At 41.1% G+C, this 136,523-nt stretch overlaps 8 protein-coding genes across 19 annotated transcripts; 4 read left to right on the top strand and 4 right to left on the bottom strand.

Annotated features, from left to right (window-relative positions):
- The first annotated feature begins 4,315 nt into the window (after positions 1-4,315).
- On the top strand, positions 4,316-17,066 carry mybl1 (v-myb avian myeloblastosis viral oncogene homolog-like 1). Of its 5 annotated transcripts, none has more exons than XM_080864634.1 (16): positions 4,316-4,640; positions 6,938-7,037; positions 7,243-7,314; positions 7,437-7,529; positions 8,236-8,456; positions 8,544-8,736; positions 9,439-9,513; positions 9,807-9,917; positions 10,683-10,922; positions 11,033-11,407; positions 11,500-11,639; positions 11,723-11,837; positions 11,921-12,037; positions 12,127-12,231; positions 12,366-12,575; positions 12,680-17,066. In XM_080864634.1, the coding sequence occupies exons 1-16, from the start codon at positions 4,618-4,620 to the stop codon at positions 12,803-12,805; spliced, it is 2,316 nt and encodes a 771-aa protein (XP_080720760.1). In that variant the 5' UTR covers positions 4,316-4,617; the 3' UTR covers positions 12,806-17,066. The 5 variants fall into 5 exon arrangements, with proteins under 5 accessions (XP_080720760.1, XP_080720759.1, XP_080720758.1 ...); XM_080864633.1 differs by having other exon boundaries at positions 11,015-11,407; positions 12,381-12,575; XM_080864632.1 differs by having other exon boundaries at positions 11,015-11,407.
- Positions 17,067-20,117: 3,051 nt separating this feature from the next.
- Positions 20,118-45,552, bottom strand: LOC308386056 (uncharacterized protein). Of its 2 annotated transcripts, XM_080865330.1 has the most exons (6): positions 45,542-45,552; positions 24,150-24,317; positions 23,858-23,889; positions 23,237-23,404; positions 22,435-22,517; positions 20,118-21,719 (listed from the first exon to the last, which is right to left on the bottom strand). In XM_080865330.1, exons 2-6 carry the CDS (start codon positions 24,214-24,216, stop codon positions 21,473-21,475), a joined length of 597 nt encoding a protein of 198 aa, XP_080721456.1. In that variant the 5' UTR covers positions 24,217-24,317; positions 45,542-45,552; the 3' UTR covers positions 20,118-21,472. The 2 variants fall into 2 exon arrangements, with proteins under 2 accessions (XP_080721456.1, XP_080721455.1); XM_080865329.1 differs by lacking the exon at positions 45,542-45,552 and having other exon boundaries at positions 24,150-24,529.
- rrs1 (ribosome biogenesis regulator 1 homolog) lies at positions 28,646-30,573 on the bottom strand. The gene has a single exon (XM_080865814.1). The coding sequence runs from the start codon at positions 29,922-29,924 to the stop codon at positions 28,896-28,898; it is 1,029 nt and encodes a 342-aa protein (XP_080721940.1). The 5' UTR covers positions 29,925-30,573; the 3' UTR covers positions 28,646-28,895.
- Positions 45,553-58,305: 12,753 nt separating the features above from the next.
- Positions 58,306-59,994, top strand: crhb (corticotropin releasing hormone b). The gene is made up of 2 exons (XM_080865466.1): positions 58,306-58,486; positions 59,053-59,994. The coding sequence occupies exon 2, from the start codon at positions 59,073-59,075 to the stop codon at positions 59,574-59,576; it is 504 nt and encodes a 167-aa protein (XP_080721592.1). The 5' UTR covers positions 58,306-58,486; positions 59,053-59,072; the 3' UTR covers positions 59,577-59,994.
- Positions 59,995-61,081: 1,087 nt separating this feature from the next.
- On the bottom strand, positions 61,082-66,176 carry trim55b (tripartite motif containing 55b). The gene is made up of 8 exons (XM_080864291.1): positions 65,591-66,176; positions 65,179-65,348; positions 63,736-63,913; positions 63,490-63,585; positions 62,607-62,840; positions 62,472-62,494; positions 61,961-62,085; positions 61,082-61,865 (listed from the first exon to the last, which is right to left on the bottom strand). Exons 1-8 carry the CDS (start codon positions 65,708-65,710, stop codon positions 61,693-61,695), a joined length of 1,119 nt encoding a protein of 372 aa, XP_080720417.1. The 5' UTR covers positions 65,711-66,176; the 3' UTR covers positions 61,082-61,692.
- Positions 66,177-75,355: 9,179 nt separating this feature from the next.
- pde7a (phosphodiesterase 7A) lies at positions 75,356-97,851 on the top strand. Of its 5 annotated transcripts, none has more exons than XM_080865997.1 (13): positions 75,356-76,547; positions 88,436-88,496; positions 89,916-89,948; positions 91,135-91,221; positions 91,790-91,953; positions 92,067-92,130; positions 94,239-94,435; positions 94,766-94,897; positions 95,008-95,099; positions 95,239-95,383; positions 95,462-95,558; positions 95,663-95,743; positions 95,846-97,851. In XM_080865997.1, the coding sequence occupies exons 1-13, from the start codon at positions 76,410-76,412 to the stop codon at positions 96,118-96,120; spliced, it is 1,566 nt and encodes a 521-aa protein (XP_080722123.1). In that variant the 5' UTR covers positions 75,356-76,409; the 3' UTR covers positions 96,121-97,851. The 5 variants fall into 5 exon arrangements, with proteins under 5 accessions (XP_080722123.1, XP_080722122.1, XP_080722125.1 ...); XM_080865996.1 differs by having other exon boundaries at positions 91,132-91,221; XM_080865999.1 differs by lacking the exon at positions 89,916-89,948 and having other exon boundaries at positions 75,357-76,547.
- A 1,485-nt stretch (positions 97,852-99,336) lies between these two features.
- On the bottom strand, positions 99,337-105,996 carry mtfr1 (mitochondrial fission regulator 1). Of its 2 annotated transcripts, none has more exons than XM_080866001.1 (8): positions 105,859-105,996; positions 105,141-105,247; positions 104,883-104,981; positions 104,065-104,198; positions 103,719-103,954; positions 103,261-103,504; positions 101,558-101,738; positions 99,337-100,553 (listed from the first exon to the last, which is right to left on the bottom strand). In XM_080866001.1, exons 2-8 carry the CDS (start codon positions 105,174-105,176, stop codon positions 100,506-100,508), a joined length of 978 nt encoding a protein of 325 aa, XP_080722127.1. In that variant the 5' UTR covers positions 105,177-105,247; positions 105,859-105,996; the 3' UTR covers positions 99,337-100,505. The 2 variants fall into 2 exon arrangements, with proteins under 2 accessions (XP_080722127.1, XP_080722128.1); XM_080866002.1 differs by having other exon boundaries at positions 105,779-105,916.
- A 288-nt stretch (positions 105,997-106,284) lies between these two features.
- armc1 (armadillo repeat containing 1) lies at positions 106,285-115,177 on the top strand. Of its 2 annotated transcripts, none has more exons than XM_080866004.1 (7): positions 106,285-106,548; positions 107,384-107,589; positions 108,104-108,195; positions 111,122-111,314; positions 111,835-111,951; positions 112,316-112,390; positions 112,983-115,177. In XM_080866004.1, exons 2-7 carry the CDS (start codon positions 107,428-107,430, stop codon positions 113,172-113,174), a joined length of 831 nt encoding a protein of 276 aa, XP_080722130.1. In that variant the 5' UTR covers positions 106,285-106,548; positions 107,384-107,427; the 3' UTR covers positions 113,175-115,177. The 2 variants fall into 2 exon arrangements, with proteins under 2 accessions (XP_080722130.1, XP_080722129.1); XM_080866003.1 differs by having other exon boundaries at positions 106,286-106,472.
- The last annotated feature ends 21,346 nt before the right edge of the window (positions 115,178-136,523 follow it).

Here is a 136,523-nt window from a genome sequence, read left to right as displayed (position 1 = left end):
TTCAGTTTGTGGGCCTATGCCACAAATTGACAAAAGTAACGCAAAATTAAAAGAAATAATAAAAAGAAATAAAATCAATAATATTATAATACTTCAATGATTGTAATGTGTGTGCTTGACAACATTTATGTGATGTACACAAATACTCTATACAAATCCCACAATCATATATTTGTACATTTCGACATGAAAAATGGCAAAATAAATAAATAATCTTTTTAAAAAAATCATATTTTGCATAGTTAGATCTTAACAAGTTCCAAGTAGAGCTTCAACATGCCACAAGAAAAAGTGGGGGTGAGACAAAACATTTTTTTGAGCATGCAATTTATTGGGAACAACACTTAAACTGAAACAGGCTGTTTTACAGCTGATCAAAAATTTAAGACCACATGCTTTTAAAAGGCCAAATCTGGGCACAAATGTGGATTCACTGTCATTTTCTGTCAGGTAGTCACACTGCCATGGCGTTCTGATGGTAAAGGCAAAAAAAATCGTTCCCTTTTTGAGCATGGTCGGGTTGTTGAACTGCATAAGCACTTGAAGCGCGGCATCACTGCTGAGGATTACAGACCAACAAAAGTCAAGTGGAAGACCCCCCAAAATTTTACCAGCAGTGAGCCAGAGGATCCAAATGGCTATCCGTCAAGACACTGGATGATCCTCGACCCAAATTAAGGCCGTTACTGGTGCTGACTGCAGCCCCATAACCATCAGACAGCATCTTCAAAGGCCTCGTCGCCTTGAACACCACAGAACTGACCGTTTGGACTTTGCAAGAGTGCACCAAACATGGGACACTGAAAGGTGGAAGAACGTTTTATACCCTGATGAGAAAAAATGTAACCTTGATGGTCCTGATAGTTTCCAACGTTACTGGCATGACAAACAGATGCCACCCGAGAGTTTTTCTACGTGCCACAGTGGGGGGGCACCATATGGGTTTGGGGTACTTTTTCCTTCAGTGGAACAATGGAGCTTCAGGAGGTGCAGGGACGTCAAATGGCCGCTGGCTATGTCCAGATGTTGCAGAAAGCATCCCTCATGACTTAGGGCCCTTGTCTGTGTGGTAAAGACTGGGTTTTTAAACAGGACAACGCTACAGTGCACAATGACTGCAGGACAACGGACTTCTTCCAGGACAATCTTTCACTCTTCACTCTTTTGGACCATTCTGCATCTTCCCCTGATCTTAATCCAACTGAGAACCTTTGGGGATGGATGGCAAGGGAAGTTCACAAAAATGGACAACAGTTCCTAAGAGTAGATGCCCTTCATGCATCTATCTTCACCACTTGGAGAAACGTTCCCAATGTTCCATTTGCCTAAACAAACGTGTGATGGATCTTCAGAAGGCCTGGTAGTGAAGTGGAGTAAAGTTTGTCGGGCTCTGCTCTGGTATAAGTATGTCACTGTGGACACGGTTGCTACAGAGACACCAGACTCTGTAAAGCACAGGCTGTGACAGGAGGATGGATGCAAGAAGATGTACAGCAACTGTTTCTGTCTATAATGTAATGGTGAAATTTTGTGGATGAACAAACACATTTTATATCATTCGTTATTAAATGATAAAGAATTTCCTATGATGTTGTCCTGGCTGATAATTAATAAACATTAAACAGCTAGCATCTGCAACTCTAATTCAGCGATTCAGCATTTCAAATTAAGTTCAAAAACTTAACTAATCCTGATTAGAAAGCCAGATGATGTATTGTACAAAAAGTTGTGCAGAATCTTTTGCAACATAAGTTTAGAAAACCTAACATCTACAAATCAGGAAACCAGTTTTGTTTTTCCTCCTCTGTATTATGTTTATGCTGTTTGCATAACAGAACATGTGCACACATATAAAATAGTAAAAAATTATTTCAGCTGGTTTAATTTTGTTTCTTCAATACTAAAAGTTCATGTAACACATAACGGTCTCAGACTGACTTGTCTGTGTGCACAAAGGTCACTCACAAAGCATCAGTGGGTGTTTTGACTTCCTGTCATTTCATCACTGATCTTTAGCACATTGGTAAAGATCAGTGGAAGAACAGCAGCAGGCTGGTCCACGCCTCTCTGTGGTTTTCTGAGGTCAGGGCCCGAAAACACACGGAACAGAACAAGCCTGGAAATCAAATATGAAGTCAAACATAGAAACATGTTTCTGAATCCTGTGTTGTTTTGTAATGTACCGTAGCAAGGCAACATCTGCTTCCCTGTCTGACTTGTCACACGAAAAATTGCTGCAGTGAGGATGATGAAGATTGCTCTTGCTCAGTGACTGCTAATTAAAGCCCCTGACATAGAATTTAAGAACATAATTGGACATTTTCCTCCACAGTATAAGCTTGAGGAAAACTGAAGCCACCTCTGACCTGCTGTTTAATGTTAAATTCATTTCATCCTTTGTCCTTTGCGTCTCACATGCTTATTCATCATGCTTATCATTGGAAGTCCACTTTTGTAATTGAAATCTTCAGAAAATCCAGATATTGCAACAAGTACAGTACAACAACTATACATGTAATACAGATCAAAGCAGAATTTAGATCAGAGAGGGCGTCAGAAAAGTAGATGATTAATAGATGATCTATAAAAAAGGCATGCTGGGGTATAGTGATGATCATTAAGAGAATAGAGGAAAATCAGACTGCTGAGAGAAAAGAATGTAAGTTATGTCTCTTTAAACGGGATAATGGACAAAGGATGTTGAATATGAAGCTTCTAGGCCAGAGAAGATGGGAAATGGGAAAATAAAACAATAATGCTGATTATAAAGCAAGTGCATGTTTGCGACGAAAATCGGTAATAACAGTATTCATGGATAATCTGGTTTGCAGTAAATACCACTAGCCACTAGGTGGCGACAAAGGAACCCTTTGGACAGTTACGTTTTGACTGAAAATCTCCCGAGGCAGCATCTCTGTGTTGCTAAATATAAATAATTGATAAATATGTTTAAAAAGTATGTTTTAAACTCTTCTCTTTCTGAAAACCATATTTTTTGTACTGCAACAGTAAAAATCAGAATAAGCCTAGTAAAGAGCAACATTACAGCAAGAACACCATATTTTCAGAGCTGATATGAAAGATTGGTACAGCCAAATAATGATTCTTCACCCTCAGTAAATACGAAGCAATAATTCTGAATAAGATGCAGCTAAAATATTTAAAATCAAAGTGTTATTTACTCAAATAAATCATATTTAACAGCGGCCTCCCATGGACGAACATGATAGAGCCTGGAGTGGCATTACGGGAGTGGCATTCAGGCAGGGAAACGTGGGTGTACGGGGGGGGGCATACCATTAGGGACATGCGCAACAGGGGAGTGCGTTTTTAAAACGCCCCCCTGTGGCTGTATTTATTTTTATTTTTTTACAATATCAACAAACTGTCCGTGTTTCAGGCGCTTGATCCCTTAAGAAAAATGTTCCTGGTACCAAGTCAATTTCATTTGACCACATTCTCTTTCTAAAAAAATATTTTACACTGTACTTAAGTAAAAAAAACATTACATAAAAATGTCATACTTAATGAATAATAAAAACAGTATGTATGGGACTGCGAACGGGTAGTGACAGTAAATGTTGTAATATTTTCATATTGCACAAACACATAAATGTCACTATTGTCATATCACTGAAATAAACCCCATATGAAGAGGTTAATTATATTTTATATGAGTGAAATCTGCAAGCAGTATGTCGATATCCTAAGTTTTGTCCACAAGATGCCAGCAAAACACCGTTTTTAGAGCTGCTCGTGGAAAGCCAATTTTTATGGTACTGTTTTGCTGCTGTCCTTATATAAGATGCAAATTATAATAATAAATATACCATAGTAATGCATCACATCAGCGCAAATGCATTCACCTGAAGGTATACGATGGCACAAAGGCGCAGATGATGCAGCCTTTTGCGCTTTCATTGTGCGATTTTTCGCGCTGTGTGCCTCAGAACCCTCTGAAAGTCCCCAAAGGGCCCCCAGAAAGTCCCGAAACCCACTTTGAGCCACTACAGTCATAATGAAAAGACCCATTTTGCTGAAAGAGGTGACAACACTATTGTCTGCTATAACATTCGCCTCCTGAGATTCTCAACCAATGAAAGAACTGCTTGCAAATTCTTAACCAATCACTTGCGAGTGTGTCCTCGTTTTTGACCTATCAGTTTCGAGAACCGACTCCTCTCGTCACGGCCCCGTTTCTGACCAATCGGGGGCGAGGCCGCCTGTGCAGAGGGCTGGGCGCGAGAATCGGCGGGATGGACAAAAATCATAACGCCAAACAGAAGTACAGAAGAGAAAGATTATGATAGAGTAATAAAAGTAGCCCACCTTCAGTTTCATAGCGAGTTTTTATGTTACGAGTCCGCATTTGAAGACAGCCTTTATCTGAAGAGGACATAGCAACGCCTTTCTCTGGGAAGATGTGAATATGACTTGTACGGAGAAAGTATATGTTATAAACTGTGCTTTTAGTTAGCTCGCTGCTAGCCAGATCCCGAAGAAACCTGCAATGACTGTCAACGCTTTCTATGGATACACATCTATTAAAGAGGGATTTTAGGGAGCTGCCAAGCACAGGTTCATCTACGAAGAATTTCAGTCCTCCTACCAGCTGTCATGGACAACGTGAAATCACGCAGGTGGGTGCCAGCAGTGTTTCATTATTCAGTTCCCGTGACACAATGCACCTGTGTACAGTTAATACGACGTGCCTCATATAAACAGCTTATACTGCAAGTGCACCTGCACACTTGCACTGTAATAAGGTCTGCCTATGGGATTTATGAATAAGTAGTTAATGAATAACACCTATAGTTAATAACATACCCCGATGAAAAGTATAGACAGTGTAAAATCCACGTTTCAGATATAGCTTAAACAACCTGAAACGTGCATTAATTTGAATGGGTGGCAATGCTTCTGAAAGTTTCGCATTCAAAATAATGTTCTGTGAATGTGAAGCCAGTTTCACACAGCTGTTATGTAACAGCATCATCCTTGAAAACGCATTACTAGACAATGACAAATCAGCCAGATTAATGCATCTTTACTGCTCAGATTCACTTTTTCTGAAAATTTAAAATAAAAACAACCACAGACTAAAAAAACTCCACATCAGATAGCATGTGTCCTCTAATTATACATTACAGATTTTTGCATTAAGTCTCTTGGGTTTCTGGCAATGGAAGAAAAAGCTTCTAGACTGTATAAGTATACCATGTGAAAAATGTGGGTTAATTAGTTTAAAAATTATTCATATCAATCAGTTTTGTTAATCAGACATTATAGTCATCGCTTAAGCTAAAAGTACTACACATTTTCTCAGTCCATCCCAGTAAGTATGAATATTTGAACAGTATAGTACTGCCCCGTGCATCGTTTGGACTGCTACCTTTAGACTTTGGAAAATAGGAAACCTTAAAATTGTAACCTTGGTCTGTTAGCCTCTATAAAGGGCATTTTTCATTATGTTCTAAGATATGGATAAACTTCAACAGCAACATGATTGTTTGAACACTGGATGTAGATCAGTATACTATTTGGTGACGCTTGTTACATTTTATTTTAGAGAAAGTCCTCTATCCAATTAGAACAACTCAGAGTTATTATTTCATATTCATTGCTTATGACAGGTGATGTATTCCTAATGGATTAAACACTGAATATAAATATGGTGCTTCTTATACTTGCCACCTAGAATTATAGTTTTATATTCTTCAGTTTCAAAGTGAATAAATGCCAGGAGGTTATGCAAGTATACCCCCTTTTTTTTAAAAACTTTTTTGAACTGGACCGTTACGGCTTTGCCAGTCCCCTAACCACACCCCAGTACACCTCTTCCACCTCATCAAGACACACACACACACACACACTTATAAAGCTCTGGTAGTGAAAGAGCCTGTTGATGCAGACCCCTCCTTTCCTCCAGTCACCTTAGGCCCCTCCTTCCTTTTCAGCAAACTTCTCTTGCCTCTTGTGAGGGAATCAGGCCATACCAAAATTCAATTGGTATACTAAAGTTTCCACTCTAAGGAAGACCTTTCATCCACATTTTCATACAAGACCTCAAGAGAGCACTCCCCAACCCCCTGTGTGTGCATGTGTGGTTGTAGAGGTCTCCTACAGGACAACAAGCCTGGCTGTTCAGGAATTTAATTTCTCCTCCATTTATTAAAGTCTGCTCCCATACTGCAAAGACTTTAGTGCCCAGCAGCAGGTTTTTGCATGCAAAAATTTTGAAATGCAGTGTGCTGACATTTTATATTATCAGTAGTTCTATTTTGTGTTCTTTATTGTGCATAATTATAATTGACATGTTATTTCTGTCTTTACATCTTCAAGACCTGTGACCTAATGCAGTCACACTGAGATCCCCGCATCAACGAACTCATTGATTCATTTGTTTGGTTAGCTAAAATGTCCAGAGTCAGTGTTGTGCAATACACGAAGAACACATTGTTTTCAGTTTTGATATGATGTGTCAAAGGCTTGTTTATTGCCCACTGATGCTTTTAGTTTTGCTTTTATTTGTCTTTTATTAATGTATTTGTTTATTTATTTTGCTATGACATCAAAAGAGTTGTGGTCAGCTTTTGGTACATGCTGCTGCTTTTCCTCAATCCTGCCCCTAAAAAGCTTGGCATAACTCACTGCTAAAGTCTAATTCTTTTAACAGGGATTTTATTTCTTTCAGATGAAGTTAAAGCAAAGAGTAGGCAAATCTACTTGGTCACAAGACCGTTTAATTACACTGAGCCTTCATCCTGTAGTAATAGTTAAGCTTCTTACACCATTCTCAAGTAATTTCTTTTTACAGCTTTGGTGTCCATGTATTGATGTCTAATATATTAGCTTACAGGCACTGACCTCATACCTCAGTCTTGGGCTCCATTTGTGGTCTAAATGTGCTCTTCTTTTACTGCCTTGTATATTTTAGCAATGATGAGGATGAAGAGCTGCAGTCCACAGATCCAGAGAGTAAAGAGAAGAGCAAAGATAAAAAGACACTGTGCAAAGTAAAGTGGTCACGAGATGAGGTAAGTTTATCAGAGATCTGACATCTGAGCTGGGAATTTGTTGGAAAGATTTAACTTGAGGCATTGCATGTTACGTTCTGCTTTTATCTCCTCGCAAACATCTTTAAGGGTAACTGTATAACAGTGTTTATGTGAAAATGCTGAACAAGATGCCTTACACGCGCTCTGTACCATTTGCTTTTTTTCCATCTCTCTTTTTCTTCAGGATGAAAAGCTGAAAAAGCTTGTTGAGCAGCACGGAACAGACTCCTGGAAATTAATAGCTACCCTTTTTCCAGTAAGCACATTTCAATTGTGTAATTTCATTAAACAAAAATGTTACTACTTTACACCATATTGGTTTATCTCTTTCAGTTACTACTGTAATGAGGTGTTGCTCTTTGTGTATCTCTATCACAGGGGAGGACAGATGGCCAGTGTCAGCACCGGTGGCAGAAGGTGCTCAATCCAGAGCTAGTGAAAGGACCATGGACAAAGGAGGAGGATCAAAAGGTAAGACGAGCTCTGAATCCCTATTTTGTGCAGAAACATTGGTGACAAAATGGGTAAATGATATGGCAGAGAGGGGAGAGAGCAGTTTAGACAGGTTGAAAACACACAATACAAAGACAAGTGCCACAATATGTAATGTACCCTTTAGCTTCAGAATAACCAGGCTGTGCACATGTGCATGCTTACTTCCCGCCAAGAAGGTTTTTTTTTTCATTTTTTTCTAAAGTAAATTCTCCACTACGTCATTCGTAATAAAACAGTCTCTTCAAGTAAGAGGTTTAGCAGCCAGCCGCTTTTTTAATTAGTTTTTTTTCCTACAAAGCAAAGCTTGAAGACCTTTTCCTGCTGTTAGACCAGCGATGCATTCCTTAAATGGATCACTGTTGTTCAAGAATGTCATGAATGGTGTGTCATTCCTCCGAAATGTTGGAATCATAACAAAAACACAGATCTTACAATTATAGCTTAGCCTGCCAAAAGTGACATCACAACATTTCTCAGCCTCGATGGAAAGAGCCAAACAAGCTCTGCTGTTGCTATAGTGAAGGTTTCTAAACAGCACTGCTTCTCTTAGAAATCTGAACTCTTTGAACAAGTTTATAGAGTGGCAGAATTAATTAGGGCCCTACCCCATTCATTCATAAATCCATGAATTTATTTACTTGTGCTTCTACTGAATATCCTCCACGTGGTGGTGTTTATGCAGGTTATTGACCTCGTACATAAATATGGTCCCAAGCGCTGGTCAGTGATTGCGAAGCACCTCCAGGGAAGAATCGGAAAGCAGTGCCGTGAACGCTGGCACAACCACCTCAACCCAGAAGTTAAGAAGTCTTCATGGACTCAGGAAGAGGATCGAATCATCTATGAAGCCCACAAACGCCTTGGCAACCGCTGGGCTGAGATCTCTAAGCTTCTTCCTGGACGGTAGTGTAGTGCGTCACACACTGTCTGTTTGTGCTTCCTGTCTAAGTAATGTAAGTGAGTCACACTAGCAATGCTATCCCCTAACAGAACGGACAACTCCATCAAGAACCACTGGAATTCCACCATGAAGAGAAAAGTGGAGCATGAGGGGTACCTGCAAGATGGCTGCAAGACTTCCTCTGCTAATGGGAAGAGACGCCACAACAGGCAGTGTCCTGCAACTCCAACAGAGCCCCAGCACTGTGACCGCAGCCCTGTGGCTATGACAGCATCAAACCAGGTCCATCCTCAGTCTTTGTTTCATTTGTCCTCTTACTTAAAACATGCTTCACCTCAAACACAACATTTATAATCAGGGCCCATTTAACTGTAAAAAACTCATAGTACCGTATCACCCCAATCGATCTCTTCATTCTCAGACTGTGGGCTTGTGATATTTAAAAGTAGAATGAGAGGCAGAGCCTTCAGCTTTCAGGCCTCTTTCCTGTGGAACCAGCTCCCAGTTTGGATTCGGCAGACATCTCTACTTTTAAAATCAGGCTTAAAACTTTCCTTTTTGATAAAGCATATCGTTAGGTCTGGATCAGGTGACCCTGAATCCTCCTTTAGTTATGCTGAAAAAGACTTAGGCTGCTGCAGGCTTCCTATGATGCACTGTTTCTTCTTCACTCGCCTTCCCCTTTATGTGTTTATACACCACTGCACTTCAACAGTGTGTCTTTTGTCCTGTTTCCTCCCCTCACCCTCAACCTGTCACGGCAGATGGCCGCCCCTCCCTGAGTCTGGATCTGCCAGATGTTCTTCCTGTTAAAAAGGAGCTTTTCCTTCCCACTGTTGCCAAGTGCTTGCTCATAAAGAGACATGTTATTGTTTGTGTTTTCTCTGTATTATTATGATCTTTACCTTACAATATAAAGCACAATGAGGTGACTGCTGTTGTGATTTGGCGCTATTTGAGCTAAGTGTAATGCTCTGTTTGCAGACGGGTGGTTTTCCATTTGAGCCTCATGGTGGGCACATGATGGACAGTCTTCCTGAAAATTCAAGCTTCATATCAGTGAGTCTTTTATAAGGTTTCTTTGCATGCTAGTGGGGAAAATGTCTGACTTCTTTATTTTCTGGTCTTTCTGTAGTTGTACTTGTGATTGCTAACTCTGGAGCTCAAATCAAAAACTTGAACGTCCTGTTTTTTCTCCTAACACAAAATACAGCTGAAAGGGTGTGCGATGTCAGTGCTGTTGTTGCAGTGTTTTTATGTTTATGTCTTGTTTTCCTGATTTTCTTAACTCTCGTAACTCTTTCCTCTTTTCCTTTCGCCTCCTCTTCCTCCGTGATGTTTGTTTATTCCAGCCATCCTGCCTGGATGATCCTGACAGAGAGCAAAGAATTAAGGAGCTTGAACTGCTGCTTATGTCAGCAGAGAGTGAAGTCCACCAACAAGTGCAGTGCAGAGGTTCATGTGTAAGAACACACACTGAATGTGTGTTAGCATTCTTAGTCAGCATAGCCTGCGTGTGTTAATAGCTTACAGTACATACACTGTAAAAAGGCTCATATTTATATTAAATATGTCTTCGCGTCAAAGTGAAATAAACAGCGAGTTACATAATCTGAAAAAACAATATATTGATATCGAAAAGTTTATTTAAGTCCAAAATCCTGGCATTTGATTCTAACTGGCCTTCATTAATGAACTTTTTGCAGTGTATATATTCTAAAACAAGAATGAGGGCATGTATGCGTGTCTGTAGCCTGTTTGCTGTAGTGTTGCAATAGTAACTACTTTCCCCTTCTCGCCACTTACTCAGACTGGCCTGAAGCTGTGCTTGGTAGTCCCCCTAGCTCCCACCCCTCACCTCGCCCATTATTTTAGTTTTAAACTTGATCCCGCCCCCTCATCCCCTCCAGCCCTCACTCCCTGCCATCCTACCATACCCACACTTAGCCCGCAGTTTGGTTCTGACTAAAGCATTCTCAGTCTCTATTCTGTCTGCACTGACTGTTTTCATACTTCATTCACATTTATTCTTTTCAGTGAGCGACTTTATACTGTACAATTTTTTCCCACCATTTCCTACACATAATTTCCAAACTCGTGCAAATTAGCAATAATTTTACACCACATCTGCCAAACCCATCAGATCAGACACCATCCTGCTGCACGAGCCAAAGATCTAACAGCAGTGTCTTTAACCCCCACCCGTCCCCTGCTGCCCTCTATCTCAGAGTTTGGAGCAGTACCCAGCATGGCCAGACAGTGTGTCAGATGACACGCTAACCACGAGTAGCAGTAGCCTGGAAGAACAAGCAGAGAGAAGACCCTGGGAGGGCCCTGAGATCCCGCAGGGAGCTCCAGCACCGCTTCCTGTCTCGCCCAGCAGGTTCCTGGCTGTAGAGGCCAGCACAGTGCTGTCCACCCTGCAGACCATACCAGAATTTGCAGAGACCATGGAGCTTATTGATTCAGTGAGTAACAAATGGAGATGAACACAGAACAAACATAACTCTGTGTAAATTTGTTGGCCAAATATTGTGAATGTATTAAAGATCTACTGTAGATGTGTTTTGCTCTGCAGGATCCTGTCGCATGGAACGAAGTGGCCAGTTTTGATTTGTCAGAGACGGCGACGCCGTCCAGGCACAACCAGGCAGCCTATAGCACTATCTTGCAAGAGAGCACCATGTACAATTCAGTGAATTACCCAGTCAACGCTGCCACTACCGACTTAGGCCAAGACAGGAACTGTGCTCCATTTGGTGTGGGAGATCTTACATCCCTGACTCCCATTAACTCATCCAAACCCACCCAGGCTTCCACTGGGAGGAAGAGGAGAAGAGAGAGGGGGGAACCATCTCCTTTGTGTGACAAGACTTGCTCTTCCTTCTTGGAAAATATTTCAAATTCTCCCAAGAAAACACCTATAAAGACACTGCCATTTACCCCGTCACGAGTAATTATCTTAATAATTTACTTCAGAGAACATCTTCCCATTACAGCTGATGCAGTGATTTGACTAATATGCCATGTCTTCATTCTCCTCAGTTCTGCAACATATCAGTGCCAGAGCATCTCAATCTGGAAAACCCCGCCCTCACCTCAACTCCTGTGTGCGGTCAGAGGTGTCTGCTCAACACACCCCTTCAAAAAGATACCACACCTAAACACCAGAAAGAGAATGATGGGTAAATGAATCGGCTGTAAGCAGTATATCAGAAGATCTTTTTGCTTGCAGAAAACTAGTGTAATCACAATTACAAATATGTAGTTCCAGGACTCCTAAATTCTGCAAAACAGTCATGACTCCAACTCCGAGGACACCCACTCCTTTCAAAAATGCTTTGGCTGCCCAGGAGAAAATGCACGGGCCACTAAAGAGAGAGGTAAATTTGCCAAATTCTGGTGCAAGCAGGTGAACATATTGCTGCCTTTTTTGTGGTTATACTCATCCATTTTTGTTTTGCAGCCACAGCCTTTGGCCTTTCTCGAAGAAGACATTCGAGAAGTTCTAAAGCAAGAGACCGGAACAGACATCTTCAACAGAGCAGACTTACAGCCAGATTACAGAGTGTGGAAACATAACGTAAGTCACGAAATACAACCTTCATGACCTCAACACCTCATCAAAAAACTAAGAAATAATTTTATTTCATTTTGATGCTTCAAAATTAGATGGATGGCCCAGCTAGAAAAGTGCGCAAGTCTCTTGTCCTGGACCCTTGGGGCAAAGAAAGCATTAATACTGAACTTTTCCAAGACCAGCTCGACGATGCACAGGTAAGCCTCTCTGACCACACTTCAAATCAGCTTCAGGTCCTGGAGCCCTTTCCAAGTAAAAGTATTTTTATAAATACCATGTAATTACTATTACTCTTAATCTACTGCTTTCTTAAAACCTGCACCATTCAAAGAATGCCATGTTGCAGGTGTCAGATGAAGGTCTACTGACAAGCTCTTCATTGGTTTCTCCGATCTCCGAGAGAGACGAGTGTGGCCATTCTGTGACTTCTGGGAAAGATGAGCTCTCATTAGGAGTCGCCGTTCATACTCAACACTTTACTAGCCCTCGGACGAAGAAGCTTCCGACCTCTAACAAAGCAACAAAACACAACACTGCACAGGTATGACGAAACAAAACAACTGTCATTAATGTCAATGTGTAGTTAATGCTGTGAAAAGGGTAGAAACAGACAATCACAGTAACCACTGATCACCTTCTGTGCAGGTGAGTGAGTGGGAAGCAGTGGTTTATGGAAAGACGCAGGACCAACTGATCATGACAGAACAGGCTCGTCAGTACCTGAATCCCTACCCACCGTCCACCTCTGTCTCAAGGGCGCTTGTGCTTTAAAGCCGTCCCCTCGACTACGCAGGCAGCACTACATCTGTCCGACAACTAAAACCTCCACTGAATCTTGTAAGAGACAATCCAGTGAAGACAAATTGTTTTATTTTTCTTCTGAAGCAGAAGTGCACTGCCAGTGACGTCCATACAGAGGTTTTGTTCTCAACGCATTTTGAGGTAACTGCCCAAAGTGTTCTCTGTTTGCCAGCAGTCATGAGCAGTTTTGTACACATACAAAAAGGCTTTTTCTTTTAATCAACCTGCACATAGAGTAGGCTGCAGAAATAGTGTGTATCACCAGCAGCGGCTGCTTCTGAGTTGTATATTATTAATATATTGTTTAAAGACATGAAAGACATTATAAGATGTAGCGCTACTCATTGTTTATCTCCTCCTGCATGTTTTTACTAAACTGCCCCACTGCTGTTAGCAGATAAAAAAAACACGTATGTGCAGCATTTGTAGCTTTTTACCGACACCCGTGTACAATGAAATCACGCCATGGGTTGTAAACTGACGCAGTACAGACTTCATTCACTGGCCACTTTATTGGGTATATCTGCTCGACCGCTCATTAACGCAAGGCATATCATATGGTCAAGATGATCATATGATGTGAAGTTTACACCGAGCGTGAGAGTGAGGAAGAAAGGTGATTTAAGTGACTGAACACAGCATGGTTGTTGGTGCTCAGAAATTGCTGATGTGCTGGGATTTTCCATCACTACCTTCTCTAGGTTTTACAGATACAAAATTCAAAATGGGTAAAAATGGCCAGACTGAAGGCAAAAGTAACTCAAATAACCAAAATATGCAGAAGAGCACCTCTGATGTAGCTGAGGGGCTACAGCAGCAGAAGACCATACCAGATGCCACTCCTGTCAGCTAATAACAGGAAACTGAGGCTTTAATTCACACAGGCTCCCTGAAACTGTACAAAAAAGATTGGAAAAATCTTGCCTGGTCTGACGAGTCTCAATATTCAGATGGTAGGGTCAGAATTTGGAGTAAACAACATGAAATCATGCATCCATCCTGCCTTCCTGTACTCAAATGGGATCCACAGACAACAGACCCCATCAGATCCAGTCACCTTTGGGATGTAGCTGAAAATCTGCAGCAACTATGTGATGCTATCATGTCAATAAGGATCAAAATCACTCAGGAAAGTTTCCAGCACCTCGTTGAATCTGCGCCATGAAGAATTAAGACAGTTCTGAAGCCAAAAGAGGGTCTAATCCCATATTAGGAAGGTGTACCTAACAAAGTGGCTGGTGAGTGTGTAATGTTACTATTGATTTTTAAATGAGAAAAAAAAATGCACTTACATGTTTGTTGTGACAGCAGTGTTATGTTAAGGAGGAATGCCAATCGGACTCCATGTGAAGTTTTTAGGATGGAAATAGGAAGCTGTCAGTATTGCACTATTGAGTTGACTTTGCTGCTGAGAAAGGAGCAGTATTTTCGAGGGCAAACTGGATAGCACTTGTGATGGTATTTTTTTATTATTATTTTATTCCTTTTATAACACAGCGTTTCCTTTCCAAGGCCATAGAGTCGGTGGAGACATCGGTTGAATGTATTTCATTGCAATGTACATGTGAAAGAACCTCAAAAATGGAAGGGTACCTTAATGTTTATTTTTGTTTGTTTTATTTATTATCTGACAGCTCTAAGGCTTAGATATTAATATAAATCGGACACCGTGAGTTTCGAAGAAGTTTAATCTTGCTGCCAAAACAGCCTAAAAACTCTCACTTGCTCTAAAGCAGTTCTCTATTAGGGAATGAATGGCCGCCATTGTTTTGGTCAGACGTTCGTATCATTAGTGCTCAGCAACAAGCATTTTGTTGGAGAAGGATTTAGGTTTTATGTGAGGGCTGTAGGTTTTATTTATTTAATGTCTACTAATTTATTTATTTCTAAAAGAAAACATTTAAGAGAAATTATTGAGAAATTATATTGTCTTTTTTTCTTTCAAAATTAGGATTGGGCAACCATTCAGTTTTTTATTTCTCCAAGTTAGAAGAACAAGCACTGCAACTGATTTAATGTTAATTTCTTCTCCTGATTAGGCGAGAGCTAGCAAATAACCTTTGCATAGTTGTACGTGTGATTTTGTAAAATATAGATAGGATGTATGTAGGTAGCGGGACTCCATTTCTGACCTCTAATCATAGACTAATTGCACTTTTTTTCCTCTTTGTTTAAATGTAAATGTTCATTCTCATAATGTAGTTCCAGTTCTTACCTTTTTTCGTGTGTGTATGTGTTAGATGGGTGTTTCCTTATGTTTGCTCATGTTTGCTCATTCATGTTTGAATGCTGATGTTAAGATCATGCTGCTTTATTTACACATGTTCTTTTCTCCTGTTTTGCTGCAAAAGGTGTATTTAAAATGCACTACGTAAAAACCTTGTATTTTTAGACAGATGGCTTTGAGCTAAAACACAAAATACATATTGGTCAATACATATGTTATTACAATTCTGTCTCCTAAAATGCTGGGCTGCTGTGCAGAATGCAATATGTTGCTAAAACCCTATATTTAATTGTAAACAGTGCAAAGATGTCGTTGGATGTTATGTTTTGATACTGATGCCAGTAATATGTTTCAAATAAGGTGAAAACAAGGGCTTGTTTACCACTGACTACTGCTTTTTTAACACTATGAGGAAGGCAGGTGCACTAGTCTGAAAGCAAAATGTTTTCCCATTTTTAGATTTTAGTGGTCACCAGCTCCTAGTCCTCTTTGTCATATTTTTAATTTCTTTATGACATGTCCGAACGCTGGGCTGGACAGTTTAGCACCTGCTTTCTTCACCTCTTTCTTTGGAGCAATATCACCAAGCATTAAAACGCATATTAGCCGTGCAGTGTGCACAATGCAACCGAATATCATCTGGCTTTTTTGAGCTGGACACTCATAACAAGTTGATTGATCCGTCTCCCTTTTTTAGCCCGGACAACACATTGTCCACGATGTCAGAGATGAATTACAGATTGTGATTGGTCAGACCACAGGACAGTTTTTCCCTTCATCCAAGTCCGTTTTAAATGAGCTTGGCCCAGGCAGCTGTATTTCTGGATATTGTTAGATTAATTTTTTTTCTATTCTTACTTTGAATGCCATTTTTTATTACATACACTGTGGGCAACTGCAAGAAGCCGTTCACTGAAAATGGTTGTCAGATGTTTCATTTTAGTTTCAGTGTCAGCTTCACTGATGTTCTCTGGAGACATCACATTTATTACTGAACTATTAGCCCACACAGTCTCACTAAGTGAAGGATGCCTCCCTAATTTGCCTTGGTCACTATAGTCACTACAATGAACCTTTCTAATGTAGTATTAGTATTTAAGCTGGTTTGAAACACCTTGTTGGCATCAAGTTCAAAATAAGTGCAAATCTTTCTATTTACATTTTTTTGTCTTGTTATCTTTGTGACATTTTAAACTAAATATAGGGCTTAAAATGTTTGCAAATCATTGCATTCTGTTTTTATTAACATCTGTACAAGATCCAGATACGATCTCTGCTGCAGCCATTGTCTCCTTGTATCCTGCTGAACTACCCTTGAGTGAGATGTCACATGTTTCTCTGCTCACTCATTTCACCTTATGGACAAGAACAAATGCACTCTCGAACCATCCTTTAAAAAAAGCTCCATAATCTGGTGAAGTAACACTATAGCTACATGTATTTTTTTTCTTGTATCATCTGCTTTAGTGGATCCAGTAATGGCTATAATCTGGATTATCCTGCATTAAGTATTTGAGTGAGAATAAGAAGGGAATCTTGTCAGGGAAATCAGGTGGAAAGATCAGAAGAATATGGTACACAACGCTAAAAACAGACTAAACAACTTTGTAAGATGTTTACTGTATATTTGGATCGGGTGGCTGAGATCTGTCTAATCTGTATATATTTGTGTCGTATGTTCTGTGTGTTGGTTTGTACATTCCATTTGTTAAAACCAAGATAATCTGTTTGTGTGTTAATGACATTGTAACATCATAGGTTGCAAGGGCATTAAGTACATATAAGTACAGGATAGTAGCAGCTGTCATATACTATTGTAGTTATGCATGAGCAGTACACAAGATGCTGGACTTTGCTTTCATTTACAGGAGAATCACACATGTAACACTTGAGTTATACTATATAGCATTTTCAGTTGAAACCATAATCGAGGTACCATAGAAATCCTGCCAGCTGTCTTTGTAACCATGTACTTAATTTGGCTAAATAAATGCATTTGTTGGATAATTTTAAAGGTATTCTGACTTTCTTGTGTTTGCATTTTCACTTGCCATCAACTGCCAAAATGCCTTTGTGCAAATTAGTATACGTTACATGCTGTTTTCTGCATAATAAAGATTTCTGATGATCGCTTAGTTTTTCTGACACGTTCACAGCGGGCATGGCGACACTCTGACGTCTTGCCAAAAACTAACGCCACTGAAAGCTTTTTCTTTGTCTTTTTAAATGGTGAAAGTGGAAATTGAAATATTCCACCTTTAATCATGCACTCTAATTTTTCCTCACATGCAGCGTGGACATCTAAGCAGGTGAAGGCTGGGTGTGACAACTCATGGAGTGGTTTGAAGATGACCTCTCTGTCATGTGTGTATGTATACGTTGGGATGCTGTCAACTTGGCCTGGGGTCCAGGGACACGAGCCCCCTCCACCAGAACAAGAGGCCTCTCCACAGGGTCAGCTGCTGGCCCTAAAGGGGCCCACTCACCCATGACTTAATGCCCCTGAGCTCCTTTGTCCTTTGGGCTGTTGGTTTTACAGGCCCATTCACTCAATTGCCCCCCAAATGGAGGGAGAATGTGACGACTTGCCTTATGCTGAAGGAGCGGCAGTGCGCATGCATGCAAACAATGTACACATAAACACACGAGCGCCACATGCACGCCATGTCCACTTAATCAATCTGTCCTCCTTTGCTTTCATTCTGGTACAAGAGGGCCTTTTGTTATTGCGTGACCCGCACTATGAGCCGAAAGATGTCGGGGACCCTTTGCTTCTTAATTGGTTATTGGCAGCAGCCCTTCCACTTTGTACCTCCTGCATGTATTTAGTTGAAACAATGACTTACTGAAACACTATATAGACCTAAAATAAACATATAATTGCTGTTTTTGGATGAATTACATTTAACCCAGATATACAGATTCTCTTCACATGCTGTAGTTTCCACTGATTTAATTACCGTATAATGTCCAGTGCACGTTTGCCCCCCTTCTGTATCTCTTATCATTCAGTCAGCTTGACTAGGTAAGGTATGTGTGTGTGTCCATTTTTGGGTCTACCCTGTGCACCAAAGACATGAAACAGAGCCTACAGGCATCTGACCAAATCTCCTCGGCCTTCTTTCTTTAAGCACACACCCATAAGCGAGTGCACAAACTCTCTCACACGCACTGTTTGCCTTTGTGTATGCTAGACAGCAGATGGCAGCCCATTATAGGGCTGACAGAGCAGTCATCTGGCAGGCACCCCGGTTACCCCCTCCTTCCACCTCTCCTCCCCCACCACCCAAAAGACACCCAGCACAACACAACAGGGATAGGAGCCTTTTAGGCGGGAGACTGTATCTGTGTGTGTGTGTGTGTGTGTGTGTGTGTGTGTGTGTGTGTGTGTGTGTGTGCGTGTTAAAATTGGACACTGGCCTTTCCGCTCTATATAGGTCACTGTTTCCACTGTTGTGTGTGTCAGCGCCATGTGAGGTAAGTCAGGCTCACATTTGACTGGGGATATGCCAGGCTATGACTTACTTTCAATGGAAAGTTTATCTCTACAGTATGGAGGACTGATGCTGCTAAATAAAAAATTAAATGGAAAAATACATGTATGTATTAATTATGTAAAGAATAAAAAAAATGATAATAATGTTTCATTCAGCTTCTTTATCAATTTACCTTTGTAGTATTATCTCACACATCTTTATTTCCTTTATTTTTAATTTTTCATCTTTCACCTTCTGACACTTTTAATGACAGTCAGTAATACAGAACACAGAAAGAATTCAGTTCTTTCTGTGAAAGATCGGGTCCTCTACCTGAGGCCTGGCAGCTTGAGGATCCTTCCTTGGACTGTTCTGGACTGTTCTGGACAGAGATCTCAGATGTTGTTCCTGGGATCTGCTGGTACCACTTGCCCAGCTTAGGGGTCACTGCACTGAGTGGTCCGATTACCATGGGGACCACCGTTGCTTTCACCCTCCACAACTTTGCAAGCTCTTCTCTCATCCCTTGGTTTTTCTCGAGCTTGTCATGTTCCTTCTTCCTGATGTTGCTATCACTTAGTATAGCTACAGCTATCACTACAGCCATCTTCCTCTGCTTTTCTACCACTACTATGCCCAGTTGGTTAGCCATCGCCAGTTTGTCTGCCTTAATATGGAGGTCGCACAGGACCTTAGCTCATTCATTACCAAACACCCTAGGGGGTATGTCCCATTTTAACCTTGTGACTTCCAGACCACTTGTACTTGTAGCTTGTAGCTGTAGCTGTCCTCTGGTATTACAGTCCCCTCAGCTCTGACTAGCTTCCTTCTCTTTGTCATCATCCTATTACACTTCTCCAGTCTGAACAACATTCCAATGTTGTCGCTGTATATCCTGGTGGTATGGATCAGTGCATTGATGTCTCATTCACTCTTGGCATACAGCTTGATATCACACATGTAGAGGAGGTGGCTGATGATCGCTCCATTCTGTTTTCAATAATCTCACTGAGGGGGTTCAGGCCTATGCAGAACAGCAGAGGGGACAGACCATCTCCTTGGCAGATCCTACACTTGATGGTGACTTATGCTATTGGCTTGAAGCTGGCCTCTGAAGTTGTTCGCTACATCCCCACTGAATTCCTGAGGATGGCTCTTAGGATCCTGTTGATCTTGTACTATTCTAGGCATCCAGGATCCATGTGTGGGGCACTGGGCATAGGGTTTCTTACAGTCAGTCCAGGCAGTGCACAGGTTGGTGAGCTTGGTCTTGCAGTTTCAGGCCACTGTTCTGTCTACCACTGCTTGGTGTTTTGCTCCTCTGGCATTCCTGCCTATTCCTTTTGGTGCCCCGCTCATGTATTGAGCCATGTATCCAATAAGACACTTAAGCTCAATTATATTAATTTTAAAAAATTGTAAAAAAAATAATAATAATTTTGCCATATTTTATAATTAATGTAAAAATTAAAAATGACAAAAATGTTTGCAATTCTTTTTGGTGCATTTGTAGACATATTTATTTATTTATTTCATTTCATTTAAAAATATTAAAGTTTTTTATTGTTTATTTTGGATTTTGACAGTTTTGATCCTCCATACTTTATACCCGATATCCAGCTACACTTACAATAACTTTGTATATATATGCATACACTCAGTTCTTTTGTCAAACTCCAGAAGTAATCACAAAGTTATTCACAATAATTCCTTGACCCTATATAAAAGTGAGTCATAGGCTCGAGGTAAACTCTAACAGTAAACGCTACAATATTCTCCTTGTGAATGAGAGTTTGCTACAGGACGAGTGGAGCTGTCTGTCTTTGTAACATTTACACTCTTCACTGTGCAGGACATGTCCTCCAAACACTGGCCCCAGAGTGACTGCCTCCTGCAGCCTTTATAACAAAGGATTATACAACAGTGAATATCAAACAGCAAGTGGAGGAGGGGTGTATTTCCCTGTGGAGGTCAAGGCCAAAGTTAGGATTTTATGTCCTCTGCAGAAGGTAATCTACAGCCCACCCTATAGAGATCCCACCACAAGGACAAGGCTGGGAGGCACCACTGAAAAAGAAAGACTACATGCAACTTCTGAGAGCTGCTTTGTAGTTGCTGGGGCAACTGGCACAATCCCTGGTCTTTTGGCAAAGCTTTCAGCAGGCCTCAATCACACTTCCTATTAGAAAGAAGGGAGGCCCAGTGTGTTCAAAGGAAAATGAACAGGAGCCTAAGCACTGAGTCGTACACCGAGGCATGTTTGGACTGAAATGAAATCATCATACAGTCACGGAGGGTTTGCTGGTTTTATCATTATCACAGTAACATATTACAGCATATTAAATAGACATAGACACACATTAACAAATCACAGGAAAAAAGTAAGGAACATAACAAAACCAACAGCAGAAATAACATTCAATAAAGGCAGCGTTATAGAAAAGGCTAAATTTAATAATCATGAAGCATCACTTCCTGCTTCACTGACTGCATCTAACTGCTACGTTGTTTGAGCTTTGATTGCAGCGACTAATGTTGTACAGTTTTCAGAATATAAGCCTGACTTTAGATTAGCTGAACTGGGCAGAAAAGAGCAACACCTTCAAACTTTCCAGCATGTTGCACTTGAGACAACACCCCCATCAGTGATGTCACGGCATGCTTTGCCCATCAGATAAAGTGGGTAACACACACACAAACACACACACACACATACACTACTGTGACATCACTAATCAGGGGGTTTACATTCAGCCTTCAACCTCCTGCTTGCATTTAGAAAATCCTGATAAAGCACAAGTACAAGCCCACATCAGGAAATTCAAAACTCATCTGCACATTTCAGAAGCTCCTCTACCCCCTCATCCTCCACCCCGAGTGCAACCTCACCAAAGTGATCTCAGCTCAGCCACCCAGGACAAAGAAAAGGGTTTCTTAGTCGCCCTCGAAGGCCCCATTGGTGGCTCCCTGGCATTCAATCTTTTTCCGGCACTTGGACAAGATCCTGTGGAGCAAGTTTGGAGATCTCTGTGCCTGGGGCTGAGAGGCCACGGGCTGAGGCAAAGGGATCTGGGAGCTCCGAACCAGGAAAGGGCCTTCACGCTCACCCTGGCCCTTCTCCAGCCCCACTCCTCCTCCACCTCCTCTGCTCCCCCTCTTGAATGCCTGCAGAATGTGTCCACTGGGGGACAAAGAGGAAATAACAAACACAAAGACCCTGTTTATTCCTTATGACCCAAATTCCACTGTGAGCAGGCAAGATGTGAAGAGGCCTGTGGGCTTATGTACAGTATGTTTGTGTGTGTGTGTGTGTGTGTGTGTGTGTGTGTGTGTGTGTGTGTGTGTGTGTGTGTGTGTGTGTGTATGTGTGAGAGAGAGAGAGAGAGAGAGAGAGAGAGAGAGAGAGAGAGAGAGAGAGAGAGAGAGAGAGAGTATGCGCTATGAAATGTAATAGATTTTATTATAATAAACCAAATGTGCTGTATATCAAATAGTTCTTGCAGGGGTGTATTTGACTGTTTTTTCTTTTAGATAAAAAAACAACAACTACAAAGTCTTTTCTTTCCCTCTTGCTCTTCTTTGGCCCTAATGAGATGCAGCACTGTGAGAAGGGGATTGACTAGCTTGTGTGCGTGTGTGTGCGTGTGTGTGCGTGTGTGTGCTTAGCAGGCTCAGTAATCAGTGTGCTTTGTCAACTAATGAGGGAAGAGAGGGGCCACCTGTTCAGGGGTGCTGGGCGGAGAGCAGTGGGGTGGGATTTGGAGATGGGGGATGTGGGGAACATCTGCCGAATGCTGGGTGTATGTGCATGATTGTGTGTCTGTGTGTGTGTGTGTGCGTGCATATACTTGATAAGAGGGAAGCATGAAATTATTGATGTGTGTGTTTACACCTACTTCCCATATCTGCCGCGTTCACTGTCACCGGGTGTAGTCCTCACAGATAAACTCCTCCGAAGGCCTTTGGGAGGCAGATTTGCCTGAGAGTGGAAACATAATGTTTTTAATTCCACCTTTTATTAATTATTTAATAGTAAATAGACAGTAATTATAAAATAGAGTTATTTAAAACACTTTTCTTCTTGTTGTTTTTGATTTTTTATTTTATTTGTGTTGTTCAAAAACATAGAAGTAATTTTTGATCATGTCTTTTTGTTATAGCAAATAACATAAATCAAACTGACATTATAAAAGTTTTGATAATACAGGAAATTTTTTAAACTTTTTTCAGAGAATGGTGAGAGAATAGTTTATAGTTATTAACTGTTAGTGAGGAGCATGTTATACTTCTTAACACCTGCTGTGTTTGTCAGTGTTTAATTGCTAAATTAGAGAAGGTAAAATTGTGAGAAATCTCTTTGCTTCTGGTCAATCACTGCACAATATGAGCTCGCACCAAAACCAGTGCAAATATTATGCATTTAAGTCTGAAATTTATGAATTACCCTTTATAAATATCCCTTATTAAATGTGCAACAATTCAAGACTGACTTAAGGAAACAGCTCTCATAGGCGTTTCTAAATTCTGTCATGACTGTAATATGTTTATGTAGGCACACATTTGGTTCTGGCTTATTTAAAACATACATGTGACAAGCAGAGCAGAGAGGATAATATAATCTGTCATCTGTAAGCTGCAGCAGCAACAGTTCTGTCCACTTTCTCTGCATTACTGAGCACATTCAAGAAGCCAACCAACCTGGCGCAGCTCCATCACACATGAGGCGGGGAAATAACCTCGCTGCCCATTCTGCAACTTCCCAAACCACCTCCCTTCCTCGTGTTTGGACAGCACCAGGGTGACGTCACCTGGAGACAGCTCCAGCTCGTCAGGCCAGTGGGGCCTGTACCTGTGCACCACTACCATCTAATGGACAAAAGGAGAATTACAATAATTTTTAACTCTAATTTGAATATTCAATATTGCAAGATTAAGATTCAATGCTACATTTATGTTAGGGCAGAACTTGTTCACGATTAGCGTCCAGCTCCTTTTTTTTACAGCCCGCAGATCAGAGTCGGTGAATGGAAAGGATTACGTGTGAAGACTTGGATTAGTTGTTATTTAGTGTAATGGTAACTCTTAATCAGGGTTTACCCTTCATTATGTTACACCTGAATATTATGTGAGAGAAAGTGGAAAACTAAATGCGTAGTTTTGCAGGAAACTGATTAAACTGATGCAATGTCACATTCATATCCATTAGTCTTTGACATATATAAGCATACATAAACCTGTGAATTGAGTTCTCATTTTCATATCAGTGCAGTTAAACATGCAGATTTCTGTTGATGAAAATTAAGAAAAAAGTGAACTTGCCTTTTCAGCTTCTGCTCTGTATCGATACCTCCCTGTTTATCATCGAGAGCAGAAATGAATCAGCAAAAAAGGGTTATTTTCAACATTTTTCATTAATATGCAAATGTCCATAAGAAGACCTCGACATTAATGCGCGCACATAAACATCTGTGCAGCTAAATCTTTATGTACACTGTCCAGAAGGAGGGAAAACAAGGCATTTATCGGTCAGCTGGCACTGGGCTTGCTCTTGCTAACCACATAAATAATGTCCTGCTAAGCCACACTTCCCTGCAGATATGATTCCACTCACCTTGTGGAGCAAGGACAGTGGTGAAAACCTCAAAGTGTTCATTGCTGTGCATGTAGATGCGCTGCATCTTGAAGATCGGACGCTCTCACACAGTCCGGGACTACTGAGCTCTCACTGCAATACCTTAAATAAATGCAGCTGACTAATCCACTGCAGCACAGACTGGAGCTGGACACACACACACAGAGACACACATACACGTGACCAGGGACGAGTAAAATCTTAGTTTATGTCAGAAAATGTATGATTGTTAGAATTTTCTTATCACCTGACGCCAATGCTTTTTATTTTGGAATAAGAGGCGGCATCTTTCTCATATGTCATGCTTGACCACTCCATCTTGCTGCCAATGTCTATTGTTCTTTGACCATCTGGCCACATGCAAAAGAAGTTTAGTGCTTGCTCAGATGTGAATGAGAATTCATAATTTCACCTCATCAGGAGTGCTTGATTGATTATTGGCTGTGCCCCACTTTCCTGTGGCCTGGGTGAGCAGGGACAAAGATGATAGGGCTGGGGACAGAGTGCCCGACCGCTCAACAGATGGTGATTGAAACCCCACCACCGCCTCCCCTCTCCAGCTCTGGTGCGAAGGCGCTTGGCTGCGAGCTTGCATTAGTGATAAAAAGGCATCCATCACTAAGATGAGAGATGACTCAGCTGGAGCTGGACAGAGCACCCCGCAGCCTTGGCGACAAAGTGAGGATACAGCACACGCAGAAGGATTTGACTTTTTGTTCTTCTAGACAATCCAAACAGAAATTACGCGCAGTCAATTTTCACAAATAATTACAATCAGTGTCAACAGGAAATAAGGTTGTCAGAGGATCATGGATTATCTAGGTGAACAGAGCAAGAGGTGCGTTTGTGTGCCGTCTGAAAGTGGAAACACCTCTAAATGCAGGAGACTAGGGATGGGTATCGAAAACCGGTTCTTGTTGAGAACCGGTTCCCACTGTTTCAATTCCTTGGAATCGTTTGCCATTTTTGCAAACGATTCCCTTATCGATTCCAGTCGCCCCGAATGACGTCACCACGTTGCGGAGTGTCATTTACCTGGCAGGAAACACGGCGCCTAAGCGGCTCAAACGCTCAAAAGTTTGATTATACTTTATGAGAACCGATGACAACAGGGCAACTTGCAAAGTAGATATTTCATTTAAGGGAGGAAACACTACGAATATGCAAAAGCATTTGCTCACAAAACACGCGTTTTTAATTCCGCTCCGGACTCGTGACTCTCAACCCAGCAGCAGCGCTAACGTTTGCACGTCCTCTCCCGTTAATGCGGCAGGTAAATAATCAACTAACAGTGCATATTATGTTAGCGCAATCTGCCTTATTACAAGACCTGCCATTACTGTACATGTAGGTGACCATGATGAGAGAGACAGACAGAGTCTGGCTCAGATGCTGGCAGTTCTCGCTGCAGTCTACCGGTAGCGTCTCCTTTCAGGCCAGGATAGACTAATGTCACCGAGCAGTGTCTAAGTTTGTGGTCAAAGGCTTGCACCCATTTGCCACAGCAGATGCCCCCGATTTTTGGTAAGTGAATGTGTTTAATTGTGGGCAGGGACATTACTGGATATTCTTGTGTAATTGCCACAGAACAATTTATGTTATACTTTGTTATTGCTACAGAAGAATGTTGCAGCTTTAAGGCAGGGATGACTCCTGGAGTTGCTTTCTCACTGCATATGCTTTATTTCATAATCAGATCGATTCGATAACAAAAACATACAGCAGCTCCTCTCCTACTCCTAGCCCTTCGCTGCGGTGGAAAAAAGAACGACTTCAATCCCCTTCAAGGAACATACGTACAAAATAGTTTTCCTGATACACCAATGGGGCGTTCAATGCCATCTTGTAAATATGAGTACTCTGGCAGAGTAACAGTTCAAATGAAAAATACACCAGAACAAACAAGCAAACAAAAAAAGAAGTGTGGGGTACCTTTGAACCAATGAACAAAGTATAACAATTTATACTTTTTAACATAACCCGACCCCGTCAATATGTGATATGTCTCACAAGAATATTTATTTTATTATTTTACATTTACATTTTTTTTTCCTGGGGACCCTGTGACACCCCATTGAAGAGCCGTAGGCTGGATCTCTCAAGATCTCACTGTTGGGTTTGTAAGGCCATGTTACTCCTAAATTTCTATCTTGTTCAAAGAGAAGATATAAAACAAAGCTCTGAGCTAATCGACCTTAGTGTTCTCCTTTTTTTAAAAAAAAAAAAAGAATCAATAAGAGAATCGATAAAGAATCGAATCGTTAAACAGAATCGAAAATGGAATCGGAATCGTTAAAATCTTATCAATACCCATCCCTACAGGAGACTAATAAATCTCATTATCTGAGGCCTTAGCAGTCCAGGAAAATGTCTGACTAGACTGCAACCACTCTGGCTCCAAGACCAATCTCTTTCAAAAGGGTGAAGACCGTGGAAATACACACCTCAATACCACCACAAAAGCAAGACATGCTCAACTGGATGAGAGAAAAATCCCACTCACAGTTTGCTTTGTGTTGTGTTTAAATGTACTTAAGTTGCAGATTCTGGCTTTGTGAGCTATTTGTTACACTATACACTGCTCCTAATTCAGAACGATGGCTCCAGTCTAGACATCAAGGCCAAACCGAAGCCCTTACATAACCAAAAAAACCACAGCTAAGCTGCTAAGAAATCCGATCTGATGCTTCTCGGAAGAAGAAAACTGATGAACACTGAACAGCTCAGAGTCTGTAAAGACAATCTGCGGCAGCTTAAAAAAAAATATTCTGAGCATAAAAACCTCTCTGCTGTTACATGAATGATACATCTGATCTGATGCCGACATGCATTTACTGGCTGGAGCTTGTTGCTGCAGTTAACCAGCCTCATTTAATATGAATGGGAAGCTTTGAAGCTATTTCCCAAGACCATGTATATTAGTTAACAAGTATGTATAAAAAAACCTGTTTGAACGTTTCCATTAAATATCTCTGGGAGCACTGGGCCATTGTAGGCCACATTTTTAACTAGCAAGAATGTGCGGCACCAATTTTCCCCCCATATTCTTTCAGAAAATACACCTTATATTACTAAATACACACAAACAAATTATTAAATACACCATAAGAGGTATTGTTGCACATTACCAACCCTGGCTGAGTTTTTCTTAGCTACTGCATGGCTTTTTATGCAGTCTCATATTCTGACATGCATATATGTTCATATCCAGGAGCAGAAAATTCACCTATTAACTCCATTGGTTTTACAATAAATTGAAATAATGATGAACATGCATATTGTTGTACTACTTTGCTGCTGCGTTGGTGAAATGTTCCACAAACTAATTCTAATAAATCAGAATTAGTTTGTGGATAAGTGTATAAAAATATGCTGTAGATATAAACACTCTTGTAATACTTACACTACATGCGCAAAGCTGCAGCAGCTGCCAAGAAGCTCCCACCGTAGTTTTTCTGTGGATGTTAATGCCAGACGAAGGTTGGAGGTCTGCTGTTATTGAGTCAGCAGAGCACCTCAGCGACCTTAACTTCACACAGAGTTCCTGTGGTTCCTAAACACTTCTACTTTAAATGAACTCATTGCATTCCCACTACAGATCCACGGTTAAATTCAGGGAACGACCCACTCTTTCAAAAATGTTTGTAAAGACAGATGCCAGATGGACTTTTCTCCATACAGTCTAATTGGCTAATAAACAAAGCTAAGCAGCAGTGGGAACATATGGAAGCTTGTTTCTGCCAATGAAAAAACAGCTTTTTCTGTCATCCATATCTCAAAATTTAAAGTTAATAACTTCAAGTTTTTTTAAGTTACCAAGTTGATAACCTGAATTTTTGACTTATGGGTGGCACATTTTTGTTCTTCTTTCAATTGGAGCAAGAAGCTTCCAAAGGAACGAGTTGATGCAGAGAGCGAGCTAATTAGTTTGACATGATTAGCCACAATCACGTGAAAAGCTTCATTTGAATAACACTTTTTTAATCATTCAGCAGCAAACCTTTATGATTTATAGGAAATTATCTCTTGACCTCCTGGCTACAGATAAATGTGGGTCCCTGAGCCCAATTTAAAGAAATTTATTTTTTAAATATCAAATAGTGCTTATAATCCCAATTTGTTTTGCACAAACACTCTGGTTTTATCAGTACTATTAAAGTATTTCCCCAAAGTTACATAAACTACATTAAACTTCTGTTAAAACTATGTAAATCATATGAAAACGTAATGAAATTAAAAATTAGAAGTCAAATATTTTGAATGTATATATATATATATTTTACAAAGTAATATGTAAAGGGTAACAAAAATAGCCTTAAAAACAACCTATTTTCAAATATGTCTCATTTATCAAGGATCTAAAACGCTTTATGATACTTAACGTAACCGTTTCAGACTTGAAGCATCAATTTACTCACACAGAACTAAAAAATCACTTCTGCAATAATTAAAGACAGAAAAACAAGTCACTCGTGTTCTACTCGCTGTAATATTAAAGTATATTTGTGAAATTCTTTCATGAATATTACACATACATCGAAAAGAATCATCATGGATGCTGCAGTCAAAATGTACAGTAAACATAGTTTACATAGATGGAGGGAGCATCCCACCCGTGGGCCACAGATAAACCACATGTTCTGTTCATATTGCATCATGAATGTCCAACACTTTCATGCCAAGGCAGGCACACACACAACCACACACAGGAAGACACAAGAGTCCTCAGCGCTTCCCAGGTTTGCCTCTTCTCTTCCCTCCTCCAGCTGCTTTTCCTTTCCCACCTTTTCCTCTGGCCTTTCCACCCATGCTGCCGCCTTTACGTCCCTTCTTCCCTGCTGCCTTCTTGTGTTTTGCAGCAGCCTCCTCTCTGTCCTCCTGCCTCATCTGTTTATTCACAGCTTTGGTGATGTCCAACTTGGGCTTCTTAGTGTCCATGACTTTCAGGAGCTCCAGCTGCTTCTGCTTTTCATTAGAAAAGTTGCCAATGAGGGGCTCGAATTTCCTCTTCTTGCCCTTCTTTGCTGGGTTCTCCTTGGGCAGGCGGTCCTGAAACCTCCCCAAGGATGCTGTGGAGGTTTTGGCCACACTCTCGGCTCTGGCCAGCTCGTCTTTGGACTGGCTGGCTTTGGGGGTCAGGGTTACAGCAGGGATCTTGACTTTCTGCGATCTGGCGATGTTTTTCAGCCTGTTGAGCTCGTTTTTGGCCACCCTCTCCTTCTTGGCTTTGACGCGTTTGGCGAACTGGTCCTCATTCGGGTCTGCGCTCTCGGGCACCTCGATCAGCCACTCTTTGGTGTCATCGCCGGCCCTCTTGTAGCCCCAGCGCCTCTTCCACTCCTTTGCGGTTTCATCCCACACCAGGTTGGTCTTCTTCTTCTTCTTTATGCCTTTCAGCTTGGCGAACTGCTCCCATTTTGTTGGAGGTCTGGGTTTCGGTGGTAGCTTCTCTCTGGGAAGCCGGGTCGTCGGCTCCGGCAGTTTGGCCACTATCGCCTCCTCGACCCTCTCCGTGGGCTGTTTCCATATTTCGTTGACGAGAAGCTGCGTGTTGTCGCGAGCGAGAGCGCGCAGAAAGTCCTCTCTGCTCTTCTCCCGGAGGTCGCGAGGCTCGATGCGGTTTTTGTCACACGCCAGCAGGTTCCCGATGTCAAACTCCAGGTCCAGCTCTTTCTGGACTGATATGCTTTTCAGCGTTTCCGCCTCTTGCGCCTCAGCTTTAGCCAACAACTCCTCTACACTGCACGCTGCCATCTTGCTCAGTGCTGAAAACCCCACGTGTGAGGCAGGAAAAACACACGGGTCAGTGAAAAGAGCTTCCGGGTCAAAGTCGGCGAGCTGCAGTTTGACACGTGACCACAGGAGTGCGCTGTCGTTTCATTTCTTTGCGTAACAGCGACGCACAGATACAACAGATAGACGGTATCTGAAAGTCATGTCCTCAAGACACATGAAGAAAAATCCACAAAGACCTGATACTGGACCCGAGAGATGGATCTGGCCCGTCAGGTGATCCATTTAGTGTTCACTGAAGCCTCACCAGAAATGGTCTCAGTGGAAGGGTGGCTGTCAAGAAGCTGTTCTTAAGGAAGGGAAGCAGGGAGAAAAGGCTGAAGCATGCCAAATTACACAAGAACTGGACTGAAAATCAGTGGCAGCAGATCTGATGGAGTGATGAATTCAAATATGACATTTTTGGTTCAGATTCTCATCAATATGCAGGAAGGTCGTCAGGAGAGAGGCACGGCAGTGAGTGTCTACAGTTATTTGTAAAACACAGTGGAGGCTCTGTCATGGTTTGGAGCTGCATTTCATCCAGGGGTGTTGGAGATCTTGTCAAAAGTGATGAATTGTGACCTCAGTGGCATCAGATACAGGTCCACCACCAATAAATGGATTGAAAATGGAGTACAAACTCAATCTTTGCTCATATATGCTGTAAATACATGTATTTATATATATTTGCACATGCTTCAGTAAATCACTCTGCCAATTCCCTTTTTTTTCAAGCAAAATATAAAGAAATGAGAAGTGGCACATGGACTTTTTCTCATCACTCTATACAAAAAATGATCCACATGTAAAAACGATCTGTCTTTAACAATAAAAACATTTCCAAAATGAAAAGGTCTAAAGGTGTTTTTAAAATTGGCATGTGCGTGTGAAATAACGAAACAAACAAAACAAAAATAAACAAAACAAAAAACCCATCTGAGGTTCTATAATGTTCTTGTTTTAGATAAAAAAATACATTTATTTTCTATAGAAATTACATTGAATTGACAAGAAATGGTGTAAATGAAAATTAATGGAGTCATTCATAGTAAATCATTCATGATTTTAATGGATTATCTATACAGAGGCACAAAAGTGTCTATTATTAGCAGTCATTCCTGTGTTTCAGTTAAACACTGTGTTACCCAATGAAAATTTATTGGGGGCTAATTTATGTTAGCATACTTGAAAATGTTCCTGCTGTTTTTGAGCAGGAACATTTGTTAAATCACATGTGTGGAGGGTTGGAGGGGGTCTAACCTTAGAAAAAAAAGAAGTGGGAGACCCTGGTGTCTCAGCTAAGCAGCAGAACATCAGATTACATCAGAACCTTGACTCTGAGTCACCTTGCAGCTCCAACTCCACCAGGTTTCTCCAGGTTTCTATATTGTGTTTTCTGTGTATCTCATGTGCTTATGTTTTGCTGTCCCAAGTTTAGCTTTTTGTTAGTTTTTTCAGTTCCCCTTTACTAGTTGTTTTGTAGTATTTTCATGCAGCCAAGAATAAAGGCTATCTATTAAACTCTCGCCTATCTCGCTGTTTGTCTGCCTTGGGTCCACTCTCTCTTCTCCACACGATCTGCCCTTGCAAAAAATCTGACCACACTATGGACCCAGCAGACATGGACCTGTATGAGCGCCACCAACCGCTCAACCGCCTGTGGCTGCCACATCAGGCCACCAACCGCACAACCGCCTGCGACTGCCACGCCACTAACCAACTGCTCAACTGCCTGCGGCCGCAAAGCCAAATACTCAACTGCCTTCAGCTGGCACACTGTGCCACGCCTCCAACCACTCAACCGCCTGCGACTGCCACGCCACTAACCAATTGCTCAACCGCCTGCGACTGCCACACCACTAACCAACCGCTCAACCGCCTGCGGCCGCGAAGCCAACTACTCAACTGCCTTCAGCTGGCACACTGTGCCACGCCTCCAACCGCTCAACCGCCTGCGACTGCCACGCCACTAACCAATTGCTCAACCGCCTGCGACTGCCACGCCACTAACCAACCGCTCAACCACCTGAGGCTGCCACGCCTCCAACCGCTTAACTGCCTGCAACTGCCATGCCACTAACCAACCGCTCAACCGCCTGCGGCTGCCACGAAGCCAACTACTCAACTGCCTTCAGCTGGCACACTGTGCCACACCGCCAACCGCTCAACCGCCTGCGACTGCCACACCACTAACCAACCGCTCAACCGCCTGCGGCCGCGAAGCCAACTACTCAACTGCCTTCAGCTGGCACACTGTGCCACGCCTCCAACCGCTCAACCGCCTCCGACTGCCATGCCACTAACCAACCACTCAATCACCTGCAGCTGCCGTGAAACCAACCACTCAACTGCCAGCAGCTGGCATGCTATGCCACACCGCCAACCGCTTGCGGCTGCCATGCAATACCGACCATTCCTCAATTGCCTTGCAGCTGCCGCGCCACACCATTTCCGCCAACCACTCAACTGCCAGTGCCGCTTTGCTTCCTCTTTGTCTTATGTGTCAGATTAGGTTCAGCTGTGTCTACCTTGTGTCATATTCTCCCTTCTGTATTCCTTCGTTACCCTCTGTCTTTATTGTGGGCATTTTCCTTTGTTCCTTGTTGGATTATCTGCTCATCATCCACTGCTTCACTTCACTTCTCATGTTTCCAAGTCCCGGGGTTTCTCCAGGTTTCTATATTGTGTTTTCTGTGTATCTCATGTGCTTATGTGTTGCTGGCCCCAGTTTGAGGAAAACTAACAAAAAGTTTTCTATTCTGAAAACTTTTTGTTAGTTTTCCTCAGTTCCCCTTTACTAGTTGTTTTCTAGTATTGTAAATGGAAAATATTAAAAATTTAAAAAATACAGACTTTGGATGGAGGAAAATTTAACAGTGCTAACACAAATGGAAAAGTTGTTATTTTTCCTCAAGCTCAATAAGTCTTTTAACATCAGGGAACACAATATGGCTGAGGAACACTTGAGTGATGGCTGCTGAAAATGGATTCTTGATGAAAAATCAATAAGGATGAATAATTCAATGAATCATTAATAGTCACTTGCATAATTTATGATCAATTTATTGTTATTTTAAATAAATGCAAATGTGTTGTTTGTTCGGAAACACAGATCTGTGTACGTAGTGCCAAACCTTTGAAGGTAACATACTTACAAAACAAGCTAAAATAAAATAGAAATACATGAGAAAAATTTAAAATTTAAGCATTTGTCAATTTGGTTAAATTGATCAACACAACATGCATGATGCACCGCTGATCTCAAAATTATATCAAAGTCGTATCTTCCACTCCCACTTATCCGAGTCTGGATCAGGGTTGTGGAGAAGCAGAGAAGACCTCCCTCTCCTCAACCACCTCCTTCTAGTTCATTCAGGGGGACACCAAGCCACCCGAGAGATGCAATCAAGTTTTCCTCCCAATAGGACATCTCCAAAACGCCTCACCCAAGAGGTGTCCAGGAGACATCCCAGTCCAAAACAACTCAGCTCTCCTTTGGATGCGAAGGATTAATGGCTGTTTCTGCTGAATCACTGAGCTCTGCATCCCATCTTTAGGGGAGAGTCCAGCCACCCTCTGAAGGAAGCTTTTTTCTGCTGATTGTGTCTGCAGTCTCCTTCTGTCAGTCAGTATCAAAAGCTTGTGGGCATAAGTGAGGGTATGAATATAGATCAACCACTAAACTGACAGTTTCACTTTCATCTTCACCAGTTCAGCATCGCTGCAGATCTCCCCTCACTCATGATGCTAAACTGCTCCACTTGTTCCTTACCCAGAGTGGGTACTCCACTCTTTTTCCACCCTCAGACTTGGAGGTACTAATTTTCATCCCAACAGCTTCACACTTGGCTGCAAACCACCCCAGTATGAGCTGGATGTCATGGCTCAATCAATCCAGCTGAAGCACATCAGAGACAAAAAGCAAAGGCGAGATCCTGAGAACCACAATACAGAATGAAACCATGTTGCCCACAGGTGGCATTTGATTTTAGCACCTGCATCTGATCTTTAATCTCCATTAACCCTTCATAGACTATGTCTGTGTAGAAACCTCCTGGATGAGAGGTGAAACATCTTCACCTTAACCTTAAGAAGTCCAGGCACTGTATTTCCAAGCTCCTTAAATTGAAAACACAACTTCTCAATAAACTCTATTACCATAAAATCAGGAATAAGATAAAAAAGGAAAAACAAAACAAACGAAAAAAGAATAACTGATAAATAAACATTTTTCCTGGTCTACAATTAGAGGTTATGTACTCATTAGAACCCCCTCCTCTATAGCCACCTGAAACTTTTTCAAATGTTTCACTCACTAATTTAAACGGCTTTGCCTCACATCACCTCAGGGACAAATTAAAATAATAATTTTCTGTTGACCTAACCAAACACGCCATAATAGGATATATTTTAATTCCAAGAGCAGTAATTCACCAGTATCAGCTAAAATCTCATAAACCTGCTTGTTGGGCGACTTCTTTCATCTTGACAGTGTCAGAGTTAATCATGTGCAAATATCTGCTGTTTACAAAGTGATGCACCTTCATTACAGATGCTGAAACAATAAAAACTAAATTGAAACAAACAAACCCAGTCCAGACGCTAATTGAAACTAAACTGAGCTGAAAAACCAAATTAATTAAAAACAAATTAAATTATTAACAAACCCAAATAACTCTGACACAGTCAAACTTTCACTGTTTTAGCAAAACACCTCCTCAGTATGAGACTCAGCTCATACATCGCTCTACACTCTCAAACTAACACAACTTCATAAGAAGTCCTAAGATTAGGTAAATACACCCAGGATGAACCGCAGCACATGATGTATTAAACAGTGTCATTATTTATTTAAGTAAAAATGAAGAAGCAGCGTGTGAAAAACGAAGCACACTCGATGATTCAGTAGCTTGTAGAAGCATATTTAGCAGCAATAACTTGAAGTAATGGTTTTCTACATGACTTTATCAGTCTCACAAGTTGTTCTGGGGAAATATTGTCCCACTTTTCTTTAAAGTGTTGCTTCAGTTCATTGTGGGTTACGAGTGTTTGTTTGTGCACAGCTCTCTTAAGTCTTCCCACAGTATTTTAATCAGGTTGAGGTCTGGACTTTGACTGGGCCATTGCAACACATTGATTCTTTCCTTTTCAGCCACTCTGCTGTAGATTCGCAGGTTTGCTGTTGGACATATGGATCACATTTGACTCTAGAATATTTAGGTATAAAGAGGAGTTCATGGTTGGCTCATCGACTCCGTGGTGTCTGGATCCTATGGCTGCAAAACAAGCGCAAATCATTGCCACTACACCGCCGTGCTCAACAGTCCATATGAAATGTTTTAGCTGATATGCTGTGTTTGTTTTTTGTTCCCATCTGTCCAAAAGACATTGTATCAGAGGTCTTGTGGTTTGTTCAGATGCAACTTTGCAAACCTCAGTTGCGCTGCCGTGTTGTATTTAGAGAAAAGAGGCTTTCAGCTGCCAAACCTTGCAAACAAGCCATACTTGTTCAGTTTTTTTCTGACTGCACTGTCATGAACTTTAACCTTTTACATGCTTAGTGGACCCTGTAGAGTCAGAGATGTAGCGCTGGGCTTGTTTGCAGTTTCACTGAGCACTGCAGCTTTTCTTTCTTTGGCCGTCATCATCCAGAAGAGTTTAATCAGTTCTCATATAATTGCAGGTCTTTCACGTTTTTGAAGGCAGCTTTGCTCATTGAGCACATTTAATACATGGAAAATACAAAGGTAAAGGTATGAAAGCGCATACGTTGCACCAGTATAATGAACAAGCATACATGCACGCATACACACATGTATGCCCACAAGATGAGATTCAAGGACTCATGTATTCTTTGTCTATGTTTGACTCCAAACATGAAATTAAAAGCTCATTTCAGACCTTGACACACCAGTAATAATATCGTTCAATCAACGCTCCACAGCAGTCTGAGTTGCTGTTTGAAGGTCATAACCTAAGTTAGAATCAGAATACAATGATATATAAATTGATTCGTGCTCCTTTTAAATCGCTAAACCTTAAAAAAATGTAAAAATCCAAGCAGTACAGAAGGTGCGCGTGTTTTCTCTTTCTTTAATTACTTTAAGCAGTTCTTCCAGAACATAAAAATGGAAATAATTTGAGGGGAATCCTGTATAATGAACTAGGCAAGTGACAAAAACATCAGGTGTGGGAACACCTCAAGATCCGTGATAAAACTAAAAAATGGAGAGTTGTGTATGCATATTGCATACTTCTCTTTGACTTCTCTTTGCTGGGTGTCATTTTAAAGTTGTGCGCCTGTAATAAACTTTATAATAGGATTACTATAAGTGTTATCGTGAGAGATTAAAATCCTGAATTATTAATATCCCATCCCTTCTCTCCAGTCTGTTCTGAATGGGTCTCTCCCACAGACCCAGGACGATAATGACTCTATTTTTGTCTTTGTCTCATGTAATTTGGAGGAGGGAGGGTGGGGCTCTGTTACAATTGACTGGCTGCTGGTCGCTCAAAGACGATGGTGTTATTATTTTGGGCTCCAGTAATTACATTCATCGCCACACTTGCCATGTGAATGCTAACACTCTGACAGGCACAGAGATAAGGTCACAAGCGATGCTGTGTTTGTTAGATGTGAGGAGGAAATGCGCAATTAGTGGCCCAAAGTCCCTGTCGTGATTTAGAGAAGGCTATAAGGTCCTGTGTGACGTGGATATATATCATCTAAAATTACCCAATTTAAGCACAGTCCACCCGTTGGCTGGCTGGCCTCCTGTGCTCGTTTCCTTTCTTGCTGACTTTTGATCCAGGGTGAATTCAGGCAAGTAGGATTACTTTTCCATGGTGTTTCTTTTCTGAGAGGATACACAGTCACAGGCAGGATAAAGTCCTCTATGAGCTGTGACCGTGGAGCAAAGACATTCCCACTTTCAGCGCTGCCATCTCCCCAGATTTTAAATGGGCTTATAGGATAAGATTTAAAAAGAGTTCTCTCCATAAAACATTACTGCTTTCATGTGAAAAAACCCTTTAAGGTTTAGATTTCTTTATTTTTATTTGTTACTTTCAGTCTAATCCCCTTTTTTCTTTCAATGCGTCTGGGAAAGAGAGGCATTTGGGACTTGCAGGGGACATTTGATGTTCTGCAACCGAGTGAGTCTCATCTGAGTTTGTATTCCAGTTAATGCAAAGTGTAAAATAATAGGAAAAAAGACCAAATGAGGAAGTTATTTTTTTATTTTATGACTTCTTAGTCGATGTTTATTTATGGTCCTGATTTTTTGCGTAGTGATTCAGAAACTAATCACTGTAATATACAGATATTATAATAATATACAGAGTGAAACACTGAAGGATATTCTGCGGCTTTGTTATGTTTGAGATAAATCTCACCGCAGAGGTCTGTTCCCACTTGTCTCCTTGGAGAGGGGAGTTGCTACAAATCAATACCCAGTTGCTCTGAGTGATCACCTTTATCTTATGACGTAGAGTCAATGCCAAGATGCAGTTAGGCTGTTCTGGCAGCAGCTGGTGGGCAAGAACACTTTAATTTGTTACCTGTCTGTATTTTAGTTTTAACTGAAAGGAGCTTGTGAAGATTATGAAGGCTACCCCGATGTACCCTTTCAACTTTCTGATCACTTTCTTTAGCATGAACGTCCCTTCATTTTATCCATTCACTTTTTTATCTTATTAGTCTCTATTGAGTGTAAATTGTATGATATTTTGCTCAGAAAGAGCCCATTTAGCACTGTTTTCCTGCAGAAAAGAGGTGTAGTGTATCTGTGGGCACCTTCTGTGTGTAAAAGTTAAATAAATCAAATCAAATTCATATATTTTTCCTGAATTCTATATTGAATGATCTGTTAGTGCATGGCCTCATCTGTCCTGTGTAAGTTGTGTAAAACACTAACGCAACAGATGAGATGACGATGCTCTTTGTATTAAAAATCCAAAGTAAAGTAGAAAGAGAACACCTGAAGTAATAATCACGAGCACAAAAATCTACTAATAATAACAACCTAATTATAATAATAGTTCTTTACTGTAAAATACATCCGGACATGTAATAAACAAAGACCTTGATCACCTTTGCACATTTGTGTTTTTTTATGAATGAGCACGGCTTATGAATGGTTCACTAAGCAGGAACAAACTGCCTGACAGGATCAGTGCCTTGCATTATTTAAAGAGCTTTATAATTTAGCATTACAATATCGCATTCACTGAATTTATTTAAAGGGTTTTTTTCCCCTTTTTTCTAAAAAACATTGTATATGTTCCAGCAACAACGCCGATCTGCATGCCTCACTTTTTAAGGCATCCTTAAATACTTACTGACTGGTAAACGCTATGATCCATGAGTCACAGGGGAAAAGAAAGGACACCCATTCATGCAAAAATGGGCCTGAGGCTTTAAACTCCTTCTAAAAGTTGACCAGTTAGCATCAGAGAGGTGCGAGCGCTGCGGGCCCAGATACAGAGGAGAAAAATAGTCTCATCAGCATCGTCCCAGCGTAAATCAGACATGATTAGCTGCTGACAGTTTGCTTGTGTATTTATAGTCCTTGCGTTATTACGTAAAATTCTTTGACCTACTTAGCTGGAGGACAGAGGAGGTATTTCGTTAATAGATTTAGTCAGGATTGAGAGGAATGTCGGTTATTTTTAAAGAAAAACATGATTGTAAAATGTGTTTTACAGGGCGAAGTCTGCTTTTTCTACAGGAAACAAAAGTGACTGAGCACGCAAATGAGAAATTTTCAGATTCAACATGTGTCAAAGAGGCCAATGGGAGACTTAAAATATTCCCCAAAGACCTAGCAAACATTTGATTTTATCACCGAGGCCAAAAGAAATACCATCATATGACAGGATTTTTCTGACAAGAATCAATAATTGCCGCCCTTGGGTGCTCATGTCAGACAAAAAATTCAAATGACCTAGCTGCTAAGCTCACACACTATTGTGCGCTTCCTGTTTCATGAGCGTTCCCTTTGCTAACAGAGTTGAGCTGGCTGACAGCCGAGGTCAGAGCTTTTATTGATCTGCTGTAGTCGAGACAGAGACATCATTTGGCATTGAGTAACGCCTCACAGCTACCTGCTGCTCCCAAACTACCGCCTGCACCGCATGGCATCTCACACTCTGAGAAGTCAGAGGATAGACTGCAAAATCTGGGTGAAAGGTGGCAAGTAGTGGCAAGTATTACCCAGCTCTCTGGAGCCAAGACACATCAGGTGTCTCGTTTGCAGGTGAGCAGGAAACAAAGCCACAGGCTCCCGGAAGTGCGCCCCCTGTTTGTCCAATTGACTCGAGTGAGACAGTTCACCCCAAAACCTGGCCTGCTTCCTAGACCCAGCATGGTGTGGAAACCGAGTCCTTGAGATATCATTCGAGCCACATTAATTCTGTGTGTGTGTGTTTATGTGAGAGGGGTTATGATGATGCAAGCGAGTGCATTACGCATGTGTTTGTGTGTGTGTGCTGTAGAGGCTTCATGCTGGATGCTGGAAGCCGACAGAGCCGGGTAGTGCCTGGTGTTATGGAAGCTTGCAGAGGTCATCCCTCAGTTTTGTATTCAGCAGCACTGCGGGGGTCTTATCACAGTGACATCATTGGTTATACCTTGCACACTGTTTAGCCAGTTCCCTCAAAACCTCTCCTACTTAAGCTACAGCCAGTAATCGTTCTTGTGTCGTTTCCATCAATCATTTAAAGTGAACAAAGAGTATCGTTTAGCAGGTAACTACATCTATCCAGACCAATGAAAGGCCTTTTTATTTTTAGCTCAGGACATTGCAGCAGTACTCACTTCATTACCTGCTGCCTAAATTAGCATAGATAGTAGCTGTTGTGACCATCGTGAAGCCCCAACGTAAAGCTGATCATCGCCGTTTTGTTATTTTGACACTGGATCTGATGAGGGATGGACAGATCTAAAACAAACTGAGTGCAGTGCATCCTCATCGCGAGTTACATGACTTGCAACTGACTAGTTGTTAACTAGTAATTGAGCCCATAAGGAAAGTGTTTACCTACATTATACAGGAAAAGAGGCGACAACAGTCTTTCCATAGACTTCAGTACGACCACAAGTCTTTGTGCAACCGCAGGAGTTGAAAGTTTACGTTATTCACACGTTTGCTTTAGCCTGGACCGGGAATCTGCAGTGCCGTGACAAGTATTTGTCCTCTTTCTTATTTCAGATCATCAAACGAATTTTAGACAAAAATAACCTAAGATACCCCCACATCAAAAATCATGAATTAACTGATTAACCACATTTTTTGGAAAGCTAAGTTTAGCTTCACTGTCCACACCCAGGCAACACATCATGACATAATTTAAATAAACACAGTCACTATCAATCTGGAAAGGGTTAAAGCCATTTGTTACCCTTTAAGACTCTGGTGAACCTTGGAATAGCGGTGACCCTTCCCAGGATTGGCCAGCCTACCAAAATTACTCCAAGAGTGCATCAACAACTCATCCAGAAGGTCACAAAAGAAACCAGAACAACATCTAAAGAACTGCAGGGAAAATAACTTTTTGGAAGGTTTGAGTCCTGTTACGTCTGCATAAAACAAAACAGGATTTCATAAAAACATCATAGCAACAGTCAAAATGTGGTAGTGGTAATGTGATGGTCTGTGTCATGACTGACCCATGAATTCTGCTCTCAACCAGAAAATCCTAAAGGAGAACATCCAGCCATCAGTTCATGCCCCCAAGCTCAAGCACATTTAGGTTATTCAGCAGGACTGCGATAAAAAACACACACGAGCAAGTCCATCTCTGAATGGCTAAAAAACACCGAACTAAAGCAAACAAACAAATAAAAAGTCAAAAAGATGATTTTGGTCTGCCCTAATCAAACTGAGATGCTTTGGCACAACCTTAAACAGAATGTTCATGCTTGAAAACTCTTCAATGTGGCTGAATTTTTTAAAAATTCTACAAAGAAGAGTGGACAAATTTACAAATGTTAAATTATATTTGATGATCTGCAATATTTAAGTGTGACAAAATGCAAAATTGCAAAACTATGAAATTAGGAAGGGAAAGCCTTTGTTTCCAACTTTTCTTTTATTATGTTAATGTATCGTAGCCCTGACTAAGCCCTATCTGCACTGTTTTGACAGCTAATCTTTGCCTTTATGACAGCTGTGCAGGAGGGGTAGAATCACTTTATAGCTGACCTGTTTAAACCCTACAACGGATTGAATGTTGCATCATTACAGACATGGCCACTGTATCTGACAGGTGAGTACCAACACAGGCAGCTATATCTAATTTGTATTACTGCTTGACTGTGTTTGTGATGCCGGTGTGATGTTAATACTCTTATATGACATATTTCCAACAGCTTGTCTTGTATTTTGTTTCTACGTCCTTTAACTTGAATTATCAAGAAGGCCTATCGATGTCGTTGGTCGCAGGCTTATGAAAGTAGCATGCTTTATACGTATGCTTTTTACCTTCAGATGATAACTCACCTAAATATAATCTCGCTTCAGAAAAATTAGATTTGAATAGTAAAAATTGAGGCAACAAGAGTTCATTAAATAATAGGTGACGTGATAGTGGCTTTATAGTGTAGTTAGACACAGACATGATATCCATCTGTAGCCAGGACAGATTCACAAGGCACAGTCTAGCCTAGTCCATAACCTCTCCCTCTACACAGATGACCTTTATTAAATGCATTTCCAACTGTCTGCTTTCTCTCACTCTAATATCGTCTAGTCTGAATTCAAAAGGTAAAAGGTTACGAACCAAATAGGGAAAAAAGAAATGTATCTTGAAATTGTTTAAATAACAATAATAACAGTAATAATAAAAATAATATTTTTACATCTGAGAGGATTTGTCAAACTGGGTTCAAACCGAAATATTGTCTACATAAAGCTCATTGCGCCTTTTAATTTACTCCAGTTTGCATAGCCTAACCGGAAGAGGACGGAAAGATATTACAAAGTATAAGAAATAGCTCGAATCACAGTTATCAGTAAAATTTTTAGTGTTTGGCTCAAATGAAGATCCAGTTCGCACCTCAAACAGCACACAGTTTCCCCTGTCCTGTTTAGTCCCCACTGTGCGGTCAGCGGCTCAACAGTACTCAATTCTTTACACAAGGATTTGCTTTCCTTTGTTTTTCATTCACTTCAGCCACTCATAATTAGCTGAAATGTCATTCCACTTCTTTAAAATCAGGCAGTCTGCAAAAGCAGTTCCTCAGTTTCCAACAGCAAACTCCTAAATTCTGAAATCGAAAGATGCCTTAGCTTTGATTAAAAGCACATCAATAACTTGCATAATTGACTCTCTAAATCATGCAGCACTGTATCCCTTAGAGGCTCCTGGGAGATGCCATGTCAAATCATCTCTGACGTGACATACCCTGCCTGGTGCGTTCCTCCTCCATTTGTGGCCAGCGCTTTCCACAATGCTCCTGTCACCAACACTTAATTGGCCATGACAGTTTCTGATAAATGCTATACCTGCAACAGCTGTCACCAATCTGCAGCTGGCTGCTAAAGCCTCTGCAGCTAAAGGACTTTCGGTTAAATTTACTTAATTTCAGAGCTAAAATAATCTTTAAAGGGGCGCTTTATGAAAAATAATGATTGGAGGGGAATACTGACGCCACTCAGGTGAATGTGAGGCTAATGCTAGCAGCCAGTGGTGCTGATAGGCAGATGTATTGTACAGCTGATTAAAATCCTCTCAAGAAATCAAAAAAATATATTAAAAGGTGGCTGAACTATTCCTTTAAATTCAGCGCAGTGCCGACATCATGGCTAAATCTGTGCTGTCACAGGTCCTTTCAGCCTTTCATCCATAATCATGTTAAATCTCCACCGGGCCTGAAGACTCGTAGAGCACCCTTAAATAGTTTGCCATCTTCTTCTGGAGCCTGTGGTAATTTCCACATGCTTATAATCAGTTTGCTTGACACGCATTAATGCAGAAAGAGAGGGAGAGAGAGGAGGAGAAACACTAACTTTTGCCAAACCCTCAGCCTAATGTGTCATCCAGCCCCCAGGAAAGAGCCAGAGAAATCCTCTTTGAAAACTCGGTGCACCCCCATTAATGAGGGGGGTGAATGTTGGGGCCCTACGTGAGAGGCATCCAGGGCCCTTATTGATCCCCTGTTAATTAGTCCGTAGGTGCTCACTGGCGCATAATTAGACCAATACTGAGCTTAATGAATGCAGACAGCCACTAATTCCACAGGGAAATTGTTTTCTGCAGAAGGGATGTAGAATTCGGTCAATCAGACATTATTTAGTGAATAAAGCATGATTACAACAGATATTATGTGCATGAAACCCAGCTGAAAATTAGGTATGTAATTTCATGTGCAGCACTTTTAATTTTTAATTTAAATTTTTTCAGCAAAATTTCAATCACCAATGATGAGCTCGTGTGAAACGTGGCTTCGAAAAAGAAAAAAAAAGGAAGCGAGCAGCCCTGATGACGTACCCTTCACATGCTTTATCAAAGACAAGAGGGCTTTTAGCCACTAAGTGCTATTCAACGTGACGCCAAATGATCTGATGGCAATGGACCATGGGGGAATGTAAAAAAATATTACCGAAAGAAATTGTTTCAAACAAAAATATGCGTTCTGACAAGTGACAAATTGGCCTTTTCAAGATGCGCTGAGATGCCGTGGAAGTGCTGCTGTCTCCCTCGTGGGCTGCGAGTCAAGCACCACTAATATTTCAAAAAGGATCTGCAGAGACATTTCATCTGTCTATTAAACTTCAGAAACTCTTATTCATCTGTGAACGCAGCCGGAAAGTGTTGAGTGGGAGACTCGAGTCGGAAGGACGTAAATGACGATTCTAAGTCAGTGACAACAAAGTGCAAGTTTAGGGATAAACTTGACTTCTCATTTTCATGAGCTGATCAATTTATTTGAGCAGCAGCAGCAGCTTTGGAGTTTGCCTTTTTCCAATTCTGCCTCTTTGTCCACCGACATCTGCAGGAGTTGATGGTCCTGCTCTTTGCGTGTGTGTGTGTGTGTGCATGTGCATGCACCGCTGTCACAGGCAGAATGGAGTGAGATTCCAAGAAATCCACCCGGGAATAGGGACTTTGTTCCTGCGGCATTCAACAGGAGCCACTCATACATCAGTCTGTGGTGTTAGAATGAGCCACAGGAGCGGTGCTCATTAACAAAAGGGCAGGAGTCACCTTGCTCCACTCATTCTCTCAGCCTCTGTCACTTATTGCTAACAGAGTGTCAGTTTGTCTCCGGCATGCTAAACATCCCAGTGTGATCACATTCATGCTGGAGCAGAAAATCGGAGATATAATATAAAGTCCACCTGCTCCGTGTGTCTAAAACCAGCTCCTGTCAGCTGCTTCGCTTCGTTTTCCAAATAGTTGCCGGATCAATGGAGTGATTAAATGTTGGTCACGCACTGTGGAACCCTTTGGCTCACTAATTGCAAACTACATTCACCTAACTGTCCTTGCTTGTGGCCTGACAGACGCCGAGCAGCATCAGCGTCCCGGGGGACATTCCTGAGCTATAAATAATATGGATCGCATACATCTATGCAAGGACCCTCAAGCCTTGGTATGTTCCCTTTGAAATGTAAATGTAATCTCTACTTTTTTTCCCCTTCCACACCCTGAAGTTTGAGTAAGTAAAGCAATTTGGTTGAGTTTCACAAGGTGTCTGCAGGTTTAGAAAGCTCAAAAAGCACATTTACTTTAATTTTCAGCATTGTTACTGTTAAAATGGTGATTGCATGTTAGCCAACTGATGTGAGGCTACTAACCAGACTTCCAGAAATCAGAACAGCAAGTACCCAAAATGGACAAAAGTGCATCAGCAAAGCAGCACGCTGGTCATAAATGGACACTTTGTCGTGGTTAAGTGCCTCCAATGTGCCGCCTCAAATAAGACCACTAAATTGAGCCGGCACCTCGGTCGCTCATTCCAGAGAAAACTGTATTTTGTGACCTTGGGCATACAAAGCTCGAATGTATGGTGGTGCTGCCTTTCAGAAACCACTTTTATCTAACGCCTGTGCACAAAGACGAGAGAAACCTGGCATAAGGAGCTCAAATTCTGCACCCCTGAGCCATGAAAAGATCTGAGCATGAATGAACCTTTATGAGGAGTTTTTGGATCTCAGCGTGCAAAGCAGATTTCCACCTCAGTTATCCTTCAAAGGGGGGGGGGATCTTCTATTGAATGAACAGTTTCAGACTGTGACAGCATCTAAAGAAGGCTCGAATCTGTTTTCAAAGCAAAGAGCGACGCTCCTCCACCTCACCACCCCTCAGGTGCTTGATATCATTTGGTGTTCCTCTTAATTTGTCCACACTTGCTCGCGCTCTGAGGATAGATGCGAGATTGTGGTATTTCAAAGGCGGGACTCCCGCTGCTCTGTTGCCATCTTAGATTCAGCAGGAAGTGAAGAGAGCTATTATAATGAGCTGTGATCAAAATGGTCAAAGTCAGCAATTCTTTTGAGAGGGTCTTTCATTTCCATTATATGCAGCCTCTACAAACACCCTAATGAGAATACATAACACACACACACACACACACACACATCTGCACTCACATCAACTTTTCTGCTCTGCCTCCTTCCTCGAAGAAGCACCTCAAAGTGAAACCGACTGCCGTGCTGCTTCTCAGGTTTATTCTGAGGGTTTTAAAGTGTTTCCTCCAGAGTGGGGATTTGTGGATAATTTACACTACAGCTTGTTTTACTCCTTCCTGCATACGTGGTGCCGGTCACGGGTAATGCAGAGTGACAGCCTCAAGGCGTCGACTCCATATGCACTTCCAAATAAAACATGATGATTCAGTGTTGGAGACGATTTAGGAAGGATAACAGATGCCGAATCCGTTTTCTTATCCTTTACATGCTCTTACAGGCAGGGTGTAGGGGTGAAACAAAGCAGCATCTTGACTGCAATTGTGTGAATCACCTCAGGCTATGTACAGCCTACTTGTGGTTAGTTAGGCTCCTGATCCTTCTGCCCTGTTTGAAAAATCACTGCCAAACCAAGTTAAACTAAACTACATCCACCCTGAGGCTCAGCGTTATATCACACAGCTCAATCAGGCGGATGGGTGCATATATTTAGTCGTTTTTTGTACTGTAGGTTTATTTATGTGAAGCAGACGAAAGAAATGTGCACATACACATGCACGCCAATGCCAAGACAACAAACCTGAGCACGGTGGAGAGTGATGGCTTCCAGCTCAGTGCAGAAGGAAGGATTGGGTTTGGGCCAGTATCCAAAATCCCTCATCTAATTAATGTTTACATAACTGCAGGTAATGAAATTCACTCTCACTGATGTTGAGAGGGGTCAAGGAGCTTGGGGAAGCCCACCGGAGTTGACAATCGCCTGTGTGGGAGTTGTCTGCACAGCCCAGTGAGCTGGACACATCGGGGAGGGGAATAAAGAAAACACCCTAATTACAAATCATTGGTCACAGAACAATTCAGTAGTCAAACAGAAAGTTCTTGGATGGATCGAGTGTAGCCTTCCAGCTATGATCATTGAATATTTGCTCACTGCAACCTGTCTAATTTAGCTGCCAATAAAACATTTTTTGCACTGAGGTAAGGATGTTAAAGCAAACCTTAAGCATGAGGCAAAGTAATCAGACAAACACTGCTGATTAGTAAAAGTGGAAACAATAATTAGATCTGAAAATGCAGGTACTCAAATATAATGACCTGTGAATGAATTCTTTGCTTTTTTTTCAGTCATGCTGCAAAGAAAAACTCCCATTGGAGAGCACTTAACGAGTTTTTAAAGGCACTGTGATTTAATTGCGAGGAAAGGCAATTTAAGTCGCTGGCTCGACAGGGATAAACTTCACCTTTACTCCATGTGACATATATTATTTTTATTTTCAAGTCACCTCATTAGGCAAACATTGTCACTGTCAGCCAAATGAGAGCTAACTCGACTTAGTACGAAGTAATCAAAGGAAGACTTTGTTGTCACAGTGGCAAAAAATAATGGTGTTGTGACAGGAACAATTTTAATTTGATTAAAAAAAACAACAAAATAAAACAAAAAAGACTTACTACATTGTCTGTGCTAATACAACGACTGGCCACTTCATTAGGTATACTTTGCTAGTACCAGGTTGGACCCCATGATTCTTTGTGGGATATTTTCCAAGGTGCAGGAAACATTCCTCAGAGATTTTGGTCCATGTTGACGTGACAGCATCACAGCTGCTGCAGATTTGTTGGCTGCACATCCATGATGTGAATCCGTGTCACCAAAGTAGCGCTATTAAACTGAGATCTGGTGAATCTGGAGGCCATCTGAGGACTGTCACGTTCAAGAAACCAGTTTGAGATGGTTTGAACTTTGTGACATGAAGAGTTTTCCTACTGTGAACAACAATCAGAGGATGGACTCACTGTGTCATACAGGGATGAACATGGACAGCAGGAACACCCAGGTAGAGTGTGGTATTTAAAGATGCTCAGTTAGTAACAAGAGGCCAAAAAAACCCCATATCATACTGTATTGCACCACCACAGCTGCCAGCCTGAACCACTGACACCAGATTCTGACCCTACCATCTAAATGTTGCAGCAAAAGTCAAGACTCGTCAGATCAGCGACATTTTTCTAATCTTCTGTTGGCAAATTTTGGGGAACCTGTGCAAAATGTAGCCATTGTTCTTGTTCTTAGCTGACAGGTGTTACACCTGGTGTGGTCTTCCGCTGTTGTAGCCAATCTACTTCAAGGCTCAATGCGTTGTGCATTCAGAGATGCTGTTCTGCATACCTTGGTTGTAATAACTGGTTATTTGAGTAGGTGTTGCATTCCTAGCAGCTTTGAAGCAGTCTGGCCATCCTCTGAATTGATTGATGATTGTACAGGAAAATCCCAGTAGATCAGCAGTTTTTGAAGTACTCAGACCAGCCCGTCTGTGACCAGCAACCATACCACTTTTATAGTCACTTAAATCACCTCTTTTTTCCTCCATTAAGTTCAGTTAGAACTTAAGCCACTCTTCGTGACCATGTGTACATGCCTAATTGCATAGAATTACTGTCATGTGAGTTGCATTAATAAACAACTTAGTGTAGACTGAAGTTAAAGATCAAAAAGTGCATCTAAAAATTACATTTACAGGTTACGTCAAAAACAGTTATGATGCAGTTTGACTGGGAGTAGAAATTTACAGAAGGCTGCCTATTAAAGTGAACTGTAATGTGTTATGCATGGCAAAGATACAAGTGTGGAGATACTGAATAGGCTTTTTTAAAGCTTAGGATGATGGTATAATGTGAATCATACAACAAAGAGCAGATTTGGAGGTTGAGGCAAGATGTTGTAAGCAGCTTACACATACAGCGACCGGCGTTAGCCAGCAAAATTCAAGTGTTAAATCTACAGATAGAACTATTTAATTCTAACAAAGGCTTCAAAAGTTCAAAACTGGATGCTAAGACAGGCCAAAAGTAGAGAGTCTTGTAGCAAAAATAGGACATACGGTAAGAAAAGGCAGTAAGAAAAAGGACAACAGACAAGTAGAGATCTAGCTTTTGTCACAGTTTAGTTTTTATAGAGCAAAATTAAATTTGCCTCTCACTGGTGCATCGGCTCATGAGTGGCAGGATATTTTAAGGTATGCCAAAGCTGCCAAAGCAGCCGAAGCAGCGATGGTGTATAAACTCAGGCAATATATGTAGAGAAGAACATGAAAAGCTCACGTGATAGCTGGACTCAGACACAGCAGTGCTCAAATGTATCATTATGCTCTAAGTGAAACTAGTTTTGTAGGAGGAGGGAAAGAATCATCACTAATATCAAGGCAGCCCAGAGAAGTAGTTGTAGTCTATGTGCCTTACAGAATACAACTTCTCTTACATCAAAATATAAAGTGCAGGTCATTGATGCCTTCGGACCAAAGCCTGTTGGTGGTTCCTCGTTCCTGACCGAAAGCTAAAGCATTCGAGGTTGCATCTTCTAAACCACAGAATGCACTTCCACTATGCTACATTTGAGATCTATGGACTTGATTTTATTTTAGCTTTAGACTTGACTTGAAACGTGGACAAATAAGGCAAATATTTTTTCCAGGCTTACCAGCAAGCTACACTCACTACACATTACGCATACAGGAGTTGTACAACCCTGGAAACACTCATCATGAAGCTCCCGGTGCACGGTTTTCGTGTTGATGTTAATGCCAGAGGGGTTTGAAACTCTGCAGTCACTGAGTCACCAGAACGCTGGTGACTTTTATGCAGTACACTACAGCAGTTTCTGAAATACCAACCCAACGATGCTACGTTCAAGATCACTTAAATTGCCTTTCTTCCCCATTTCTAAACTCAGTTTCAACTTCAGCATCTGGTATTTACCATATCTCCATGCCTAAATATAGGTATGAAATTAGATATTTGTGTTAATCAGAAGTTAAACAGGTGTATACTATGAAGGTAGCGAACGGGTGTATACTATGAAGTTGACGCCAGCAAGTAGCTAGGCTAGTGTTGCTAAGCTAGCTTAACTTAGCAAAACGACTGGAACACAAAGTAAACAGTGAGCCTTGAGTCCATTCATTGATAACTTTGCTCTCCCTTTAATCAAAAAGGGTTACAGTGTGACTGGGTTTATTGCTAACATCTGGCAATTTTCATAGACTATCAAAGTTTTCACCATTAACAGTCTCCAATAAAAACTTAGTTTAACTAGCAAAAATACTGGTTGCTCCTGTTTTGAAATGTGACCAGATTGTAGAAAGGTGAAACTCATCTTGCTTACCTCACTGCCCATAATGGCGTACTTATGTCTGTGTGCTTTCTACGTCAAAGGGTGTTTTCTTTGTGCATTAGCAGCACCGGGGGACAGTTACATCAGAACCTCAGTGTTGCTAAATATTTGGATGACCGCCCATCACCACTGCATCGAGAAGGGACCGGTGAAGGACAGTGCAGTTCCTGGCACGTCTCCTCTGTTTGTCAGCTGTTTTGGCGTTGCTCAGACTAACTTGTCCAGTCATTCATGCTGATGAATTTAGTAGACAAGGCTAGCTTCAGTGTCCAACCACCTGCCATAAATGCCTGTATCTTCCTCTGTTTTCTCTAACCCTGTTCCCTCGGACTCTTTCCTCTTTCCCGGGAGGGTTAAGCTTGGTGGTGAGAGGTTTCTTACAGAGGACCTCTTCAGATTAATGTGTGTATCTCTGCTGATTGATTCATTACATTAGTTTTATTCGACTAGTTCAGTAGATTGATGTGGAAGCTCTGGAAGCTTTTAAATTACAGCCACTCAATCGAATTAATCACGAAGTACAAGGTTCACACCAGCAGTGATTCTCTCTGACACAGTTAATGCTCTCAGCATAACAATATATTTATGAAAACATATTATTCACTGTACAGCAACAAAAGCTTTAACACGCTTTTTCTTATTGTATTAGGAGCCACTTTCTTTCCAAGTTCATTTTTGTGCCAACCGTTTTTAGGGTAACACGATTTGCTCGGGTTTCTGTGAAGAAAGGATGAATATCTTTTGGTTCCCCCCTTTTCCCCCCCGAGTGCTGCTGTCTGGTGTGATTGTCTCATTTTTTATTTTGGCCTGCTGCCACTGTGTGATCAGTGCCTGTTAGCTCCTCAAACAGGCTCAGGGAGAAGCCAAAGAGGGAATATTGACACCTACACAAACAATTAGGGAAGAGGAATACTTCCCAATTTACAGTAGAAAAATCTCAGTCATCTTCTGATGTTAACAAGTAAAACAGGAAAAAAAAGAAAGCAATGGATGAGTCACTCATTTTGCTCTGGGGTAAAACATGTGCGGATGTACAGAATGTCTTTATTTGAGAGACACTCTCTTAATGATCTTCTAATGTGATAAACACCAAAATCAAGACTGTGGGTTCTTTATGGTAAAGATAGTTTCTGCAGAAGGGTCTCAAAATATTTTCTTGACCCAATTTGCTGCTCCATCGTTTTTTCCCCCCCTCATTAGACTAGCCACTTCCTGAAAAACAACAATGCATCTCATAGCTGATTTCACTTCATCTTCAGTGGCTTGGGTTATGTCTAATGTGATGGAGGACATTCGTTATGTGTGCTATGGGGCAAATGCCCAGCGTGATCATCTGAGAAGACTCAGTTTGTGCACAAGGCATGAAGAGCCATGAAGACACACACATATATAAAAGCGGACAATCTCTGTTAGAAACCGGGAACTTGGAGTCAGTTTGATGAAGGGGATGCCAGCAGCATGTTTGCTCTCTGTTCGGGAACTTTACTACACTATTGAAAGTAAAATGTGTCTTGCTTGACACATCGGTGTAACTTTGTGCTGAACATTGGGGGGGGGGGGTCAAGATCTCTGTCTAAATAAATAAATAAATCTAGGTAAATTCCCAGATGATTAAACATGCAACTATTTTTCTGGTAATAACTGAAATTAGTAAAGAAAATCAACAGCCTACTTATGCAACATAACTCATAATATTATTTGGGGGGGGGGGGGGGGGGGGGGGGGGGGTAGGTTGTATTGGTTGAGTCTGATTATTGGGGGGGGGGGGTCATAACCCCCCTGGAAATTACACCCCTGGCTTGACATAGGACTTTCAGCTCCTCAGAAGCAGTAACAGGGCAGTTTTCTGTGTTTTTTTATTTTATAATGTGCCAAATGTTTTCAAAGGTCTTGACTCCAGGCATGCCACTTTAGCACATGGATCCTTTTGGAGCTACACTGACAAAACGTAGTTTGGCATTTTCTTGCTGAAATAAGCAAGATACTTCCCTGTTCTTCTTCATGCATGCCTTCCTCGGTCCACAGATGGTACCCATGCATTGTACATTAATAAATTATGGGCTCTGGATTTTGATCTATACCGTGGTACAACCTTTCAGTCCTCTTTATCTCCTAATTTCCACAAAAGTATTTCAAAAAGTTTTATTTGTAAGACCATAGGGTGGTTTTATATATATGTCTAATAGACTCCAGTTTCTCTATGTGAATGGGGAGTTACTTAAGGAGTTCCACAGGGTTCTGTGCTAGTACCAGTTTTATTTACATCATACATGCTTATACAGGCACGGAAAACATGTTTATTGCTATGTGACATGATACTGAACTTTATCTATCTGTGAAGCCACATGAGACAGACCAATTAGTCAGACTACAAGTGTCACGGGTTGCCGGGACAAGCCGTGTGTATTATTAAAGGACCCAAGATGCAGGTGGCTTCTGAAGTGAGCAAGCTTTATTGCGACAGTGATATACCAAACAAAGGAAAGGGTGGCAAGAAACAGAACTGAAAACACTCTAAACTGGGAAAACTAAAACTTAAAAAACAAAAAAAGAACATAAATGAGGGTACCTTGCAGGGAGAACAACGTGGGGAGAATGCACAGGAAGATGGAGGAAGATACACAGACGAACCAGCAATGAAGACGAGGGAACTCGTCTGGGAAATCAGGGAATGGGAAACAGGAGGGAGGCACAGCTGGGAATAATTGGACATAACGAGACAGGGGGAGTGAAACTAGAATCACTGACGAGAGACACGAACCTTCAAAATAAAACAGGAAACACCAACTGAACACACCACACACAAGAAAAAAGGAGAGTACAAAAACCCAGAATAAACAAAACCACAGAATAATAATAAACTAAAACATAAACACGGAGTCACAGACAATGCATATAAGATAATGCATATAAGATGTTTCAGCTGGTGTAAATGAATACGCATATTTCAAATAAATATAGGCTCATTGAATTCTGGTTTTATTTAAATAAAACCTTTTTTGTTTCCTGTGTTTCTTTATTTGTTTTGCAACAAGATTTTTGCTGTAAATGGTTTAATCAAGAAAAACAGAAACAAAAAACACACAAGATGCAGCAAGCATGCTTAGGTAAAGAAAGGGAGAAAAGACCACACACTTCTATACACTGACAGGTTTTATCTCATTAGCCCACCAGTTGACATAAATAGATGCTGCAGTTTTTGAAACTGATGGCATCTTCTCAGCAAATTCCAAAACACCGCCACAGACATTAAAAATATTACATAAGAAAAATATTACAGGGGTATACCAGCCGTTATAACCATTTGAATCCACTTACTGGGAACTAGCTCTGTCTGATAAACTTCCATTTGGTCATAACCCACATAAAGAGCCCTTATGTAAAAATACCTGAGGTAACCACTGATCGCTGTGAGACAGAGCAGCATGATGGACATTCACAAAGACAGGAAGAAACCTGTTCAACCATTTCAGCCTTTATGCCTCTGATTGCTACATGGTGTGCGGAGAGCTGTGTTGAAAGGAAGAAGAGTGCTTTTAAGGTTGTTAGCGCTCTGAGACAATCCAAGATTAGAATAAAGAAAGCTGTTTGAAATGTTTCTTGCCTGGCTGTTTTCTGTCACTTTGATCTGTATAACTGCCAGCATCAATGTATTTGATGTTTGTCAATCTTGAAAGGAGACGTGACTTTTTATTTTTTTTGAGAAATTCCTGCCACTGATCACACTTTATAGCAGCATAACGATTAGACAAAATTAATGAATTATAGATGATTCGCAGCTTAGCCATGAGGGTGCACAGCGAAGACAGCATCAGCATATATGTTCAGATTAAGTGGCCCCAAAGAGACAATTATGGTCAAAGTGTATTATCAAAGAGAAAACTGGGTTACAATTTTGCTAGAATGGCTTTGGCCTAGATTTCTCCAGAGACAGTTTTTTTCCTTTCTTTTTTTTATCACACTCTAGGATTGGAGATTTGCTGTCTCATGCCTTTGAGTGAAATGTTAGAACAGTATGTCACGTATCACTGAAATAAAGTTTCACTAATAATAACTTGAAATCATGCACAGAAGCAGAACATTTAGTATTTCCTGAAACGGAGACAGGCCCCTAAATATGTCTCATTTCACAGGATAAATCTGAGAAAACTGACTGAGCCAACATATTCAGTTCACATAATGTGACTGCTGGACAAATGACAGGAAATTACCAGTCAAATCAAAGTTTAGCAAAGAATGATGCGTCAACATCTCTGCAAGCATTGTACTAACCCATATGACATGTCTGTGAAAACATTTACAAAGCTGGACCCCCTTCAGAGCTGCTTCATGCTGTAGATTCAACAAGGTGCTGGAAACATTTCTCTGGGATTTTGGTCCACATTGACACACAGCATCACGCAGTTTCTGTGCATTTGTTAGCTGCACATCCATGATGTAACTCTCCCATTCCACCACATTCCAAAGTGCTATGTTGGATTGAGATCGGTGACTGTGTGGTTGTAATCAGTAAGTTACTGTTGCCTTCCTAGCAGCTTTGAAGCAGTCTGGTCATTCTCCTCTGACATCGGCAGGACATTTTCACCCAGAGAAGTGCTGCCCGCTGGATCTTTTCTCTTTTTCAAGTCATTCTCTGTAAACCCTAGAGATGATTGTGTGGGAAAATCCCAGTGGATCAGCAGTTTGTGAAATACTCGGACCAACAACAGCCATGTCACATTCACTTAAATCATCTTTCTATGCCATTCTGATGCTCATTTTGAACTTCAGCTGGTTGTCTTGACCCTGTCTACATGCCCGAATGTAATGATTTGCTACCATGTGACTGTATATAAAAAATATAATTTACAAACCTCCTCCTTGGTCGGCAGTCATATTTAACTGGTTTGTCACACTGAAAGTGACAGTATAGTATGTAGTGTCCAGATTAGAAGATAATCTGGATTGTAATCTACTGTACAGTCTCATCTTTTCCTACGTATAAACAATACAAAAGAATTAATGTTACTAATAAGCCTTAGGATTCTATAGGGCTCTTATTTAAAATGCGTGACCCTCGTGCTCACTATTGCACTGGTTTACACACTCCCTCCTCCTCTTTTACTGTTATTTGAGTGACCTTTGCTGAAAACCTTAGACCTCAGCTGTTCCAGGGAATCACTTAAAAAGAATAATGAAACTATGTATCAGTGACATCTTTAAATATTTTATACCTTTATGGGAGCAAACAGGGTCTCGTGGCAAAAGGCAATGGCAGCCAGCCAGGTGCACAGCTGATTTTGGTGTTTTTATGTGATTTATACAACAAAAAAAAGGCTTCAAACTCTCCAATCGATCCTTTTAATTACAGGTATTAAATATTGTCTATTTAATTTTTAATCAAAATATAAAATTAGCTTTTTAGACGAGCTCTGTGACAAACTGGCGAACTCACTTCTCGATCTATGACAGTGAGAATAAATGGACTAATGGATGGAGGCTTTTTAGATTAAAGAACTTAGTATAGTTTATGTCTTTCTTAACAAACAGAAAAGAGATTCTAAACTTAAAAAAGACTCAGTATCTTTAAGATATCAGGACAGAGTAAGAACAAAGCTGGCAGAATTATCTCTTAAAATGACTATAAGCACAGAATATGAACTCAAACTTTTGGTTTCCCAAAAAGTAATCTGCAGGTATTCTGTAGTTACAAAAACACATACTGTAATTACCAATTTGTTACTTGCTTATTCAACTTAAACACTGGAGCTATTCTGGGCTCTGTTATGAGTTCCAGTATCATCCTTACAGGCATTATTTCCCTTTCACAACGTTTGTGTGACAAGACTGGCAACCACTATGTGAACGAGTAAAAGTGAAGCTTCTGGCCTGCACGTGCTAGATCGTTACAGACAGATGGCCCTCGGGGGGCTTCGCTGCATTACAGAGAACTTTGCGTCACACGTTCTCATACGGGTTACCGTACACGGTCTTAGGAAGAGCCAGAGAAAGCCAGCCGTGTCACATTTAATTTTTCAAGATGTGATGACATTGAAACCTTCAAAAGATTGCTTTGTGTCAAATCCTGAAACATTCATCAAAACAGTTCTTTTCAAAAGCAGCTGGGGTTCACTGAAGAACACTTTAACATTAAGCCACCCTGTGGGGATACTGGCAGATCTCCTCTTGCATAGCAAATTAAACTTCTTAGCCTTAAATAGCCATGGTTGAAGCGTATATGTTTAACAATATAACTAGTTGGCTGATTGTATGAAAGCTTTGAGTAGTTTTGTGGTCAACTGTAAAACAAGAAATGCCATTTCTGTAAAATTGTCCATGTCTTTTTTCTTTGTAAAATGAAAGGCCAGGCTCTCACTTCTATTAGAGGTGTTTTTATAACAGGTTATATCACTGCACTATAAACCAGAAGGACACCTCAGCAACAAGACTGAGGTCAGGTGGTAGTCTAGCCCTGGGCTCTGCAGTCCCAGCGATCGCACTCACTTAAGCAGCGAGAGTGACTTTGATTATTAAAATTTTGTTTGTGAAAGTCAAGCATGCATTAGGAAAAACACGCTTCTATCCACTGGAGAAAGCTGTCCAATTATTCACAAAGGGAAAGTTCACCGAGAAGCACCGGAAAGGCAAATGATCAAATAATGAATCTGCTGCAGAGGAGAATTTGCTCTTCTGACAGTGATTCTGTAAAATACTTTTTCTTTGGCAATTTGCAGTTTGTGTGCTGTGGAAATCCAATTTCATCTATTCATTTTGAGTGTCTCACCAAAAGATGCCAGCGGGAAAGGTGGCAACATTCCAGTTTTCCAGGACAAATCATTTGGGTTTTATCTAATGTAATCATCTAAAAGACTCGCTCTAATTGAGCAAAGAGAGAGATAATAATTTAAGCCCAAGTCTTTTCCGGGGTTGCATCACAGAAGAGGATTTCTCTCCCAGTGATCTGTCCAGGGACGGTGATTTGAAAATGAGGTGATGTGAATTGACCACGAGCAGTCCCTCTCTCATGGCGGTGTTTTCTATTTGTGTCAGCCAACATGTGTTTCTCATGATGGGACCTGACACGTCCCTTTGAGCGGTAACGGAGCATGAAAAGTGACAAAGTCGAGAGGCTAGGGGAAACAAGGTTTTTGCATATTATCCTCTAATCCACTAAAACCAATATAGGTAATGCATGAATCTTGGAAGACAGGACTTTCTTTCTGAAGAAAAACCATCCTGCACTTCATGACTACATTTACACAATCAAATGTTCCCCCTCTGCTCTCTCTTCCTTTCTCTTTCCAGAGTGGTTGATTTTACTTGAGTGCACACTACCTGTTAGGTCACTTTGACCTCTACATATGTTTGAATCGTACTCTTTCCCGGTCTGAATATCTGAATGAAATGGATTTACTGTTAAGGATTAAATGGAAGGGTTGCCTTACAATTCATTCTAATTTTAGTTGCAAGTATGAAAGAGCCATCTTTTTATCAACATATTTTGCCATATGGGAATCCACATCCTCTGTCTCTGCCTTTGTGGAAGAATTAGTGCTCATTTAATGGCATTGCAAACTAAAAGGCCTCTCTACCAATGCCAGTGTCCTAGCTCATCATTTAAAAGAAGGCCATCTGGATCCAACCAAAGTATAATAGCCAACTTTCCACCAAGTTTCATGAATTTCAGCCAGGTTGTTTTTACTTAAACTTGCTTACAGACAAACTAATAAACAAATGGAACTGAAAAGAAATCATCTGCCATTGTGGAGGAATTGCTTGTTTTAAGGTATTGCACAAATGTTTGGGTAAATGTAAAGCAGGTAAAGCAGACAGAAACACAAAGTTAAAGATTTGAGCTTTTTAACATTCTAATCGCTTTTCTAATACTCGGATAAGCGCTTCATCTTGCAAGTGTGGCTTGGCGGTGGGCCCCTCTGGAGCAAGGTGGCCAAGGCACCGATTGGAAGAGGTGGTGACGTATATATGTGCAGCAGCAATGAATCACTGGGAGACAATACCTCTCTCTCTCTCCCAGCCTGATGTGTTTGCAAATGCACTTTCACTGAATGCAACACAGGGCAGATGGAAAACTGCTTTGGAATACTTGTGGTGTAAAATGCAGAGACAAAGTGAGTCCTGAAGATTGCACCAAAATGTCATACCTGAAACTACCGCACTTCCACAGTGTTACATAACTTTTGCAATTTTGTAGGCAATAGCAGTCACTGTATGGTGTCCTCAGATGAGGAAGGTTTTTTTTCCCTTTGTCTTTTATAAGACACATGATGAAAATGAGCAGTGACTGATAAGAAGAAAAAACATAGTTCCAGACTTATCTCGTCTAAATATTACTTTTTAACTTCTGATTATTTGCCACATGGAGTCCAAAACCCTTGGAATTATTTTTCAACTAACAAACTCAAGTGAAAATGCCGGCAGGTGTGTCACCTATAGGCCTATTCTGAAAGCGCCGAGGTAGACGCTCGTGCACGTGCGCGCGCACTCACATATGACTCATCTCATCTAAACTAAAGCACTTTGTCAGAGGCGTCCATTCACGTTACACCCATGCAAGAACGCGCAGACTCAATCTCAGCTTGGAGCGCGACACTTATAGTGAGGGTGGCTATATAAGTCCATTCAGCATCTATCCTTTAAGTAACTATATACTTGATTCCTCAAAGTGAAGTGAAGGAGGGCGGCATCTCGCCAACTACCTGGCAACCTACACGGCTGTAGCGGACCACCTCTAAAGCCTGAAGGTAAGAAAAGTTTCATTAATTTTACCCACATTTTGAATTCGTATTTTTCCCTCTTTTAGCATTTTAGTTATTCTTTTCCCAAGCACAGCTCAATGCGACTTTGCTTAATTAAAGACTTCTTTGTGCTTCACAGCAAACATTTAAAAACTGTATTTGTAGATGATAAAGTGGATTTGTAGATGATAAAGTGGATTTTTGGCTTTGCTGATACCTTTCTATTCTCATTTCTGATTTCATTTTTGGGGATGGACTAAGTATAATGATAGAAGACAATAATTCCTCATTCTAATCTTCGAGCTTCCTTTACGCGTAAATATTCCACATCGCTGATCAGTTGTACAATATATAGTCTCCTTACTAATAACAGGTGGCAACAGATCGCAAAATATCTTACAATAATAAAAATAAACTGCGGCAGCAATAGTTATAATTTGCCCGTTACATTATTGCAACGTCTCTTTTACGTGCGTAATTGCCTTTTTACGCGGCACATCTCGCGCCACAGCAAAAAAAAAAAACGAGCGTGCCAAAATTAAATAACCCAATGTATTTCTTTTTCTTCCCAGATTCCTGTTGAAATCCTGACATGAAGCTCAATTTATTCGGTACCGCCGTGATTCTGCTAGTTGCCTTCTTACCGCGCTACGAATGTCGGGCTATTGAGAGCCCTGGCAGTACTCTGCGCGTCCCAGCTCTACAAACCCAAAACTCCCAGCAGCTGCAATCCGGCCCGATTCTGGAGAGGCTTGGGGAGGAGTATTTCATCCGACTGGGCAACGGGGACTCGAACTCTTTCCCATCAACGTCCATGTATCCCGGCGGATCACCTTCCATCTTCAACAGAGCTTTGCAACTCCAGCTGACGCGGCGTCTTTTACAGGGTAAAGTTGGGAACATCAGGGCGCTCATAAGCGGCTTCGGAGACCGCGGGGACGACTCGATGGAGAGGGGAAGAAGGTCCGAGGACCCGCCAATATCCCTGGATCTGACCTTCCATCTGCTCCGGGAGATGATGGAGATGTCCAGGGCGGAACAGCTGGCTCAGCAAGCGCAGAATAACAGAAGAATGATGGAGCTCTTCGGGAAATGATTTCCCAGCCCGCCAAAGATCTCCCTTCCCTTTCTTTTTCTTTTACTCCTTCTGTTGTGCATTTTTGCCATCAGCACAAAACATGCTCTGTACAATATAGTGCTGCTTTATCACTTTATTGTTTATAGCTTTAACCTCAAACTATGGAGCATAAACGGGCTTGACTTATAATGAGCCGATTGTACCTTGCCATTTCAATGTTGGTGTCAGATCTGTAGAGATATGTCGTTCTTCATATTTGAGATGAAATACTTTCGTCTAAGACATGAATTGCATTCACAAAATTGGCATTTTGTTTTAGATTATGAATCACTGTATTTATGAAATTTATGTTTGTTAATAAACTTATGTGCAACCAGTCATTTTCTGTTGTGCAACAGAACGTCTTATATCTATATTTTTAATAAAAAAAAAATAAAAGCAATGCTTACATTTCTCTGTGGATATCCTTACATATTAGTTAACACTAACGCCAATAAAAATAAATAAATAATCCCATTAACTTTGACTAGTAATCTGATTAAAACGCACTTTTCTAATGACTTTTAACACATGGATTTGTAGTCCCACATTAAAGAAACTTTGAAAAAAAAAGTAAATAACAACTTTAAGAGTGCACAAATGGCCACAGAATCTCGAGTCTTGCCTATAAATGCTGACTGGTAAAGGTTTGCCTAACTCAGTGCAAACAATTGCATAGGTCTAACCATGGCATTGCTCTGGAGCCAGTTCATGCCTTCTGTCTAACACAGACGCACACAAAAAAAGCTCTAACTGCAGTACTTTGCCAAAAATCTGAACAACCCTTCAGCGCAGTGAACATTCATACAGCGTTCTTCTTCCAAACCCTTAATCCTCAAGAGGCAATTCTCATTATACCAGCAAGAGGCAACCACGCTTAGCTCAAAGATGCACCACTGATAGCTAATTAGTGTCGAAGACACTGTGTGTGTGTGTTTATGTGTGAGCGTGTGTATGTGAACGCTGATTCTTGACCCCCAGTGTCAGGCTACGCTAAACAAGAGCCGTGGGTGTGAGTCATCCTATTCTTTTTGGCCCGTGAAGCATCTTGAGGCTTAGTGTGGGATTGAGCCCGTTTGTAAAGGATCCAACTCACCGAGACACGGTGTAAAATAACAGATGGTCGTTGAATGGTGGACTACCTGAGCGGTGGAGTTACAGCAACGTGAGGCCATCGCAGGGCAGCAAATTATTTGCTTTGGTCTAAAAATATGGGAGCACTCATATTTGCTCACTGTGGTCTCATATGTATATGCAGGAGTGTTATCCTGATCATGCAGTGGAGAAGGATGTTAAAAATGTCTGAACAAGCCAAAAAAAGGCACTCACGCATTGAGCTGGATTTCCTTCCACGGAAATATGCCAATAGGAGTGTGGAAAGACGAAGAGGGAGGGAGAGAGAAGGCATTACGAAGAAACAAAACTGTTTTTTTACATCTAGTGTCAAATAGCGATGTGAAAAAGTATGCTGATGGTATTTAGTCAAATCATTTTTAATGTATATAATATGCATGTATCATATATATCATCATGGGAAATAATACCTGTGCCACATTACAATGAAGAATATTAAACATAACGCAAGCAGCCCGATGTAGGAAATACTGAAATGTCACAGTGCTCATTTTATCACTCTGCTACATTACTCACAGAGTTATATCAGTCATCAAGAAGTATACAACAGGGAGGAGAACCAGCGGCTCTCCTATTATGTTTTTTTAATGATGGAGTTTAAGGAGCAAGTCTCAAAAGGTCAACCACATAAAAAAAATATTTGAGTACATCTGAATTCTGCAAAGAGCTGAATGACAGTCAAAGTCCCTCTGTCATTAAGCATGTTCAAAATGAAAAGGAGGAACTAAAGCATGTTTTTTTAATAAGAGAAAAAGAGATTAAATCAGTCCGAATGCTGTGATAGACCAATCACAACAAAAGAGGCAGAAGTAAAACATCTCTGCCTTCCTTAAGATCTACATACACAGATTAGGTTCCCCTCGTGGCTAAAAATGTATCACAGCTGACCTGAGGTCAACATTTAGGAGCAACAATCAATCCTGCTTCTGGTTTAGGTGTTGTCAGGGCCGATGGCTGACAGCTAAGTTGAGGGAGTGCTCGTGGGTGCGCTGGGGGAGGAGCTCATCTGCTGTGGGGGTGCAGAAGGCTGGGCAGAGGTGGCTGAAACAGCACCTCCAGGAACAGTTTGTGATCCTTCTCCTTCCTCAGCACCGGCTCCTGCAGCCTCATCTTCTTCATCCTCATCTTTGTCATCTGTGTGAGAATTAAGGCAAAAAAGGATGAAGGTTAGAGAACTACAACACTGAGGGGTGTGAAGCAAATTAAAGCCGCGATCTCTGTTCCTTTACCTTGGATGAAGTCGATGCTCCGCAGGGCCTTGCCCTCTTTCTTGAAGTCGACTTTGTAGTGATCCATACTCTCGTAGCCAAGCTCTACTTTATCCAGGTGCGCTGCACTGGATGCCTCTTCAATCCTGAGCACATAAGTCTCATTTAGGATATTCACAGGACTAAATGTTGCCTCACAAAGTCATGGTAACACGTCTTAAATATATTCAATCTGTGATGTTTAGCACGTTCGGCAAGTTATTTCAGGATGCCACAGCAGAAGATAGTGATTTGCAACATTTCACAGGATTATTTTCCACAGCTACCAGAGGGGAGGTGTGACCTTGCTCTATTAGAGTTCTGGTTTTATGTGTAAGTGCAGATGTACTCATTCATGAGAATGATTAAAAAACATTAGCTAGAAAGGATTTTGACTTTTACACTGGCGGTGTAGTCTCTCTCTTTTTTGCAAAACCCCTTCATCCTCTTACCAGTGCAATTATTATTATTGAAAAACAAACAGCATACTTACTTTTTGAGGAGAGGCTTTGTGTTCTGAAAGACACAAGGGAGAGTTCAACTGAACATGCACATAAAATACTGATAAACTTTTATGAATTGGCTAAAATTATGTCAAATTTAAACCCCATGTGGTAGCAGCTCTGACCTGCAGGAATAAAGCCATTTCTGGCTCATCCATAGTCTGGATCCCCATCTCCAAGATTTTACAGCTCTCCTCCAGATGGTCTCCATATTTCCTTGTCAGGCCCCGGATATAGTTTACCTTCTCTTCCTGTTCGCCTGTCACCTTCTGACTCATCTCCCTCTTTTTCTCCTCCAGGATAGAGTACAGGTGGTCAAACTTTTCACAAACCAGAGTCTTCTGTCTCCGACTGTTCTCCTGTACGTGCGTGAACAAGTGAAGAAAGCACACACCCACAGGGAAAGATTGTAAATTCTGCAGGTCCATTCTTTATTAATGAGTTCTGGGTGGGAAATGTAGGCAATTCAGTTTCGAAGTACATTAGAATTTCAAAATGAGAGAAAATGCGGTAACTAGTTGTTGTTTTCATTCTTCGGATGTCTAAACACTGCAAAATTCCTTCCGTTCAGTTGGTGCCATGTGCATGACGCCACAGCAGTGACACACAGGGGACTGGAGTCACTCCAGCTTCCTCTCTACTACATCCAACTGTGGCACGTGAACCATAAGAAAGCTGCCTGTTCTCGCCCTATCAATTACACTGCTCGTTTTATTGTCCGTGGAAGTGGGTCGAAGGCAGAATAGGGTGCTCTAACTAGTGTATGTGCACCCAGCGTAGGAGAAAATATGATAAGGGGAGATTAAAGCAGTCCGTGGAACCAAAACATTTATTTTCCTCTTACTGCCTCTCTGTCTAAATCTCGCAGATGGATAAAAGCAGAAAGAGTGGCCGTGACAAGGACACATTACATCAGTTTGGTTGTCTGTGCAGGTGCATTAGTGTGTGCACGGAGTGAGGCTTGCTGCGTGAGTGAGCGGCCAGGCACTGCAGCAGTCGGACACTGACCTCTATGGCACGACAGGCTTCCTCTAGCTGACTAATGATGCCCTGCATCCTGTCGTTGTTACCAACCACCATGGCAATCCCGTCACTCAGCTCCGTCTAGGGGGCAAGGACACGACAGCATGACTACAGACTCAAATCTGGGGCAAATCTATGATTATACTACGACATACTTCATGATGAAACTGTAAAAAACACATCACCATGGCTGACAGTATTCGTAGCCTTTGTAAGCATCTCGGGCCTCACCTTCTTCGTCTGGTAGATGCTGCTGAGAGGAGCCACCTCGCACTCTTTGTGGGCTCCAAAGACCTTGCACATGGAGCATATGGGCACACCGTGGGTCACGCAGTAAATGTTGATCTTTTCGTCCTCGTGAATATCACACATGGGCGTTTCTTCCTTTTTCTCTGGTGCTGGTTTGCTGCTGTTGAGGTGCGATGAAAACAGCAGTAGTGTCCTGTGATGCTGCACATTTGACTGCATACTGATGTGACATGCAGTGTCAGTTTGATAATGTCACTGTTACACATCTCGGCATCTCAACAGCTTATCGATGACCCATCAGGTGTGCCCTGCCATTCACATGCACTGCCAGCACTGTAATCAATAGGTCATCATCATTGCTGAGTAGTGTGGGAGCAAGCATACATGATTCATGTTTATATAGCTTAAAAGTTTTCCCCCTTCCTTATTTCTTAAGTTTATACGTCACACCATCAGACAAAGATAAAAAATGCAGTTTTTAAATAATGATTTCATTTTTTAAGTGAAAAGTTTATCCAAATGCACCTGCCCTGTGTGAAAAAGTAATCGTAAAGCTTTTGGCGATATCTGACAATGAGTCTTTCACATCACCGTAGAGGAATTTTGGCCTGCTCTTCTTTGCAGAATTGCTTTAATTCAAACACATTTAAAAGGGTTTTTTGAGCACGAACAACCTGTTTAAGGTCCTGACTTTGAGTAGGTGGTTCCAAAACCTTACATTTGCTTGTTTTTAAGGATAAAGGTAACTCTTTGGGGGATGCGAATGTTTACATTTTAGACCGAGGAGATGGTTTAAAAGACGATGACGGATCATTAACTACACCAACTGTCAACCACCTACAATGCAGTCTCGAGATCCGTTTCCCACGCGGCTCAACATCCACTCACACGTTGCATCGGGTGAACTCAACGGGTCACATAATGTGGTCTCACGCAAGATCTCACAGTGATTTCATCTGAAGCCTCAGGTGGTAACGACCCACTGCTTTCTTCCCAGTTTGGCTCGTGTGATGATGGACATGACTACTAGTCAGGCAACGATCTCCTCTTAAGGGGAAATCCCCATTAGGGTTTAAATACCTGGCACTCTCTACGTTTTGGTTTCAGAACTGAAGAAGCATCTCGGTCATCCTATAAACTCTACTCAGGATAATTGTAATGAAATAATGTCACAACAGCAAGAAGTGTTGTGGATATCATGTCATACAAGCCTTTCAGTCATCTGCTGGATAAAAAAATCTGTGTGGATGACTACTGCAAGTAGAAATGCCCTCTCACCCACTGCAGATCTCTGACTCAGAAGCCAGTGTTTCACTTCCTGCTATTATACTTTACTGCAGTTTCACAAATGAAAACATCCTCCTGTCAGACATGAAGAATTCTTTTCATTTTCTGTTATTTTGACAAATGTCTGATCTGTCTCACCTGCTGGATTCTTGTTTGAACATGTCAATGATATTCTCAACCAACAGGTTCCTCTGCAGGCCGTAAACACCATGCCTGTCCAGAATCACCTCGTGTCTGCAGGACGGGCATCGGAAACGGCCACCAGAGGTCAACGAGCCGCTTCTTGTTGGAAGGTACGGGTTTGAAGCCTGTAAACAACAAGTGAAGCTCTGAATAATTACATTGTTTCACTCGGCAGTTAGGAAATATTAATCCAGGGGATTAACAGTCCATAACACAAACTTCAAACCACCATCATTAACATTCAGTCCACATGCTTGTAAACAGAGCCTATGGGTGTTAAATTTATGTCACTATTTGGGTCTTTGATATGTGAAAATTCAGACCAACTTTATAAATAATTACCAATTTGAGCCATTCAATAGCTTACCTGGAAAACATCATTGGCACATTTTCTGCACAGGTTGTGCTGGCAGGGTAGGATGACCACAGGCTTTGTAAACATTTCCAGGCATATTGGACAAATCAGCTGTTTCTCCAAGTTGTCCATGGTGTCAACGATTTCAAACACAACTAAACAACTTAAAAAGTCTGAAAAGTTTAGTATGAAGTCCTTTCTAAAAGCAGTCTATCATAGGCCCAGCTTCAGGCTAAGTAGTAGGCCTGTTAGGAGTCTACACCCTCTAGGACAAACATATCTCCTCTGTGTCAGTTCTGTTTTTAGCAGCTACTGCTGTCACGTCTAAGGTTGCCATTTTTGCCTTGTCCATATTTGAAACTAAGTAGGGCAGTGCTGAACAGCAGCCCATCCCCAGCCTCTTCTACGCTGGGTGCAATGTAGCTATGCGTTTCATAGGGTGGGGGCGAGTGATTTAGCAAGAGATGCAATCATATGACCCATGTGACTTTTAGATCTAAAATTATTGATAGCATCTGAAAATCTCTACTGAAAACACGTAGTTCTCGACACCTTTTTACCATGTTGCCAATCAAGTGCCAGCTTTGCATTAATGTTAACTTAGCAGCAGGAAGCTATCGAATGTGACTTCCGTCAAAGTTTGGAACAGACCATTACGTCAGAGGGAAGATAACAGCGCACAGGAGAGGTTTGTTACAATAATAGGTTCGCTGGCTAAGTTCCTAATTAAAGGAGTGATCGTGATTATACCTAGCATTAAACAAACTATGGCATGTGTTAAGCGTTTTTTGCACATGGGTATTTACACTTAGAGAACAGCATAAGGACGACAACCATAACATTGGGTGTATTCACCGCATCCTTAAATGTAGGTGATAACTGCTACTATTTTAAAAAACAGAAAAGAACAATTCAGTTAAAACATTTTGGTGTTTGTTAGCATGTTAAAGGCCTTACATTGAATGAAAATGTTATTGGAGAATGCGGGCATCGATCCCGCTACCTCTCGCATGCTAAGCGAGCGCTCTACCATTTGAGCTAATTCCCCGGTACGGAAGTCACTCGTTGTTTGTGTATTTATTGCTCGTGAGATACGTAGTCGGTCCAATCTTGCGGTGTAGTGTTTGATATATTTCGCATATCATGCCGAAATACAGTGCGGTAAGGTAGCATTATTAAGCTGTCTAGGTTAGCTCTAACGAATATGAATAATAACAGGGTTTAATAGCTGCTAAGTTATTGAAAGGCTTGCAATGTTAAAGTTCCTTTGGGGGACACCAAGTTACTTGAGATATGTGGGGAAACTCTTACACACAACCATTTAGCTCAAGTGGAAAACAGTAGCGAATGCAAATTTCCCGAAAACACGTTAACCGAACAGGGCGTCCGCCATATTTGTGACTTTACGCAGAAGCAGAGCATAAAGCGTTTTACGAGCCGATCTTATAAATACCCATGGGTTAGCTGTAGTCGTCAGCTCCCTTCGATAGCTCAGTTGGTAGAGCGGAGGACTGTAGTGGTTTCCCAGACATCCTTAGGTCGCTGGTTCGACTCCGGCTCGAAGGAGAGAGTATTTTTTTTCCCCTCCACCTGAAATTCTGAGCGCTTTTACAAATTTGCTAAGAATTGCTGTTCTATGAAGCTTCTCTAATCATTTCTTTTAATGAAAATGCATATTTCAGATGTTGAAAAAAATGGCTAGTATTGGCAGTTAATGTATTTTTCTAAAAATAAATGCTAATCCATAAAAACAGATTTGATGATTTTCTTAAACTTTCCCACAGAATCGAGTAGATTTTTTGGGTGGATGAAAGATAGAAGTGAGCTTGAAAATGTTTGGCACTGCACTGCCTGCAGTGATGGTCTAGTCAGCACAAATACACAGCATATCCTGCAAATCTGCTGTGCATGTTAAATAAGAAATGATCACACCTGCAAGCACTCTGTTCAAAAAGGGAATTTAAAAGTGATTGTTTAGTGTTTGATTATCTCTCCACTCATGATGAAAACAGACTTTATCACTTTGTTTGACTGTGAAATGACTTATAAAGGTGCTGCGAACACATTCAGATGGATGACTCAGAGACCGTAATTAACAGTTGTGTGGAGGACTGTGGCAAGCGATTGTTATTCCTCCGTCCACTGATTCTCATTATTTCAATTACAAATTAAAACCCCTGTCCTCTGCTAATGGAGTGCTCATCTTCATGAATCTGTATGAGTTCCTCACTTTATTTCCAAATATTTGTCACGTCTAAATGTCCCACGCAAACGAAGCAATTAAAGATGCACTTTTTCAAAACATTTGACCTATACAAAAAATATTTACATACTCTTTAATTAGAAACTCAATGTCAAAGCGAACGTAGCAGGATCCTCATAGTGGAAGCTTCTGACCCATTTAAGCATACCTCATCTTTTTCTTTTTTCTTTTCATCTGACTCATACAATATGACATCTGCCTTCCTCGCACCTCTTTTCCTTTTATATAAAGCCACATAGATGTGCACACAGTGCTTTTCATGCAGAATCAATGAGTCATATTTAAACATTTTAGACAGATGTCAATACTGAAAATGAATGAATGTCTCTCTCACACTCTCTAATTTGTCTCTTTGTTTCATTTAGTGTCCACTCCGGGGTTTGCAGGTTAGGAATCAACTTTAAGAAATGAGAAAAAAGGTGAAAAAAATAATAATAAAATGGGGGGAAAAGGATGAGAAATATACACATTCAAATAGTAAAGTTCCCATCTCTTGTGATTTGCAAGTCTATGTAAATGTAAAACACCGCTCTTACTAATTTTTGTCATTTAGCTTTTCATGTGTGTCTCACCCAGTTTTCCTTTCTGTTGATGTGTTTTTTCTCTGTGATGTACTACAACTGAAGTTTTTTGTCATTTTGTGATGCTGTGGGCACACCACTTTATTCAGTTTTAATCAGTAACCTCTAAAAAGGCTGAACTAGCATGATTACATATTCATTAGCGACAAGCACAGGCTGCTCAGATGCTCACCATTTAGATAAAAGTGAATTCAAATGAGATCAATTAAGAAGATGTTCTGGGTTATGTCTTTGTGATTGAAGTGAATTCATAATTTTTCAGCCATTACTATCTGACTCATAATATTGCAGCGCCTGTTAGTAAAAATCCAACAAAGATTGACAAATTAAGAGCAGTGTGGAGATTACTTGGAGATGAAAGGCCAATATGAATGCCAGACAGTGCTGCCTTTGAGGCTAAAAGCTGCCAATTTAAAGAGCACAGTGTGAAACTCCTGTTCCCCTCTTTCGCTCGGCGTTGGTAAGCGGTGCTTTGCGTGAATCGTGAAAAAGGTCTGCATGCACTGCCAAGGCCATGAAATACACCTGCGCTCACACATAACCCCACACATAAGATGTCTACAAACTCATAAGCAAGATGAAAGTGTATAAGGGACCAGAAAAGGGAGCAGAGCAAAGGGTGCCATCTGTTCACTTGTATGAATATTTCAGTTAGGTGGAAGTCATATTGTATTCACGCAGATGGCAAGCAGTCAGTGCCTGTGATTTAAAAACTCTCTGCGAGCAATTCCAGATAATGTCCATTTCTTCTTCATCTCCATATCTGTCCTAAATCATCCACTGAGCTGAGAGTCTTTGGGTCAGAAAAAGTATGATCATACCCTAGAATGAATAGTAATTTTAAAGGTAGCAGTAATTCACCGCGGATTCGCTTGGGATGAAGAAATATTAACGTCGAACAGTAATTAGCAAGACTTAAAAGGTATTCCATCTGAAATGAACACAGACACCATCAGCTAGGCTTCACATTATTTTTAAATGCCAAGGATGTAGTTAAATAAAAAAAAAAGCAAGGTCAGATCTTTATCCATTTATGCAACTTCTGGATAGTTCAGGTCTGAACTAGTGATACTCTGGGCAGTTTCGAGGATTTGCCGTCACTGTGTTAATGTTGCAAAAGAACAAAATGATAACGCAGGCCTGTTTATGATACTGTGATACTATGAGCAGTACTGCTGAGGTCATACTGGGGTTACATACAAAGAGATACAGCAGCTGTACACCAAATATTTATAGTTGATTTAGCAGCAGCATTCACATTTATTTTCTCCAAGAAATAGAAGATCCAGTGCTCGGTGATTACCCTGATTACATTTTTAGTGAGTCCTCTTAGTTATCCCAGCTAATAGATCTTTTCTCTGGCGTTTCCAGATGCACAGTGATGATAAGTTATAAAAGAAAACTACATGTGGTCCTGTGTACTGTTACAGCCAAGAGTCTGGATAATATAAGAGGTACTTCATTGTAAAAGTAAGCAATCCCCTGTCATATGAATAAATGAGCAGGAACCTTCAACATGCAGTGACCTTTAAGGTTAGCAGTGAGGAGGCGTGCCTCTACTTTTTGGTATTTTTTTTAAAGAATGCATGTCAGATTATCCTCTAAAATGCTTCCAGGTTCACCTGTGCCTGTCGGACTTTAATAGCTTCTGGTCTGCAGATCAAGAGCGCAGTACAGTACCTTATTCTGTTTCTTTTAAATGAACAATATCATGAAAATCTAATTGGGCATAATGGAATATTGTCATACTTTGTAGATATAGCTTACTTGTTTTAATCGTAATAAATAGAAACGTTTTCTAGTACTTCATTGCTGTGTATATATTTAGAAGTTATTTTTGACCATACCTTCAAAACACAAGTAGTAGTGTGTAAATGAATACAGATCATTTAAGCTATGAAAATGTTTTAATATTTCTCTATATTTTTTGTTTGTTAGAGGGATTAATGGAAAAATTACAGACTGGGATCCATGACAATATAAGTAAAGGTCAGGCTTGACTCAACTTAGACGCGATCTCATTATGTTGAGATCACGTCATTTGTGTCATTTGTGATCAAGACACAAACTCACCGAGTCACTTTCCAGCCATGATAAATTACTTAAAAATACTCAAAACAACCCACAAAACTCAAAGAGTGACTCTGAAAAAAAGGCTCAGTCAGCATTTTTCCAGTAGCCACATTATCTTTGGCTTTAGAGTCCGTCCCCTATACAGGCCACTAACATCTGTGTTAAGATCTCATTTAAAATGCACCTTTCATGCTGTTGTATAATATGGCTCAAAATTGCACAACTTGGCTCAGTTGTGTAACAAAACATGTCAACCTACAATGTTTTAGAGCGGAAAAATCCCAATCTTGTCATCCACAAATTGATTGAGCTGGACCGGGTGATCCTGAATCCTTCCTTAGTTATGCTTAGTGTTTGTTCTTCACACTCTTTGTGTCCTCACACACACACGCACCACTCCTCATTTTACTACTTATTATTACTCCCCTGCTCTCTTCCACAGTGTGTCTTTTGTCCCGTCTTCTTCTGCTCACACCCAACGCGTGGCAGATAGCTGGCCCTCCCTGAGCCTGGTACTGCTGGAGGTTTCTTCCTGTTAAAAGGGAGTTTTTTCTTTCCACTATTGCCAAGTGTTTGCTCTAAAGGAGTGTTTGATTGTTGGGATTTTAACTCTGTTATTCTACATTACAATATAAAGCTTCTTGAAGCGACTGCTGTTGTGATCAGTTCAATAAAACTGAACTGAACTAAATGAAAATGAAAATGGAGTTAGAGTAAAAGTGTGCCACACTCTTTCTGGGAGATGGATAAACAGATGAACGAGATGCGATAACTCTCACTCACATATAAATGTCTAACATCCTATTCGATAAAGTCACTTGATTAGAGGAAAGATGAAATCAATCAGCCTGATTTTCACTCCTAACTTTATGTAACATCCTCTGCCGTGCGGTGACGTAAAAGAGACGTCAGCCTGTTTTAACAAGCACCGCTGCACCGCATGGTCATGGGAAACTGAAATGCACTCAGCATTCAAGTGCTTGTCTCAGCCTGGTTTAAACCTCACAGCCTGTAAACCATGAACAGTGCAGTCCTTTAAAGCTTTGTTTCATAGGATAGTGAAGCAGGGTGATTTTAACAGCTGGTAGCTGATTGTTCAAATATCAGGAGGTATCTGGTTTAGACGAAGGGTAAAGCATGAACACAGTATAGTGGGATTATTGTGAATATTCATTCTGTCATTGAGGTAATTATTCATGCATCGTTACAGGAGCTTGATCAATAAACTGTTTCTTAACTTCTGTGCTGAGATCTTAATGAGGGGGAAACAGAGGTGCAAGGTGCAAAGATCATTTTGTAGTTTTTAATGCAGAGGCAGACACAGTATTAAAGTATTTGAGACTACCCACTCGCCAGTTAACAAATCAAGTTTTTGTTATGCAAAATACCAGCCTTATGGCCAAATAACTTACGAGGTAATTTCTTAGATAGCACAGTTACAGAGGGGAGAAGCAGAGAACCTTGCAGTTGTTGGCTAATATTTTATCTCCACCTGTGCCAGACAATGAATGTCAGTGTTACATCTAATCTGTTAATTGTTGAGTTTTGATCCAATTGCTTAATAACATTTGTATAATAAATCAGTTTTTACACATTTAAATAAATAAACAATTCAACTCTTAATGGTTACCAAAAAAGGATAATACTGTATCGTACTGTACTTGTACTACGGAGCTGTCACTGTAACTTGTGCAGGCCTTCAACACAATAAAAGGGTGCTATCTAGTGGCAGAAAGAAAACAGGGTATGTCCAGCATGTTTCACAGCTGCATATTGACATCATTGCAGACGTCAGCACAGCACAGACACTGCAGTCACAATTATGCTGTTACACCTTGTGATTCACACTCTTTTTTTAATTAGATATATTGTGCACAGCGTAGATGGAAACGAGAGATGAGGCGATTGGGAAACATTCGGGCCTCGGTTTAAAACAATTGAAATGATCGTTTTATGTAGTTTGTAGTATTTATCTCGACATATTCTTTTCCACATAAAGCATAAATGTTTAATTAGGTGAGCTATGTTTGTGTGATCTTTGTATTAGCTTGTCATACTGAAAGATTTTGCGGTATTTGTAGAAGATATGCAACATTCAGAAAGCTGGTAGCAGTAACCAGATATTCTATTTTATATTTTTATATTATGTTTGAGATGCTCTTTCGTTTAAATGAACATCATTTTTATTTTTTTGTTTTAAATCTAAAAGCACACTGTCATTGTAATGGCCCTTTTTTACCACAAGATGGCTCCAGATACATACAGTGATACATTTTCAAAAGCATGCTGTTCATTTCTTCAGTTTTAACCTGATCATAAATACAATCCAGAGGATGAGCATTAAAATTACATATGAGCATCATAAGCATCTATCAGAAATCCGCAGTTTCTTTATGTTTTTGTGTTTGTGTGTGCACATAATGAACCTGCTTTTCAAAGAGACCTATAGAGGAAAGAAAAACTGCCAGTAAAGGAAAATAAAATAACTCCAGTGATTCTTGCAGTGTAGTAGAAGATTATTAATTAGGGATACCGTGGTACATTGTCCTCAGGGAGTGGAGTGTTGGGGGTTCTCAGAAGCAGACACTGCACTTGTGGCACCGAAGGGAATTTGCAGGTTTGCACCTTACCTGTTTTATTAAAACTCCTGAGACTGATGCTCAGTGCTAGTATATAACACCATGCATGGTGTGTGGTAGTTTTTGTGTGAGTGTGGCAAAAAAAAAGATGGCTGAGGAGCGAATTAATGAATGAAAAAGCTTTCCAAGATGTATATTTAAAGCAGTAGGGGTAAAGCGTGTGCCGTCGTGTGCTTGCATGTGTGATGTGCCACTGACACCGTCACATGCTAGATTAAGCAGTTTCAGAAACGTGCACTTAAAAACAGTACAGCCTATTTGTGGCTGGCCATCTCTGTAGTGTTTGCAGCGGCGGGTATTTTTTTTAAAAAGCAAGGAGTGTTATTTTAGACATTTACACGTGAAACGTCACATTAAAAACTTTTGTGAATGTATTCTCAGCCACGAGGTGTTCCATGAACTCTTCACAATATTACTTTGTTAATCATCTGCCTGGGTTTGCAAAGGCCAAATTTGCTTTGAAAACAAAAGCCCAGAATATTTAAATAGAAATTTCACTTATTTTCTTATTCCTCCAAACAAATCCTCTGAAAACAAGCACATTTGTGTTTCCTACCTTTTTTGTGTTATTTCCCAGAGGTACCTGCACTATCAGATCAGCTCCAGTACCACCATGAATACTAGCGGTATGGGGATACTGCAGTATCCATCCGATACTAAGTAAATATTGTATTGCCAGTATTGCCAATAGCAATACCGATACTGATGCTTTTAACATATAAAGGCAGTGTATGTAGGGGTGAGCAGTGTATCGAGATTTATGGCATGAGTCAGCATAAGTTTGCAAATTCTAAACACATTTTAATGATCCCTGCGATTCTACAATAATCATTTAATAGAATAAAAACACACCTTTCAGCTTTTGATGGGTTTTGAAACTGGGTTTTTGGAGACCTGGAATTTAAATGTGCCTGCCTCTAGAGCACAACTTCTGTTGTTTAAATGAGCTATAAACTATAAATAAATAGGCTCAAGTCCACCCACTGAACTGGATAAGCAGCTAATAAGATGGATGTCTTTTTCAACTTTTTAAAATCCATTTCCATATTTATATTAAAAAAGATATCCCCTTGCTTTTATAATTTAGCCAACAAGTAGCTACAGATATTTTACCATTTAATTGAATGCTGAATATCTGATACTTTTAGGCCAGCCTTTCACTATAGTGAGTCTTTTCTAATCTTGACATATCCCCTGGAAAACACAAATGTACCCTGGTGTATGATGACTCTTTTAGATGAACATATATAAAATTTAAGAGTAACTCTTATTGTGTATTGCTACTGAGCCCTATAGTTTCCTTTAGTAGTGTTAAACACAAAGGAAATGATCTGAAAATAAAACCCCAACCCTTAGATAATGGGATAGCTGTGCTTGAGTTAGGTATTCTGGTACTCCGTCGTCTCCTGCTACTGTCTATGACACATTTGTTGTTGTGTTTTTGCAGTGTTGCCTTAGTTGCCTGGAAAAGATGCCAGGACCTCTCTTTGTGGGGGGTACGGCTGTGGGGAACTGCATTCAGACCATTCAGGAGCGTGAAAATGGGGGATGGAGGGGATTATACATACACTGGCACTGGGCCTGGCTGTTACCATGGCACACCCATTGTCCCCGAGCACACGGGCATGGCGGAGAAACCTCGAGTGAAAATGTGAATGTAGTAATTTTTCACTTAGGGGTTGATTTGAGTAATTGCAGCTACACTGTATAGTGAAAGATAATGAATTGCCAAGTGTGTTAGAGATATCTGGGGTAGACGGAAGGTCCAAACAATGCACGCGGACAGTAAAACACTCAACTCAAAGTCATCCTTTTGTACTGAATTTCCTTTTGTCTCGCAGTCAACACATGCACTCATATATGGCCACTCTTTAACAAAAGATGAAGGTTTTGCAGCTGTTCTTAGGCTGCATTTTAAACTCCCGGTAAGTCTCAGCTCCAGAGTAGTATGACTCATGAGAGGAAGGTAATCACAGGCAATGATGTCGACCGCTGCAGGGCAAGCCCCGTTGTGGAGGAATACCCTTGAGAAAGTCCACGCCGTCTGCAAACGACTGCTCATATAGGTCTTGGGATTGCCCTGGCCTCACAGCTAATCATAGCTGTCCTTCTATACCGTCTAAGCGTCACTGTCCAATCGACGTGTAGCTTGGAGCAGCTGCTTTCACACCATTGGTCGAGCTAAAACAAGGGCGGTTTTTTTCCCCTCTGCTCGCTCCAACAGCACCATCTCTGGCAGGTGGTGTGCGCTCTTAAAGCGTAAAGTAGGCTAATGTGTAGGACGATAGGTAGGTAGTCGTAGTGAAAAAAAAAAACGCCGCGTAGGGTATTAATTTTTTTTGTTTTTTATTATTATTATTTTTTGAGAGGGTTGCCAGATTTGCAGTGCGCGTCGCTACGTTTCCTTTACACCCAGCGGAGTCGCAGTGAGTGAAATGAGCATCGGGGTTCCCCTCTCTGAGCCAGACACTTAGTGCTTTACGGTCAGCGGCGAATTTAGACAATTGCTCCTTCATCATGCAGCTCCAGATAAAAAGACGGAGAAGCCCTACGTGTTGATAAAATCTCGCCGGCGGTATAAAGTGTGAATGAGAGAAAGCCTCCCCCCCTTCCTCCTTCTCCTCCACCTCCTCCTCGTCCTCCGGGCCAACGACCGACGAGCTCTCACATCCTGGAGCTGCCTCACTTCGTCCGCCGGCGTAGCATACAACATGATATGTTGATGACATTTTTTGGAAGTGGTCGTGCCTTTTGTTTACACGCCGGGATACGTGATATGCGGATCTGCGAGCGCCACGAAAGCCGAGCGAGCGGGCGGTTTTTTCTGCTTTGAAAATGAGGAAGCAATTTCATAAAGACCCAGAAAATGGCAAGAAGGTCTCGTCGTCCGTGGGCCCGGATTTGAGTAAAATGAGAAGGAAAGAGGCAAATGCAACAGCAGCATGATTTATTACTGTTATCATTATTTTTTAAATCTGACAGAATGACACCAAAGGGGGTAAAACTGGAGGTAGATGAGACACAGCATCAATGAAGGCGATCTGCACAAGTTTTAAGTCGCTCATGATGAACAGAAATACTTTGCAGCTCGATATCAGATCGTTTCCACAATAGTGAAAGATTTTTTTTTCTTTTTCTTTTATTTCTTGCCCCGGCAGATTTTCTAGTTAATCACTCATCTGCTTTTTTCCGCATTGCATCTGCTGTCTTTTTTCCCATTAAATATTTCATTTTTTTTCCTATATTTTTGATCCGGATTCAGCCCTGACTATTCAATGGAAGTATGTTATCAGCTGCCGGTTTTGCCTCTAGACAGGCCGGTTCCCAAGCATGTCCTCAGCCGAAGGGGAGCCATTAGTTTCAGCTCCAGCTCTTCTCTCTTCGGGGCTCCTGATCCAAGACAGCTGTCACAGGTAAAACACGTATCATTTCCTATCATCTGATCACAGTGGGCTCGATTATTTTATTTTATTTTTATTTATTTTTTGGGGGAGGGGGGGGGCACATGCGTCTTAAAACCCACATCATTTTCAGAAACCATATAAATAATCCACAGGAATCTTGCAGGTGGTTGCTGGATATTTAGGCCCCATTTCTCTCACTCACTCTCACACACACACACACACACACACACACACACACACACACACACACACACACACACACACACACACACACACACACACACACACACACTGCGAGAGCTCTCCACCAGAGGCATACTGTATATTCTTATCTTCAAGAGCCTAAGACACACACCAAGTCATCACCCAAAGCCAACTTTACATTTGTGTATGTTTCCCCCTGATAAAGGCCTCTTCAGCTTAAACTTTGTAGCCTTCCTCAGAACCATGATGCTGAGGTGTACCAGCTCACTCCTGGGAGTCAGAGGGAACGTGCCACACAGTTATTTATGTTAACATGCTGGGAGGAGCGCTTAAATCATTGAGTCATGCTTGAACTTCCTACTTTCTCAGAGTGTTGAATTCTTGAAAATGTCCCTCTGGTGAGCCTACCTTTGTTTATTCCTCTTGCTTCTCAAAACAGCCTGTGTGTGTGTGTGTGTGTGTGTGTGTGTGTGTGTGTGTGTGTGTGTGTGTGTGTGTGTGTGTGTGTGTGTGTGTGTGTGTGTGTGTGTGTGTGTGTGTGTGTGTGTGTGTGTGTAGGGCAGCAGGGGTCATGTTCTGCTTGACTGCCATGTACACACAGACACTGGCAGGCAGCACAGTGCATTTTGAATACATTAGCCAATCGCTGAACCACATTTGAGCACGTGTCTGAGGTAATGGTACCATCTCTTTGGCCTTTGTCCAGCGCACTAGTTTAATCAAGGCATGTGCCTGCGATGCCAGCTCACAACACCAGTCAATGAAGTCCCTTCTCCACGGTGTCGCTCCTTTTAAAAAGGGAAGCATCGTTACTATTGATTCAGTGTTTCTTGACAAAAGTAGCAGCGGGGTGTATTCTCGTGCCGTTGGGGTCACATCCTGCTAGTTGCTTGTGAACAGAAACTCCCACGGTGTTGCACGGCACCTCTCAGCCCATTAACTGAGCATTAAGCAACTGTCTATGACTACGTGAGCGTCCTCTTCAATGGGCCATCCATTAGTTCTTTGTACAGGACCCTGCTCCACATATCCACCCATGTGTGTCTCTGCTTTGAGCCTACATCCATCCTCACAGGCAGCCCCTTCAAAGACCGATTCATAGGCCTGTTGTCAGCACTCTTTTTCTTTTTTTTTCTCACTGGGTCATTAGTGTTTGTCCTTTGGTGACCAATATCATGCAATCTTGGATAAGTTGGCTGGACCATGTGGTCACTCAATAACACTCTCTGAACACACTGTGCAAACATCTCTCTCTGAGTCAGTCAGGAGGCTTTTCATAAAACCAATTCAACATCCTCAAACTGTCCTTGCACAATGGTGGTTTCTGGACCATAGTCCAAAGGAGGATTCCTTGGGGGAAATCCTAAATCCTTATAAGGAAATCAATATAAGTATAATGCTGCATTGTTCCTTTTATGTACAAACAGAATCCATGAAGCCGTTCTGTCTCCTGCTCACGTTGATCTCACAGCCTTTGCTTCTTTGTCATAAAAAGTGCACTGTTTAGTGTTAAAATCATTTCCCATGAAACTGGACTGGAGAAGGCTTACAAACACTGCAGACAACATTGAGACCAGCCTACGTTGTAGTCATTTGTCTTTATCCCTTGTGAACATCGGCAGAATTGGTGAACCTGCTTGCATACGGCAGTGTCACTCAGCCTTTGTCACCAAGCAATTACACTTCTACAAATATTGTTTTTTGGGCCCTATTTATGACCATAAGGGTGCATTTGTCCTTGGTGGCTGCTGTGTTTTTGTGTGTGGTTCCACAGGCCTGTTGTTTGTGGAAGCGGGGCTGGACTACCATTGCAGAAAGAGGCAGTTAGGCATGGGCCTCAGCTCTGTGGGCAGTGGTTTGGCTTGCTGCCAGGCTCACAGATGGTCGAAGTCTCAGTCCCTTTTCTTTTCTCTGGCTATCTTGTTCCGCTCGCTCACAAGCTCCCTCTTTTTCTTTCTCCGATGCACCCCTCCCCTTCCCTCGCCGATGAAGACATTTCCTCTCGTAAACAGTGGACGAAAGAGTAGGGTCGGAGTCTCTGAAGAATATGTCACTCTGTGACTGTGGAATTGTTATGATTGGGTGTAAATATGCCGTTGAAGAGGCGTTGAAAACAGCAACGGCATTAAATAAACGGGGCCCATTTATCCATTACAATGCCTCCATTGTCTTTAGCACAATGGGTGTTGTAAGTTGATCAAATCCCAAAAGTGGGGTGAAAGATGAATTAGAATTTTCCTGGAATATGGCGTCGCATTGGCTTCTCTTGGAAAAAGAGAGAACCAAAGACACGAATAAGTCAGATTAGGTTGATGCAAAATGAAAGGACCAAGAGGAGGACGCTGCAAAGAGTCATGTGGTTCTCATCTAAACTACAAAGCACAAATGCATTTGCACACAGCTTGACAGTATGTTACTTGTGTTATTACATACATCTCATATTAAGAGATGATGCACAGGGTGGGAACGAGAGTTTCTCATCTTTTTGTTTGGCTGTCGTGAGCTGCTGCCAGTAACGCACGGTCACACGGTTGCGATAAGGCTTTAAACTTTCAGAAAGAAAGATCCTGCAGAGATAAAAGGGGGTCAATAAACAAATACGGAGTATTGATGAAGCCTGAGCAGTGCGATGATTTTTGGTGATAAAGGGAGGAACGCAGCTTTAGACTGGGAGAACTGATCTGCTATCAGTTCGTCATATCACAGTGAGAGATATCATCAGTGCTGTAGTGGCTGCTGACCCGAGATTGGCTCCTCATTTGAGATGTTTACGCACAAGAGGAGATGATGATGATGATGATGATGATGATGAGAAGCCCGTGCATAAGGGTGGAGGCTGGCACTGCTTGTTTCATTGCTGCTGTGGGTGTTTCTGTGGAGAGGTCGATAAGGGAATACAGTGCCGTGCTTTTTTTTTTTTTTTTTTTTTTTTTTTTTTTTTTTTTTGTGGGAGTTACTTTGTTGATTTTAACTGAACCGATAAGGTTTTTTTTGTTTGTTTTTTTTTTTTCCTCCTGTGCAGTGCCATCAGATTGACGTCGTTTCAGGATGTGGTAAGAATGCTGAAGGAGCCGTTCAGACTCTGAGCCTGGTGTTTCACAACCTTTCACAAAAACATTTAACCCCTGCGCCGCCAAAACTTTTCACGCTGAATTCACACAGTTGAGCTGGAATGCACTGTGCTGCTTGCCGATAAGAAGGCGGGGGATTGCGGGTGTTTATTAACCCGCTGATTAATAAAGAGGAGCCAAATATTGCACCCTGTCTTCATTCAACCATACACGCTCCTCACCCTTTCTGTTTGCCTCCCTGTCTCTGCAAGGGGCCCCCTCTTATCACGTGACTGATCTGTTTTTGTGCTGCAGCGTCGAGTGCTGTCGGCCACGAGAGTGTGGCTACGCACTTCGACAGCCACAACATCAGCGCTGCTTGATTTTTATTCTTATTTACTGTGGCTTTATTGACGTATGAGCCTATACAGGAAGGGAGTCTATTTCTCAGTGCTACTGGTTTCAAACCTCAGACAGATCGCGCTGGTTGGTGACCTGGGTTTCGTTTGTTTTCCTCAGAAGGCTCTAAGGAGGGACGGGGCATGAAGTTGGCCCCGAGAGGCAATTAGAGCCTGGGGATGATGTTTGAGATGAATGAAATTCCTGTGCAGCGTAGACTTACAGTATGTGTGTATATAAGGCCCTTTTAAGCACTCGGTGTAAAAAAAAAAAAAAAAAAAAGAATTTATGACACACTTGGCGACTAGTTAAAAGTTAAATAACAATAAAAAATCACTGATTGTGGATATATGACTGCTTGACAGGCAGGCCGCCTTGTAACACTGCTCACTGCTACACTCGTCATCATTTGCTGGCCAAGATATCAGTCCAATTCACCCCAGGCCTCTCCTCCAAAGCAGCGGGCGTCTCGCAAAAACTAACTGCAGCTGCAAAAACTAACAGTGGACACAGTACTCATAAAACACTCTTCCAGCAGGTAGACTCTATCCAGGGTTTTAGTGTATGTAGTGGCTAAAATATATATTATACACACATGCGCACACACACTCCAGATCTGCTTTTGTTTATAGGTTAGCACTCAGTTTCTGGAATTTGGCGTCCCACACAGCAGAGCGCTGCAAGAGGCCATAAGTCAGAAGGAAGCTTTTGGTTTATGAAAAACCCGTCCACCTGCTTTTTATCTCGAGCATTTACATATATGTGTGTGTGTGTGTGTGTGTGTGTGTGTGTGTGTGTGGGGTTTATGTGTGCACTGCTTTGTTTTTTGATATGTCAGTTTATTGGAATACTGCTGGCTTCCTCATTTGCTTGGCCCCAGCTGACTTGCTTACTGGAATAGGCAGGTCCTCAGTTTAAGTCAAATTCTAAGATCTTTATAACCTAGTAAAAGCCAGTTTTAGGCCTGTGTTTCAAATCAGGAAGTGTGAGAATATTTCATTCGATTGTGCCATTGAAAGGGCATCAGGCATCTGTATCTGCTCTTTCACGGTGCTCTGGTGAAAGTGCTTTTTGAGCAATGATTTTGAATTTCTGAGTGTTTTGAAATGAGTGTTTTTGGGTTAATTCTGCATGCATTAATCATACTGCATGTTTTCTGATATTTGTTTGTGTCTGTTTAACTATACGGGTGAGAAAATGACAAACAACGAAGCCCTGGGGGTCAGCCACATAGTGAGGAGTTTTCACATTAGGTCCTGACCTCAGAAACCTGAGTGTTGTGCCCCAAGGCAGTGGCGCTAAGCCGAGATAAGAAACAGAGCTGTATGTAAACGAGCTTAGATGGAATTGCAGGGAGAACAATGGTTGCGCTGTTAGGCCTAGTGGTTAAAACGCCAAACAGAACTAAAGCTAGCTTGTTGTCAGACTGCTACAATCAAAAACCAACAGACTGCAACTCATTTAAAGGCACTGAAAGCAATAGAAGTTTTGTTAAATTTTTAAAGCTATGTTGAAGTAAATTGAAAAAACCTTCAGAATGAGTCATTGTTACTCATTTAAGTTTTAATAAAGTGTATAATTCAGAAGATTTGGTGCAAATTAAAGGGAAAAACCAACATGCGTGTTAGTAAGATGTTAGGCTCACATGTGCCTCAAGAACGGCTTTGGTGCATCTTTGCTAGCTTAGCTTAGCTGCCATGTGATTGGCTAAAGAGATACTTATGTTACTGAGTAGTTGAGCAAGTGAACCTAACGAAGTGACCAGTGATCGAAGTGATATGTACTTCTGTAACAACCAGCCACGTTGATACCAAATACTGATACTAGCTGATGAAATCTACCTTTTGACATGCAGACTTGCGTAACTTTCCATGTTCTCATTCCTCAGTGTTTTTGGGCAAGAGTAGCCTGGGGACCTGAGCAACTGTCATTACTTACAGGTTCTTTAACAGCAAGTGGGAACTGGGTAGAAGGGGGTTCATTTTTTGCTGTTAAAATATAATGATTTGTTTTGTTTCATAGGGGCTCTGTGATTGACATGTGCCAGCTAGTCTTTAAACTAGATGTCTATATACCGAAAGTGTGGCCAGCCCTGTTGTTTGTGTGGTGATTTGTTAACGTAAATGTTTGCTCACTCACATGCCATCTGGACTTGTAACTGTCCTCATTTTGCCTCCTTATGCAAAGCTAACAACTTCACACTGTGTTTACTCACTCCATTTGCAGTTATTACAAGTTATTAGAAAATCTAGATGGCAAGATTAGCATATCCTGTACACACGTATCTCTGGTTTTTGGTAGCTATAATGCTCGGGGTGATCAGGAGAGAGTACAAAAGTGTTGTGTAAAACTATCTTGAACACACCAGAAATGGCTGGATGGTGACTTCATGGCTTTCCAGCCCAGTGAGTCACGTTTCACCCATCACACCCCTGTTTTGCTTTAACCTAATGTTTAAAGAAAATGCTAAAGAGGAACAGAAACTTGCAAGAAATTTTAATCTGGGCTCTGCCTTGTTTCATCCCTGAGGCTGTTGGTCAAATGCAAACTGGCACTGCTCCAGAGTGAAGTCAGAGTTTGTAAAGCTGCAGTTTCTTGGAGGACAGCTCGAAGCAGCTTGGAGTAACTTTAACTGTATTAAAGTCATTGGGAAACAAATCAAGCAAGTTTTGGTCATGACATGAAAAAGGGCATTCACTAGTATCTACCTGCCACTCTAAGGCTTGTATTGTTACGTGCAAGAAAATCAAGACCTCTTGTTTTTCTTGTGTGCACCATATACAGTGGGGCAAAAAAGTATTTAGTCAGCCACCGATTGTGCAAGTTCCCCCACCTAAAATGATGTCAGAGGTCAGTAATTTGCACCAGAGGTACACTTCAACTGTGAGAGACAGAATGTGGAAAAAAAATCCATGAATTCACATGGTAGGATTTGTAAAGAATTTATTCGTAAATCAGGGTGGAAAATAAGTATTTGGTCAATAACAAAAATACAACTCAATACTTTGTAACATAACCTTTGTTGGCAATAACAGAGGTCAAACGTTTACTATAGGTCTTTACCAGGTTTGCACACACAGTAGCTGGTATTTTGGCCCATTCCTCCATGCAGATCTTCTCGAGAGCAGTGATGTTTTGGGGCTGTCGCCGAGCAACACGGACTTTCAACTCCCGCCACAGATTTTCTATGGGGTTGAGGTCTGGAGACTGGCTAGGCCACTCCAGGACTTTCAAATGCTTCTTACGGAGCCACTCCTTTGTTGCCCGGGCGGTGTGTTTTGGATCATTGTCATGTTGGAAGACCCAGCCTCGTTTCATCTTCAAAGTTCTCACTGATGGAAGGAGGCTTTGGCTCAAAACCTCACGATACATGGCCCCATTCATTCTGTCCTTAACACGGATCAGTCGTCCTGTCCCCTTGGCAGAAAAACAGCCCCATAGCATGATGTTTCCACCCCCATGCTTCACAGTAGGTATGGTGTTCTTGGGATGCAACTCAGTATTCTTCTTCCTCCAAACACGACGAGTTGAGTTTATACCAAAAAGTTCTACTTTGGTTTCATCTGACCACATGACATTCTCCCAATCCTCTGCTGTATCATCCATGTGCTCTCTGGCAAACTTCAGACGGGCCTGGACATGCACTGGCTTCAGCAGCGGAACACGTCTGGCACTGCGGGATTTGATTCCCTGCCGTTGTAGTGTGTTACTGATGGTGACCTTTGTTACTTTGGTCCCAGCTCTCTGCAGGTCATTCACCAGGTCCCCCCGTGTGGTTCTGGGATCTTTGCTCACCGTTCTCATGATCATTTTGACCCCACGGGATGAGATCTTGCGTGGAGCCCCAGATCGAGGGAGATTATCAGTGGTCTTGTATGTCTTCCATTTTCTGATGATTGCTCCCACAGTTGATTTTTTTCACACCAAGCTGCTTGCCTATTGTAGATTCACTCTTCCCAGTCTGATGCAGGTCTACAATACTTTTCCTGGTGTCCTTCGAAAGCTCTTTGGTCTTGGCCATGGCGGAGTTTGGAGTCTGACTGTTTGAGGCTGTGGACAGGTGTCTTTTATACAGATGATGAGTTCAAACAGGTGCCATTCATACAGGTAACGAGTGGGGGACAGAAAAGCTTCTTACGGAAGACGTTACAGGTCTGTGAGAGCCAGAGATTTTCCTTGTTTGAGGTGACCAAATACTTATTTTCCACCCTAATTTACGAATAAATTCTTTACAAATCCTACCATGTGAATTCATGGATTTTTTTTCATTATTTGTCTCTCACAGTTGAAGTGTACCTCTGGTGCAAATTACTGACCTCTGTCATCATTTTAAGTGGGGGAACTTGCACAATCGGTGGCTGACTAAATACTTTTTTGCCCCACTGTAGTTTGCATAATGTGCACTAATGCTTTTTCAGTCTCTAAAGCCCTAAAAAACCCTCAAACTACCGTAAGAAATAAAACAAAACTTTAATTACCAATTTAAAAAAAAAAAGAAGCTCAGTGCTGGATGTCTTTTTATATGTTGTAATTTCAATTTTGTAGTTAATTAAAGTGAATAAACACTGTTCTTTAAACTTTAATAAATCTGTGTAGGTTCTCAGTCATCCAGGTCATAGTAATCTAATAGTAGTTTAATAAATTAAGTGTGCATGTGACATTTAGCTCAAGTTCTTCAGTTGATATCTTGCATCTGTCTTCGTATCTCAGTCACAGCTGTGAAGCATAAATGCCAGAAGCGCAAAGCTTAAAAAAGTGACTTAACTTCTTGTTGGACCATGACAGGCCCATGGTTGTCTGGCTTTGTGTGTTGGTGCAGCAAGGCGTGTCAAGGGTATGTGAGGGTGTGTGTGTCTCTGTGTGTGGGTGTGTTGTGGGCTGGCCATTTCAAGGGTAAAATTTGACTTTCCCTTCTGTTCACAGTGAGAATGTGATATACACAAAGTGCAGCTCTTGCCAACTTGTTGTACAAGGGAGGTCATGGCAGTAAGTGCCAACTGGCTGCTGGACGTGTGTGTGTGTGTGTGTGTGTGTGTGTGTGTGTGTGTGTGTGTGTGGCCAGGCAAAAGGTTTTGTTGGTGCTAGCTGTGTTAGCAGGGCTGGTCACTCTTCATACCCACTCTTAGCCAGCATTATACAGTTCCCACACGTGTTGCAGCCTATTCCAACCCCCATCTTACACACACACACACACACACACACACACACACACACACACACACACACACACACACACACACACACACAAGCTCCGTGGATAACATACCCACAATCTATAATGCTCACACTAAACACTGCACCATGTGTAAACACAGAGGCCTGTTGACACTAAAATACAGCTTTGCACATTACCCACCCTGAGTCAAGCTGTTTGCTAGGCAGTAAAATATTAGCTTTGGATTGGTGGCTGTCATGAGCTTAGAGTACAGACATTGTTAGGTGTATATCTGTGTGTGTGAAAGATTCACAGTAATCCTAATTATATGAGGTAATGAGTGTACAAGCCAGAGCATTTGTGTTTTTGCATGCGTTTGTGTTTGGTGTGACCTGCCGGCTGTCGTTAAATGGCCACAGATTAGACATATTTATCAAGCCCATTGCTGTACTCTGTAGTTGTGGACCATAATACAGAGCTTCCTAGTTTTGCCTTTTTAAATCTATTTTTACTATAACTTTCCTTTATATAAAAATATGCTCTCTTTTCATTAGAGTGCTTTGAGTGAAGGGTGCCCTGTGTTAACCTGGAGGGTTAAGGATCCAGTAAGGCCCTTTTGTTCTTTAGAGTTGTATACAGTGAACAGGTTGGTTGTCAGTGGACCAAAACATCTTCCTTTTAAAAACAGTTTGTCCTAGTAGAGAGCTGTAAGTCTGGCACCGAGTCAATCAGTGAGGTAATCTTCCAGTTATGCAGGATCTCTGTGAAAGGGGTAACTCTAGACAAGGGTAGCCCCATTAGGGTGAGTGAAGAGTTGACCTGGAGGGGGGCCAGGATGTGTAAAGTGCACAGAGAGGTGAGCCAGCACCTTACTGTAGCCTTGGGCAGCTGTCTGTCAACAGAGCAAATATGTAGTTACGGCAGTCGTGCCTGCTACAGCTACTGCTGTGCAAGTAACACTATTGTCGCAGCTGCCTTCATGCACTGGAATACTAGTTAGGACTGGATTTTGTTTTTTGTGCAGAGAATAAAAGTAAAAATTTTATCCTCTAATGGATTGTTATCCCAGCCCAGAGTGTACCCTGGGATAGACTGCTGACCTCCTGCAACCCTAAGTTGTATAAGCAATTAAGATGAATGGATGGATGCATGGATAAAGAAGTAAACAGGGTTTGCTGGAACATTTTTCAATGTTTCTTCAACTCATTTGCTTCCTCTCTCGAAACCTGAATAACCTAAATGGTTTATTTCCTGGTTTATTCTTCTTTTCTTTTTCCCCCAATGCATTAAAAATGTATCTGCAGCCCGCGTACCAAAGCCGTTTGCTGCACTGCTGACGAATATTGAGGAAGTATTTACATATTTTAAAACATGATGCGTCAAGTGCATTACTTTACAGGAAATGGTATTGTGATTTGTTTGGATGTGATGCTGAACCCAGTGTTGACTGAGAGAAGTATTTCAGGAAGTTACAGCATTTACGTGGTATTTCATGTTCGTGGGTTACAGTAAGCAGTAAAAGTGATATTCCAGAAGAGTTTTGTGCAGTGAAGTTAATTTTGCTTTTGAAATTGCTACTAAATTGCATTTCAGTAAATTTCATGAAACTCTTTCTCTGTCTCTGTGTGCAAGGAACAATAATATGAATAAAGTTCCCTGATGTGCTTTTTATTTTATGGGGAGGGGTATCTGTGTTTGTGTGGGATCTCCCCCGAGTCCTCCTGCTTCCTCCCACAGTCCTAAGATACTCACGTTTGGTTAACTGGGGATTCTGAACTGGCTGTAGGTGTGAATGTGGGTGCGATTGGTTGTTTGCCTCTTGTGATGGACTGGCAACCTGTTCAGGGTGTATCACAATGCTTGCTCGTTGACAGCTGGGATAGGCTCCATCCTGAACTGAATGACGGTTAAGTAAACGAATGGGCGTCGTTCAATGCACGTTAAAGATTTATTCATCATAGTGCAAGTCTGGTTGTGGCCTGTCTTAGTCCACTGCTTTAAAGTGTGCTTTTTGGATTATGGAAGGCATAGACCGAATCCTAACACAGGGGTACTATTTAGAAAGGACTGAGTGTTGTTTAATGTTATTTACGCATAATGCTCCCTCTGCTTTTGTCTTGCATTGAAAAGGTTTTTCATCATTTTATTTTTCCTTGGCACACTCTGACATGGAATAAAAAGTCTAAATTAAATGTCCAAATCTAGATTTAGCTCAGACTTTATTGAATAAACAGTTAGCAGATGGCCACTAAACACTTCCTGTAACTGCTTTTAAGAAGACAAAGCAAAAAAAGTCTTTTATGAAGCAGCTGCCAGAAGCTCTGAGTTTAGACTCTTAAGCTGATAAGTTGACTTGTTGCAAGCTGGTCCGTCACATCTGTACAAGCTGTCAATTCCACCATAGTCACTTTTACTAAATCAAAGTGCATTCACGTGCTGACATCAGAATAAATAACTTTAGAAAATATATCTATACTTTTAATACTTCTGCATTTTCAAACTATGCTTTGAGGCAAATCTTTAAGTTGCATAAGAACCTCACACATCAAAAAAATACTATTGGTGTCTGTGTGTGCGTGTGTCCCCAAATAGCACATGTGTTTCTCACATGCCTGATAGCAGTGCCGAATCAGGCTGATGACACGGTGCTAGAGCATGTTTATCAGTATAACACCAGAGTATACAGAGTACACACTGGAGATTAGAACCTGCAGCAGAAGCATTACACCACCCTCCTCTTATCAAGTCCTGCATATGCATTAAAATGTAAAAAAAAATAAAAATAATAAGGCACATGTTTCAGAAGAAGTGTTTTGGGGTGCGCCTGTTGTTGCACTGTGATTGTTATAGTAAGAAAACAGCTGCAGGGCTCAGGTTTACAATTATTTATTGAACCAATAAAAAGAAGTGATGTTTCGAGCACCACTGGTCTTTATTGGTGATCAGGGACTGTTATATTTCACACATGGTTTTGGACAGGCGGGACCTCTTTGTTGTTCGGCAGTATTTGTAATTGCGTTGCACTGTATCGGTTGAACAATAGCTGATGTTTTCTTTTCGTTTCTTCTGTTTTTTTTTCTCCTGCTCAGAGACGAGGGGCCATCTCCTACGACAGCTCTGACCAGACAGCGCTGTATATTCGTATGCTAGGTAAGTGTTAACCTGCTCTTTCTACATACACACAGTAGAGACACAGTCACACTACTTCGAGACCTCGGAAGGTTTACCTTCTCTGTGATCGTCTAAAATAAAAGCACTGAGATGCGCATTTAAGGGCATGTCCAGAATCCTTTCAATCCCTGGCCTTTTTTAATCTTTTAAGTCACGATAGGGTTCAGGGTGTGTGTGTGTGTGTGTGCGTGCATGCATGTGTATCGGTAGTCTTCAGTCTTAAAAGTTCAATCTGATATGTGATGAGCATACGGTTTTTATTTTAACTGTAAATAAACTAAAGCATCTTTGGCTGAGGTTATTTTTTTGTGTACATATGCGTGCATTCGTGCATGTCCATTCGCACTCAGTGATAAGCAGCTTAGAAAATGGATGTGAGGATGAAGGTTCATAGCTCTGCCAGGCAGATGGAGTCAAATGCATCTAGGAAGCAGCCAGTTCAGCTCCGTAATCAATACGGTTACTGGGGATAATGGTGCGATTAGAGGCTGGTTATACCCCTGAGGTATGTGTACTAAACAAGGATGCTGTTTTGCATGGAACTTTTGGCACCTCATATCATACTTGTTGGCTGGGAGGTAGCAGCAAAGAAGAAGAGTAGAATTGCTTGAAGTGTTATCCTGTCTGTATTCTTCTTGGATATTTTAGATTGCTGCTATGAAATGTAGTGAGCGGGCAGGGAGCTATCAGTATTAGACGCAGTTCAGCGTGAAAAAAAAATGTGAAAAAAACCAAAAACAACATATTATTGTCATACTTTGTTTCTTTCCAGCACGATCATGAGTCGACTGCTGCCTAGTCTAGTCATAATAACAGCATTTCATTGAGCTGAGTGAAGGAGCTTTAGCTTTTTAATCATTTTACTTAGCTAAGTATGATGGCAGTCTCATATGTCACAGGCATAAAGCATCTGTGTGTGTAGATTTTCAGATTAAATTAAGTGTAAGGAGAGGCACGCTAATGCAGACGGGTGCTGGCCTGGTCCTGGGTTCAGTCTGCCAAGTTAATGCTGATGTGCTTTCAAATAGCAGGACTCAGAGCTTTTGCCTCATCAGTTATAATGACATGACCTACATTCACCCCAGAGCTCCAGCACTAATGCACCATAGGGAGACGTGGACCCTTTGACACTCAAAACGCACTAATCACGCAAACTCGCGCAGACAGACGCGCTCTGGGCCCGAGCACGTGTGTTTGCATCTGCAGATGTGACAGATGTGCATACATATGGGCATATGACGACTGCCTAAAAGTGCATGAATTGTGGTGTTTTTTTGTTTATTTTTGCAGAATTCATATTGTGCAATCGAAACTAAACATTCATGAATAGCTTTTCAAAGTAATGTTTAGCGCCGCTATGCCGTGAATAGTAATTCTTAGTTTTTGGTATTTTGATAGGAACTTGTGTAGTATTCAAACAGCTGTTTGCAAGTAAGTAACAAGGTGGTTGTGGGAACACACTGGTGTGACTGCTTTTTTTTTTTGTTGTTGTTGTTGATAAACTGATGCACACGTGACACAATTTAAGTGCTATGCTGGAAGCATACCATCTCACCTTTAATCAGTATACTGCAGTATAGAGTCTTGCTGTACATACAGTGTTGCCTGGAACAACACACTAGCATTTGCTGCATCAGTCATAGCACCATCCTGTCACCTCACTGTGCTCTCACTGCTCTCGACTGCAGCCTACAAGCAAGCAAGCAAGCAGGCCGGCCGCCGTCTGTTAGGTCTGAGTTTGGAGCCTGTCTCTGTTTCTCTGCCTGACTACTAAAACCAGTCACAGATCGGCTATAGATCCTTCTCAGTGGCTCGGAGTACTAATAGTAGAGCAGACATGGCATTGCATGCTCAGCTGTTTGACTTGTCTGTCCGTTGAGTTTCCTCTTCTGGAACATGGGAGTGTGTGCTTGTGTGTGACTGTGCCCGCACATGGATAGTCCACACTGGGTCTTGGTCAAATAGTATTTTCCACAATCTCTTGCTTGTTTTAGCTTGCTGGGGAGTACAGAGATGATGGGTTTTACCACAGCGTCCTGTCACACGTCATGATTTAGTTCCAAAGCTTCACATAAGAAGGATTATTTCCTTGTTTAGAAAAGCTGAGACATGATTGGGGAGGGGGTGGGGTAGGTTTTCTGTCAACACTCTGAGGTATAATAAATGGTTTTCTGTAGGTTTTCTAGAAAAAAGCAAATTTGAAAGATTTTGTTGATTATTTTGTTAGGATTCAGTGCTATGAGGCTATGACAGTGAAGTAAAAGTGTTTGACATTAAAGCAATTTAAGCACAAGCTACTAAAAAGGGCAGGTAGCAAGAAACACGGGGAGAAATAACAGTTTATAATAACAGAAATCGCAAAAATAGCAACTAGTAAGATATAAATATTTGCTCTGTCTTTGGATGTTGCCAGAAAACCAGAGTAAGTTTCAGCTTCTTAAAAATCCAAATGAAAGAAGATTTACTACATTGTCATGTGGTAAAGCCCATCTTTGTGTCACTAAAGCAAGATAAACTCCAGGATATAGCGCCAAAAGATTACTAATTGGATGCACTTCTGGACTTCTTTTCACGCTGTATGAATCTTGAGGAAATAAGTGTTGATTTCTTCTAGGAGATGTGAGAGTGAGAAGTCAGGTTGGATTTGAACCGGAACGTAGAAGCTCCCACCCGTACCTGTGCATCGACTTCCGAACGCTTCACAGTGAGTACAGCCTGAGCATCTTGACTAAAAAAACCAGCCTCCCCGGTAGGAGTCACAGACTAGTCCTGTCCTGCGTGACTGAAAGACGCCTGTGTTCTTGTCTCTGAGGTGTGCCTTACTATAAACCTTGTTTGAGGCTTACAGGTGCACGATAAAGCACCACTTTCATTTTTCAATGAAAACGTTTGAGTGTACTTGTTGACATTTTTGACCCAAGATTAATCCTACCTCACGCTGACGTGTTTCTGGATTGCAGCGACAGTTTACTCAGACACAGTGCCTTTTGTGGGGTGTGTGCGTGTGTGAGAGAGAGGGAGGGAGAGAGACCACTGACAAAGCATGTCTGCTGTGTGATCCCAGACGAAAGGCTTATGAGTGGGCGGCTGTGTCAGCAGCAACTGTTTGTGTATTGCTGTGTTGGTGTCAGATCCCCACCAAGCTTGTCCGAGCCAAGTAATTCTCCGGGCCTAACGAGGTTTAGAAATGAACATGCCCCAACGTTGTCGTCTGTTTTAGATGTTGTATCCTTTGTAAAATATCGTGTGCGTCTGTGTGTTTGTGTGCGCAGCACGGCTGGGCTGCGGCTCCACGTCGGCCAGCTATGATCCTGAAAGGCGGGTCCACAGGCTGCTCAGCTTCCAGAGATACCTGCATTCATCCCGTCTGCTGCGAGGAGTCCCCCAGCAGATACCCCTCCACATCCTCGATGAAGATTACACTGGACAGGCTAGAGTATGGGACTATTTGTAATATTTGGCACCACAATAAAACAGAAGTGCACATTTTCTTTTTATAATTTATTTTTTCCAAACCTCACGTAAAACTCTCTCTTTTCTCTATCGTAGTGCATGCTGGAAAAAGTCGGGAATTGGAATTTTGACATTTTCCTCTTCGATAGGTTGACAAATGGTAGGTAAAATATAATCTGTAGGACTTCTGAGACGTTGTTCTAAATGCCATGATGCCTTAACTGACATCAATCAGCCACAACGTTAAAACCACAGTTCCTACCTTGTGACCCAAAAACAGCCATCAGGGAACGGACACAAGACGTGCAAAGTGAAGATTTTACTCTGTTGTGGACACAGACGGCACAATGTCGCGCGTGCGCTGTTGTTGCAATGTAATGGCCACTCTACATCCACATGGAGCCTCACGCTTGCAGTCTGATTACAAAATTTGCGTGACTTTAGAGGCCAAGAACTAGAGTGAAGGTGGATGACAAAAAGACAGGAGACCGAGCAGGAGGTGGCAGAGCTGAAAATGCTTCTGTTGGGAATGAGGCAGATTTCAGATCAGATTGAGCAGTTTGGATACAAAGTTAGAGAGGGAAGTCTGAGATTGTTTGGACATGCAAATAGAAGGGATGATGGATATACTGAAAAAGGATTTTGTGACAGTCGGACGAAAAAGAAGCAACCTGGCAGGAGGAAAAGACTGAGACCACAGATGCAGTGAAGGAGGACCTGCAGAGGTTTGGTGTGACACATGAGGATAGATATGGATAGAGTAAGATGGAGGCAGATGATCCTCAGTGGCTATCCTTAAAGGGACCAAGTAAAAAGAAGAAAAGGTGTGCGTGTTCTGACTCTGAAACAATGTTTCACGAGTGGCATTTATCAAAGTAACACCCGCATGAATGAGAGCACTAAAGGTGTTGTAACAAAATGATCAATATTCACTCCACCTGTCGGCGGTTTTAATGTTGTGGCTGATTGTCGTGCACACTGACTGGTGAATCCTGACCTCTGGTTGAGATTTAAAGTGTTGGCGCTGGTGCCATCTATCTGATACCTGGCACAGTTTTAGGATTAGCTCTGCAGCTATGTCACTGTTTTACTTTAAATATACATCAGCTGTTTTATGTCTAAGCAAAGCCCAGGCTTGACAGAAAATGAATATACAGTGCTGTATTATTTAGATTTGTATTAAACTTAACTCAAATTATTTTAAGTGTATTGGTGTGGAGGCCCTATATTTATTTATCTGTGTAATAGGATAGAAGTGCATACTCTTCTGAATTAGCCCCTCCTCCTTTCTGTGTGTACTCCTGTAACCTCTAAAATCCTCAAGAATATTTTTCCATAAGCTGTTTTCACACATGCACTGTAGCCCTAAATTTCTCTAAACCTCACAGACTGGTGCGCTGTCCATACTCCAGCACTCGGCAGTGGTGCGTGGGAGAAATGTCAGTCATTTCTCCATTAGCAGGTCTTTTCATCTGCGTGCTGCATAGTACAGTGTCCATGTGATGTCTGATTGCACCAGTGTGCAAATAGCGCAGCTAATACTCTGGCGTATTGTGCGCTGCCTCCTCCCCTCTGCGTCCAGTAAGATCCCTCGCTCAAACCACCAGGAGTACTTCCTGTAGTGAGAGCATGTCTGAAGCAGACAATTTCCTGCTGTGTACGACATGCGAGAAAGGATAACGGGGGAAAATATTCCAACTCTCTTAAGCTGACGTGTGAAAGGAGCCTCAGAGATTGTGCTTTGTATTTTCATCATACTCCTTTTTTTTGGGGGGGGGGGCAGCTGGTCTGTGTGAAAGCCAGACTGCAGCAGTGGAGTTCAGGAAGTCAGTGGTAAACAAAAGTAATTCGTTTTTTCTACATTCTCTTATTTTTGAACCACTAAGTGCGACTCTCGTAATGAGGATGAAAAGGAATCTTATCATGTATATAATTGCACATCCTGCACTGTATAATTGAGGTAACCTCAATCCAATCATCAAAACAGCTTTAAGACATGTTCTTGACCCGTCTCTGACTTGACCCGAGTTAAACTTCAAAAGCAGGAGTTAAGGATTGCAGTGGTGAGAATCACAACTATTAAAAATTAGACCGAGAAGGAGGAGGTGGTGTAGTGGAGGCAGAATTAGGAAAGATGGATGCATCCATAAAAAAAGACTGGCAATAGAAGTGATTATTGTTGAGTTCAGCAGCATTCAGTTGCAGCTTTTATAGGTGAACTTAAGGGATGAATGCAGAGTGATCATTCTGATTTGATTTCTTGCTCAGGAAACAGCCTGATCACCCTGACTTTCCACCTGCTGAACCAGTATGGGCTGGTGGAGCTCTTCCAGCTGGACATGGTCAAACTCTGGAGGTTTTTGGTCATGGTTCAGGAGGACTACCACAGTGACAACCCGTACCACAACGCTGTCCATGCTGCAGATGTCACACAGGCCATGTACTGCTACCTGCGAGAGCCCATGGTGAGACAAAACACTTGAGCTCTTTTGGGTTTAAGTAGCTAACTCTCACCCAGTCCTTTGCTAGCCACAACAAGGTCTTCTTAAAAAAAAATCTTGCATAGCCAAGGTTTCTTGCTTCAACAGTATTCAACTCACAGTACAGGCTTTCCTCATCAGCTTCTTTCAGTCTAACCAGTGAATGCTACCATTAAGATGTGCGTTTGATAATGCATCCAAATAAGTGCTCTTACAGACAGATTTTGAATAAAAGTATGCTATTTGCAGAGCTGAGAGTTCTTCGGAGAAGGCATTCTTGTATTTTAAACCCTTCTTGCATTATTTTTTGTGCAGCTTGCCAAGTCTCTGACCTCCAAAGACATCTTACTGGGACTCTTAGCAGCTGCCACCCATGACCTGGACCATCCTGGGGTCAACCAGCCTTTCCTCATCAAGACTGACCACTATCTTGCCACACTCTATAGAGTAAGGCAACAAAGCAGTCACTCTTTAGCCTGCCTAACTTATTAGAAGACTTCAGTGAAGGATGTTGTACGATGTATTAAATTAACGTGCACACACAATTTCTCACCTAGAATACCTCAGTTCTGGAAAACCACCACTGGAAGTCAGCAGTGGGTCTGCTCAGAGAGACTGGGCTGTTCTCCCATTTGCCTGCTGAGGACAGGTCAGTCTGACACTGAGAAACACAAAGAGAACTCAAACTGTGCCACTTACAAGGCTGTGCAGAAACGGAGTTCTTTCATAAGACTGCTCTTTGCTTTAAAATGTGTTTTCTTAAACAAACATGCTTTGTAATACCTCAGGCTGAACATGGAGAGGGATTTGGGTTCCTTAATCTTGGCCACGGACATCAGCAGGCAGAATGACTACCTGTCCAGGTTTCGCTTGCACCTGGACCAGGAGAACCTGTGCATGAGCACCGCCAGCCATCGTCATTTCGTCCTGCAGGTCAGTGTTGGTTTAAAAAAAAGCTCCTGCATCTCAGCAAACAGCAGGTTCATATTTATCTTTGCTTTTCCAATGCAGATGGCCCTGAAGTGTGCAGATATCTGTAACCCCTGCAGACCATGGGAGCTGAGCAAACAGTGGAGTGAGAAAGTGACAGAGGAGTTCTTCCAACAAGGTTATCTGTCCATATTTTTCCCTTATTTGTTTTGCTCTTTCTTCTCCAGATTGGAGGTCCTTTCTTTCTTCTTGTTTATTAAAGTCTTTGTTACACTCTTGCAGGAGACATTGAGAAGAAGCACAAACTTGAAGTCAGCCCACTTTGCGACAGAGAGATGAACACAGTCGGCAACATTCAAATAGGCAAGGATTTTGGCTCTGTTTTTATTCCCCCGTTATCAATGGTTTGTGTGTAATGCAAATACTCGTCCTAATCAGCACCTGCCGCCCTTTCTCCTCCCTCAGGCTTTATGACATATGTGGCTGAGCCGCTGTTTGCAGAGTGGGCCCGTTTCTGTGACACACGTCTGTCCCAGACCATGCTGGGTCACATGGGGCTAAACAAAGCCAGCTGGGGAGGCTTACAGCAGGAGCCGGCTCCGGTCTCCGAGGAGGCAGAGCCCAGCACGGCCTGCGCAGACACAGGAGACGCTGCCACCGCGCCGAGTGACGGCAGCACAGCTACGACCGCAGGAGGAACCAGCTCCAAAGAAATACCTCAGGGAAGCAGAGAATCCTGACACACTCCTTCTGTGCCATTTCACCTCAACCTCGTGACCCCTGGGGGCCTCAGGGCCTCACAATACACTGAGGGGGTCGGGTGGGGCACCCAGCGGTTTGCGGCCATGCCGCTGCCCCACCCGTTCCGAACACCTAGTTTATGTTTTGTTGCTTTGGCCTCCCATCTTGATAAACCACTGATTTTACTTAATTTATTTAATTTTAATTCCTCTTTTTTTTGGCATAGAGCAATACATAGATACCTCATTTGGCTACTGCTGTATTTTTTCTTTTTATTTGCTTTATTTATTTGTCCTCTGTAGTTTTGGCATTACTGACTGAACGCACCACCTTTTTTTTTTTTTTTTTTTTGAAGTTTGTGAACTTTAAGGGGAAAGCAGTATAAGAACTGAAGAAGACCTTTTTTCTGGTATTTTTTTTAAGTGCCATTTGAAAACAAAGATTTGAAGAATGATCTGAACTGTATTGACTGAGACAACTGGAGTGTTCAGACCTTTCAAAGACTTTGGAGTAATGCCGTTGTTGCATTGGTATTGAAGATTCTTCCTCATGTAAAAAAAAAAAACAACAGAAAAAAAAAAATGTGACAAGCCCAGTCCTTTTGCTGCCTCTACGAAGACTGTTTACGCGTCTTGTTTGTTTTGTATCTTTCCGTCGAACTGAAACGAATCACGTCGGCCCCACATTTGCCTTCGAAGCACAGATGTGAAGAAACCACTCATTTTGAACTGTTACCCCCACCCCCCACCCCCCACCCCCTGTCAAAGCCATGAGCAGAACCTTATTCAGACACACCAGATGCCATAAATGACTCCACCTGTTCTACCATGTGTTCCTGCACTCCCGAATAACAGCGGCGTTCGATGAGCAGCTTTGTTTCCAAGACATCCTGTGAAGGTATTATAGGAAATAGTCTCTTTCTGATGTTTCCACATCATCCAGTCCTGGTTAAACTTGGGGCAGTGGGGTGAGGGTGGGTGGGAACCTTCCCTGCCAGACTGGAGGGTGGTTAGTCACCGCACATGCATCTCACCTGGAAGTCAACTCCACGCAACTCGACTTGCTCAGGGTTTGCAGACGTTTTTTTGTTTTTTTTTGTTTTAAAAATTTATTTCTTTTTTGTAAAAGGGGAGGAGGATAATGCAAGTTTTTATTATTATTATTATTGGGTGGTTAGGATCTAACTAAGGAGTCTCCCTCTCCTCAGAATGTCTCACAGCCACATGAAACCTAAAGGACTGCTCGACTGATGCCTTACAACTATGCACAAACTATGCTAAGTGACCAAACCAACTCCTGTTCCCATCAACTGCATGGCGTGCTTGTCTTTTGATGCACTGTCCGATCCCTTTGCCTTTTTGTTGCGAGGAACAACTCCAGCTATCTTTTCTTTTCTTCTTCTTTTGTGCGGAAACAAAATTGTCGAGTGAATTTGAACATTCCATTTCTTCGTGTTTGGTTTGTCTACTTTGATTCTGTATAGTGCCACAAGTTGTGTTTGTGTTTATACATTTTGAAAGATAACAGGTGCTTTTTTTCTTACTTTAGCTGATTTGTATTTTGCTGTTAAGTGCTGTAAGACTGTTGACAAAAACTGTTTACAATTTGTTGCGACAGCCATTTTTTGGGAAGACTTCAGTGTCAAGCCAGATTTTGTAAAGGCTTTGCTGTATTGACCTTTTTGATACATGCCTGTTGCAGTTACAATTTGAATAATAAAACCCGTTGTTGACAAATGCTTGAGTTTTACACCAGTTAATAATCACGTCGATACTGGCAAACTGTGAAACCAGTAGGCCCACTCGAGCTCTTTTTAGAGGTACAACTTGCTGCTACTGGGTTACGACCCCTTTTTGCCTTCATATTCTTCATAGCATATATTCAACAAGGTACTGGAAAGATTCCTCAGACATTTTGGTCCACGTTGACCTCATGTCGTCACACTGTAGCTGTGAATCTGCTGCTTCACTATCCCAAAGCTGCTCTGTTGCATTGAGATCTAGTGACTATGGGAGCGATTCGAGGACAGTAAACTCATTGTCATGTTCAAGAAGGCAGTTTATGATATGAGCTTTGTACATGGTGTGTTATCCTGCTGGAAGCCAACACAAGACGATGGGTACACTGTGGTCGTAGAGGGACGTGGTCAGCAATGATACTTGGGTAGGATGTGCTGTTTAAACAATGCTCAGAAAGTGTACCAAGAAATTATCCCCCACATCATTACACCACTAGCAGCAGCCTGGACCTTTGATACAAGGCATGGTGGATCCACGCTTTCATGTTGTTTAAACCCAGTTCTGACCCCTGAATGCATCACAAAGACCAGGCAACATTTTCCCAATCTTCTACTGACCAATTTTTTTTTACACAAATTTATCCTTAGTTTCCTGTTCCGACAGGAGTGAAACCCGGTGTGGTCTTCTGCCGCTGTAGCCCATGTGCTTCAAGGGTCAACAAGTCGAATATTCAGAGACGCTTTTCTGCATACCTTGGTTGTGCCGAGTGGCTACTTGAGTTACTGTTGCCTTCGTATCAGCTTGCAGCAGTCTGCACATTCTCCTCTGACAACTGCTGATAGATATTTCCTTATTTTCTAACCATTCATTCTAAACCCTAGAGATGGCTTTGTGAGAAAATCCCAGTGGATCAGCAGTTTCAGTCGTGCCATATTACAAATAATTTATATCATCTTTCTTCCTCATTCTGAACTTCAGCAGGTCATCTCGCCTATCTCTACGAGTGCACTAAATTTTTGGCAGGTGTTTGGCTTTTCTGTAGATTTGCATTAGCAAGAAGTTGAACAGGTTTTTCTACTGAAGCGGTTAGTGAGTGCGCAATATCAGTTAAATATGTAAAATGCATGTAAAAATTACCTATAAGTTACATCAAAAACAGTTTGAATGGAAGCTGATATTTATAGAAGGGCAGGCTGTTTAAGGGTACACTGCATGCAGAGATGCAAGTTTTAGAGGAAGTAAATGGGATTTTGTGGTTTCGTCCATGTGAACAGCTGATTAGATATTTGTTAAGCAGCTGAACAATAATAGGTTTATAAAATGTTCAGTCGGTTTCCAGGTTGACTGTTTGTTTTAAGTCTATTATTTAATCTGAAATCACACAATGATGGATTTTCAGATAAAAACCTCAAAATGACCAAAACATCATATAATTTCTTCAACTCACAACTTCAGCAAAAATGACAACAAAACAGGTCAGGATAGACATTTTATTTATTAGTTTGATAAATTAACTTTTATGTAAGACAACTTCAACAAAAACAATTACTACTGACGTATCCACTCCACTTTCCCCATGAAAGACAATCCAGCTGATGTTCAGCAGCAATTACATGGCATACATAATAGTCACAAATAGTAACAATGTGCATTCCTTAATTAAACAAAACACTTCCTAAAAACCTCGAATGCCTCTGAATCCAATCCAGACTTGGAAATGTGATGAACCTCTACACGAAAGCAGGATTTATGCAATACTAATGACTTTGGGTACATTTGTTAAAACATGCTGTCAATACAGAGCTTCGCAGTATCGTGTCAGCGTAGTGTTTCTTTAGTGTTGTTGCTGAACTTTGAATCTACGAGAGTGTTTCCTAGCAGAGGTAGAAACAAAACGCTGCATGTGTCCCAGTACCTTTAAGTATCCAGCAGCAGTTAATTTCAAAAAGACAAAAAAAAGGGACATGAAATGCAAAATTTGGTATTGAAAGGCGAAATCCTGAAGGGCTTCAGTGAAATATCTTTGGTTCTTAAAGGCGAATCACACAGAAAAACATATGCATAATTGTGAACCAGCTAAAAGCAAAACTGGCAACTTGGGAAGAAGATGAAATATTATCCAGCGTCACTGAAACCTGACTGATAACACATTAATTTACACTGAGACGAATCTAAGCCATAATTAAGTGTTAAAAACTAAATTATTCACTTAAACCAAAATATAAACAGATCCTAATCATAAAGTAGTCTAAACGTCAGGCAACAAAGTGCACAAGTCATAAAATCTTCCTTTTCTATGAACTCTTCAGCTTTTATGCAGCCTTAAAAGATAGGAAGCTGATCAGCCCTGCTGAGGCGCAGGTTTAACAAAACCCAAAGTTTCAATAATAAAATCAACTTTCACTCGAGACAGACTGAACACAAAAATTAAGACCTTCAGTTCAACGACAACAAATTACAATAAAACGTCTTTAAAAGAAAGAGGTTAATATAAGTTAGAAAAGTGCAAAATCAGTCAGGATGACTGGTGAGACTTGAGGTCGTATTCCGGCAAAAATCCCTTGTCCTTCCAAAGAAACAGATTAGATAAAAAGGAATTTCAATGCATCTACAGAACATCTGGACCTTAGGCTTACATTGTCTGTTCAGACCAACTTTCTTTTTCCAGTTGCTTTCAACATGTGCTGCCCAAACTGTGGAAAAACAGAACACAGCAGAATTAAGTGCATGAGAAATCTGCAGAGCACTTAAACAACTGCATGACAAAAGAATGAATTAAGATCCTGAAATGCTTCTTAAAAATTATATCTGTGCCATCTGAACTGACATCTACAAACACGGAGTTTTAAATATTTTACTCATCTTTTTTGTAAACCGCTAAGTTTTTTTTTGCCCTTTTATAAAAATCAGCTTGTGGTTCTGCTTCAAATTGTTCACTTGTAGCTGAACCAATTAGTGTTGACCGATCAGCATCCTTTAGAGAAACATCAGGTCAGTATGGTTGAAGTTAAAGGATGTTTCAGGTTTGATGAAACTTTTTTTTCCCCATTCATACTTATAAAAACAGCAGGAGTGGTTTTCCAACACGCTAACTACACAGGCTGGTAAACATTATCATAGTTAACTGAAAGTAAACTAAAGACTAAAACTGAATATAATTTTTTATTTTTTTTTTAAATCGCAATTTACTAAAATAAAAATGAGAAAAATTCTAAACAAATAAAAAAAAAAAAATGATGTGATTTTGTCAACTTGGAAAACATAGTTGCCAAATACAGTAACATTTCAAAAGACTAACAGTGAAAATAACAAGCAAACCCACTGTGGACACAACTGAACTCATTTAAAAACAAAAAGTTAAAAGCTAATTCCAAAATACAAAACTTTGAGAACTCCACAGCGAGTTACACGTTTTCTGAGATTTGTTTTCTCCTCACCACTCTGTTCTGTAATTTACAGATTTGATTTACTGACGTCAGCCTGTGATAGATGGTTCATCCAAACACCTGCCAAATATTCTCTGACAAGGCAGGCCTTTTACAAACTGTTCTGAAGAACAACTTCATGCATGGTTCTGAGTAACAGACCATCTGGGGTGTTGAGTTCACTTATTCTCGATAATAAAAGTTGTTTTTTGGTTTGTTTTGTTTTTTTCCAATTAATATAAGCCTCCTTATAATACATCAACATTTCTCACCGGAATGGTTTCTTTTTGAGGCTTCGCTTCTATGACAGGAATTTTGAATTCTTCCGTGTCATCTCGTTCACTGTCGTTTCGATGACGATGAGCAAACTTGCGCTTCAAGGCTTCGGCGATGAGAGATGCAGCATCTGCCGGCTCCTTGGACTTTGTTTTGGCATCATCTTCTACCAGACGACTGTAAACACACACAGGTGATGGGGCATTTACCAATGTTACTGTAACGCACCAAATCACTGAGTGTTTGATTCTTTCTCTGTGAACTCCTCCAAAAATTATCAACAAGCAAACCTGGCAGACAGGTACGCCATCATACATTTTATTGTGCCATATCGTTCTCATCTGACATTCCACTCTGCTCTACAGTGGGACATTCCACTCTGCTCTACAGTGGGACATTCCGTTCGGTCCTCAACTGAACTCTCAAATGCACAAATATGTACGACTGTGGGATTTGTATAAAATATTTGTGTACGTCACACAGGTGCTCTAGGCAATGTTTATGCAAAACCTCATCAAGATTAGTCCACTGATCTAGGATGAAATAGGGAACATATAAACATGGGCGCTACTATCACTATAGTACAATGAGAACGTCATCACGTTGCCTAGCAACATGCTAAGAGGATCTTAACGTTTACGGCCCTACAACACCTTGCATTATTTTCATGATAACATCATCTAATTTGATTGAATTAGTTGAATTATGCTTTCTGTATTATGAAGCCTGGAAACCGCCTAGCAACAGTGACGTGTTTTTAGCCTTTATGCACCTAAAAACACCTGAGGAAAGCATCCCATTGTTTTAATTTCACTACAATAGCCTAGCCACTACATGCCTAGCAACCACCTAGCAACGGGCAAAAATGACCCATTTTTTGGCAAACAACATCTACCACCCCTATTTTTTTTTTCTTTTTTAACTTTTCTCAATGTGATTACACATATCAGTTTTCCAACAGCCTGACCAAAGCACACAATACTGTAATATGGGCATGCAGTAGCTCTGGCACTACATAGGAATGTAGCGTGATAAAAAAAATCTTGAGTAGCAGCGGCTTAATAAAACAGAAGACGACACTATGTGTCTGATAACATGAAGTTGAATTTGAAGTAATGCATGAAGTCAATGACTTAATGGAGATTCATCTTGAATTAGCTTATACTTAGCAAGGAGGTGTCAGATTCAGATGAATGTCTTTGTGTCAGACTCTAAAAGCCGTTACACACTGAGCGCAATGCATAAAAATGACAGGAAATTCCAAATTTTATGGATCCGAACTTCACGTGTCACACACACACACACACACACACACACACACACACACACACACACACACACACACACACACACACACACACACACACACACACACACACACACACACACACACACACCGTTTTTTGCAGAAAATTTGTCCTCAGAAAACAACTGTAAAAACAAACAAAATAAATAAATCAAGTTTTCTAAATGAGAAAAGTGAAATTATATTGCCGGTGTGAACTGTTGCATTAACAAAAGGTGAATCCGAACAATATTTTTAATGCACAAAAGATACGCCTGGATTTTGTGCGTCTGGTGTGAAAGGCCCTTAGCACTTGCATTCACTAATGAGATTTCAAACACCTCAGAAACACTTCACTGGCCACTTTTCATCACTTCCAAATGTATCTCATTCATGTCTTAAGCAGAGGCCTACCTTTTCACTGATCGCAGCTTGACTTTGTTCATGTCCTTTAGGACATCGAGCATGCTGGGGATTTCGGCAGGTCTTGACTCCAAAACTGTCTGGCCGCATGTCTTCTTCCCTCTACGCTCTTTTATTAGTTCAATGGCCGAAAATGTCCGCTGCAGACTTGCGGGTGGGGGTGGAAGAGGGGGAGGTGGTGGAGGTGGTGGGGGAGGTGGCAGGTTGCCACAGGGTAGAGGGGGAGGAGGTGCCCCTGTGGTAGTAGCAAATGTAACACAAAAGAAAGAGGAAAAAAGAAAGAAAATAGAGTATACGCCATGTGACACTCTGCTGCCATCTAGAGGGACATTTCCATTATTACAGTTAAATATGAAGAGAAAAATAAGAGACTATACAGTCATTTAGTATGTTGCAAAAAATTTAAATACAATTTAAAAAAAATTTGTAACAGAATTGTTAAGCAGTACCTGGCTGTGCACTCTTTTCTTGAGCCAGAACAATTTGTGCAATTTGAGCCCTGAGTTTTGCAAGCTCAGTCTCCAGCGCACTGATCTTCTGAATGGCTTCGTTGTTGGCAGCAGCTGACGCCTGTGAATCCAAAGCTCCATGATGCATACTGGGTAGAGAGTTCTGGCGGTTTAGGCGACTTCTGCGAGGGTGAGGCCGCTGGGCTCGAAACATGAGTCCTGGTGGGATCCCCGACCTGTTTCCATTGCAGATTTGAAATAAAACTGTCTGCTTCTAGTAACTCTTTACAAGCGCTTAAGTCTTCAGCCTGATTCAGAGATATCTTTCTACAGACTATAGTCTTACCTCGGCCTGCTAAAGTAGTCGTCTTCATCATCCTCATCCCTGTCGATCCATGCAACATCAGCCAGAGTGGCCACCAGGCAGTTCTGCCTCCTGCTGCCAATCAAGACACCAGCTTCATCATGGTATGGATAAAGCTATCAGAGGAGGAGGATTTAAAAAAAAATGCTTAGAGGGGAAAAAAAAAAAAAAAAAAAGCCTGATGATAGCACACCAAGCACACATACAACAACTAATGTTAGAAAATCATTCAGTAAAAATAAGGTTAGTTTAGAGGAAGAGCATCTACACATTGTTAATCAAAGGTTCAGGTAGCTCAGTAGGAATTAGTCAGCTCAAGGTTGTTGAAGGTTGCTGAACCAACTGACCTACAGCAGACATACTGCATTCCTCATAGCTACGGAGGGTAGCTGGAGACAGAAGAAAAGAAGAGAAAAGCACAGAGTTGAAGGAAAGTGAAGAACAGCGAGCCAGTTTTTAACATTTTTAAAATGGTAATCAAATTCTTAAAGGTTAAAGTCAGTGTTCGAGCGGTAATCAAATATCCCTTCACCCAAACTGTTTATGGTTCTAAAATGAAAACAGTCAGATGAGCAGAGGTAAACAAAAGTTGAAGAGGACATGTGATTTTGTCACATGGCAGTGACTCCAGCAGGTAGGAGAGACGTGCGTGAAAACAGATGAAGAGAAAGGAATGACTCATAAGAGAGACAACATGTCATTGTCTTAAAAGAAAAAGAAAAAGAAAAAAAACTTTCAATTCTAATTTGCCTTAAATAAGACAAAACTAAAAAGCTCTAATGAGAGTAACTTGGCCTCACCTGAAAATTTACCCTGGGACAGGGTTTAATCGGGAGACTTGTACCAATTCTCCTCACAATACTTCTCGAGGACCCATAAGGCTTCACTGATCCAAAAGCCTGAAACAGAAAAAGCAATAATAATTCAATTCAAAGCAATTGAATAATAACTTAACTGGGTACAGCCAAGTTATTATTCAACTAAATACAGCTCAGTCAATGTGGAACCGTCACCTGACTAACAACAAATATCTGTGTTTAATCTAATTTTTCACATACCAGGTCCATTTCCATCCTTGCATACTCTTTGCTCATTCTTGTCGGTGCGTTTCAAGGGTACACTGGCACACGTGCCAACATCAACATCATCATCACCAACCAGTCATCTAGAAGAAATACAAAACAAGAGTGAGAAAGTCAGTTTCAACCACCATCAAACACAACACTTTAAACCAACAACCGCACTGGAAGAACTTTGTGGATCTACAGTATAACAGCGTTAAGATGCTCTGGAACAAAAAATAAATAAATCTCTGCTATGTTAAAAATTAGAAACGATCTTCTTTTTTTCCCTAAAATTTACAATGTGTTTTTTCTTTTTGCAATTTGGCTGCTCTTACATTGTAAATCCTCACTGATATGAATATTTATATGTTTCCCTTTCTATATAACATTAATAAGCCACAAATTTTCCTTCTCTTATTACCGAAACAGGATAAGCGTGGGAACAAGCGCTCTGAGCTTAACACAGACCAACGTTTTTATAGAGTGTATGATTAAGCTAAATGAGTGAGTCTCAACTTTAGCGGGCATTTATGCTAACCGGCTAATGATAGCAGCTGGCTAGCTAATACAATCCGATGAATTTTATAAGGATTTGACCTAGAAACACACATTTATAATAATTTATAACTTACCCGAGACAGTTATCACCACGTGTTTTATATTGTATTCACATCCAAAGATCAGTATGTGCCTTACTTCCATTCCAACTTACCGGACTTGCGCTTGTAGAATAACTTTCTCAATTTTTCCACCTTGTCAACACGACGGACATGGACAGCAGATAGTGGCTAACATAGTAGGACCTATGGAATGCATTTTGAGCCAATTGAAAAAAACGATTACGTAGATTAACCTCACGATTGGTTATTATAATTGATTGGCAAAGAAAGTCACCAATTAGCATTGAACTCTAAAACATATCTGTCTCGTGATTTGCTATCACGACAGTCCATTCTACCAGACCATCCAACCACATGCTAGCAAATATGTGGACGTTCGTTATAGTTCCCTACATTTCCCGACGGAGCTATGTCACAGTTAAACTGTTGGGATCCTGGTGGAAAAATGGGATGTCCTTTATGAAGAAACAGCTGTACCCCATTTGCTCGCCACAAAACACAAACACAGTGCAGTGCACAGCTGCTAGCTAAACAGGCAAAGGGGAGATAGAGGCGCAGGCCTGGCGTTACTGAAATAATTTCGTTTCTCTTGTTTTGGGGTTAGCTGTTTTTAACGTAGGATTTTTGTGGTTGCGCAGTCTTTGAATCCGTCGTAGCCGAAGTCACGGGGAATTGTCTCTTGGTTTCCACGAAAACTGACAGGAAGGTATGCTCCAATTGTCAAGTAATGCCTGCTAGCCTAGCTAGCATAGCCCGGACCGTCTCACAGGGCGTGATTTGAGGTGAGGTTAGGGGTCGTAGAAAGTGTCTTTTCACTGAAAGGAGCATCTGTATTTGGGTTAGCGCAAATTAAAGTACTGGTTCAAGTGCCTCATACAACGCTAAACTACTCGATCTTCAGATAGTATGACAACTATCATACATGTCTAGCTGTGTAGTTATAATCCACTTCTCAGTCAGATTGCACTGTACGTTTTACACATATTATTGCTGATATAGTGTTTAGTAGTTAGAACTTGCCGCCAACGCATAACATTATTAGAAATTGTACCATTAACATAGGTTTGCAGCAAGTTAGTTTAAACGTTGTAAGATTTACAATCAACCCAACTTTGTTTTCTAAAGACATCAAGTTATAAATATTTACAAGTGACTTGGATGCAAAAAAATAAAGCTGTATAGACTTTTATACACTTTAAAATAAAAACGTGAACGAAGAGATCAACGAAATATGACATGTGATTCTTCTGTTGTCCAGACTTACCTGTGTAATATAGATGTTTTTAGCTGTAAGTCTGGAAAGAGCATCACCAAATGTTTTTTGTTGTTCTCTGTGCAACAACAGAAGAATCACATGATCTAAGGTCCCTCCCTAGTTAATGGGCAAGAAATTATTCAGAGAGTTAGTCTAGTGCAAGGCCACACTGTCAACAACATTCACTGCTTTGAGCTTGGCTTTAAATGATCCCAAACCGAATATCTTTGAGCATGTTACCAAATTGTAAAAGATGTGAAAATTAGATTTCAATTAGAAAAGGTCTTTTAAAAACTAAAATTAGCTGCTTCTCTGAGTTGTTCAACATACGCTTTCTAAAATATTCTATCGTTTTATTTTAGGAAGAGACTGTTTTAATGTGTGTGGCATCGAGACAAGAAGCACCATGAGTGCAGAGATGGATGCACTGACTGTGGTGAACCAGTTGCGGGATCTTGCCGCAGACCCCTTGAACCGAAGAGCCATAGTAGAAGACCAAGGCTGTCTGCCAGGTCTTATCCTCTTTTTGGACCATCCAAATCCACAGGTTGTCTACTCTGCACTATTGGTAAGTATGTGGTCACATAAAACACAAAGCACTTGGTTTGTAAGGGAAAACCTCCCCTGCTGTCCTGCAGTGTCAGAACAGGTTTCAGTGACAGTTTAAAGGGCATGTTTTCCACCTGTGTGTAACATTCAGTCACAAGCTTGCACATGGCGCAATATCAAAGAAAAAAAGAAAAAAGGTCCATATTTGGAAACACTGCACAATAGGGACATCTGCTGTTTGATGTGGTGTAAACACTATGCTTTACATAGCCACCCTTCACGACTTCCTCTATAGCCATTCGTTCACATTGTGTGCACACATTTGAAGTGGCTTTATATAACTACTTTTTTCGGTTACCCGGTAAACACAAAGGCAGTACATTTGTATTTATATCGGTTATGTAACATTTAATGTTTGCACATGCATGCCCCTTTTAAAGTCGTGCCTTTTTTTCTTTTTCTTTCTTTTAATATCACAAAGCGTCTTTCAGCTTTTATGGCCAAATAGATAACAGCTGCCCTTGTCCTTGCAGGCCGTGCGCTACCTGGCAGAATGTCGAGCCAACAGAGAGAAGATGAAGGGCGAACTGGGCATGATGCTGAGTTTGCAGAATGTCATGCAGAAGCAAGTCCATGTTCCCATCACACACACACACACACACACACACACACACACATGCAAACACACACACAGAGCACGGACACACATGCTCACAGTGCATTTTCTTTACATGAAACCTTTAACATGTTTTTTTTTTTTTTTTTTTATTGTTTTGCATGGACAGTGTTTGCCACGCTGCAGAATTTTCCAGGCAGGCTGATGTCCTTCTGTTTGCCATGTCAGGATGAATGTGTGATGAAAGTTGAACTAGAATAGGGTGACAAAGGCTTAAAATGCAGTTTTGCACGTTACAGATTTAAATCCATTTTGTCGTCTCTGAAAGTTCTCTTTGTGCATGTGCTAATTGATGTAGGCGTATATTAGCACTTGTTTTGTTTTGCAGTAAGTAGAATATCTTGCAGACATGGTAATTTTAATTTTTTGTGTTGACTGTCCTTTAAAAGCTTTAGAAGAACATTGCATATAATGAGATCTGCTTTTAAAAACATGATCATAAACATGTCATTTTTAAGAGAGACAACTGCTTTTATCTGATTGAGTGTCTAGAAGCACCTGTGGCAATAGCTCATGCTAACCGTAAAGTAAGCCAGTCACTCCAGCTTGTAGGTGTTGGCATGAACAGTAGCCCTGCAGGAACAGCAGCAAGGTTCTGAGCTTACAGCCCAGTCATGCTGACTTTGAGTGGAGGTCGATCGTAGCTGGACAGAGTGGGAACACATGGCTAAAGGGAAGTGTCTAGCATTGTTGTACAAAACGGGTGTGAATGTGATTTTTAAACCCTTAAGTCATTAAGCTCTCAGGTAGCCTCATTTTCTTCAGTGATTATTATTAAGTATTAAGTATATTTAATGAATTTACTCATAAGAGTGTTTTGTTTGCTGGAAGGCTTCTGCAGAGCTGCGTTAGGAATGTGTGGCACAGCTCTGTGGACCGTCAGGCTCCCAGAGGGTGGCAGTGCCAGACAGCTAATGTCATATGCGGTTAATATGGAAGGAGTGATGACTTGGTGACACATGAAGCAATATAGCCTGCGGGAGTAACCCAGGATCCCTCATAAAATATAAATTCTGGCACAACAATGGCTCCTGACCTCACATGAATTTCTTGCAAAAAGCTGCTGCCCGTGAAATATTATGCTTTGCTGTGAGATTTTTGCAAAATGGACAGTAGCAAATCTGACGGCAGTGCAGAATAGGCATAATTAACTTGTGTTTCAGTTGTTGTGTCTATAATGGCAACATTGTCTTTAGTTACACTAAATAGCTGCACAAACAATTTTGGAATAGAGCGATGCAAAGAGGAGTTACCTTTAAAGGCTTCCTGTGAATGTGGGTGCCTGTTAATTTCCAGAATCAGGACAATGGGGATGCTTACAAAGCTTAGAATTAAACCTGCGTAACATAGTTTTGGCATTACCAAAAAAAAAAAAAACCCAAAAAAACAATAACAACTAGTGACTTCAGCATATTTCTATCTGACTGTTATTAGTGGACTTTAGACTCAGACTATTAAAAACATCAAACATGTAATGAAAGACTTCAGCTACACATAGATCTTGATGTGATGATTATTAAGCAGTGCATGAAACCCACCGTATATACTTTGCTTGTTAGAGGCTTTCATACCGAATTTGGATACCTGCAAGGGGCTACTTACTTTCAAATGTTTAATTCTCTAGATTTCTGTCTGTTGCAGCTCTTAATTAATTTCAGTTTTATGAGTCAGTTCACACTTCCTACAGAGTCATGCAGGCTTTGGCAATACCGTTTCTACTTTCATTCACGTTAATTGTCATTTTCACAAGCCTAAATTAGCTGATTTATTCTTTGCATCAGAATTACTTCATCTTTTGCACCTTTATTTTCAGTACAGATGTACTTAAAAAGACATCCAGAGACTTATCAGGTAGTTTCAGCTCTGCTCTGCTGGGTGACGCTGACCACTTGCTTGGACATCAACAACATTTCACGGTTCTTTGATGGTCTCCTTGCACTGACTTTGGTCTTTAGTTCACTCCACAGATTTTCAGTGGTATTCAAGTCAAAACTGTTTGCAGGCCAGTCAACAACATTCAGTTTGGTCTTCTGGAGGTGGGTCTTTACCAGGGGCGACGTATGCTTTGGGTTCTTGTTGTGTCGGAAGCGACGGCACTGAGCCATTTTGCTGCTGATTGCTTGAGGTTTTCTGTTAAAACCTTCCCATATCCTTCTTTCCTCATAATTCCTTCCATCTTGATGAGATTCACAGCTCCAGTCACAATGAAACATCCCCACAGCATACTTCTACCACAGCAATTTAATGTGTGGGGATGGTGTTCTTTGGGTTGTATGCCTCTCCCTTCTTCAAACATGAGCAGGATCTCTTTAGCCAAGAGCTTCAGTTTCATCTCTTCTGAGTAACGTATGTGCTTCCAATATATATAATCTTTTTCCTGGTTATCCTTAGTAAGTCAGGTCTCTATTTTGCAGTATTGGCGTTTTTGTTGGTCTACAACCTCGCAGTCCATTGCTGTGCAGGTTGTCTCCTTTAAGACTAAAATTCCTAACTTGGCGAAGTCATTTACTAATGTCTTGACAGTTGTTCTGGGGTTAATAGACGCTTCTCACTCAACGTGTCTGTCTCCTGCTTTTTGAGCGTCAACAATTCTTTTCTCAATTCTGAGCTGGCAACATTTACCTTGATTTTATACGCTTTGAGTCTTGAGTGCTATGGCTAAAACAAAACAAAGCTCAGTTTTTTAGGTAGGTAATAATAATGAACCTGGTAATTTAAAGAAAATAGAAATAATTTATGCTTTCTAAAATTAATATAATTGGAAACTACGTTGGAAATCCTTTTTGCACTATTAAAATGCACTTGGGAATTTTTTGACAAAAACTTCACAGGTGGGCTAGTAACTCATCTGTACATGTACTTTTTGTCACTGAAGGAGCACCTCACCTGGGGAGACCAAACTGCTGGCCTCAGAGATCTATGAGATTTTGCAGTCAGCTGGTAAAGAAGAGGCTGAGAAGGCCGAGGCAGCTGCCGCCTCCTGCCGGCGCAAAGCCCATTTCTTCCTGGGCTCCAACAACAAGAGGGCCAAAACTGTCGTGCTGCACATCGATGGACTGGACGATTCTGTAAGTCCATTGAAGTCTTAACACAGCGTATCGTCAGGCTTCTGTCAGGTCCAGACACATACCAAATGTCCACAGTGCACAAGAGTCTCATGTTTGCTGCTGCCATAATCACAGTGTTTGCCAAACATCATAAGGGTGTCTATCTGGCACATGATAAGAGGGCAGAGGGGTCAGGTTGTAAATGTCAGCCTCTGAACAGCAGGACATTGAGCCTGAAGCTGAATGCTGCTCCCCAGGAAGCTTTCACCTAGCCCGATTACATTACAGCAGACAGACGGCCTCTGATGGGCTGCTTCTCTGTCTCCTTAGCAGAAACACACAACGCTGTTGAAGCTAGAGACTAAAAATCTATAATTTGTTTCCCAAAAGTGAGTTTTAAATAGCAGTTTATTATTTTATCATTAAAATATTTAGTTAAAATTGAACAAAATCACATTTTCAAGCTTATAAATGTATATCTAAGAGAGAATTTCTTCTTCTTTCTGTTCCTAATGGTCACTGTGTCCCTTCCTGCTTTCAGACTCGAAGGAGCCTGTGTGAGGAGGCCTTGCTGAAGATTCGAGGAGTCATTAGTTTTACCTTCCAGATGGCTGTTAAGAGATGTGTGGTCAGGATCCGCTCTGACCTTAAAGCTGAGGTAAAATGTCTGTCCGGACACAGAAAATCTCTTTTAGAGTTCAGGGACACATATTTTGACTTTAAGGCTAATACCAGTTTCATTTGGAAAGCATGTATTAATTTATGGATGATTCGTGTTTTATCATTAACAGTCTTGGAAGTGGTTTTTAAAATTGGTATTTTAAATATAAAATAGTTGTCATTCCTAGCATATTAAATCAGAACATATCTTAACAAGTCACATATAAGTAATCACATTTGTTGGATGGCAAATATTTCATGTTGATACTGGTACCAGATGCACTTGTGCACAGGTTAGCTGACCCAGTAGTATCATCACGTTGCATACTGTTTTTGAAATGAAATGCATTTTCTTCTCCTAGGCGTTGGGAACGGCCATTAACTCCACCAAAGTACTGATGGCTCAGCAGGTGGTGAAGACAGAGGATGGAGGAGAGGTAAAGAGGACCGGAGTGCTTAGATGTGGGAATCAAAGCAATGTTAGACTCGCACTGTTTACATTAAACTCCTTTATATAAAACTGATTTCCCCCTTGAAGCCTCCAGCTGATAGGTCAGTGTGCTCGATGTATGTTGTGTTTATCTGTGTACAGGGAGTCTATCCCCCTGCCTGTGGCTGAGACTTATTCACACTGACATGATTAGCTAGTCACATCTCTGCCTCAGCCTGTAGGCTAGTTTGCTTTTTGCCAAAGACATGACTAGTCCTTGTTGCACCTTTTACAGCAAATAGTCCCCATTCTTCAGTGGCCCACATTCAAAGAGCATAAATTTACCAACTCTATAAAAAATAAGCTATTACCCTATAAATATTTTGAGTGATTATTGCTTTAGTAATTACAAGAAAGTAGCAGTTTACCGTGCAGCCAGCAGGGGTCAGACCTGTCTCACTGCTGTATTTGAACCTAAACTGTGGTTTTAGACTCTGTTGCCAAACAGTTGAGCTTTATGCTAACCCACCTAATCTTATGTATTTGCTTAAAAAAGCACTTTATTCACTTTTTTGATTCCCACCCCTGACTGTGTGCAGCTGGTGGTGCCATTCCAGGAGGATTCAGCGGTGGTGGTCGAGGAAAACACAGACATCCCAGACTACCTGCCTGAGGACGAGAGTCCCTCCCAGGAGCAGGACAAAGCTGTCACACGTGTAGGATCTATCACTGACGGCATGGGCTGGCTCAGTACGGCTGCCAACTTCCTGTCACGCTCTTTCTACTGGTGACAGCTTCGCGTGATCTGCTCTTTGTTCCCTATTTTGTCAAAGGTACCATCCAGCTGCAGACTTAGCATCTCTCAGCCTCCTTCCAGGCTCCAGCCTGCCTCACAGCCCTACACTAGTCTAGACTCCCAGCTCCAAAGCACATAGAGCCCAGCCACACGTGTGCAGCAAGAGCTGGACTGTCAGGTGAAGCCTGCAATAATTTGCGTACATCTATTACGAGCTACACATCCCACTACTGGCTGTATGTGCACAACTATATACTAGCTGCATATGTAATTAAAAGACATAGCCAGAGGACTGAATGAAACCAAATAGCTTTCTGGGAGTGTGTCTCTCTGCGTCGACTGGGTTGCAGCAGGTTTATTTTAATTTTTTGAGGCGATTTTTGTGTATCTTGAAAATAGTGATCTCTTTTTTTGTGCATGATTTTTTTCCCCCTGATGTCTAATTCCAGTCATAGTCCCATTAACACATATTTTTCATATTTTTATCCTGTAATTTCCTAATAATGTAATTTCTGCCTCTCCCTCCATTTTTCTTTTGTTTTTAAAGCATGTTTTTACACTTCTGTGCCAATTTGCCTGATGCTGACCTCCTTGGTTATTGTGTGTGCCTTCTTTGACATTTCACTCTAATTATTATTTATTCATCACTCATTCAAACTATTTGAGAGCTCCGAGCATGTTTAATGTTTGTTGTTTGCTGGCAGCAGCTGCCCCCTCCCCCGGCTTTCTGCCCACTAAGGGACGTCACTTCAGTAGAAATAGTAAATAGACACCAGCAAGAGGACACATTGACTCAGATGTATTAGACTGCATTGCACTCTGGAGGAACAACTAACCGGCCTGTTGGCTGATTAACGAACAAGCCCTCGATGTCTTTGTTTGTGTCTGAAACCAGGACTTTTCTGGTCTTCTAATCAGAAGGAGTGTTCAACCGCGAGCCCTGCAGTGACTGTCGACTTTAGGCTACGTTTGCTTTCAGCTTTTAGTGGAACCGTGTATCAGCACGGTGAAGACAAACCCATTAGCTGTGTGTTTGTCAAATGCTTCCAGTGTTACCTGTACTTCCACTGACATTTTTTTACAGTATTTTAGCGGCTCCTGATGATAAGGTTAGTTTTCAGTTTAGCCAGCAGTGTCCTTAAAGCAAGGATCATGCTGGTGCATGCTCAACAAAACATGCGCGCGCGCGCGCGCACACACACACACACACACACACACATCCATATAGAGGATTTAGTAACGCTGGCATAGGAGCAGTAGTGTAAGAAAGGTATGGTTATGTATGTGTTGTAAATGGCGACTGATTCCCTAAAATCCGATACATGTGAAGGATTTTTTGAGTTTTAGTAATAATGGTTTTAAGTTGGATTATGAGGTTCAGACGGTTAACACTAATCCTCTTAGTGAGCTTTAAAAGAGAAATTAACCCTTAAAACTAAATCACTCTGTTTTGATATATTCGAGCATCCTGTCTTTTATTCTTTTGATGGAGCGTAGGTGGCAAAGAGATGAACGGCAAGGATTCGAACTGAATAACCTCAACTGATGAACCGTAAACCCTCTGGAAAAGCAATAATCACTTATGTGTTTAATGTAGTTCAACAACAGCCTATAAATCAACATTTTTGAACAAGAAGGTGTGAGCTAAAAAACAAGACTTGTGAGCAGTATTAAAGTCGCATCATTAACGTGTCCGTTTTCACAAACCTCCATGTGCGGTTTTGTTCTAACGTTTTCTGTCTGGGCTCATACTGGGAAGAAATACTTGAACAATGTTCAGAATTGTCCGTATGTGTTGATCGAAGTGTAAATTCTTTTTAATTTTAGAGTTGCCACAGCTGTACAGTTGACAGAGAACCACTGAGTCCTCAGACATGTAACTTCATGTGTACAGACATCCACTGTCAGCAGATGTAGTACCGTATAATGTATGCAGATCTTCAAAATGTAGAATTCCACACACTGTTAATGCAAATAATGATAAAGGTACAAATCAAATTTTGTCTGCTGAGTTTTTATTTATTTATTCATTTTGTAACAGATTTCGTTGACCTATCATCTGCACTCCTCTTCTTGCCATGTGCAGTGCTCACACCAGCGCTCCAGCAAGCATTCCTAGCACAGAATTTCAGTTTTCTTTACTGGTGCATGAGCGACGTGCCCCAGGGCAATCCTGCCCACAACTCTACCCTCCCCCCCCAAAAGCCTCAGTGCTGGTAGGCAGGCAGAGGCAGCAGCCAACCCCAGCTGGAGGCCCTGAAGCCGCTGCTGCTGCTACTACTGCTGATGTGGCTACTGCTGAGCCTCCAATGAAATGCTGTGCCAAGCTGTAGAGAAGGCCTTCACTTATCTGCTGTATCATCTGGATGAACAGTGACCTAAAATAACATTTTTATGTTAATGTTGACAGAAAACTTTAGTCTTCTGAGGCTATAATTTATACTAATGCTTTGTTTTTTTATTGGAAAATATCCTGAAAATGAAAGAAATGTGAAATGAAATGATAAAAACCAGTATTAACACAGCTTGTAAATTCAGCATTATTTGACTTCGTTATTCAGGTATGATCTTTGACAGGCAAACAAACAGTATGGTAGTGAAGAACAGAAAGCAAATCAATATATTAGCCAAAAAAAGAGAAACAAATACTTAATGTGGCTGATTTTAAAGGAGGTCAGACTTGTTTATGAACAAATAACCTTCCTGCCTTCGCTGACTACTTAACTAGCTGTTGTTTCTTCCCCATTATGAGGATATTAAAATTGAGACATTTGTACAAATGTGAGTTGGAGCTTTTTTCTGAGCACATTAAAAGCTTGCACATTCTCACTATTTTAATAGAGGCAACAGTTCGGCATGTTACCCTGATTATTTCAAAAGCGAATCTCTTGTATTTTATGCAGACAGCAGTTCACAGGATGGTAGACTTTTGTTATGAAAGGCCTACAAGTCCCTATTTCTCACGCATCACCACTAGAGAGAGACAGCAGCCTGGGGAAGACGACAAACAAGAAAGTGAGTGGTCCCGAGTATAAATCTCATCACCTGATGAAAACGTTGTTTGTAATTAGATGACCTAAGATGATTATTGAAAGCCATTGCTGAAACTCCCTTTCCATCTGGTAGGTTTGAACCTGAGCAAGAATCATCATGACCATTAAGAGACCGCAGCCATTAATGCGCTTTATTCACCTTGGTCTAATATCTGCGAGGCTAACGTAACTAATGCAGCCATAAGGTTGTTTTTTGTAGTTAAGTGCACACCTTTCTCTTCAGTGCCCTTAGTGCTAATGATAAGCCATTTTCAGCTTTACTTTTTTTTTTTTCCAAGAGCTGATATGCTTGTCTAACAATGACCTTACCACTCTTAGTTTTTTTCTCTTTAATATAAGGAGATATGCTTTGATATCCTCCAGAGAAAATGGGCGGCACTCACCTCTCATTTTCCAATTAAAGCTTTAGATAATTCACTCTCCTTTAGGTTTTTTTCTCTTCTTCTTCCAATTCCCTCCTTTCTAATCTCCCCCATCAGATAAAACCCAATCAGCCTGTCTTGTGCGCACTCCTTCCCTCATATCAGCCCAGTTGCATAAATGTGCATAAATGTTTTGTCGGTATCACCCTCCCACCTGTGTGTATTTGCATGGTTAATCTGCAAGCAGGGAAGAGGGGTCTGATGAAGGGTAGATAGGTGCATCTCATGGCCCCACGGGCTCTTGAGGAATTTTATTGGAGGTTCAGCTCCCAGTCAATGGGATCAGCTGTAAATCCTGCTCAGAGTGTGGCAGGAAATGATGTGACTCTGGCAATTTATGTCAAATAACTTTTGAGGATGTGTGAGTGTAGCGATCAGCGCTACCGGGGCAGCGATAACTCTTCGGCAGGGGGCCCCAGTGAAGATTTAATTGAGACATCTTTCTTTATCTGGAGCGAAGCGCCTGAGCCGTGTTGTTGTGTAACGAGATGTAATGTCTCTCTTTATACGGGGGTCAACATCCAGGATGAGGGAAGGTCACGGACTGACTGTTTGAGCATCCAATTTGCTCACATAATACCCGCTCTTCAGGGAGCTGGGTAAAGACACAGAGTATTAAGTTACACAGTCCACATATCACACTAAGACCTGAGGCCCTGTGAATGTAATGCTGTGTGAGTTTAAACTGGATGTAGCTTTTGTTAGCGTGTGAGGACAACACATATATAAAAAAATATGTTTGATTGATTTTAATTGTTTAGAGTACTGATGATCTTTTAAAAAAGTATCTTTATATGTATTAATGTGGAATACATCATCTATTACTTTAAATGTTGTTTATAAACCTGAGGACTGCAATACAGCACATTAGTTTCTAACTTTACAACTAAGCCATTATAGTTACATAATACAACCTGGCAAGCCTTGGCAAAAGCTGTGTTAACAATTAATAGACTCTTATAGCTCACGCTGGCGTTGTGGAGCAGCTTTATCAGAAAATTTTACAAATTTTTATTTCAGTTAAAGAGTTTGTGTTACAAGCACATTTTCTGCATTTCCTAGGTTACATATTAAAAATAAGAGCTGCCCAAACGGGGTACAGTCTTGAAAGTGGAATAGCTCCTGTCAGTGTTATATAATACTGGTTAACTATTATGTAAGAACCATATGATGTTAGTGGTGGGACAGCAATGTGCAGGCACATTTTGCAAAATGCATCATAAGCTGCTTTTATGTTTTGTGTGCATCCACATGCAGAATGGAAGACTGCGATGGAAATATAAAACTGAAGCGCATTACAATGTTTCAATCTTTACTACAGAAATATTAGCATATATATATCTATATATATCTATATCTATATATATATATATATCTATATATATCTATATATCTATATCTATATCTATATATATATATATATCTTATATCTCTATAAAGTAGAATGGCTGCCAGAACTTTTTGTAGTATTAAACTGTAAAAGTTACTTTTTAAGTTGGGATAGACTGTAAATAGGTTTGTGTGTTGCAATAGACGCAAAAACCTATTTACAGCTGATATAATCAAAAACTAACAGTAAAAAGTTGTGATTACAAACACAGTTACTAGGAGCATAATTTTGACATTCTTAAATGGGTGGTATATCATGTTATTACATTAATCATCCAGCAAAAGTACAAAATTCTTTGCACAAAATCAAATAATAAAACCGAACTAATAACAGCAATTTTCTTTTAAGACTAGTTAATTGCATTGTTAGGTCATTTCATTGCTTTTACACGTGTAAATATCTTTTGTTTAATATAGAAAATCAGTTAAAATACAAAAGAATTTCTGTCAATTCAATGTTAAAATAACTATTTTTAATTTAATGTCTTGTAAAAAGACAGGAAATTTCTGTATTTTTACATAAAATATCCGTTATTTATTGAAATATTACCTTTTTTTTAAAATTTTTTTGCAGATTTTCTTGTTCTCTGTCCACTCGCTCAAATGCAGTGTTGCGGAAGTTTAAACCAGCATTTTAACCCTTTCTCTTGCACTTTAAGTATTTAATGAAAACAATCGCAAAGCAGCGATTAAGTTATTTCCATTACTGACTGAGCAACTAGTTGAGTATAAGCCCATCCTATAGTGCGTTTTTTAAGATGTGCTATATGTATTTATTTTTTTTACATTGTGCACCTCTGCGTGCTTCCCTCCCTGTAGCAGCTTGCATGGAGTCCTTGATGAGATGCATGCACACACAGGCAACTCGTAATTGTGGCCATAGCTCATTATTGTTCCCCGGATGATTTGGATCCGCCGGGGGGAGTCTCGTCCTCTGACACCGCCGCGTCCGCCCGGCGACAACCACTCCAGGCGCTGATTGGTGGGATGAAATATTGCCGGCGAAAATTAAAAGGTCCCAGTGTCAAAATAATTCATGACATGCATATCTTCCCGGCTTGATGAAATCGCTGATATCTGGATTAGTCGGATAATAAAAGCGATCAGGCTACAGTGAAACTCTTTCAGCACTAGCTCCGTGGAGGAGGGAGAGCAGCTTCCTCGTGGTTTTGCTGGGTCGAGAAAGCCCACAACAAGTGTGTGCGTGCGTGAGCGCGTGCACGTGCACGCACAACGTTGGTCAAACCCCTGTCAGGTCGTGCGTACTGCAGTTCACCACACAGCCAGACCAGTGATTTGAATATCCGCTGTAATTGTCCCAAAACGGCTCATCAGTGGATCTGCCTGCTGCCATTAGGGCCCAACAAAATGGTGTGACATTCAAATTCCCCTCAATGACAGGTTATTAGAAGCCCCAAGCAGCCGGCACATAATTAAGCGCCGTAACGTTGACCTGTGATATGAAGTGATGGCACGCTCGTATAGTGGGCAAGAATGAAATAGGTGCTTTGTTAAAATAGAAGGAGAATTGTATGATTTTTCACACTGGAGCAAAGTAATCATAAAAAAGAAGGCAGCTGTCAATGCATTAAAAAAGCCCACTCAAAATTATAGAGGCAAATAACACAGAGGAGGATTTTACAATGGGGGGAAACTGCATGCCAAATGCCATGGCAACTGCTGTCACACAGCAGAGATTGACACATTAGTCATGAACACCGTTCAAGAAAAAGTGATGAATTCTGATATTATTATTCCTAAATTTGTCCTCCTCTCTCCGGCAGTCCTGGTTTATGTTATACAGTTTGCTTATAAGTCCATATTTATCCCTGAGATAATCTCTCAGTCCAAAGAGAAAGAAAAGAAAAAAAAATCAACCTGATAAAAAAAAGCAAACGTGTGACTTTCATTTGTGACACTAAAAGCCTATTACACAACTTAAGACATGCTGTCTTAGGCCCCCGCTTTCCCCTTTAGAACAAGTGGACGTTGTGATGAGCAATGGACCCATCTGCTGTGCCCTCTCCTCCAACTGGTGTGTGAATATGATGTAGTCTGTAGGTCCCATTTCCAAGACAGAATATAATACCACTGGTACCTGGGAAGTATTACAAAGATAATAAAGTTTGATTTTATGCATACCTGACTGTGCCCCTGGGGTTGAGCAGTTATCACCTCTCTGCATTTAACATCATGTATTCTTTCAGAGTGCTGTTCATGTAAAAGAAATACAAGTGCACAAGTTTTATGACCCACTTCTGCTTCTTTTATTAGACAAAAAAAAACTCACCTTCACGTTACTGGGACAAACCAAGGCTTCATGTTAAACTGTAGGCCAGAGGCCTGTGTAATGGTGGGTCTGTGGCAGGGTTGCCGAACAGAAGGTCTGCACTTCCCTCCCTCCTCCCTCCCTCCATGTCTCTCTCTCTCTATCTCTCTGCTAGCCCCCCCTTCATAACGATGGCAGATGGCTGCAGATGAATCCCTCATAATCATGTCAGGACGGCTCCTCCGATCCCAATTCATCTATTTAAACACATTTCATCAGATGGAGAATTACACAAAGATAAAGGCGGCCGGCAGACAACAAAAGCACACAAAGATTGTCCTTGCAAACAAGTGTTCCTAGTCCCTAACACCACTTAATCATTCGTGCTCCTGTTATTGCTCCTCACCCTGTGTGCAATCAACTCTGCCCCATTTACCTCCACTGTTTCTCACTCTTTCACTCTGTATTCATGCTTTTTCTCTACTGTCAATTGTCTCCATCCCCAGCTACTGTCTGTCCTCACTAACCATAAATCTTTCCTCTCATCCCTGCTTCTGTCTGTCGTTCTTTCTTTCTTTTTCTTTAAAAAAAGGACAGGTGTGTAAAATCCTTTCCTCTCCTCACTAAGCCCCCCCTCTCCCGTTTTCTTCTGGGTGCCCCTTTTAGAGGGGTGATAATTTGCCACAAAAGTGAATTGTGCTTTCCCACCCCACCTCCTCCCATCCATCCCTCCCCTGCTGTGTCTCCGTGCCACCCATCCGCATGATGCCGTTAATTGTGGATCAGGTGAAGTTTGTCTCACCTCATTTCAGGGCCATGCTCTGCTAGGGCCATTCTCCTCACTCAAAGGCCACATAATTTCACAGCCTCCTACTTCTCATTAATCCCTCCTGAGTGGCTGCTCTCTGAGTTCCAGTTCACAGATTTGTTTTGCTCTTGTTTTCTGACTCGCTGCCCTTCCTGCCCCACCCACTCCTCTCCTCCGCCTTTATATTAACCCGTTTAGGGAGACCCCCCTCCCCCTTCCGTCCAGCCTGCCTGGATCTTCATTCTTCACACTATATTTCATCCATAAAAAGCTTTGTAAAAAATGTGACAGCTGACACTACAATACTCACCAGTTTACCCACATTCCCCACAACTCTCCTCTTCTCTACCTTTGGAATAGAGGCTACTGTATTATAAAGTGGGCATGAAGAGGCGTTTGCTCGTGATGCCAGTATCACCTCTTCTTCCAAAACAACTCCACACCCGGCCGCATTGTACATTCAACTTGCGCAACCTGCCATCTCCATCCTAACAAATACCCAGAGACAAATTGAACACAACAATGGGAACTGAAGGGAAAGCTGCGTGTTTGCTCGTCTCCACACACGTGTGCGTGTGTCTGATCAACACGGCAGTCAGACTTCCTCATTCCTTTCCTGCTAAACTTTTTTTTTTTTTGTTGATTCATAAATTATTCATAAGGCAAAAAGCTGAAGATCTCTCATTAACATAAAATAACAATTTGCTAATTTATGGAAACTCCTAATTACTTGCCTTATTTGCCATGACCATATTAAATATTCATAAATATGCGATTATTTCTCTGATTTGACTGTCGTTCAGTTTAATCTACTATTTTTCCTCAACAATAGCGGTGTGCCGGCTTGTGCCGCGTCTACCAAGCAAAGCAAAAACCCAGGAGAGAGCAGTGAACAATACTGCACATTCATAGTAGAGGTCTCTTTTATTTCAATACACCTGTTTTTTGGGGGGTTTTTTTGACATTATCTATTATGTAAATTTCACATCTTCATAGTTGCTGATTTGAAACCCTTTTTATAGGTGGAAAGGTTTTCTGGCTGCATTTTGTGTCACGATCTGGTACAGGGATTCAACGCAGAGCGGTAAGGTATCTCCAAGGTGTGGTTTATTTACAGTGCAGTGCAATATATGTACAGTGAAGGGATCCAAAAACTCCGGGGGGAATCACAGGGTAACTCGCTCACGTCTTCTCCGCTCACACTCACACACTTTCCCGTAGCAGGGAGGTCGCAGGTCCGGGGGGGGGGGGGGGGGGGGGGGGGGGGAGATCTGAAGCAGACGAGAAGGCAGGTCACCAACAAATCACAAGTCACGGATATGAAGCACAAGAGCTGTGAGAACACTAACGTTAGGGGTACAATCATCCAGCGACGAGAGGATCTGTGTTCCAGCCTCAAATAGTGCTCCCGGTGATGATGGGTGAGTGTTGTCAGGTGTGTGTGTGGGCCAAGGGCGGGAGCCCACAGTGAGCTCCGCCCAGGCAGAGAGGGAGAAAACAGCAACAGCAATTGTAGCCTTGTGGGGCCGACCGGGCAGGCACGGAGACCATGACATTTTGTGAATTGATCTTTATGGCAATGAATTTGCAAAACTAAAAATAAGATCCTGACATATTTAAAAAAAAACCAAACAAACCTGTATCTACCAAGCTATCTGTGCAACAGGGTGTACGAACTGAAAAGCTCAGTAACGCATGACACATAAAGTAAAATCACACAGAAATGCCTTCAGACTGCAGGAGCTTGTAAAATGTCTCGTGGTTGCAGCTTCATTTCAGTCAAAAATCAAAAATGCATTCATTCATTTGGCTTCCATCCAAAACTAATCACATCATTTTCGATTCTGTAGCCTGCAAGACAACCTTTGCTTCACTCCCATTTATTCAAAGCTGAAAAAGACCGAAAGGGAATACAAGAAAACGGAATATCTCCTCTTTGATGCAGCAAGCAGTTGTCAGAAGAGTTCTTGGCCAAATTCTCGGGAGAAAGCAGAGTCTTGGATCCCATCTGGGACGACTAGATGAGGTCTCTTGCTGTCATCGCGTCTGTTGTCAAGGTTGCATTTAACCTCAAATTTATGGCTTTGTTATATCAGAATTAATTACAGATATTTCCCCCCAAAGTGAGTGACGTTGACGAAAACGCTAAGCGCAGGCAATTTAGCTCTATTTGCAGATTAATTTGGGCCCACCTGTGATGCTTGGTGTGCTAAGTAGGTACATCAGTTTTAATTACAGACCTCACAGAGTGGGTTTAGTTAAATTACAGTATTAATTATCACATTTACCAGATATCAGAGTGACAAACGGTTGTGGAGAAGCACTTCCCTCGAACCTCCTGTTTCTCCAGACAGTGGCTTCGCTTGTGTCCTTCAAGCAACCTTCAGGAGAACAGATATGATGGAGGGCTTTGTTTCTGAAAGACAAGTGTTTACCTTGATTTACCACATAGGAGTAGCTGTCAAAGCAGGAAGTCACACCTGAAACGCACTTCTAAATGTGAAGTTTTATGGCCATATGGTGAAATTGGTTGATTATGTGGAAAATGGGGTTTGGGGGGTAGCTGATAGAAAACAGTAGAAAAAAAGTAGTTAATCCCAGTCTAAAAAGAAAATATGTGGCCTTTATCTACACCATTACCCCCTTCATTCACTCAGATACATTAATCTCCTCAAGGATAATATGATTCATGCTTGACTGCCACTTCACGCCTCACGCCACATCTCCATCAGAAAGAGAAAATAGTGATCTTTGACCTATAGGATCATTACAAACAGAAGATATATGGAATGGGTGATCGGTGTGAGACCCTGTGTGTTTATAGTAGGGCTGCATTATTGTTCACACATGAATAAAGGATACCGGAGCAGCTTTATGTAGCGGATCCCTAAAAATCTGGTTACATTTAATTGATGAGGATAAAGAGTTACACGCTCACGATTTAAAGTAAGGATAATTGTAGAAAATGTGCTTCTTTGTGTTCTTCCAGAGAGTTAGGTGACAACCACTCTCATCTCGGCACACTTAATACGAAGCCACAACCGAAGCTTATCTCAGGGAAAAAAAATCTAGCCTGACTCTTTCCAAACATAACACACTTGTGGCGAGACTCCACATTTGGCCAAGAAATAGTTGTTATCATAAGCTCAGTGTTTTATTTTCTTTTACTTCTGGTACAGATTAGGCAAACGAGAGATTTTGTTAAAATTACTATTATTACATTAAGTATGAATCAATTGTCTGCTAATATTTGACACACTGTACATACGGAGTGTCTGAAGCTCTTTTCATCCCCACAGAGCTCCTTTTATATATGCTTCTCTTGTTCCAACATTATTGTTTTTTTGTGATCCTTTTATCACTCTCATGATGTCATTTTCTGCCACAGCAGGTACTTGAAGGTAAGAAGAAGGAAAAAACAAACAGTTCATTATCTTCCTAACACAACATGTCATATAGAATTAAGCAATGGCTGCACCAGCACATTTTCAGTACCTGAAAGGTAAAATAGTATCCTCTTGAATTGCTGCAAGCCAACATATTAATAAAAGAAGCAGGAATATTGGATTTACATTTATCGGTGACATGTCAATGCAGACTCTATGTTTAAATACACAGTGTTATTTTGAGGCTAGTCAGGTGGTGCAAACCTCAAAGTTCCTGACTTTGACAAAAAAGTTGGGAAGTTTTAACTTTTTAATTTCTAAGTGATTTCTACAAATGATTTTTACATTGTCTATAAAAAACTGTAAAAATCAGTCTACAGCACAGATTTTTTTTTTTAAATATATGCAGTTTTAATACATGCTCCAAAGCTCATTCTAGTCCCTTGGCACCTTATGCCACGATGTCATCATCAGCCAACAAACCAAATTTTGGGTTGTTACGTTGTCCCTTAAAACTTGCTTATTTTTTCCTTTTTGTTTAATGACATGTCACATGTCTTGTGTGTTCAACGCTACGTCCACATCAACAGAATCAACTTCCTGGGAAAACACGTCACAGTTCAATAAAATGAAGGTTAGCAGAAGGTTTGACCTTTGACCCATGGGGGCGGAGCAATCCTTTTAGGAACCACATCTGTGTAGGAGGCATTACCAGCTACTACTAAGACTAATAATTTTTTTTACATGTTCATATTGAAATGAATGTATTAAAACTAAGAGCATTACTAAGAGCATTTGGTGTTGCCTCAGGACAACATCAAATAATGATCTATTATCAGGTAACTGTAACAGTTAAAACCCAGCTTATCATCTGAATCCGGTGTGTTGGAGCAGGAATTGGATTCACTGTGTTAACATTGTGAGAAGTGGGGTACGTGGGTTATGCACAAATCATCATTAACATAACATAAACCTGTACTAACTTACATGAAATGGGCAGAAGAGCTTTTTATGGGAGATAAAAATGGGATTGGACAGTTGGGGGTCACTTCCTCAGTGATGAAAGTGACAGTGGACCCCAGAATCAGATTCGAGGAACAGCTGGGAGATCAGGGATCAGTTAAAGGCCATACATAACTGATGGGTGTGAATTAGCAATAGTATGTGTATTTAAAGGATGATGTGTGCGTGTGAGTGAGTCAGAGAGGACATTATGAAAAACACTTATTTCAAAGGTTGATGCTTTGCTTGGGCCAGGAAAAAGAGACTTCCATCAAATCTGCAAACATCTACAATTAGAAAAACGTTTTGAGTTTGAATGTGATTAAACAAATGTCTGCACACTTGATTTGTAACCACCACATGTGGAACTATAACTTTTTATAAGCAATGCCAGCTTGTGCAGACTAAACCTGTTTTCATGACTGACTGTCCTGTTCTATAGATGCTTCCACTGATGATAAAAAATATATATATATATGTGTAGAACTGTACTTTAACTTTGTTATATGTAAGTGTGTATGTAATTTCTGGAGCACTTAAATCACATGAATAACACTTACTTGCTTTTTTTAAGGCAATAGGTTTGCATGGTTTTAATAAGTAAGTGAGATTCCTGTTCAAGTAAATAGAATTTGTCACATTAGTTGTTTAAAATAGTAAAATAGTAATCCTGAGTAGTCTTACTTAAAATATCAAGTACTCGGTACAATTTTATCTTGTTAGTTAGACAGAAGTGTAAGTAAACGAAACTAAAAAAATCTTTGTTAGCACTTCATACTTTTTCTATTCCACTATACTTTTTTCCAAGGCCCTTAGTGGTTTGCAGGCTTTTTCTTAGAAATGTTAGAATTTGCACTGTGATGTTACAGAAGTCCTCACAGAGCTGAAACGCTTCCAGGACTGGAGCCAGGGACAGAGAGGGGTGCCTCATTTAGCCGTTGGCTGATGCTTTCTCCCACCAAAGTACTATATTAATCATAATCACACAACACCATTAGACTATGTCATTCTATTAAAGAAATCACATTATCATACATTTCATTAATTAAACTCAAACACAGTCCACAGTCTGCAGACAGAGAAGGACGTGTGGGGTGGGGAGCTGAGGTCAGAGGGCAGGACACTTCACCACTCCACTCAGCATCTCTCCAAAGGGAAATCAAGGGGACAGATTTGCATGTCATAGGATCCTGGGACTGGGAGCGAGTGGAGGCTTTAGACAATAGCATCTGATGATGGAGGTGGAGTGGAGAGTCTGGGATGAGGCAAAAATCCTTCTGATAAGTGTCTGCACAATGGAGAGAAACAAGAGGAGGAGATGGAGAGGAGAAGAGGTAGGGCCATCTTCATCCTTAAATGCTCATCACACGCCGGGTCATATCATCCGGGGTGATCCTGGATGATATGATGAGGATGCAAGGGATTCGATTCCTCCACCCTGACATACACACACTCTTCCAGTGGCTGTGAAGAGACACGAGTGCTACTGATACCTCTTGGACAAGGAAAGGTGCACCTGTTTGTGCTTAGAAGCTGGCACAAGGCCCTGTTTATCAGGGTGTTTTGCACTCTTAGCTAGTTATGTGTCTATGGTATAGCCTTATGGGCGAGTGATAAGCAATTTGTTTTGCAAATAATTGAGGTTTAAAAAAATGATGCCAAATGTGAGGTGAAAATCATCTAAAAATTGTGTGTTTTTTGCAAAAACACAAGCAGCCAATCCTCTGTGGATATTTTCTTTATTTGGTTTAGAGATCTCCACTCTCTTTTATTTTGCTCCATTTCTTTATCCCTGCCTCCATCTGCCCATCTCTGCTTCTCCCTCTTGCCGTCTCTCTGGGTCTGATTAGCATGTGTAGTGTATGTTCCGTCACGCTGTAGTGTTGACCTGTGCTGTCATCTCCCTGATTACCTCCCTGATTCACTTTCCTTGTTTAGTAATGTGCAATCAATCATAATCAATTAGCCAAAATGTAGAATCATTAAAACCATTATCATTAATTAAAATAATTATCACTTTCTGCCAATGCTTCATTACCACTGTTGTCTAACGTGTCTGCCACACACCACACTTTCCTGCAACACTATTTTTCTTTCTTTCTGAGGAAAGAAGATTTCAGAAGATTTTAAAAAGTTTGCTTTAAAGCTCTGAAGTTATTTGCATGCAAACGATTGCTGATTGCTTTCCTTTTGTTAATAATAATTGTGGAGTTTCTCTAATATAGCCATTTGAAAGTAAACTGTTAATAGTAAAAAAGCTGCAGCAAAAGTTTAGGCTTAGCAACACTGACGTTATTTTACAGAAACTGATTTATTTCAAAGTCTGAATATCAAACATGTCCAAAAGGTTCCTAGCAGAGCACAAGCAGTGCTTCTTGACATGACCTGAAATGTTTTCTCACTGTCTGTCCCACTGCCTGTTTTGTTTCCCTCACACTTGATCAGAAACTGTCTTCTCTTCTACCTCAGACCTACTGCAGCCCTGCTCTTTAAAGGACAGAGATGAGACAAGAGAACCTTAATGATGTGTAAACATCCAGGGAGAGCAGAGCCCTCGTCTAAAAAAAGCCCAGAGGGGGAAAAAGAGAGGCAGACAGACATGCAGCTCACTTAGTTTAGCACACTGCCTCAACCCGAGTGGTAATTCCACATGACTGTCAGCCCGCTTCTCCTCTGTGTGTCTGCTGGAACCTGGAATAGACCTGTCACTCCCCTAACCCCCAATAATTGCTTACATTGAAATTTCCTTGAAAGTGGGCTGGAAGCCCCGAGGGTGCAAAGGGTTCAACTGAGTGTATGCGTGCATAAGAGATGTGCGAGCCCGTGGGCGTCTGTTTTTCCAGCCCAACCCACGGGGCAAAGAAGGGTCTCCTCGCTCCCCTGCCCCGACACTGCAGAGGAGCATCGCTCACTGCCACCTGGGGAAAGCAGGCGTCTCATTGGGGTCATGCCATCCCCAGTGGAATGTGAGTCAAAAGGAAATGGGCCTGAACATTGCACAGTATCCCCAGTCTGAGCTCCATTAAGCCAGGCATCCTCACTGTGGGATGGATGTCCATTATTACGCAGAACACAAGGGCTATCCATTGAGTCTAGAGACACACTGCCTCATGTCCTACATCACCACATTAAAGGAGAGGATAATGAACTTATAAGGGGCATTAAAGGGGACTTTTTAAAAGTCCTTGGCATATTAAAGTGGCTAAACAAATAAAACATCTCAGTTCTCAGTACTTTGCTCCCCCCCCCTTTATTAACCAGTGCCACTCTCAGTGAAGAAGTCTGTCTGGCTGTTCCATCTCTCTCGGCTCATGCCCACGGCACTGCCTGGCATGAAGGGGGGTCCTGCAGAGAGGAACCGCACAGAACAGGCTGTGAGACAGGAGGGGTCTCAGAACATGTGGCATCCCTCTTTCCCTCCATCAAGCGGTTTCCTGAGCCTTCAGTGGAGCCCATCAAGCCCACCTGATTACATTATTTGCAAATGGTCTCCAGGAATAAAAGTAATTGTGTCTCATTAAATTCTATGAAGTGTAACAGGAAGTGACTGAAAGTGTTTTTCCAAAAATATCTTCAAAGGCAACAAAATGTTCTACATCATTTTGGAACCTATAGCTTTATTTTTTATTTTTAGCAAACATTAAAATTATCCATAATGTTATTTACTTGGTGGTTAATAGTTGTCTTTTACAGCCTCTATGAACACTGCTTCCATGGTTTTTGTAAAGTTGGAACTGATGTTTCTGAAAGTTTGCTCATAGTGCACCAATGAACAAATATTGTATGGTTACTACAAGGTTGAAAAATTAGGTTTAAGGGTGTTTGAATGTGATGCCAAGGGTTCCTGCCCCCAAGAGGGTCCAGTGCATCTACTGGGTCCTCCTTCTAACAGATGCTTCTTAAAGGACACCTTGTGCATGTCAGTGCGACCAGCGGCTTTAACTAAACAGCTTTGACGCCCAAATACAAGGTCACTGATCAGTAATGAAAGCTTTATTACTAAACCACAATAAACACTCACCAGCCATTTTATTAGGTACACCTGTCCGACTGCTCATTAATGCATATATCAAATCTGCAAACCACATGGCAAAACTGAATGGATTTAACCACGCAGACATGGTCAAGACAATCCGCTGAAGTTCAAACTGAGCATCGGAATGAGTATGAAATGTGATTCTGACTGTGGAGTGGTTATTGGTGCCAGACAGGTTCCTCTGAGTATTTTAGAAATTTTTGAAAATACCTTTTTGATGCCAAAGATTAAAACAATTAAGCTAAAAAGGAAGTAAACAGTGAGTCAAGTAATCACATGTTATATACACGATATGCAGAAGAGCGTCTCTGTATGCAAAGCACATTGAATCTTCAGATAGATGGGACACAGCAGCGGAAGACCACACTGGGAAGCCACTCATGTCAGCTAAGAACTACAGGTTGATGCTACAATTCTATAAATGATCTTATATCACATAGACTAAAAAATGCTAATGTTTATATGTTTAATACTTTTTTATTAGGGAATATATTTATTTTATTTTTATTAAAAAGTGCTAAAGCTTAATTTGATATCAATATACAATTTATTATCATTATTATAATAATTACTATTACTTTTATTACTACTACTACCACTAATAATAACAGTAATAACCATAATAATAATATTCTCAGTGCAGTTGAATAGAATGAAGCTCTGTGCTTGTGATTTTGTGGTAGAAGGATGCACTGGACACAGCATCTGATGAAACAGTTTAATAAGAACAAGCACCCAGAAAAAGACAAAAAGACATCCTGTTCCGTCCTGGTTGTCTCCATCTCTGCCTGTTTGTGATGAAGGGCTCTTTTTGGTGTGAGAGTGAAAGAGACAGGCTGGGCTGCCTGTCATGTCATAAAGGATGCAGTCAGAGAGAGCAGACATGATTTCATGGATAATGATTCCTGCACTAATATCAGTGTGGGCTGCAGAGGGGATAACCAAGTTGAGCTGTCTTAGCTCAAATGATTCAATTAGGCCAGCTGTCCCTATTTGTCATGGCTCAACTGGCTTCTAGATTACCTTTCCAGAGTGCATACGTGCCTCTGCATTGAACTTACCAGCTCAACAGTTTCACAGAAAAAAAGCGAAAAAAAAAAAAGCAAGAGAAACAGAGGGCGACAGCGCCGTGGAGGGGAAGGAATGAAACAAAGAATGCAGTAATAACCACATTATCCACTTAAACATTAGGGCCAATTATCGAGATAAATGTGACTTTTTTGTTTCGAGGACGATCCTCGTGAAATCAGAAGAGAGCCTGGGAGCACGCTAGAGTGACGGGAGAGATGCTAGACATGGAAATCTGATCCACTAAAAGAGGATAGCAGAGACGATGTGAAGGTCAAGAGCTAGAAATAAGGAAGATAAAACGTGAAGCATGATCTTCTGCTGTTTTTTTTTCATTCTAATCTGTTTGTTCTTCATTATATGTCCAATCATTTAAATGCTGAATGACCCAAACACTGCAGAGGTGTTGCCTCATCTTTCCCTCTCTGCTTTTATGTAGGCTGAGCCTCAATTAAGTGTGTGATAAGTATAAAATTCAAAGAAGCATTAGAGTCATTACTGCTGATTGAGTTGATGACTCCAAGGGCGATGTCCTCTTCCTTTCACTTTAACGTTGTTAAACATAAATTTCCATCAACTAACCTCATCAGGTGTAATTAACACAATTGTCAGTTTTGGGTCAAGGAATAGGAGACGAGGATCGGCATACTAAAATGGTCAAATATTTCATTTATTAGAGGTAATTAGTTATGTTAGCATTATTAGTGCTGTCACTTTTCCCTTAATAAGGCACCTACAGCACGAGTCTGTGTCTGTGCAGCACACGCGGTGACGATGTGAGGAAGAGCTCGATTAGACATGGCTTTTTGCAATTCAAAATAAATAACAAGCCATTAAAAGCAGGGACATTACATGCTTTGTGGGTAGTGTGCTCGATGCTTACATGACCATGAAAGCACAAATGATGTTTCATTTTTCACTTCTTTGTGGCTAAACAACATCACATTATCGCTCTCCATAGAAGCAATATTAATACAAGAAATAAAGGGTTTTTGTCCTTAGCAGCCTAATGGGATGATATCCCTTAAAGATGCTCATGCACTTCCACTGTACTGCTTATGGCCTGCGAACAATGCAAGTGGTGATAATGAGATAACACTGCTGTGTACATCAGTGCAGCTTCTTAACTCTATATGAATGAGCTTTTGTGTGAGGAGGAATATAGACTCATATTTACATCTGCTGGGTAAGATTTAAAGGGATTTGAATTGAATGTATTTCACAAAAGGTACATGTTTTTTATGCTGCTTTGATTGAAAGTGACCATCAATTCTTATTTTTCAAATTAAATAAGTATACAGTAGTTTATCAAACTGCCTTAAGGGACGATATTGATGACTCGTTGATGTCTAGAAAACTTAAATCATTAAAAATAGGATGGCTGATTTTAAGGTCTTGTCTTTTTTTTTTTGACTGTAAGAGATAAATGAAATGTGCTGCTGTATGCAGTTTGTTGAGCGCTCCTAGATAGGCTGCAGTTTGTTACTCCAATCATTTTGCCAGCTCTTGTGCTGTATAGAAACAGGGCAGCCTCATCTCTGAGCTGTCACAGCTCTGACTGGGATCAGCCTTATTACAATGATTGAGAGAACAGCCCTTTGCAGCAGAAATACCATCCAAGGGGACTAGCATGACCACATTCATACAACCGAGTTCACATATTTGTCTTCGTTAATCCAATTTGCTTCTCTTTTGTCAGGTTTTCAACCGAACAGCTACACAGTTATGCAGTTGGTGAAGACATAAAAGGACCAGATATTGCCAGAGGTTGCAGAATTGATGCAGTAAATGAGAATGCTTCATGTTGTTAGTGATGAAGGTCCCTCAGGTGCTTTTGAGCCTTTAAAGAATGTGATGATGGTGTCATTTAATGTAATGAATCGCTGACTGATTGACTGCTGATGGATTTATGTCAGCACACATTTAATCCGAACACTTTTTATATTATCTTCATGGGAATAATCATCCTTCATTTTCTCTTCTGACCTTCCTGATAATACTTTTATAATAAAAAGAGGGACGCTCAGGAATAAACAATTTTAGATGAATTCAGCATATGTTGTCTGCAGGCTAATTTGCTCTTGGGATCTTTACCACTTTGGCCAAATAGTGACTAACACCCAGGCTCGACAAGCCCAGGAATACAGAACGTCATTACTGCCTTATCTTTAGAGATGGAGCGAGGTGTCAATGACACTTCTGCTGCATGCAGGCAGCAGCTGAGCTGCGAGATGTCCTGGCACACAACGCAGACTTCTTGGCCAGAGCTTTGCAGCCCAACACCCAGAATCTTTACCTTATAATTACAGGAATAATTACTGCATATATGGGTTTCAAACTGTACTAAGCCTGTTTTTAACCAGTTTCATTTGCATGTTGTTTTTATAGCTAAACATTTTTTCTTTGTCTCTTTTTCTAAGAGGTCTTTAAATGAAACCTTCCTATTTCTTGCAGAATAGAAAAATGAAATATTTGTGGTACAAAAATTATATACTTAAATACTCTATTTCTGTCCTGCTAGGCAACATAAACACAAAGCAGTGTGAGAAATGTCTGATAGGCTAAAGACAGGAATAATGAAGGAAATAGTCAGTCTGACTATGAGGTTCTTCAAAGAAAATATAAGAAATGAAGAAACGAAACAGCACCACAAACCACAGCTTGCTATTTTGGTAAGCTTCATTATTGTTTGGCTCAACAAACTACCTCTTATGTTGCAGGTTTTGTCACATTTGACAGAGCCAAGCTGGCCATTTCCCCTGTTACCAGGCTCTATGCTTAATCTACCTGAATCCTACTGAAGCTTTAAATTTAACTGATAGATGAAAGCGTGGTAACAGGATCTCATCCACAACTTCAGACATGAAGTTAAATCATATTTTGCCGGGTACCATTTCTGTGATTTTAGCTGCCCGACCATTTGTAATTTGTATTGATCCATGCCAAACTGGACTTACTGTAGATTTTTTTTGTGTGAATTCAAACCTCCCCGAGCAAATCTGAGTCAACTCTGTGTGCAGTGGCAGTGCCATTAAAAATCTCAAGGTCTATGAGTAGAAAGAAAGAAAATAAGATCTCCAAAAGTCAAACAATTTAAACAAGTTCGTTGTCTTAATTACTTTAAAATTACAAATATTTAAAATGTCAAAACTTCTTGATTAGCAGATTTTATTTATCAATCTTTTTTTCTGTTTTTAACTTGATGTTAATATGTGTCCATTCTTTGGATTGTTGTGGTTCAGTAACATTTAATGCAGGGCAAAATTGTCTATTGTTTATTTGCAGTTTATGCATCAGAAACTGTTCGATAAACAACATTTTTCAGAGGTGTTGCAATTAAATTTAGTTCTTTTCAGTGTTATTTATATATTACCAAATCACAACAGCAGTTACCTCAAGGCCTTTGCAGAGAATAAAGATAAGATAAGAAACACTGGAAAATTGTCCGATTGCATCATTTGTGTTTCTTTGGCTGACTTTTGCCTATGTTGGGTCACATATAGTATTCATTTAAACTCAGCCTGATTTTTTTTTTTTTTTTTACCAATTATCCAAATCAGTGTTAAACTAAGGTATCAATTATGTCCTTTTGCCACCAAACTCATCAAATTCTAGGAAGAAAGCAACTTCTAGCTAACATAGCTACTAGCTAATTACCCTCTAGTAGCAGCTTCCTGGCTAACTACAATCTTCATATGTGGAGTTTTTAGCCCTGTGTTTGTCGTGCTGGGATTTGGTTTTTGTTAAGGTGAGGGATTAGTGGAGTACCTCTGAGCTAACATTTGCTACTGTTAAAGCGTAGTGTCAAAGCAACCATCTTTTAAAAAGTTATCCTACAATCATCAGGCAGTGTTAGAGTATTCAACTCTCGTCTTTGTTTCTGCGCTGTATCTGCCATATCTGAAATTATCCACTATCCGATGCCCCTCTCGGCTAGAGATCAGAGAGACAGAGGGTTCATAGAAAACCTCTTCACCTTCTCCCTTCACCCCTCCTTCTTTCCTCCATGTGTACCTGCAGTACTGGGCTGCACTGCATCACGGGTGCAGCTGAGGCCATGCCAAAACCCAATTTGGAACGTATCCAACACTTCATTGGAAAGTAATGGTTTTCACTGAACTGAGTTATGACCAGCTGTTTGCAGACAGTCTGTGACATACTGATGGAGCAGAACACCGTATGTTGCTTTCCAAATCAAATGATACAAGGAGTGTGACAGTGTGGAGAAACATCTGTCATTAGCAATTTTCAGCACGCTCCACTAATTCTGGACAAAATACGCCTAATGAAGTTACTGCAGGAAACTTCAAATATTGTCAGTGAAACAAGGCCATAAGAAGCCAGTGCTCACCAAGGCCTGTAATCTGATTCATTTGCTGTGAGAAAAATACAGAAGGAGGAGGGTAATTGTTTTTGATCACGATGTTTTTAAATGCAAATCACAAAGATTCTTCTTTAATCCCGGAACAAAAACCCAAGAAATCAAGGACGAGAGGGTGGCTGGCTCGCCTTCACTGATGTCCTCTCCCTTGTAGTGCGGCTTTATACATGCCGTTTCCGTATGGGAGAACACAAAGGCTTTGATGAGCCTGGTTATCAAGTCGCCATATATACAGTACATGAAACTGATGATCGCTTGTGTTCTGTCATCTGCAGAATGAAAGGCTTGGTTCACGGTAAAGAGGACTGTGTTTCTGTCCAAGTTATCCCACAGGTTGTTCCTTGAGTGAATTTAAAATGTGTGAATAAGAAAATTAAATCACTAGGAAATAAGCATATACATATATGTGTACTTTATTTAACTTATTTTAATTATATGTTAATATTTGGGCCACGACAAACCACAAATAGGGTTTCTTCCTCAGTGAATGACAGCTTGATACTGACTTGAAATGTATACTATAAGTCTAGCACTAACAATATTCATTTGGCTTCCCCGTGTTTGCCAGTTTCCAAGAACTGTTCTCAATTTATTCAGACTTTGCTGCAAGGATGAGAGGGTTTGTGACAGGCAGCTCTGCTGAAAGTGGTCCGCTCCTCCAGAACAGTTGTTGTAGTGAGAAGTGTTAGAGACGGGTGGGCGTCTGGACCCAAGTATGCTGCTCAAACACGAGGCCTGTGTCTATCTGGCAGCAATCTCCTGGCGGCAGAAGGGCTATAAACCCGCCTGTGTTAATTCTGCCGTAATTATCATGGGTGCCACATGTTATGCAGGATGTCCTACCACTGCAGAGCCACTCAAAAGTTTGCAGTGAAATCCTTCCACACTGCTGCTTAAAGCTGTGGCAGACGAGCGGATGCAGAAGGTGACAGTTGGCCATTGTGATTAGAAAGGGCTGCTCCTGGAGCCCTGCCCCATATCTCATTTCCTGTCGTGGCCCTTTGTAATGATGTGTTTTATGCGGTGCATGTTGGTGAATAACTGGCTGCATTGAGATGACAATAATCACCCATAATGCCCCCAGGGAGGGGGAGGCCTCTCTCGGGGACAACATTAGTCATAAATATGCAAAACGGCTGCTGTCCTTTATCGCACGCTACCTCACAAACACACTTTGTTTCAGTTCAAGGTTGATCTAACTGTATTCTTCTATTTGAAAAAAAAAACAACAACCCTGAAACATATAAGTTACCATTAACAGAAGTTGATAAAATCTGATAGCAAATGTGACAGTTTTCGTGTTACTGAAAATCAGAGGATTTTATGCAAGGATGCATAAAGCCCCACTGAGTTCAACCAGAATAAGAATTTTCACTTGGCTGAGCACTTAAATAGTCCACCGCTGATCAGTTGCTATTATTACCATTACCCATCACTCTCAGCTTCAGTGGGAGCTCCTCTCCACTACTTCATCTTGAGTCCCTGTATCCCCCAAGAGAGGCACAAGCAGCCCCTCTCAGCCTGCCTTGG

This window comes from Rhamphochromis sp. 'chilingali' (genome assembly GCF_963969265.1).
Source record: "Rhamphochromis sp. 'chilingali' genome assembly, chromosome: 18".
Taxonomy (NCBI): Eukaryota; Metazoa; Chordata; class Actinopteri; order Cichliformes; family Cichlidae; genus Rhamphochromis; species Rhamphochromis sp. 'chilingali'.
This window is presented reverse-complemented; position numbering and strand designations above follow the sequence as displayed.

Coding starts and splice junctions, on each gene's coding strand:
- mybl1 (XM_080864632.1), top strand. CDS start 4,618: ATGGACAACGTGAAATCACGCAG. Junction 8,737..9,438: donor CTATGACAGCATCAAACCAG/GTCCATCCTCAG, acceptor CTCTGTTTGCAG/ACGGGTGGTTTTCCATTTGA. Junction 9,514..9,806: donor AAAATTCAAGCTTCATATCA/GTGAGTCTTTTA, acceptor TGTTTATTCCAG/CCATCCTGCCTGGATGATCC.
- LOC308386056 (XM_080865330.1), bottom strand. CDS start 24,216: ATGCAGCGCATCTACATGCACAGCAATGAACACTTTGAGGTTTTCACC. Junction 22,518..23,236: donor GTGTGATGGAGCTGCGCCAG/GTTGGTTGGCTT, acceptor TTCCACTCTCAG/GCAAATCTGCCTCCCAAAGG. Junction 21,720..22,434: donor GAACGCGGCAGATATGGGAA/GTAGGTGTAAAC, acceptor TTTGTCCCCCAG/TGGACACATTCTGCAGGCAT.
- pde7a (XM_080865996.1), top strand. CDS start 76,410: ATGGAAGTATGTTATCAGCTGCCGGTTTTGCCTCTAGACAGGCCGGTT. Junction 88,497..89,915: donor GCTGTATATTCGTATGCTAG/GTAAGTGTTAAC, acceptor GTATTTTGATAG/GAACTTGTGTAGTATTCAAA. Junction 95,559..95,662: donor AGAGGAGTTCTTCCAACAAG/GTTATCTGTCCA, acceptor ACACTCTTGCAG/GAGACATTGAGAAGAAGCAC.
- rrs1 (XM_080865814.1), bottom strand. CDS start 29,924: ATGGCAGCGTGCAGTGTAGAGGAGTTGTTGGCTAAAGCTGAGGCGCAA.
- crhb (XM_080865466.1), top strand. CDS start 59,073: ATGAAGCTCAATTTATTCGGTACCGCCGTGATTCTGCTAGTTGCCTTC.
- trim55b (XM_080864291.1), bottom strand. CDS start 65,710: ATGGACAACTTGGAGAAACAGCTGATTTGTCCAATATGCCTGGAAATG. Junction 62,841..63,489: donor AAGCCTGTCGTGCCATAGAG/GTCAGTGTCCGA, acceptor ACGCACGTACAG/GAGAACAGTCGGAGACAGAA. Junction 62,086..62,471: donor ACAAAGCCTCTCCTCAAAAA/GTAAGTATGCTG, acceptor TTATGTGCTCAG/GATTGAAGAGGCATCCAGTG.
- mtfr1 (XM_080866001.1), bottom strand. CDS start 105,176: ATGAGCAAAGAGTATGCAAGGATGGAAATGGACCTG. Junction 103,505..103,718: donor AGAAAAGAGTGCACAGCCAG/GTACTGCTTAAC, acceptor CTACTACCACAG/GGGCACCTCCTCCCCCTCTA. Junction 100,554..101,557: donor CTCAAAAAGAAACCATTCCG/GTGAGAAATGTT, acceptor GTTTTTCCACAG/TTTGGGCAGCACATGTTGAA.
- armc1 (XM_080866004.1), top strand. CDS start 107,428: ATGAGTGCAGAGATGGATGCACTGACTGTGGTGAACCAGTTGCGGGAT. Junction 107,590..108,103: donor TTGTCTACTCTGCACTATTG/GTAAGTATGTGG, acceptor TTGTCCTTGCAG/GCCGTGCGCTACCTGGCAGA. Junction 108,196..111,121: donor TTGCAGAATGTCATGCAGAA/GCAAGTCCATGT, acceptor TTGTCACTGAAG/GAGCACCTCACCTGGGGAGA.